Source organism: Theobroma cacao, chromosome 6 (assembly GCF_053813885.1).
Source record: "Theobroma cacao isolate CCN51 chromosome 6, ASM5381388v1, whole genome shotgun sequence".
NCBI classification, from domain to species: Eukaryota; Viridiplantae; Streptophyta; class Magnoliopsida; order Malvales; family Malvaceae; genus Theobroma; species Theobroma cacao.
The window spans coordinates 1939540-2050630 of NC_142644.1; the positions used below are offsets into that span (position 1 = coordinate 1939540).

The following is a 111091-nucleotide window of genomic DNA, read 5'->3' on the forward strand; positions in this document are numbered from 1 at the left end:
ATTCTGCTAAACTGTATGAAAAAATGTCATCAACATCGAGTTTTAAGTTCAACTTCTCTGAAACCTTGCAGTTGAAGGGAATACATGGAACTTCATTTAAGCTTCTGCTTGCTGGAGCTTCTGTCATCCTCATCGCCACCATCATTTATTTTCGATGCATTAGAGGTCGCCCTCGTAACAATGCTGAAGTCGACCTCGACATCGACGCTGGGATAGAGCTTCGTACCATGAACTAACATCCAGTTTGTCATCAACTCCGACAAAATACAAGTCTACAAGGCACTATGTTCATCATCACCTAGCTGCATATATATTTTTTTTTTTGTAAATGATGATCAATAAGACATTGAGCTAAGTAATTTCAAACACAAATTAATCCGTTTTTGTGTTTGAAATGAACTACTAAGGAAGGGTCATATATATATATATTTGTATATACATGTGTATACACATATATGTGTATATACACATACATACACATGTGTATATATATATATATACATATACATATACACATGTGTATGTATGTGTATATACACAAATATATAAGTATATATATATATATACATACATAAATAATAATAAACACATAAACAAAAATAATAAAAGAACATATAAATAAATAAAAATAATAAAAGTTAAATTTTAATTTCGTCATTCATCTTATATATATATGTATATGTATGTATATAAACACAAATATATGTATATATACATGTATATCTTTTCTTGTAGGTGGCGAAAAGTGAAAACACACAACTCATAATGCAAGCAAAGCAGTGAGGTGAAGGAAGAATCAATCCGTACATGAGTGGTATACTTGACCCCTCTCAAATTTCAGAACAAGCTATAAATTAAACCAATCTATCATGTCAAGACGCAGCACCCCAGAATTTTAATCGCGTTAACTTGGAAGGGAGCAATAATGGGTCAAGTATACCACTCATGTACAGATTGATTGTTCCTTCACCTCACTGCTTTGCTTCTTTGCTTGCATTATGAGTTGTGTCTTTTCACTTTTCGCCACCTACAAGAAAAGATATACATGTATATATACATATATATATTTATGTATATATACATACATATACATATATATATATATATATATATATAAGATGAATGACGAAACTAATATTTAACTTTTATTATTTTTATTTATTTATATGTTCTTTTATTATTTTTGTTTATGTGTTTATCATTATTTATGTAAATTCTTATGTTGCAAATTTCTTCTAAATTTTCCAATAATTATGATGAGATCTCATAATTATTCTTACTTTGAAATTTTTAAAAAAAAATTACTATTAGCATCCTTCAATTTTTCATTTTTAAATAGTTATACAATTTTATGTACATATTATAAAATTTTAAATGGCTTTTTTTTGTTTTCTATTCCAAACTATTATGACTAAAAATCAATCTAGGATAATTATAACCTAAAAACTTTATTTATTTTATTTTTTTGTGTATTGTATTAGTATTAAAAATAAAAATAATGAACAAAAAATAAAATAAAATAAAAAGTAAATGAGAAACCCATCCCTTATGTGTAGACTAGATCATTTATTTATTTACATTTGTTTTGTATTTTATTAATATTAAAAATAATGAATAAAAATAAAATAAAATAAAGTAAATGAGAAACGCATACCCATACCTTTTTGAGACCCAAAACACTAGCTGGGCTTCTGATCAAGCTTTCAACAAGCTTTGTTTTGGATTTGAGTTGGGTCAAAGCCTGAAACCAGATCTGTCTTTCTTTTTCTTTTCTTTCTTTGAAAACGGCGTCGTTTTGACTAAGTATATAAACCTCCCTGTGATAACCCTGTGTCACTTCTTCTCTTTCCCATCTTTTTCGTGCGCCTCCTTCAGCCTTCTTCTCTCCCTAAAATCGATTGGAAAAGACAGAGAACTATTAGTTGTTGCAAACTAAAACTTGATTTCTAACAATCTATGGATCATTCCCTTGTCAACTGTTCCTTGTGTATGCAATGAATTCTTCATTTTCTGGTTGACTTGCTTGCTGTTCCTAATTTTTATGAGTATTCTGCAATGAGGTCTTATTTTAATGCTAGTTCATAAAATCCTCTTTTACTGTGTTCTAATCTAATCAGATCATGTTATAACTGATTACTCACTACTGCTATGTTTATTTCCATTTCAATGCTAGGTTGATACAGCAACCTCGATTGGTCTTATTTTCACTGGGGGAAAGTGTTGAATAATGAGTACTTGAATTGTACCAATTGAATTCTCTCACATGGGTTTTACTATTATTATTGTTGTTGTTGTTGTTTTTGGTGTGTAATTTCAACTCTTTGTTGATTGTTGTGTGAGTATTTATGGAATCATCATATATATTATCACATGGATTTTTATATGTATTTTATGAATTTTTTTTATTGAATATCATTGTGTTTTGGTGATTCAAAATTGAACGTCTTTATCGAAAAGATATGATCTTTGATTGTAGAAAAGCGTATTTCTCTATATAGATAAATTTGTTCACTTAATGAATAGGTGGTAATGGTTAATACTCAATATACTCACTAAGTCCATGTGTTTATTATTTTGTCCAATTTAGTTCATGTATTCAAAATCAAAATAATATAGTCTATTAATTTTGTAAATTACTTCAATTTAATTTTTTCTCTTAACGATATTCGATTTTGCTATAAAAAATAATAGCAATGTCTCGTGATACCGTTGTAATGATGTGACAATATCACTTGGTATTAACATGATGACATTGTAATGTTAATGTGGCATTGACATGTGAACATGCCGGTGCCATGGCAATGCTGATGTAATAGGTCAAGAAAAAAATTTCAAAAAATGTTTGTATCAATGGATTAAATTGAATAAAAATTAAGATGTTTAGAGATTAAATTTTAAAAAAATTAAAAATATAAAATTTTAAGTAAATGATACATATACTTGTTAATAAGCTAAATGATTTATAGTGTTAAGCAAAATATATAAATATTTTTTACGTAGTTATTTTATTTCATAATAGATACATTAATTTATTTATTTTACAAAAATTAAATTTGAATTCCCTTTTTATAAAAAAAAATCTCAATCTTCTTCTTCGTCCTTTTTTTTCTTTGTTTTTTTCATTAGAAGTTTAATTCATCAATTAATTGTTGCAAAATTAGGGCAATGTAAACATATTTATGTTTTTTTATTCTTGTTTGAATTTTTTTTAAAATTTTTTTAATTTAAAAACCAAGCAGCTCTCTAATAATTATGGAGTTAATGATGATTATAAAAATAATTTATCGTTCTGATTTGTTCAAATCAATTTGAACATAACAAACCTCTTATTACATCCATAGAATTTGAACTATGTCATCATGTCAATGCCACGTGATACTACTATGTCATCATAACGATGTCATGTGGCATTGCCACATAATCATATTGGTGCCACATCACCAAATGTGCGATGTCAGCGCCACATCAGTGTTGACATAATCATTTTTTAGCAATAAATTAGTTGTCATTAAGTGGAAAGACTAAATTGGAATAATTTTAAAAATTAAAGAATAAATTACTTCAATTTGAATACAATGATTAAATTGGACAAAATGTATAAAAATAAAGACTTGGTGAGTATTTTGGCTGATGGTTAATTATTTCTAAATGCACATCTTCTCTTTTTGAAAAATTCATTTTATGCATTCTGTGTTTTCAAAAACTATATTTTTTTATTTTAAAATTAATTCAACAACAGTAGAAAAATTTATGAGTTCATCAAAATTTTTAGAGTGCACATAAGATGATTTGTATCTTAAAAATAAAATATCATCAATTGCTATTTACACCGACATGACGATAAAAATCTACTCTAAAATCAACATATTCCATAACATATTTCAAACTAATTTTACGTTTGAAACTCTTTCTTATTTTTTTGTTGTTGTTGATTTTTAAATTTCTCTTATTTTCTCATGTGTTTTTCTCTTCTTTTTTTTTAAGTATAGATTCCAATATTTTATTTATTGTTGCAACTTTGATATCCTTTTGTGATAGTGTGGCTTATACCTTGAATTGGTACCTACTGGTATGATTTTAATTGTAAGTTTCTTAGATGCTACGGACCTCAGGCAAATCACGAACCACAAAGAGAATTCCTGTATGCTAGCGCTTACCATTTAAGTTGCTTAAAATATGAAAGTAAAGTAATGAGCCAAGTCAAATAGCCCTAACTTAAATAGCAAAGTTATATACAAAAATCAAAATAGAGTAAAAAAACAGTATAAAAGTACTTCAAGTGTTAATAACTTCTTATATTTCCATAATCTTTTGTTTCTAAATTCTAACATACAATTGTATATGATTATGGCAAAATACAGTTAATATTTTATTAATTAATAGATCGAAATTACATAAAGCATGAAATCTTCATACATAACAAACACATTTCCATCATCACATTCCATAGATACCAAATATGTAACTACAAATTCTACTTTTGAGTAGCTTTGGTGGCCTCGACATCCTGGCCAGAAGAACCCTCTTCCCCAACAATGTCAATGACCTTAGGCTGCCTCTTAATCTCCTCAGCAAACTTGGGCACAACAATCCTCAGAACCCCATCTTCCAAATGAGCCTTGATGTGATCCAAATCTGCATTGCCAGGCAACCTGAACTGCCTCCAGAACTTGCCATTGATTCTCTCAGCTCTGTGCCACTTGTCTCCCTCAGCTTGTTCCTCATCTTTCCTCTCCCCGCTGACCCTCACCACCCTGTTCTCCTCCACCTCGATCTTCACATCATCTTTCTTCATCCCTGGAATGTCCAGGGAGATGACATGCGCCTGTGGGGTTTCTTTCCAGTCTGCTCGAGCCAACGCCAGGGTGGTCTCAACCCCTTTGGGCACTGTCAGTGGGATGTGTTCCAGGATTCGAAAAGGGTCTTCTGCTGGGAGCATCATGTCCCATAGAGACCTTGTGTAGGGCACGAGTGCATTGCCTTGGGTCGCCATAAGAGCGACTACTGCAACCAAGAAAAGCATAGACGCTTTGCTGAGTTTTTGGGTGCTCATTGTGGGTTGGTAAAGGGAATTAATGAAACAAAATCAAAGCAAAGAATGCTTTCAAGGGTCAGAATTGATCTTCAGGAAAATGCTTGACAGTGTTGGATGGTTTTCTGAAGGTGGGAATTGCATTGATGATTTTATGTATATATAAGTTGAAGCCTAAGCTGTGATGTACGTGGGATTTCTCTGGATTGTTCTTACAAGAACAATCTAGGTTGCATGGCTGTGGACTTGTGTAGAGTTTTCCAGAGAATTGCAAGATCTGAATCTTTCGGCGAACTGAACACGTGGAGCTTTGGGCGCAATTCTTGTAACGTTTTATTTTTTTAATTGATTTTGATTTAATTTTTCAAAAATCACAATTTTTTTACAATCACAATTACAAATTTAAAATCGACCTTTAATTATAAAATACATGTCAAGCGAATCGACATTTAACCCAATTGATAGTGTCAAAGCATAATCATACTATAAGGTAAATAAAAATATATTTTCATATTTTGATTCTTGTACCTTTTATTTTTTTAATTGATTTTGATTTAATTTTTTAAAAATCACAATTAATCATAAATTTTTATAAATCACAATTAAAATCGGTCTCTAATTATAAAATACATGTCGAGATAATCGACATTTAACCCAATTGATAGTATCAGAGCATAATCATACTATAAGACAAAATGAAAATATATTTCATATTTTGATTCAATTGTTAGCATTGTTTAAAATTCTTTTATTAAATATGTTGAGGTAACATTATCATGTTGTTATTTATTCGATGTCGATATGGCAAAATCGTTGATTATAATAAAATTTTTCCTTTAAACCATGTACAAAGAAAAAATTATGAGAAATTTTATTATCTCTAAATAATTTAAATTTAAAAAATAAATGAAAAATATTAAATTTTCTCCCTTAAAATCACTAACAGAGTAATACTCTATGTAATGCTTATTAACTTTTTATTAGAACAATATCTAAAAGAAGAAAACTTATACTAAATTTAAATTCATGTCATCTCGAATTAGTTTTTCAGATCAATTCGGGTTTAAGTTATTCGAATTTGGATTGATTTTGATTGGGATCAAATTAAGTAGGATAAAATTCAAAAACACAAGAGCAACTGAATTCCATTATGGTATGCTTGATGAATGTTTCACATGGAAAGGGACAAAATAGAAACCATGGCTTTATAAAGCCAGCAGCCCAAGCAAAATAAGACCAAGACTTGAGCAAAGGACCCCAACTTTCTTTAAAAACCTGTGGGAATGGTTATTCCATTTATGCCTTAAAAGTTGTGAAGAAGCAATATAGTAGATAATAGGTAATGTTGTTAGCATTAATTCAGTTACCCACTATGCTTTTGAATTTGACTAGGCAAGCCAATGCTTGCTCAAATTCACTGTCTTCCAAGGCAAAAGTGAAGCGACAGTAGCCAGGAATTCCAGTCCATAAGCCACTGTTGATACACAAGCCTGTGGTCTTGACAATGGCTTCCCTAATGGTTGAGTTGTCGAGCTGAACTTCATAGGTGCTGGCATCCTTCTCACTGCTGCCTGTGTCTTTAAGTGAATGGCTGAGCTTTACAGCCTTGTTGAGGAACAAGGGCTTTGCCACCATTGAAACACCAGCCTGGGGTCTGAGCACATCCCACCCACATTTTTCAAGTTCCTGTTAAAGGACAATAAATAAGATTATGTGATGAATGGGATGACTGGATTTGGCAGTAGCTGGCTGTAATTACTGTCAAAACCCAGTGCTTGTTTTTCACACATGTAAAGGGTTAAGATATCAATCCACAACTGATTTAAGTATATCTTCCACACTTCCATAAAGAAAAAAAGTATTATCTTTCTAACCATGTTAGGAGATACGCAAAAAGTTATGTATAGTCGAGGGTGAGGGGGAAAAGGTTACCTCCTTCAAACGCTTAGCTCTGTTTTCCAAATGTCTTATATGATCTGTGTCAACATCCAACATTCCTCCTTTCTGGTCTCTCAGAGCCAGCAACTTCTTGATTGCGTATTTATCTGTGCTATGAGGTTTGCTTAAGCCAGGAAAGCTATGAAATGCATCAATTAAACGTGGTTGGTTTAGAGCCAGAAACCCGAATTTGAGTGCTCCACTAAGCAGTTTCAGAGACAGTCCTCCAAGCAGAGAAACACAGAAAGAGGGGTTGCCAGAGGAAGATAGCTTTGATAAACAGCCCTCCAAGTTCCATCCACCCCAACCTTGAAAGTCGAATTCCAGTCCTGAGAATGAGGTATCGATCACCACCCTTGCCCCAAATCTTGCACATGCAGTTAAAATGTTTTCCATCTCTTTGTTGCTGTAAAGCAAGCCAGTTGGGTTTATAGTTGGACCAGAGATATATACCCATGGCTTATTCACAGTCTCAAGTGCTTTGTTGAGTATTTCCTCTGTCAGCTTAAAGCCTTCTTCAGAGTTTGCAGGGATTTTCACAATGTTTGCTTTCAAAAATTTGGCAACAGAAACATAATTGCCATTTGAGCCAGCTGGAAAGCACATAGTTCCACCTTCCTGAATGCAGCAAAGGACCAGATTCTTAAAAAGAGCTTGCGAGCAGTCTGAATATATAAATTCTGTGCTGCTATCAGTTGAGAACCCATAATTGCTGTTAACAAATTGTTTTATACTAGGAGTGACATCAATTTCAGACTCAGCCATTTTTTGTCGTGCAAAACTTTCAAAGATAGCAGCCTTAACCACAGAAGGCATTGGCAGGAACCATTGATCCACATCCATATGTATAAGGGAGTTCCTGTCATCAGAAATGGATAATTCGGAATTATTAAGAACTGAGATCGCTGAAGTAGCAAATCCAATCATCTCAACTGATTTGGACTTTTCAGTTCTCCTCTGTAAGAAAGTAGAAAAAACTTGTCACACGAGAAATTTTACATTCAGAGATAACAGGGCATAGTAAAAGTTCCATGTAAAAAAAAAAAAAGAATAAAAAAATTGAACTTCAAATATCTACAAAATGTGAAAACATTGAACATTTGATAAGTGAACCTACTAGAAATCATAAATTAAGTGGTGCTATCCTGTAATGATTTGATTTAGAATTTGCAATGACATTATATTTGGGTTTAGCCTCTCCAACTTTTGCTAATTAGTTTTAAGTTAGATGCTAAAAATGGTATCACCAGCCCATGGCAATTTTCAGCCTGTTGATGGTAAGCTTCATGTCATGTTCTGAATGCAGAAGCACCATGGCCAAATATCTATCAAATTTTCGTGCAAGGTGCAGATGGACACTTGAAACACTTAAATTGACAGCGCACTAAAGAAAAAGGTTGAGAAAGTTCTTCTGAATGGTTGTCTTTCCTTATTCTCAAGAGAAAAATAACTCCCATTTACTTTTGATGTCTATCTGAAATATACCTATATTTTCACTATTGAAGTCAGCATTGTCAATGGAAACATGGTGAATTGTATTCTATATATTCAAGAAGTAATTGACAAACCTCTGGATGTGGATGTCTGTCCGTAAGTTGAAAAGCTAGAAGCTCATGGAATAGACAACCATAGTAGTACTGGCTGATCAATGATGTATTCCCTTCGAGTACTTCAACTGTTTTTGACAAGGCCTTCAATATGGCCTCTTCTTCTGAAATTACAAAGGCAACTTCTAAATCTGAATAAACCTGTGAAAAGCTTTGTGTTGTAAATAACGAGTTTGTCAAGTAATAACAAAGTATAAAGAAGCTAAAGATGTTGAAACGTAGTCAATTTAATGGCTTCTAATTTGACCGCATAAATTAAAACCCCAATTATAATAGGCTAACCAAGTTTCCTTAGAAATATACCTGATTCTTTACCAGGCCACAAAGGATTGCAGCATGTGATGGCAGAGGAGTTCCTGATAGATATTTCAGTACCCCACTGGAACCTGGGAGGCTGGATAATTCAAAGTGATCAGATATGTCTAAGAAAAGACGAGATCCAATTTCTCTGGTGGCATCCAATAGTTGCACAAAAGCTGAACTAGTAACAGCCTCAAAATGAGCTATCCCAGTGACCACGACCTGTGGCTTCAGCTTTTTTATCAGTTCTATCATTAAATCTGATTGGCGTGGTGCTTCAATGACAGTAAGTGCATCCTCTGACAGGCCATTTTCTGCAGTCTGCAATGTAGATAGATAAACTCAGTAACTAGATTGATGGAGAATCAGTTAGGCTTTTTTCTTTGTGTTATTTATTAATCACGTTATATTTGTATTTGCATTGTTATTAGCATTTAGGGTTTAATTTATAAATATTTGTGTTCCTTCAGTTTTGAGAAGGTTTTGGATGATGAATATTTGGAACTTTGAAATATTGTGGTTTTCTCTGTCCATTGGTTCTTTCTGGTTTCTCCCCTAATTCTTCTATTTCTTTCCCTATTTCCTCTGTTTCTCCCTTCTGCCTACCAATGGTTTTCTCTCTAATTTCTATAATCTATCATTTTTCCCCTATTTGTTCTACTTGTTCTACATCATACATACTGAGCCATTATTGTTAATTCTAAAGAAGTAAAAACCAAACCAATTTCTGACTCCTTACAGTAATCCACCAGCCAACCAACAAGCGACAAGTTACTTTTACAAATAGAGCTATATCACTAGCTCCTGCAAAGTCACTAAGAAGCATATGTTTGGCCATTGAGGCTACCAATGCATGGTACTTATAAGTTCATAGAGTCAGGAGACTTGGAATGCATAATGGGGAGAAAGACATCAGTACAAAGTTCCTAGTGCATCTGAATTTAAAAGCATCTAATGTAAATTCCACATTCAATATTCCAAAAGAGGGATATGTCAATAACTCCCTTTAAGTTATTGAGTAGCACGGGTTTAGCAACTTTAGCTGGGGATGCAGGGGAATAATTAATAAGTTCATCAATTCAGGGCCAACAGCTTTGTGAAGGACAAAAAATGTGAACCTTCCTAGGTTGCAGATGTCTATATATTTGAAATGGAAAGCATCTAACTCCAAATTCCAGTAAGTTAGGATGTATTTATTGCAACACTATCTATCTAACAGCGAGATCTCCTTGCTTCTTCATTCTTAAAATTTTTTTTCAGTACAAAAAAGTTGACCCACCTCTCATGATGCTAAAATAATATTACTTAAAACATGGAAGAGATAAACAACACAAAACCCTAATCTTCTTTTAATTATAATTTGTGTCTACTTGTGCATGTGTAGATCCAAGTTGCATGACAAAGTCTAATGTAGCATTTGAGAACCAGAAAATAAGCATAGCCTACTATGATTACAAAGCATCATAAGTAGAGGTGTAATCAATTTAAGGTGAGTCGATAAGGTGACAAGCTCAAGCTCAGCTTGACTACAAAACTTTAAACCTAAAGCTTGTCTCGAGCTCGGTTGAGCTCTATTTTTTGCACTTGAGCTCAGCTCGAAATAATCAAGCTGCTTGAGTTCAAGTCATTTTTGCTTGATCGTTGTCAACCCAAACAATGAGATTGAAGGTAGACTTGCACTAGGGCTTGAACTCAAATTCAAAACTCAAATAAATCCTGTAAATACGTAAATAAATATTATATGTTGGTTATATGTATAAAACATTAAATTTTGCAAAGCTCAATTAGACTCGCGAGTTGCAGGCACCAGATATTAAAATACTCAAACTAAGAACAACTTGTTATCTGAGTGACACAAGGTTGAGCTCATTTCAGTAAAGCAGTCAAGTTTGAGTAACCAAGAGTCCAAGTAGCTCACAACTAGCTTAACTCATTTGCACATCTAATCACAAATAGACCATACCTCAATCGCCAAAGATGTTAACCATTGCCTGGGTAAGTTCCTGGTCAGATGCTCATCAACAATTGCAAGACGGGGGGAGAACAGCCGAAGAGCATTCTCAATTGCCACAGTCCTCGAAGGAAAGACAACAACATTCTTGCATATTATTGAAAATGATAAGTCAGAAGCACGGATAATAGATAGGCTACAAAGACATGCAAAACAGCATTTGCTTGTGCACTACATTAAGATGCAGAAACACTGTACTGAGGAGCAGATCAGTATCAAATTAAAAAAAATAAAAACAAGGATTGCAGAGGTAAGATGTACCTTACAATGTGCAAGGAATTTAAATCTTTGCATCAAAATAAAGGACGTTACTAACAAAGATCTTACATCCAGTATTATTATACAAGTTTCAAGCCACCTAACTTGTTGGCATTAAAAATTCTGACAATGTGTCCTCGATATACAAAGACAGGAAACCAGAAAGCCATCAATCACAATTGGTAGTACGTAGTAACCAAATGAAGAGGCCATAAGGTCACCTTGGATGCCATTTTATTGATCAAGCATCATAAAGCTAAGCCCATAAGTCAACATAAAACTAAAAAGCAGTCCATAGAACAAAGAGGTGTAAACAACAACATTTTCACTTTCAATATACTCAATGAACCATTAAAAGGATAAACTGAAAAGATGTTGCTTATCTGATATAGCAGTATATGACTTAGGATATTGAATAACCCTTGGGTGGATGACCCCAAGTTAATTATTGTAGAACAATGCACAACTATACCTCAAAAGACAAATATTAATTATTCTTAATAACGCACAACTATACCTCAAGAGACAAATATTAATTATTGCTGTATAACGCACAACTATATCACAAAAGACAAATAATAGGAAAATTCCTTTCTTGTCAGAGTAGAAAGACTAAATAAGAAGCACCAGAGGGCTACACTTGAGCACTTTCATGATAGACTGCAGTTCTATAAGAGTAAATTGACACAACTTATCCATGATAAAAGGGACACATATCAGTTATCACCCTTATTTCACTTCTCAGGGGATAATTACATTCACTGCCTTATTTTTGCCTTTTAGCCTTGCACCGCCATAAAATTTTAACTAAATATAGAGGTATTGATGAAGTTCCTAAATCAACAGAGCTTTGCTATTAGCAGAAAAACAACTGAAAGAAAATGTCACTATTAATAAATTTTTCTCCTTTTAATAGAGAGTTACACAATGACCAGCCAACCAGATTGATTCAACAAAGATACGAACATAAAAAATTCTATCTAGCCACAACTAAAAGGGTAGATCACCATGTGCTTGCCTCTGGATTGCTATGTATAGAATCATGCGGGTTAGGTGCAAAGTATATTACCAATTCATAGTTGTTTTATCATATTCATTACAAGACCTCAACACATAACACTTTGTGGCATGAATTATTCTCCGTTAGTCTCTTGCCAGCTCACTATATACATACTCCACTATTAGCATTACTGTTATAGCAAATCCTTGACATAATATGTTCCAGATTTGAATATAAAACTTACTAAAGGTTTCTCCAAGATAAATGCTTTTCTTCGAATGCCAACAGTCAAAAGAGTGCCTTATCGTATGCTTATTACTATCTTAAGCATACATGCACAAATTAAATACCGTTCTGTAACGGCCTTTATGTTTTTTGTTTTTGTTAACTCAAGAATACACAAATATTCACACAGATAGCTTTATTTCCATTCCTCCGTACCTTAAAGAGTTAAACCTAGTAACACTCAAGAAGAAACCAAAAGGCAAATTCAGCATATTGTAGAATAACACAACATCAAGAAAGCAGGTTCAGTTATCTCCCACAATGTAGGTGCCTGCCTATATAAAAATGAAAATAGATAGAGCAAACAGGCTATTCGACCAACGATGCTGATATGATATCAAAAACTGAAAAGATGTTTATATCACACAAGGTTATTCGGGAAATAACTAATATTTAGCAGCAGGCTAAATGATTAATCAGCTTATCCAGGAAAACAGAAGGGCAAAAAAGTCAAGAGTCATGAATGTTTTCTTACATCGGAAGTGAGTGGAATATGGTGGTATGTTTTCATAAAGGCAGCAATTAGATTGCAAAAACTGTTGCATCCAGCTGGTGGCTCATATGGGAAGTATGAATTCTCTTTCAAAACACGGGCAAGATAAGCTAGGAAAGGAATCTTCTCATCCGCAACTGAATCATCTTCAAAAGATAAATCTAAAGAGCTACTGATCTCTTGGAAGCCACTTTTAAGAAATTCAAATATTACTTTGACCTGTCAGTTTAGGAAATGATCAGCCACTATATTTTTCCCCCAAGCAAAGGTAGACATTCACTCTTGAAAGGCAAAAATCTTGACAAAATGCCCACCTGGTTTGGTTGACGAAGTTGACAACTGTAAACTGATAATGCATGAGAGATACGGCCACCAGCCTTTCCGTAGGCCCATGCTGTTCGAGCACAAATAGGCTGATCTCCTGTAAGTCCCATAAAGAATTCAAAACGGTGTGGACTATTCTTCTCAATTTCAACTAAGGCTGAAATATCTGTGTCCCCAGCCTGTAACAAGACCTTTCAGCTGAGTTCATCTGGATGGAGAAATGGTTACAAGTGTAAAGGGGTTTACTTGCCTGAAGAACTTTAGTTTGCCAAAGCCTGTTGACAAGGAAACCACGTCGTTCAAACAAGCGTTTACAGACTCCTTGTCCTGGACGGCCTCCCATATTGAAGATCATAATACCTGTTGGTTTAATGACAGCAATTCCTTCCTCAACTGCCCTGGCAATCAGACCTAAGCCAAATTGATCCTCAACAAAACCCTACATAGGAAAAATGGGGAATTCTTAAGTATCTTGCTTTTTTTAAAAAATAAGAATGACTTAGTAAAGGATATTTACAGATTTGACAGCTATCTTGTTGCCTTAGCATATTTTATAGGGGAATGATCCTAGGATTGAAAGAAGTTAAGATGTTAAACCAAGCTAGAGTCTGTACATTTAAATTTTATAAAAGAAACAAAAGTTAGTCCAGCTCTGTTAATCAATGAATGAAGAAAGGACGCCTAAATTTCTTCCAAAGAGCATGAGCAATGTTCATGTCTTGGTCATAAGTAAGTTTATTGTCAAAATGAACCTTACTCATGACTGCAACTATGCATGAGTAAATAGTCAGATATCTGAGCTTGTAGCACTTTATTAATTTTCTCACTACACAGTAAAAAGTGTGGAACAAGTAAAGAGTCATCCAACCTGAAGTGCACAATAATTACTCAAAGAATATAGAAATTCCTCGCTTGCATTTTCTGTGATCATTTTTGACATTGCCTCTGGATTTGGATTAAGAATCTGCAAGAAAAACAGAGAAATTATTTTGGGACTAGGATTTAATGTAACTTCACTATTTGCTATTTTAGATAAAGCTGTATAAGTTGTCAACAGTGACAGTACCTGAGGTATGCATCCAACAATTCGTTCAAGTTGAATGTCATGTTCCCTACAATAAGCTAGCAGGTCAGATTCATGAAACTCCACCCTATCCAGTAAGGTTTTCTTTTCTTCATCATATATGGGTTGGCCTTTCTCATCAAAAGCATTCATGTATAAGTTTATCCAAGAAACCTTCACTGCTCTTGGATTTATATCAAGGCCATACACCTACAGAAGAATATTCAGGCACATAAACAATAATCTTGACGAAGATGGAATACCTAAATTGTCTATGCATATAAAACATTAGAAACATTCTCAGTTTGCATCAACAGGTCGAAAAACCCCAACAATAAACCTTTGCAGGCAACCATTTGTCAGCAATGGCTATAGTTATCCATCCGTTTCCACACCCAAGCTCAGCAACTGTCTTGTCTTTGAAAATGGAATCTGGGTGTCTATTGAGTCCTTCATAAAAGGTAAATGACCAGTCTTCTGGTATAAAAATGCTAGGGATCACCATCATTGTCAGTTTCTTCCTTCCCTGAGAACCTGCACTTAGTGCAGAATGCATTAAAGCAAGCAACAAACTCATGAAGCAAGACAAGCATATTACAGGCTAATTATTATTCTGTTATACAAAAGGTAACACAAATAGAGCAGGAAGCATTGCTGAATACAGTGAGATTAATGCGTCCACATGTGTGTCTGTGTACACAGCTTTCAATTTTCAAAAGAATGCCTAACAATAGAGATGTAAATTAAATATAGATAGAATTGGGGAAACTGTAAACGGTGCCACAATAATAAGTCCTGACTTGGCCATTGACAGCTGTAAAAGACAAAATATTGGTTAAGAACTCCTTTGGCAGGCTAGCATAAAATCCCCTCATTTCTAACTTTGCAAAGCATATTCATATATAGTTTTAAATTTAATGATGATGCAGAACCTCTTTCTAAAACCCAAACTTTAATTTCAAAGAATCCTTCTATTGGGTTATAATATTAGACTAATATGATTTATCTACAGTTGCCACAGCTGGACAAGCTTAAATACTAACTATGTTAGAGGCAGAGAACAAAATCCAACAAACCAATTTCTTTTCACTATAATCTAATCATCATGTTCCTTTGCCTGCTATGACATTAGAGGAAAACGTTGTTTTTTTTCTTTTTTTTTTTTTCTTGTGGGACAGGAGAGGGAGAGGGGCGCAACAGAAACAAAAGTAAAAGCATATGCCATCAAATCCAATGTTTGGTTTAGCCTCTGAAGTAAACGACAAAACCAAACTTCATTATCACTCGGAGGTTTTGTGTGTGTGTGTGTGTGATTTGTTTTCTCGGGAACCAAAAACTACAGCAATCTTGAATGGTTCCCTTTGATAAACGCGAAAAAGTGAACAGATGAGATGAACAAACAGTAAAACAAAGCAAATTAAGAAACACTCTTTTAGAACCAAAAACAAAAGAAAAAAACCAGAAAACATCTTCTTCCACTTCTTCTTAGAACTAAACAATTTGAAACCAAAAAAAAAAAATGAGCTAAGAAATTGCGTTGAACATGTTTGTTTTCTTAAGTATGAACACCGACCTTGATACTGGTCCAGATAAATGTCCTGGATCCGGAAATGGTACTGTTGGAGGCAATCATCGGAGGATCCGACCCGGGACTGAAGATCAGAGAGGAACATCCGGGCTTCACAGCGGGTCTTGGGATCCTCAAGCCTCTCCAGCAGCGATCTGAAGGCCGTGTACGCAGCATCCCCCGACTGCTGACACTGCTTCAAGAACTCATCCACCTGCACCATTTTCATTTTCACACACACACTGTCTATCTCTCTCTCTGCTTCTCCTTCTCTTGGTTTCAGAGACCAAATACGAGCAACGTATCTTCCCTATCTCCTTTGGTAATGTCAGAAGACAAAGGCCAAATATAGAAGTAAAACTCCTTCTAGTATTATACTAGTACCAGTTGCTACCACTTATTAATTTAATATTTCATTTATTTTAAATTTAAAAATCATTTAAATGTTTGACTGATTTAACAGAAAAGGAAATTTGTTAATTTTATTTCCACGTGGCAATAACTGTTTCCGGAATTACGTGCCTTGGAAGTTGGAATTGCCTTTCCCTGTCCTTGTCTTTTCATTTCCTTTAAAAGAAAGGACTAAAATCTGTTCTACTTTAGACGCAACCCCAGAACCAATTGCCCATTCCCAATTTGCTTGTGTCCTTTCCACAGTGTCTTTTTCGTAATTCGTAATTCATATATTTAATTAAATTTAACTTTTTTAATTATTTAAATTATAAATTAATAAAAATTGATTAATTCATATATATATATATAATAAAAAATTAAATAATTAGATAACTTGTAATTTGCTACAACTCGTGTTTGATGTGATGAATATTTTAATGTCGGGTTCATTAACTCATGCTTTTCACCGTCCAAGTTTCAAAGATATAATAATAATAACAACAATATTTTTCCACCTTTTAGTTAGGATTTCTTTATATTAAATAATCAAAATTTATTTTGCTAATAAAAATAATTTTTCCAACATTATGCTACCATAAACCTTAATGTCCACTCGGGATTGCGCTTTGTCGCATTGGGCCCTAGTGCAATAGTGGCCCACCGACAAAAGGGCAAACACATTAAGGGAATGAGTTTTGAAATTACTTAATTTTTTATTTTAAAGTATGAGTACTAACTGTTTAAGGAGACAAATCGAATTACATTGAGTCTTTGCATAGAAGATTCCAAACCCGAAATTTAAGAAGAAAAATGTGATATTTAAAATTATATTAAAATAATTATAATTTTATATATTTAATATTAAAAGTATCAACTTGGTAACGAGATTGTCTCAATAATGAGGAGACACTTGATAATTGTGGTTTTGTCCAACTTTATGTTGACATGAGCTTCGTTAGATTGTTTTTTTTTATTTTTTATTTAATTTACGAAATGATAATTTTGAAAGAAATCGAAATAGCTATTATCGACTCTTCTTTGATAATAACTATTCCGCTAACCATGGAATAGATTAAAAAATTTTTAAACAAATATACTTTTAATTATTTGAAAATACAACTCTATATATAAAATAAAACTTAATCCTAACATATAAAAGCTTTTCATTTTTTTCTTTATCTCATTTGATTCTTTCCTTTTCCTTTTAAATTTCCTTCGTTACTTTTAGCATTCGGTAGCAGTGATCAATCGATACCTCCATGATCATATTTGATGGCAAGAAGTATCGATTTGATGTACCACGACTAGGTCTGATTGTGAGGAGTGTCAATCACATCTTTGATGATTAGATGTTACAAAGAAAAAGAAAAAGAGAAAGTGAGAAAAAAAATAAAATAAAAATTATATCAAAATTTTAATTATAAAATTATTAATATTTTAAATAAATTATAAATATTTTAATTTTTAAAAAATAAAAAATAAATAATCATTTTAAAATTTTAATTATTAATTTTATCAAAGAAAATCTATGAAACATTAATGAAGATAACAAAAGGAGTTATTTTCTTTTCTTTTCCATTTTTATTTTTCCAAAATTGAACACAAAACCCCAGCCGGGCGGCGATAGTTGGTTACTAAAACTTCTCGAAAACAGTATCAGAGAGGTGAAGTTGTGAAGCTTGAAAGACAATGGGTGGCAACGGCGGAGAGATCCTTATGTTGGAGGCACCGCCGGAGGCTGCTCGGCCGTGGGCCTCTGCTTCCAGTGCGGAGATTTTGGACGCATTACCCTACATAGACGACGACTACGGGAACCCTAAGGTTAAGGAAGAGGTTGATCGATTGGTAGAGGAAGAGATGCGTAGGAGTACCAAGAAGCCCGCGGACTTCCTCAAGGATTTGCCCCCCCTGCCCAGCTTTAATTTTCAGGTTAGCCTTTTTTCGGCCTGCACTTTTTCAAGTTCTCTGTTGGAATGTGGAGGGTTTATCTTTATTCAAGTATATTTGGTATTTATTTGGATCTCAGAATCACCCCATGGTTGGCAAAGAGTATGAGCGGGTAAGAGCGGGGAGGCCACCCGTGACCCTTGATTTTTCCTCGCGCTATCAAGTGGAAACACCGGCCATCAATAAGAGAAATGATGAGGGTTCTTGGAAGCAGGCACTTCACAGATCTCAGCGCTCTTTACAACATCAAGTCATTAGGTCAGTTTATTCTCTCAATTGTTTGAGCAGCATCAATAGTAGATTATGGTTTCTAACAAATTCATATTTCTTGGTTCCATGCTATTGTTATTGCATGCCTCTAGGTTCTCTTCACTACATCAACGCGTTAGCTATTCTAGTTTCCTGGCAGTAGTTGCTTTTTATTGAAGTGGTGATGAAAGAAAATCCCACATCAGTTAAGTTTGGGGTATTGTTGAAATGTAAATTTAACAAGAGTTACTCCACCTATTGTCAATTGGTTTTAGGTTGGATGTACATTGTAAAGTTTTTAACACTCTTTGTACTTATATTTGTTGTATGTTGTTCAAATGCAGTGTTGAAATTTTTGTCTTGATAATGGCTGCTTGGTTTCAGGTTGGAGAATTTGGAGTTGATGTTAAAATACGGCCCTGACGTTTGGAAACATAACAACCAACGGTTGGAAGGGTTTTTGGCCAGGTTCTTTCCTAACTTCATATTTGAAGTGCAACCTTGTTTGATTTGATACATTTATGCTTGGAAGCTTGCCCTTATGCATTTTGGGAAGCCTCAGCTTATGGCAGTGATGCACTGTATTTGATATGCTATAACACATAGTTTGCCGGCCTCTAATAAGTATGACACATTTGGTTGCATTTGTGCTATGCGTTTAGTAATCAATGGGCATATATTTTGAAGTTCTCAATCTACGGAGATGATGCTTTAGAGTTTCTCTTTGGCTGAAATGAGAGCCTTTGGCTTGATTTGACATGCATGTGTAGCATCAGCACCTTGTTTGACTCTGTATGTCCCCAGCAGGTCGGTACTTTAGCTTTTTCCTTGATTTGTACCCTTTTTAGGCTTGCTTCTCCAGCATATAGGATAAGCACTTGGTTAGGGGGTGCACATTCCTCACTAGAATGAGCACTTTGGTTGATCTAATATGTCCTAAACAGTCTTGCACCAGAATGATGTAATGTATTTTGTTACATAGAGTAAATAGATATATAGGTACATAGCAGATTTGTTTGTGTCAAGAAGGGGTGGGGGAGGGGTAGAGGACTCTTTGTTATTTTTCCTTTTCTAGATGCTGTACTATTGCATCCTATAGAGCTAGCAGGTAAAGATATCCAATATGCTAAAGCCAAGCACTAACTACAACAAAGAAAGTAAGTTCAATTAAAAACCTGCTTGTGATATGTGTTAAACCCCGCTTGCCTTATGCATTTCTTTTCATGGGTATAGAACCTAACCTCAGCATCAATTTTCTGTAAAGCAAGATAATCGCCATTAGGAAGAAGAAAGATCCCACAGCTGCTGCTCTGTATGCTGATCATCATAACTTGTTTATGGGCGTAGATATAGTCAAAAGTCCTTAGAGAAGCATGGCTTATGTCTAGCAAGTCATTAAAAAGGCATAAATGGCAATAAGCAGCAAAAGAATTTTTTTTAGGAAATAATTTTATGGGGAAAAGAGTGTATATAATGCTAACTGGTGTTCTTTGGAGAGCTGAACTGTGGTGAGGATCTAAACTGTTATAACAGTTCTGCTGCTTGAGAAGTGTAAACAGGTGCTTGTAAGGTGTTGTATCTGTCTTGGACCAAAAAAGGGGAAAAGAAAGATAAAGTTTAGAAACAAAAACAACCGAGAGACTGTTGCCCTAGTTATTTTCTTAAATTATATAAATGTTCTTGAAACAAGCTCAATTTCACATTTATCCAGCAAATCAAAGTCTGAGGTTCCCTTGAAGAGTCTTTTAGCTTATTGGAATGGTATGGTGATATATCTCTGACCATGCCATCTGTATATTTCTTGTTTATGTTTCTCATATTCATTATCGTCTTCCTTTTTTTTTTTTTTCTGTGATTATGTGGCAGAATGCAAAAATTAGCTCAGCAGCAAAATGACCAAATTGAAACTGTAAACCGTGAAAGAAAATATCATCAGGTGATTTCAATTTCTTTGCCCTCCATTCTAATAATGTTTTTGTGCAATCTTGTATTATAAGCTGATAAGCATATATAATTCTGACTGATCAGCAAAATACTGCCTACGAACTCAACGCTTTATCTGCACAATGGAAGGAGCTTTGTCTGAAAAACATAGAAATTCATTCTGCATGTGCTCATATTGAAAATCATATAGAAGAATTGAGGAGAGAAGCTGCTGAGAGGTAATCTACCTTTTCATATTGGTGTGCATATTACTTACTAGCCTTTCCCTAGCTTGGAGCTAATTAATCTTATGTAACCAGAGGCTGGAACTTGGAAGCTAATTTAGAGAATGGTGCTTTGTCACCTTCAGGATAGCGAGGTATGCTTCCTTGTCACAGTAGCATTTAATTCAAACTTAATTCTCTGCTCTGTTTTGGTGCAAAGAGTAAGTTTTTAAGTCATATTTTTCTATTAGAACTTTTTATAAAACTTTTTCGGGGTTTATAAAACTTTTTCCTGTACATTCTGACAAGACCAGGAGGGAAAGGCAGGGGAAAGGTTGAACATTAGAACTTGACTCTATATTGGTGGCATGAGCCACAGGAACCTGTTTAGGGGTGTTGTCATGGTGGATTCACTCAGATCTATTGACTGCCTATTATTCCACTGATCTTGGCTGTTAATATTGTTTTAGAAAAGTTCAATCTGTCTGTAATGATTGGTATTGGTTGAGATGATATGTTAAAAAAATATGATTCTTGATGGCAACTATGTAATATCTGACCCTTTTCTTATTGAATTTGTTTATGAGGTAGAAGAGTTTTGTTGTCTGGAAGTGAAAAATCAATTCTCTCAAAGAAAAAGGAAAAACAAAGTGAAAAATTATTGTATAAGTTAATTGTGGTGAAACAAAAGAAGGATTTCAGTGGTTAATTGCGTAATTCAAAGTTTTAAAGTACATGTTCAAGTTAATTTGGGGTTCAAAGCTAATTTTGACTTGCTATGGTTTATTTGAGTCCTAGAAGGCTATTTATAAATAATTTGAACAAGTTGCTCAGGTTGTGATTTAGATGTATGCCATGGATTTGGTTAGATGCACCGAGCATAAGTGCCATAATTCTTTTGTAAAAATGCCTGAATAAAGTTACGAAAAGGTCTAGCTGTCGGGATGCTGTTTTTGGAATCATGTGTCATAATAGTAGTAACAGTAGTGTACTTGAGAGAAAATCAAGAGTGGAGGGGAGGGCTCATGTGCTTTGATAATAGAAGTCAGCTTTTGAGTAATGGGATAGAAGTGTAGGATTGACATCATTAAAGCAGCAAAAGCAGCTACAGAAGGACTCACCATTAGATGCTGTCCCTACCATATCAGGACCTAGTTGGGGTGATTTGGATATGATCCTGTCATTTAGCATTTTTTTTCCTGGTATGACTTTGAACCATTGATTTTGTTCCTGGTAGCGTAAGAATTTCAGTATCGCACTGTAAATCCCAGTAGCAAATCAGCTTGCCTTCTGTGAGCCACTGTTCTCCACTGTAAGCAATTTGGAATGGGGCATTCTTTTTTTCTTTTTCCTTTTTTCCTGAAATTCATAAATTTGGATGTCTAAATAAAAGGAAAGAGAAAAGGCATAAACTGTTGAAAATAAATATCTCCTTAACAGAAGCAGAATTTTGATTCTCCTGGATGCAAGGTTCTAAGTTTGCCGTAGAAATGTCACCAGTGTACAGCTTCAAACTTATATAAGAAATCATCCTGACTTACATACAACTTACGGATTAATATGATGTGTAGCTGGAGTAGATGTTATATGTGTTTATTGCTTCTTATGTTACAGGCTTTCGAAAGATTCAGTGGCTTGATATGGTTAGCGAAGCTTGCAACTGCTTAGTAGTGTCCTCAATGCCATGTTCCTGGTTTATGCTGGCTTATGGATGGAAAGTTGTAGCAGTTTTATGGGCAAGATCATATCCTGATTCTACTTGAGAATTCCCTCATTTTTCCTGTATTGAATCCGTTCAACTGTATTGTACTTTTATACCATGATCTTATAATTGTCAAAGAATAGACTGATGTTCTCCGTGTAAGAACAACTCAGATAAGTGTAAGAAACCCTTTTGTTTAGAGAGCTTAATTGTCCTATTTTTTATGCATTCAACCATTTTGGTCCGACATGGTCTCCAGTCTCAATTTTTTTCTTTTTTATTGTGCATGGGGAGGTTCATGTAGGATAGTTAAACATAACGTTAGGAAAAAGAAAAGCAAAATACACAATGAATCAGATAACTCAAGGAATAGTAATAGAATAGCTTGAACTAGAGGTAGCAAAGCTTATCAAAATCAGAATTAATATCGAACAAAATTTGATTCAACTTGAATGATCCATCCATAACCAATCCATCCGTTTTTGACTTCAAAATTATAAATTTGAACTTGAAATGATTCAATCTAAATGATTCGAATGTCAAACCCGAAGCATTGAACTTGAAAATAACCCGATCTTAAGTGACACCTACCAAACCCGACTCAACCCCTCAATTGCCATCTCCACTAGAAACAATTGCAGTGCACTCTTAAATTATTATTATTTTTATTTGTTTCATGATAAATAGAAACGAGAAGTTAATGAGAAGTAATGTTTACAAGTAAATAATTATTGGAATATAAATTTTGTTCATAACAGACGCATCCTGTATGTTCCTTAACCCTCATTTTTCTCTACTTTCAAGTCCGCATTACAAGGAACAAAACAGGGGCTTGGACAAGTAGCAAATATCAGAAATAATGAAACAGATCAACTGACCACGTTCAGTCCCCACCTTGCTCTCCTGCTAAGCCTGAGGACTTAGGCAGTCCAACCAACCACCCATTCAAGCTTAAATAGAGATCTTTCTTTTTAAAACATGGTAAAATAACTTCAATGGAAAGTCGGAAAATCATATTAACCAACACATTTGTAACAGTAAGGTCACCACATTTTGACATACCAACATGAAGAGGAAAATGATCAAGCATCTAAAGAACAGCTCCACTAAAAGTTCAATATTCAAACTTAAAGCAATTCATTTTATGTCAGTAAGGAGCTTATTACAGCAAACTACAGAAGGGAGACTGAAACGCGAGGATGTCCAAACTTCGTTCTTCCACTGACCGCCCACCTGCAAGATTGTTTGTCCGCTGAAAATCAATTTGCATTCTAAGTATGATCAGAGAAATTCAAGACAATAGAGTTGTTATGATGATCTTTTGTCCACATCACCAGCACTATCAAGAGCCCGAAAAGAAGCTCAAGGCCTGCCACTAATGTGTAAAATTTAGACCCCTTTCAACAAAGAGTGGTTATGATCAACAAAATTCAGCAAAACTCAAGACAATAGAGTTGTTATGATCAGCATTACCATGGGAATGTCATATTTTGAACCAAATGTGGCAACTTGGAAAACAAAATTCTAGCAACCTGACCACGTGGTAAGCCAAATGTCTTCTAAAAATTTTAAGTAGATTATGATAAAGGTCCTTTAATTTTCACCAAAGTTTTACTCACATAAAGGCCTTTCAGTTATAGCCATTTCCACCCCAACCTCTAAATAAGTGCCAAAACATCCTATGATCTAACGAATTTATTATGATGGATAAAATTGTCCACTTCATCATCCCATAGTATAAAAATAGATGTTTAAAGGATTAAAAGTTTTGAGTAAATTACAAAAAGGGCTCTCAAACTTTAATCATATTCTCACTTTCATGACAAAATATCTCAATATTTTACATTTCCACCCTAAACTTGCATCACGCAAGACAATATTAACTTTTTGTCAATTACAGTTGAAAAATTGGATAAACATTAACACATCAACACCATGTCACCAGATGCTAAGAATTCTTCGAACCTTTCGCCTTCTTTTGTTTGATTTTATTGTCTTTTGCATTATTTGTTATCTTTTTCCGATTCAAAATTTCTCCTTAGACCTAATCAACACAATTCTTTTCCATCACCTGACCCTAGAGAACCTAACCTAGTCCTTGACTTTAACAACCTAGAATCCTTTATCCATATCTTCAAAGAGGTAAATTATTTTAGGTAAATATAACAGCATTTGAATTTGAATAATCTTGGTTATGCATTTGAATGATGTCTTGGTGATGAGAAGCATCCCTGAATTTATCTTAGTTATCTTGATATATTTTGCTAGACATGTGCTGTTTTACTTTAGTTAATGGTTACCAATTATGTAACTAAGGTCGTGTGATTAGCATGTGATATTTTAGTTTGAATTGCTAGGCTTAGATAGGACTTATTTGTATCAAAGCGTCGGAATTAAAAGCTGTCTTACCCTAGTATAAATTGTCTTATAGACACATTAGGCAGCTGTGTTATACTTGGACATAATTGTTAGAAGTTCTACAACCCTAAACCCAAGTTTTCTGGTTTTATACATCAATTTTAGCCTTTTCCCCGTTTCCCTTTTATTGTTTCTACTTCTGCACTACACTTATGCTTCACTACAAGAAAGGGTCCTATTCTGGATTATAATTAAATTAGATGCTCTACAGATAACATCGACACACAATAGAATTATGGGATGAAAACTTTTAACAATTTTAAAAACGAAATATGAAAATGAAAATAGTGTCAGATATGGACAATTTACAATTTGCTTTCTCAAACCACAAACAATGGTTGTGCTGTATGGCGAGAATTTGGACAATTTCTTCCACAACACATAAAAATTCCTGATGGCAAGATGACATTGTTATATCTATTCAAAGTTTAAGATGAAAATTGCAACAATTGAGAGATGAAGGATAAATTTTGGTGTAATTAACCCTTCTAATTAGGATGATAACAGTCTCAGTTTCATGCTTATTGGCTAAATAACTCCACATAACAATAACAGATATCCCAGAACAGTCATCAATCGATTAAACAGCAATTTCAAACCACATTTAACAGGATTAAACACTGATTATAGTATGTAACCCTCAAAATATCACAGAAACAAACTAATAACAAGGCATCCCTTCTCAAATGGATTCAAAAGGCAGATAAAAATAGTACTAAGAACAAATTAAAAAAAAAAAACCCAGAAGAGGCAATAGAATGTTTCTTGAGAGATCCATTTTACATTTCAGAAAAACTCCAATCCTACCCTCCAAAGAAACAGAGAAAAAGGAAGCAGCGGACAAGATATAAAGAGAACAGGGGAAAGACCTGATCTCAATGAGATTGAGACTGATGATGAGAGGATGAAGGCGCATAAACCCTGTTGTAGACCTGCTCTCCGACCAGGTAGATGCCGAAGGCCACGAGGGCGATTCCCAGCCCCGGAGTGGCATGCCGTAGCTGATTGCTAAGCATCGGATGCTTCCTCCACTCGTCCCTCCTCCTGAAGAATTCCCCCGTCGGTCCAAGTGGCTTCCCCATTCTCTTCTCTCGATTTCGTTCTCTGCTCGTCGGCGTTCCTATTGTCTTCGGATTTGGGCTTTTACCCTCGAATGTGCTGTTAATGTCAGGAATTGATTGGGTTGCTAATTGCTTGCCTCACAACTTTCCCTTTCTTTTTCCACTCGCCTTTCCTTCAATTATTTTGTATTTTATTAATTTTTTTAAATTAATTTAAATTTTAAAAATATTAAAAATTAATATATATTTTTGCTTAATTTAAATTTCAAATCAAGCTTGGACTCATTAAGATCAATTCACATTTAAATTATGAAAATCTAACATTAAATTAATTTTCTTAATATTATTATAATTAATTATCACGATTCACACTAACTTGTAAAGTATTATTTATTTAAATTTATTAAATCTCATTATTACAAATAAAAAGAGTTATTTGAAATTGAAAATAATTTTAAAAATCGATATTCAAAGAAGGCAAAAGTTTCAAAAATCGAGCTCTACTCCTAAATGCTTGTTTTAGTTCATAAAAAGACTTAAATAAAAAATTTACGAAGAAATTACCTCGAATCAAATCAACATTTATGAAAAGTTAATACAAGTTTACATGAAAGGTAGAGGCATTATTTGAACGATGAAAATTAAAAAGGCCTGCTACAAACCATAGTGTCCCTTAAATTATGTTTGGGAGACAGGATTTTGGCTCTACAATTCCTCTACTCACTCCAATGGCATTGTTGCAGCTAGAAACCAAATGCCCTCCTCGAGTTGCTGAGGCCAACTGAATGTTCTCTAATGTAATGCCCGTGCAAGGAAAATTGTCGCTGCAATTCAGATTGATTGCCACTTGTGTTCTTGATGTCCCATATAGTTGAGAGTAGAGCACACCATTGATATGAACTCCAGTGTTCTGTGCAAAAAGCACTTGGCATTAATCTTTACAAGCTCAGCATTTTCTGTCTAGCTTGTATAGAAGCAGCAGCAGCAGCAGCAGCAGCAGCAGAAGCATCAGCAACAGCAACAGCAGGAACTCAGCAGGAGAGCTACTGGGATTGATCCCTAACGGGGTAGTGTGGTGAGTGATTTCTTGGTTTCTATACATTGTGGATCGATGGCTTAATCCTTAAGGGATTGATCTCTAGCGAGGAGTAAGTGATCTCTTGGTTTCTGTCCAATATGGATCGATCTCTATAACTCTCTTGCTGGTGCTTCTGTTGCTGGAAGATGCCGATGCTGCTGCTTCTATATAACTCTATTAGACATTGTAATTTTACGAGCTCATCTATGTAAATATTGAATTGGTCGAAAGGTCTGTCTGTCTTACCGTTTTCCTACATGAATTCGGAACATCACAGTAGAACTGATCAATGATAATTGGATTTTCCACTGCTGTGAAGTTCATGTTTGAGAAAGATACATTCTCAACTACACCTCTGCCTGTCTGCAGAACAAATACAAATTCAACTTAAGAAGCTCATGATTTCGAAAAGTCATCAGCAGCCATGGCCAAGCTGTTGAAGTAAGTATTCGGGTTTTCATTTTGCTACACATTTCCATACCTGCCATGTCTTGATTCGTACCCCATTAGTTGTCCGTCGGAAATTTACTCCCCTCACGTTAATATTCTTTACTTGAGCCTCCCGTCCATCCTTTCCTAGGCTTCCAATGCTGTTACATATCCAGGGACATTAACAGGAGATATTAGATTTGCTTTCATTTTGTAGAAATTAGGACAAGATGTGTCAAGGACACAGAAATTTATCACGTTTCTAAGTCTCAAACAAGAATATAAGAGTAGATTTCATGCATGCTATGCTGGGTTCACTATCTCAGAGGAAGTCGTGAATCTCAAATGGCTGTATATTATAGTGAGACTTAGTATTTAAGTGTTCACACCATAAGTTAATATGGACTGTGAGGAAGGATGTCAAAGTCTCAAAAGAAAGTCTTAAATTTCACATCAATTGTGTATTAGAGTGAGATTAGATATAGGTCTGTTACCTCACACCATGACCAGGACCACAATTAATGTTAGTGATGTTGATGTCAGAGGTCAAATCACCTATGGAGATACAATCATCTCCTGTTCCATCGACAATGGAAAACGTTAAGCAAGGAAACACAAAGGAATACGAGTCCATCAACACAGAGAAAAGCAGTTGCACAGCGTTTTACATTCAGTTTGGAAAGCCATATATGCCCATTTTTCCCTTGTAGAAACTTGGTTTTGCAATTTAGCTCAAAGCATTTACATGCAGCAGTCAAACTTACCATCACCAATTTGTGAATTGTGAATGGATACATTACGAGAAATCTGAATATGTATCCCGTCAGTGTTGGGGCTTGTTCCAGGAGCTTGTACAGTCAAGAATCCGAAGTCAACATCTTGGCATCCCAACACCAGCACATGCGTTTGAGGGCTGTTTTGAAACTTAATATTGCTCATGTGAATATTGTTGCATCTGGCAAATTTGAGTACCTGCAAAGAAGAATATAGTATACAGCTAACCTGCCATTTTTGCAAAACGAAGGCTGATAATGACAGATAGAGATGTAGTAACAAATCCTGGAATCGGAGTCATACTGTTCTTTTATACTAAGCTAACCACCCCAGGCAGCAATTTTTCTTGTCTAAATATCTTTGAGAACAATATTTAGTATCGATCAAAAGCTAGAGAAAAGTAACAGTATTTCCTGACTCAATGCTAGTCTCACAAAATGACTTATACTACCAAGTACCAAGAAACGTGCATGCTCACCGTTGGTGCTAGTCTGATGCATCCCTGCAGAGAAGTTCAGCAATCAGAAATGGAGATCGAAAAAAAGTAGAAAAAAAAAGTAATTAATCTTACAGGAAGTATAGATGTTGAAGTATACCTGATGACCAGGATGAAGTTTGCATGAGCGATCCCACCAGCCTTTGCCACTCCCGTCCATCGTGCCAGGGCCATCAATAGTTAGACCATTTACGTCCTGAAAGGCTAACCATGTTGACAGATCAGCTGCCTTCCATTGATCAGGACCATTGGGTGCTACAATGGTTCCTGATAACTGCAAGAAATTTGAATATGCAGAAGAACATTAACCCTGCAGAACTGTAGATCATATTATCTATTCTTATATCTCACATTCTAATTCATTCATGTTATTGCTAGGAAAACGTTTCAAGTACTACTGGAATCTGTTATAGTTTAATTTTGTTGATTGTCACCTACCTTGACATTGATTATGCTAGGCTTGCAGGGGCCTGTGAATGTTATGGGATTCACCAAAAATATTTTCCCCTTGGGGATAATCATGGTAGGAATGCCTGTTCCAGCACCACATGTATCCTTCCATGCCTTCATGAACGCCTGCATTCGAAAAATGTTAGAAAATCAGTAGTAATCAGTACCCAAATGATATTAACAGCAGCTTGTACATATCTGCAAATTACCAAGGAATCATCAGTGATGCCATTGCCAGCAGCTCCATAACTTTGAACGTTGAACACATTTTGCTGTGCATTTGCACTGATACAAATTGCGATTATTGAGACCAGGCAAGTAACATATGCAGTTGATGATGGATCCTGCGAAAAGTGAATGATATAAGAATGTCAGACATATCTCCAATCAGTAAGTTGGGGTTTAGATTAAAGCAGCCTTAATCCTACCATGGTACGTAAAGACATGGATGACAACAATTTTTGTGTGCAGGACACAGGAAGGGTAGAATGCTGATGAAGAGACAAAAGCTATTTAAGGTGATTGTTTGATGGTTTTGGAAGGAAACAACTCCTTAATTGGACATCATGCATGGTTAAGCCATATACACAAGCATTTATGGGTGGCAAAAACCTGATTACCATCATTTGCTATTGCATTTTAGCTAAAATATAAGTATATAATTGAGAGAAGCCACCTTCAGTAATACTGTCTTCATGGTGGAAACCAGAAAAGTTTTTTATGATCCCACTCAAGTTTCCATATATGTTTTAAAGTAATTAATAGCATTGCATAACAGTACTGACTGCCTGGTTGGGCCTTTTGCAAGAATGGGACAATAGCTGTATCTTTGCTTTTCAAGTTCAGTTATGGTATCTAGCCTTGCCACAGACAATGAGATGTTGCTTCTGGTATTGCAGTTTGTACCCCCAAAGATTATCATATTAGACAAAGTAGTCTAAATAGAGTATTGGCTTTGTGAGGGCGTGTGGATGAATGTGATGGCATAAGTAGAGCTGACATTGATTAATTCTCTTATTAGTTGGTGCTTGTTCATTAGAAGAAGGTGGAGACAAAGTTGTGAAGATGCATCATGTAATCTGTGATCTGACATTATCGATTCTTAAACTGAAACCTTTTAAGAATCTACCTCAAAAAATCAAAGAACATTTATTTTTAACAATTAATTAAGGTTTGAATTGATGGGAGAAATACAACTATAATTCCAAATTCAAGGTATACATCTGCTGGTTTTATTTTTCTTTTTAAAAAAATGTGGTACTAAATAGGTTTGATAACTTTGAACATAACTCGTTAAAATGATAAGATAACAATATGATATTAAACGAATTCACACTTAAAATTATCATGTTTCATACCTTAAATGCGTAACGTGTTTAAAACATAATAATTGTATTAAACGGTTTAAACCAACTTAACTACTTAATCCCCATACAACACATTTAATTTAGTTCCTATAACATAACTTGTTTAATCTATTTATGATACTCATTTAAACAAATTAAATATGTTTATATGAATTTTTTGTATTATATAAATTTTAATCTAACTTGTTTAATGAACGAATTAATCATAGTGTGCAACATGCCATAAAAGCATCCATTAATCCAACTTATTTAATAAACATGCTAATCGCATTTGTATAACATGTAATAATCGTATCCATTTCTTCAGAATTTTGGTAAACATAACACGATTACGCATACAAAAATTGTCAAGTCTGAAGTTAGAGGCGATCCTCATCGAATATATCTCACCCTCCCTATCTCAGAATCTAGATAGAAACTTAGGCTTTATAATATACAGATGATAAACAAAATCCAAAACCAACAATAGACTCATTGATGAAAACATCGAAAAAATTTTCCAGGTGACAGAAAAATTTCACTATTAGGAGGGATTTTAACTTCAATCCACCAACTGTAATACAGATTACAGTCCAACCATCATAATTAACGTGAGCAACAGTGTACTAGAAAACAAAAATGATGATAATAAGTTGAGCAGATGTTTCTTTTCACCTAGTAACATTAAGCTTAAACAGAAACACCCTAGAGTTTACAACAATTAATCAAGTTCCGGCACACCCCCTTTATCGCCAGAAACTCTAAATCAGCCAAATCGCTTCGATCTCTAACACCAAGAACGTCAATCATGAAGGCACTACACAAGAAGGAAAGATAGTGAGGTAGGGCCGGAAAAGGAAATACCAAGGGGAAAGTTGGAAGCAAATGAAACACATTTTATGATACTTGATCATATACATCCAACAAGTATAGAATAGCCAGTGGCAGAAATTAGAAACAGAAAATTCCAACAATCCACTTCATATCTTTATGGTTTTCCTCAAACCACTTATAACCATACGCAAACTTACATTGGGATGAAACTTGTACACTAGAAACCATAATTTTAAATGAGTTATGCCAAGAAAACTGTAATTACTATTCATTAGTCTAAAACAGTCAACATCCATTAATGTAATGCATGAAGAAAATCATTACCCACAATTGCCATCAATCATACTAAGTACAATATCACAAAGCACAAGGTGATCTTACTGTATGTAGAAGTATCAATTTGCTCAGGAAGCTCCTTTATATCCACCTCAAACCTTGCCTGAACCTGAAACCATCAAAGTAGCAATAGTTATATGACAAAAGAGACTAAAGAGTTAAATTAAATGAAGAAAGAGAAACAAAAGGAGATAAATATGGCATTAAAAACAGAAAGCCCTGTAAAACCTGATTCAGGACATCAGAGTCAGATGAAGATGAGACAAACGTAATTGCAAGACCCTTGGTGCCAAATCTACCAGCTCTACCCACCTGCATTAACAGAGAACTCACAGAAAAAGAATAGAAAGTCAAGGTCAACATGACTTTGGTTCGATTGCAATATAAAAACAGAACTTACCCTGTGCAAGTAGGTATCAGCAGAGTCTGGCATGTCATAGTTGATTACAATGTTCACACGCTCAATATCAATTCCCCTTCCAACTAAATCTGTTGCCACAAGAATTCTTTTGTGCCCCTCCTTGAAACTCTTATATCGTGTCAACCTTTAAAAAACATAAATCAAACAGAGTCAGCCACTGCCAACATAGTTTCTACAGCTAAAGAGAGAAAGGACACAAATTCACAAGCATAAAGATATGACCCCAGAAGCCCATTCCATAAAGAACTTTTTCCATGCTAAAAGAAAACCATTGAATGTTGATACCTAAGCTAACATATCCATGTTCATGAACCTGTCATCAACTTTATTGACATCAGCACTATTGTCATAAAGATTAACACCCTTTTCACCAAATGGTGATCAGGGCTAGGGAAACAATAGCTTTAGGAATTAAGAACTTCCAAAATGGCAGAAATGATGCAGCAGACACAACTATAGCTAACAGACTACATATAAACAGTTAAGTCATGATATAAGCATCCTTTTTATACAAAAACTTCATGGACATGTCATAGATTCACAATTTCAAACCAAATGCAAAAGAACACAACAAATAATGCCGTTTATTCTTACAAAGCACACATACCTGCAAGTAACATATAATACTTAAAAGAAGGCAATACATCAGAAAACCACATATAAAACCAAAAAAGGAACAAATTAGAAGAAACTTCCCTGAAGTATTAACTCTTCTTAATTCACTATTACACCAATGCAAACACAATGCAAAAAACCAAGCATTGATACCACAAAGAAAGTTGACATGCCAAAACTAAATGAATAGACATAGATAAAGTGATACTTCACCCAGCCCACCAAATATCAGGGAACTCATACCTTTCTTCCTGGGACATTCCAGAGTGGATGCAAATAGAGGGGAAATTGCACTCCACCAGTAACTTGTTGAGCTCAGCTGCTCTGCTCACACTTTTAACAAAAATGACTACTTGGTTGAAATCCAAGGCATCAAGGAGGTCATTCAACTTGCGATTTTTCTCTAACTCACCCAATTTAATATAATGCTGCATAGGTAAACAAAATTACGGATTGAGTGCATCTTTCCCCTTTCTATTAGTAAGGTTGTCAAAAGGCTTTCCGAGAGTAGTGAATCCAGTGAAAGCCAAAGACTAAGAAGAAAGTACAAAAAGCAAAGCATAAAACAGTGAGACTATATAGGAATTGCAAGGGTCAGGTAAGTGGGAAAGTTGGGGAAAACAACAATCCAATTCCCCTTGTTTGGATGCTAAGAAAACAATGGGAAAGGAAAGGAAGGAGTACATTACAAACTTGTTCATTTAAGGAGTGGAAAAAAAATGGCAACTTACTGTTCTACTACCATGTCCTTTATATGTCAAATGGAAATGTTAAATAAAGGGCAACATTCTCTTTCCAATCAAAATTTCTCAAAGAGGAACCTTCCTTCGCAAATCCTCCTAATTTGAAGGTTTAAAAAAATGAGGTTTTAAAGGGGTACATCCAAAGCCCTCCCTGTCCATAAAAAATTATCGAAACAAAAGAGAGAAGCTCATCTCCATCTCCTTTACCTTCTCTTCCTTCAAATTCAAACAAAGCCCATACAAAAGCAGTGGCTTAGCTGTATGCATACCTGTACCAGACCATGAAGAGTCAACTTGGCTTCATCATCAACATAAATTTCCATTGGCTGCAGCAAAAAAAAAAAAAAAAAAAAAAAAAAAAAAAAAAAGAAAAAAACCACCAATTCGGATTATCTTTCTACCACAACCCAGCACCAGCAGCAAAAACAAAGCAACCACAAATATAAGACTTCAATCCTTTAAATGAGAGAGTAGAATTTAGAAATAATAAATTTCAAAACACCAACAGCTATCTAGCAGGAAGTTATTTAATGTACTGTAAAATTAATAGAAGCAATTCAAGTTCCAAAATTATAATATCCCTGCAATTGACAAGAGGTACATACCAGAACAACATATTACCGACATAAAGTAAGAGTATAAAAAATGATACAATGGGATCCGAAATTACAAAAGAAGCGGAGTACTTACATCTTGCATAAATTTTTTGCACACAGGTCGAATTTCCTTGCTAAGTGTAGCTGAAAACATCATAACTTGCTTATCATGTGGGGTCATCTTGAAGATCTCTTGCACATCTCTCCTCATGTCTGTACAATGAAAAAAAAAATGATGATGATGGACAATAAAATAAAAGAAGTGCCAGATAAAAAGTACATCTTCAGTAGATTTATGGAAATTTGAAAGCATACCAAGTGACTCAAGCATCTTGTCACATTCATCAAGTATAAAATGCCTCACGTTCTTCAAACTAAGATCTTTATCCCTAGCAAGAGCCAATATCCTTCCAGGTGTTCCAACAACAATATGGGGACATTCATTCTTTAGCAAATCCTTGTGAACCTTGATATTGACACCACCATAGAAGACAGAAACTTTAATATCTGGCAAATAAGTACTGAACCTCTCAAACTCGTGGCAAATCTGTCAAAACACAGAGAATATCTTAATAAAAAGTAACCCAAAGATGAAAATTGTTTGGCACTACAACACCTCAACTGGAATGCTAATTTCAATCAACAAATACAAGTCTCTAAAACATACCTGGTAAGCTAATTCTCTTGTATGGCATAGAACAAGAGCCGCAACTTGACCAGCAACTGGCTCGATTTGCTGAAGAGTTGATAGAACAAAAACAGCTGTTTTCCCCATCCCAGATTTTGCTTGGCAAATGACATCCATTCCCAGAATAGCTTGAGGGATGCACTCATGTTGAACTGGTGAAGAAGCAAATAAAATTGCAGTGGACGAACCCTCAGTAAATTATAATTGTTCTTCCAGATCCTTTAACGGAAAGGTTACCAAACTAGTTTTCTTGTCCAAATGATGTATATAGAAGTAGTGATTACCTGAATAATAAAATCTTGAACAAGTTAGAAGCCGAGAACACGCATGCCCAGAATGAATGAATCAGGCAAAGTAGATGAAACTTGATTGCAAAATAACTAGAGCAAGCTGTATATTTAGCCATAAACAAATCCAAATAAACTTAACATAAATTAATTATTAAAGATAATTTAAAAGCCCAATTAGTTAAAAAAGACTTCAAATGAACCATAGAAAACATGATAGAACAATGGCAAAAAAAGAGTAAAGCGACGATAAAATTGAAGATTCACATGCAAGAATAAATTAAACTCAGCCTAAGACAAAGTGATAAATCAAAATAGGCAAAGTGAACCGATATGAGGTTGCACAAATATTGCTTCAAGGAAAACTATTCCAAATTTAATACAAATGATATCCTGTAACAATCAATATTTCATCCAAAAGCAGTCTCTAGAAGAGTAAATGAAAATAATACATCAAACTCGCATACAACCCACCATTCTAAGTCACTGAAAGCAAGAAAAACAACATGACATAAATTCAAGGAATTCACAAATGTTAAAGCAAGACATGAGTTTAAAAGTTTGCCTTCGGATGGATGTTCAAATCCAGAATCCACAATAGAGCGAAGCAGCTCTGGTTTCAGCAGGAAGTCTCTGAATCCCGAACTGTGAATTCCAACATACCCCCTACACCACATAGACAACCAAGAAACAAATTAAAATTAGACCCAGCACAACAACAGCAAAACAACCAAACTGTTTACAGAGCAACACCAAAAGTTACATCTATATGGAAATGGCATCAAGAGTATTACAAAATAAATTTCAACTACAAGTCAAAAATGAAATCACTTAATCACCTTCACAATATAAAAAACAACATGCGCACTTAATCCACATTTTCTGTTGAAAAAAAATGACATATATATAAAGAAAGTGAAGCAAAATAACAACTATGAAGAGCTAAGCTTCGACCAAATCCAACGTACTTAATTAGATAAGGTATACAATCAACCATATTACCTAAAATGAGATTTACAAAATACATACACGCAGCCTTTTACAGTTAAAAAGCATGTTACACTCAAAATATTATTCAAAAAACTATACATATAAGGTGGAAAAGACTAACTTCTTGGCAGAATCAGCGGCCTTAGCGGAGACCGAGTCAGGGGCTTTTTCATCTTCTTCTTCGTAGTCCAGAAGCTCTTCCTCGTAAGCGTCGTTGTCCTTTATTTCACCCATCCTTTTCAACCAAAATAAAATAAAATAAAAATCAAACTTTATTTGCAAATTCAGAATTAGGGTTTATGAAATTTTGCAGCATTTGAAACACTAAAAAATAAGAAAAAAAATGTTGAAGAACTCTTACCTTTCAGCTTCGAACAAAAATGGGTTTTGTTCTTCCTCTTTAGGTTTGGAGATGTAGAAAAAAAAAAGGAAAAAAATTTGAAAAAAATTAAAGAGGGACAGGGAGAGAGGGAGATGCTGAAATAAAACCCTGGATCTAGGGTTTGAAAAGAAAGAGGGGGTGATATTAGAAAATGAAGAAAATAAATTGTGAATGACGGAATTGGCCTCACTATGTTCAAGTACTTGACTATAGAGGAGGGGTACTTGGGGGAATTAAGAAAGATATTATATATATTTTTTGGTATAATATCTAAAAAACTTTTTAATTATTTAAAAATAAATAAATAAATCATTATATTTTTATCTGAATTTGATCATGTTCAATCATTCATATCCAATGCCATTTCTCTTTTGATTTATTTTCATTTCCGAGGCAGAATCTCAACCAACAATTCCTGAAACACAGGAATTAACTCCCAAACTGAAAAAGATAATGTTTCTTTCAAAGTTCCAAAAGAAGTAATGCCAAGGTGGACTCATTCTCATCATAAAACTAATATCAATCAGAAAATTACAACTACATTATTATTCAAATGTTGATTCCCTCATCAGCAATCTGATAAACAAAATCACAATGAGTTGTGACATCCCATACGCTTCTACTCATACTCTGGTTATGTCATTATATTTTAATTATATTTAATTAAGTTTTTATATTTTTTATTTTGAGTTAAATAAATTTTTATATTTTTCTTTTAAGTTAAATAAATTTAAAAATTAACTTAGTCAAAATATCATTTATTATTTTATATCTTATCGCGTTAACGTAATATGCTAACATATTATAATTATTGATAATATGACATATTTGATATATCATAATTAATAATGACATAACACGTTAATATGACATGATAATATAATCATGTGATATTTTTCGCCTTTCTACAGTAACGTCATGTTAATGCCATGTAAATATAAATAACCATAAACATTTTGATTAATAATAATGATTTATTTGATTCAAAATAAAAATTTAAAAACTTAATTAAATGTGATCAAAAAAATAAAAACTTAATTAAATTTTCTTTAATTGAATGATCATTAGTCTCTCTTCAAATGGTTACTCTCAAACAATTAACTTGTTCAACATTTATGTTTATAAGCTTAAAATTCATCCCTTACCTATTTGAAATGTGTGATGCATTTTGACATAAGAGCTATTGCAAGTTATTAATACGAAATCCGTGACATCATTATACTAATTTTTTCATCCATATAAAAAAAAAAAAGACTCATCTTAATGTAAACCTGTCAATATCTCTCACATTAATTTTTCATCCATAAAAAAAAAAAAGACTTATGTTAATGCGAACCTGTCAAAATCTCTCAGAGGAGATTTTGTATAAGTAAAAAATTAAATGGATTTGTAAATCATTATTAAGAATTCATATTTTCAATTTAAAAAATATATTTTATTAAATGAAAGAAATTTTTATTTATATATTTAAAATTCATTTATTTTTTATTGACACAAATCCGTTTTCTATATTCATCTATACCCAATTTCCAGGATGTATGAAACACAGGTGTGTTCCTGACTGCCTGGTGCAATTGTCATTGTCAATTTCATTAGCTTTTCAGTCTTTTTAAGAAGACCTCCAATTTTGCCCAACAGACAGGCTGTGAGCACCTGAAAGCAATAAATATTCAGTTAGCTCTGTCCATACATGACTTGTATAGAATCTAGCCTCTTTCTTTTAGGATAAATCCTCCTTTACCAAAAAAAACACATTCATTAACAAGGATTATTATTTCTCCAATATATGTTTCAAATCTCTGACAGACCTGAATAAGTTTACAAGAAATCACAGCAGCAAAACACCCCAAAGTGACTCTTTAACATCAGCAAGAACCCCACATGTTTACATTGTTCATGAAGATGCAGAAGCCCCCCCATTACACAGATTGAAGCCATACCAAACCCCATAAGGAATAAAAGTGTTGTAATAAAATGTGACAGACTTGGTATAGTAGCCATAGACAGTCACACTCTCTGGTTTCCATCCATCATTTCCACTCCTATAGAGGTACAGAGAGCAAACTTGGTATGTGCAGGGGCCCTTTATTTGAAATGTATCAGTAGAACACCTCTCAAATGTCCTTGAATATGGATCATCCAGCCTCGGTGCATAAACCTGATCATCCAAAACAAGATTTCATTTGACAAAACGCCCTTCTACTAATTTCATGATTCTCCTACAAAAGGGTGTAAGTAATCGCCATGCCAATGTTCAAATCTGAATCATCAAGGACAATTTATGTATATGTGTGCCTTAAGTATGTTAAAGATCATGGACACCATACCTGATTGCCATAAGCATCACCAAACGCAAGACTGATCTGATCTCGTGTATAGGAGGTCGACGAACAGCTTGTCCTTATTGACACTGTGTAAGAGCAGCTCCCCACATCCTATGAATAAAGCAATGTAAAATAGTTAAAAATAAAACCATCCCAAACAGTACACCATGAAAAACTGACACTGTTTGTCTTTTCCCTCACACAGTCTTTGCTTCGGGAAGATTTCCTGGAAATTTCATAAACAGGCAAATTTGTAACATTGAAGATTCCTGGCAAGATTTTGCTCATAAGAAACTCTCACTAAGGAACAATCTTCTGCTCAAAGATGTTCGCAGGCATGGGGTGGATGTCAATTGTCAAAACATATGTGTGGAATCAGTCTGAAAAGCAGTAGAAAAAGTGGGAATCAATCATACCTGGGAAGCATTGATCTTGAGGGATTTGACAGGCTGAGGCTGAGGCTGAAGCTGAGGCAGTGGAAGGATCCTCGTAGCATCTGCTACGGTGAAGAAGATGAAAGTCAAGGGGAGCAAAAGGGTCACTGCTCTGATCATCTTCACTAAGACACCTGGAAGAGGAAAATCTGATATCGATGAGGCTAACGACTCCGATTGGATTATATAGTACTAGTCACTTGGGAGAGCTTTTCCAGTAAGGAAGGGTAGAAGAATAATGACCACAAGATGCTATGATTCAAAACTTTTAATTGACCTTCATTGAAAAATCCACCGATTGTCTCTTTTTTGCCCTCCGTCATCTCCCATTGGCTTTGGCTAACCTAACTCGCCGAGTTGGATAGGACAAGACTATTTATTAAGAAAGTTCCAAAAAAGACAATAACAGAGAGATCCCATCTCATTCAGTTGCATATGTTTCATTTACTAAAATATATTAATTACTGCCCGATTTCATGTTTGTCTTATTGATCAATATATTTCCAAGACATTTTTTTCATGTTTCACTTGATTAATCAAGCAATTAACGAATTTGGATATTTAAAGAGTAATGTCTAAAATATTATGATACAAATATAAATAACATTTTCAAATTTTATCCGAATAATTATAAAATTCGAGTTCCTTACCAATTAATGAAATTTGGAATAAGAAATTTTAAAAATATTAAATACCCTAACCATTGACATCCTTAATTGTCTTCAATTCAAGCTGACTCGGAATAGATTCAGTGCATAGAAACCCAAGAGTTAAAAAGGCAACCAATTTGATAATTAAGTTTACCAAGTTTATAATAAAATCATTAGAAAACAGTTCTATATCTTCAATGGATGATAGAAACTTGTTGCAGTATAAAGAAGCATAATCTTTGCCTAGAGTTTGTGCACCACAAAGATTCTTTAGCACAAGACTGACCATATACAATATGAATTGCAGCTCAACTCTTTGAGGATAAACTGAACAACAAAATGTCTCTCACTCATTTTCTTCTTTTTTTTTTCCCAATAATGAAGCAAGAAATTAAAGAGTATCTGAAGGCATCAATTACAAATAAAAGGCATTTATGAAGAAGAGAAAAAGACTACATTCAAGAAAAGAAAGGACTAGGTGTATTCGAAACTCAATGCAGAAATCAGATTCTAAAAGCACTGCAAAAGTTACAAGGTCACTAGTAACACTGGTTTTGTTCCAACTTGTAAAACCAAAGGCTGAGAGGCAGGGCTTAACATTGTCCTCCTCCGTTCTCACCTGCTTATCATCCACCCAACATCACCAGATTCCACATCGGAAACTCCCAATTTTGATAATCTGAATTCGAAAAAGTACAATCAAACCTAAACATGATACAACTTGACAACAGTTCTTGACCAGTTTGTAACTCTTTACCATGGGTGGGGGAAACAGGAATGCAAGCAACTTCTTCTGAGCCAAAGGCTAACTGAAGAAAGTGGAAGTGACAACAAAAGTATTACCAGAAATATTATTTCAATAGTTAGCATGTCCTTTTATGATTCAATCTATCCACCAGAAGTCATGAATCAAATATATAGAACCAATGAAACTTTTGACTTTTGACCTACAACTGAACCAGGCTAGACAACTCCTAAGCAGTATTCTTATCCATCAGAAGACTATCAATCATGTATTCTTAATGTTACTTATTTAGGGTTCAAAACATAAAGAGATGGTAACTAGTGGCTCATGTTAAAAGCCAACTTACTCTTTCTATGGAGCATGATGTTCTATTTCCTTATCAAAGATCAGTTCAAAATCGATGAAAATCTACCATTATACTATCCCAAAGAAAGAAAGAAAGAAAATTTTATCTACCATATCACATCCAAGTGAACAGACAAGCAATAACAAATAGCTCCAGTGAAAAATAGATTCAACTCAGACTATAAATAACATTCATGGATGACAAAATTTTGGCTTTCACTCAAATCCAGCAAAATCAAATCAGAAATTTTGCAAAAGGACACAGTCAAACTAAAAATCCAACCATTTCTTGTAGTAAACACAGGCTTTGGGAGAGATTATGCCATCAGGTGTACAATGACTTATCTGTGGACAAACTCCACAAGGAATGGAAGCCATAGTTCCTACCTTCGGTTCCCCTCCATACCCTCTCTTACCAATGCACTTATAACAAACTTTCCCAACCGGAATTGAAGCAAACTCCCCTGTTCCACTACTTTTCACTTCCATAACCTCATTATCCAAAACCAAAGCCTTCACAATCTCTTCAATCTGCTGTTTTGACAACTCAATTTGCGAAACGTTACTCCTCTTAATAGCATCCGTGACCCCTTCCAAGGTAGCAACCTTCAAACCATAGATCTTCCTCCAACATTGCTCTTTCAAAACATTTATATACTCCGTATCAAGGCTTCCTTCTACATACCATGCCCCACCAGTTATTTCATTTGACGGCTCAAACTCTGCAGAGATAAAATGCTTCCTACCACGGTTTTGGATGTTTTTGACTTCTTTTATGAGATTCTTGGCTAGAAGTGACTTAAGACATTTGGTAACTAGGTTGTCAGGGAGGTTAATTTCGCGTTTCATGTCTCGTTGGGAGATTCCCATGTCTTGTTTACCTTGCATTACATCATGAACAATTCGTTCGTGTTCTGTAAGAGAATCAGAAGTGGCACCCGGGCGTTTCCTCTTAAGTGCATTAGGCCCTTGTAATCGACTCATTCTGATATAACAGAAATAAAAGAAAACAAAAAAATTAATAAAACTAGTGTGTAACAAGCACTATGCTCAACTGTTTATTCTGGATTTGCTCAAGTATCAAAAGCTAATGGAAAAGAAATTTAATTAATTTGTTTAAATTTGCAAAGTAAAAATGTTGATCTAGTATATCTATATATGCGAATATAATAGTTTAAGCCAATGCATAAAGTTAATTTACATTAACCATAAGGGAAATGTTTGAAGAACAAAAGGTGAATATAAGTAAAGAAGCAGTACATGAATTTGGATTTTTCTTTTTATTTAGAGAAGGTGGATTCAAACTCTGCTTTTGGAGCAGAGACATCATGACCCACCACTAAGCCAATTGCTTGGATGCAACATGAATCTAGATTATACTACTATAAGAGTTTCCAAAAATCAGAAACTCGTGATTATCATGGAAAATCAAACAAATCTATAAGAAGAACATATTTGATATACTTCAAAAAGGGACATCAAAATAGCAAGCATTTTTACAGAGTTCATGTTGAGAAGGTTTGCATCACTTTAACTAGTAGAGCTATAGGAGGCTTAATCAGTCTGTAAAAAGTGTCAAAAGAAGTGCTCATAGCTAACAACCTTTGCATATTTATCCCTACCATAGAAAACCAAATGTCTGAAACACAATGATTTCTTAAATGTCAAAAACCACAGAAAACAAAATGAAGAGAGCAAGAAACACACTGATTTGGTAAATATTAAGAAGTACAAACTATAAAGAAAAGAAAAAGGTGAATAAAACAATACATTCACAGCCACAACAACATTTACCTGCAGGCTGCAGTTTCCTATATCATAAAGCTCTAAACGAAACAAAGAAAGTTGTTAAGAGTTTTTACTTTTAGTATGTCTAGAATAAGAAACAAATAAGATTAAAGTTCTTGTTTCCGGCACGTACAAGCATTTTCCATCAAAGAGCATTTCTTTTCCCATTTTATGCAGCATAAAGGTCTAAACAAATCAAATTGTTTAATTTAACAACGAAGACACTCTGAAAATTTACCTGTAGCTCAATTGACCAGGCAAACTGAACAATATCTGTCAAAAAAACAAAGAACCAAGAAATAACATGAAAAAGTATATTCAAAATCAAAATAGGATTAAAACATTATTTTACAAATAAAAAATATTGAAATTAAGCATAAAATCAAGCTGAAAAGTGAAAAAGATAAACTACATGCTGAAAGATCCAAAAAATAGAGCACTTTGATGCAATTCAACATTATAAACTACATTACCCAAATCAAACTTGCAAATATATCATCAAAAGGCACCCTAAAGTAATGATCAAACCACCTTTTCACACAACAAAACCAATCGGCAATGATGAAATCGGGGCGTGGGGCGGCTGAAAAATCGTGCTCCCCCCCCTCCTCCCCCTCGTCTCGCTCTCTTCCTCTCCTCCCTCCCTATGCCGCCACCCCTTCCTCCCTCATCCCTCGTCTCTGATCTTTCTTCCTCTGCCCTCTCCAAAAACACTTCCCGGCTTGTTTTTCTCGTCTTTAGCCCCCACTAGTCTATAATTAATCAATTTCTTTCCCTGAAATTTTCTCTTCTCCCTAAACAACCCAAACCGTAATTTCTACGGAAATTTCATATTTAAAGCGAGAAATTGATAGGAAAAAAACAGTGGGATGAGAACTCACCTGGGAAAATCAATAGCAAGACAGTGACAAAGTGCAGCGCTGAGACGCAACTTTCATTTTTTTTCGTAATTTTAGTCTCAATTTATTTTTTGTTTTGTTTTCCGTTATACCCTCCGAGTTAATATCTTCTAAATTAACGAAGAAAAGACCTATTTTATTGTAAATGATATGATTTTGTGAACAAAAATCTTAACAAATGACACTCAATTAACAAAATTAAAATACTAATATGAAAAAAATAAAGGATATTATTAGTTAACTTGAATTTTATATGAAGGTCAACGAGTAAAGTATTTCTTTTTTTTAAAATATTTTAATCTTAATCTTATTATTTGATAGAGTGCTCAAATTCTATAAATATTTGATTAATTCTTTAAATTGTTAGTCAAATTCGCATATGAATATCCTAAATGCTATTCATTAAATACTTGTATTCGTTAAATATTCAATTAAAATAAATTTAAAATAATTTTACATGTATATTATAATGAAAATTAACTTAATAAATTTGATTTAATTTATAAAAAATAAATTAAAATTTAAAATCATATTTAGAACAATTAATTAATTTTAATAAATGTTACATTAATTATAAAAAATTTATAAACAATATATATAAATAAAATTTAATATCAAAATAATTATTTATAATCAAATTTAGAGAGTGGATATCTTAAAATCACTCTCGGAATGCATGTCAAGTAATAGTTTTATTATTTGAACTTACTTATACGTCACCATAATCTTACTAAATTGGGTCGAGCAATGAAAGATAACCGATTATAAGATACCCATTGACATTCTTAATTTTGAGATAAATTTTTTTTGACTTAATAGCTTTTTTCTTTAATGAAATAATAATATTAAAATAACCCTTTATAAAAGTTATTATTTAGGCATGATTTACATTTGAAATCTCATATTTTTAGCTTGAGCGGTTCAATGAGTTTGAGCTTGTTACATCTTTCCGATTAATTTGACTTTCTTTAAGCAATGTTAGTATGTTTACCAGTCCCATTCATTTCTTAACTCAAAGGTGTTTTGGGGGCTTTGTTTGAGCATGGGATTGATGATGGTTAGTAGAAACCATATGAACATTGGAAGAAAGATTGGGGAGAAGATTTGATACTTCATAAGAACATACAGTTCAATGATCAACTTGGAAGATTAACAGGGCAATGGAGCACCATACCTCTCCTCTCTTTAGGGAAAAAGTGTGTGTAATTGTATGTGTAAGCTATGGCATATGCACCAAAAAACTATACCAAATAAGGAAAGAGGAGCTTTTCCAAATCCAAAACAAAAGTGAAAAAGAAAAGACAACTATATATTGACTGGTCTTCCTTTGATGATTGGCTTCAATGGCTCGATCAGATTGGCCTTTAAGGGTCACTTGGGGGAGAGAGGCTGTCAAGTATTGCTTCACATCCCCTGATAAGATTGTAAAGCAAATCAGTGGAGAAGAATGGCTGCTGCAGAACCCTTGTCGTGTAGGGTGAGTAAACAGAAGCACCTGCCTTCTTCTTGTGCTTCTTCACAATCTTGATCAAGCCTGTTGAGCTTAATTGCAGTGAGAGGCAAGAGATATGATTTAGAATAGTATTGAACCTGATTAAAAAAGGGTATACCTGTAACGTTAGTGACACTGAAATGCAGTAGCATCACCATCTCTGCATGAAAATCCACAATGTCCTTCTGCAATTCCAGCTTTTCTTCATCACCGTTCAAGTTTTCAGCCCTGATTTGCAGCTCCTGGAATACCCAAAGACAACAATTTGTTTCAACCAAAATGAATTTCTGACACCAACAAAAGGTTTTCGATTAAATTCTGTACCGAAGGGAAGATGATCAGATAATATTACCCTAAAGCTGATGACATAATCTTCCTCTTTGTCAATGTAAAACGTGTTAACCTTGTGGAGTTCCCTGTCTAATAACAGGGTGAAACCCGTGTCCTGTACTGGTGAATTCCGCTCACTGCTTCCACCCACTGAATATTTTCCATTGTCTAATCTTGACCTTTTCTTTCCATTAAAATGGGGATTCACCAGTTTCACTTGCTGCTTCAACGCCTTGTAAGACATAAACTTACGTTTCCATCCTGGCAAGCTTTTTGCTACCTCAGCCCGATGCTTCTTTCCATGCTTCATCTCTTCTCCCTGTCAGAGTTTCAATGATTGATGGAGGTTGAAGCAGGAAGAAATATATATAAATAAAAAATTGGAAGCATATCCTACAGAACCCTAGGCAAATTATTCGCATCACCCGCAATATTCCTGAAGGCTGGAACCATGAAGATTACAAGGTAGATTGTAGAATATTCTTCTGATGCCATTTCCAAACTTGTATATTCCAGGACGCTAATGCAGAATTCGTATATTCAATCAAGAAGTCCACATCACTTGCTCCTCAAGGTCATCGAAAGACCATGGGATCCTAGTTAGATCCGAAACGTTTCCTGTTGTCTTACTCTGACAAACTAGATAGTCTTTTTCCTCTCCCCACATCTTTTTGGATGGACTAACCTATGAAATCCAAGACTAATGCGTTACATTTATCCTAGGGGAATTATAATAAATCACATGGTTGACTGATTCCACGAGCTAAGGGAATTATAATAAATCACATGATTGACTGATTCCACGAGTCCAGGATCTCATCAACTCAACGAGGAAGTCTACACCATGCATTCTTTGATGTGAAAGCCCACATTAGGCTAATATTAATTGTAATAATCTGAATTCAAACACCATTGGTTCAATGCATTTTTTGATATCAATTGTAATTATCTTAATTCAAACATCACTGATTTAATAACTTCTAGAGTCTGAATCATAAAAATTATGATTTACATGTGAATATAAATACTAAAAATAACTTCTTAAAAAATATAATTGATAAGTTACTAATGTGATTGAGTTAATGCTAAAAAATACATTTACTAATTAATTTATAATTTAACTCATGTAAAGATTTAGTAATATTGACTTCAATTATTGATTTAAAAAATCGATTGGACCGGCCAGTCAAACAAAATATTAATATATATTATATTTCTTTTTCAATATAAAATTTTTGTCACAAACCAATACTCATAAGCTCCATCCAAAATAATGGAAAATAAATCTGTAATTCTGATCAGGAAGCATGATATTACAGTCGCTGGCATAGAAAACACAACAATAGGATTTATGGTGCCTATCCATAGAGTGCAAGACACTGAATTCACTGTCTCCGAATAGGCGGATGGCAAGGTACTCTCCGCTCAAAACTCGGTTGGAGGCTTCAAACGTACTAACCTCCTGATCCTGTCTTTATCTGTATTCTCCAGGTATCCCTTGAGAATAAAACAAAAGAAAGGTGGGGGCGGGGGGGGGGGGGGATTTGTCAGTAGCAATATCAACATGGAAAATACAATAGGATACAGAGATAAAACAACTGTTAGGTGCCAAAAGGAAGTGGGTTGCCACATGCTAAGTGTCATGGACCCAGAACAGAACTATGAATTCCATATCGGCTATGTACTAAAGTGAGACTAGGTAACTAAGTGTTCACACCATTTCAACATGTGAGACATTTTTTGTAAGATAAAACTGTGAGAACTAACAGGGTCAAAGCGAACAATACCTTACAAGTTGGTGTAGAGTGTATCACTAGGTGAATTTGTGCTGTTCAATAATCATGGGCAGTGATAGGTCATAATTTCTTTTCTTAAGCCTCACTCAAGTGGGGTGTGTCCCAATAAGAAACAAGTTTGAACACTAGCTATTGATCGATCAGAAACAAGGAGTTCTAGGAGACTTTTTTATCTTATTATAATGATGATCAACCTCACATATAACCAACAGTTGACACCAAAGAGGAAGAAAAGCCAAAATTATTGATAGAGATACCAACTTGTCACCTCACCTTCCAAATAATTTCATCCAAAGACAAGCATATCTTTCCGTACTTATCCAGGAAAAGGCGCTCTGTTGGTGGCTTCCCACATACATCCTTTACAGCTGAGGTTATAACAAAGATCACCTCTGCCACTAGCACAGAAACATTCAGGAGATAAATCATTACTAAATTCAAGCATGCAATGTGATGCACCTCTTCAGTCAAAATGCACCTCAAATACAAAGTGTTAACTTTCATTTCAACAAAAGAGCGATTTTCCTCTTAATTAACAGACCATTTAAATGGGTCAATCTAGGTCAAAAAGCAAGCTACGTTAAAGATAACTGAGAAGCTTAACTGACTAAGAAAAGCATAGAGATTTGCGCATGTCAAGATAGGGAAAATGTATCACCACTTAATTGCAGATTATTCAAGAAGATTCTTTCAAGGAACCTAATATAGATCAAGCTCTCTCACTTGAAACAGAATATAAACCACATATTTTTGAATCAAGAAGTTTTTAGCTTCTTCCTGACCTTTCACAAACTTAGGATGTATGTGTTAAGAATGCAAGATATACTTACATGCAAGTTCATCATACTCATCCTTGCCAACAACATAGACGCTGACATCTCCAAGCACGGTGTAAACAATATACACAGACCTGATAAAAGAACAAATTTGTTCAGTTCTGTGAAATGATATCATTTAGTCCAAAAGTAAAGCTTTTATAATTGGACATTAGAACTCCCAACAATATAGTTCTAACCAAAATTTTTCCTAAAGGGTCAGCTAAGCTTTAAGGTTGATAGAAAAGCTGATCATAACTATGATCTTGTGGTGCAGCATTGCTGCAAAATAGGCCCACGTGTAGAAGTTTAAGAAAACCTAAACAAGTTGCTGACCAGTTATCAAAGCTGCGAAAAAAAGAGATAATATATCCTTTTATGAGTTTCAAATATGTTTGGACAAATTATGAAACTCTCACAATATGTTAGGTCTTGGAGATTAAATAGTACCTTGCTTCATGATCGAGCAATAACTGCGACAATGAAATCATGTATCACAACACATATTTCACTTTACAGAATAATAGAAGTAGACTGTCAAGCTGTGTTTTTCTTAAGTCTTTGTTTACAAGGTGAATTCTCTCACAATAATCAAGTGTGTGGTTTGTACACTGATCCATTCCACAATCAACAAAGTCAAGAACTCTGTGCCCCTGATCAATTAATTCCTGGAATTAAATTAACTGCAGGGTAAAAAAAAATGCAAGAAGCAAAAAGATTAAAGCTACTGCTCAAGGAACGTTTTTTGAATTACAAGGATCCTTGGCCCAGTCAACAAGATGTTTTAAGTAGAGATTATAAATCCTTTTATGCCAAAAATGGGTTTCCTGTTACTTATTAAAAGTTATCAGATTTCATAGACAAAGGGCGGAAATTTAGAAAAGAAAATCTAGTAAATCAGGCCTTTAGATAAATTGTTTATACTATCTACTACTTGATAAATTCTAGTTACATGTTTACATTTGCATCAGACCCAAGAGAGAAACGATGTACTCATTGCTGGCTACATCCTTGTTGGCAAGCTTGGATCAAGTCAATCAGGATTCTAAAATCATAGCCCATGCATGTCCTGAACAGTTGACCATCAACCCTGTGCTGGTCACAGATTCATGGGTTTCACATAGTTCGATCAAGTTTTTTGTTTGCAGCAAACATCATTTATACCAGTTGGCCTGGTGCAAAATCTAAGTGATCTGACATATTTAATCCTCTCAACCAATCCCAGAACCCAATACTAAGAACAATTCTAAGGAATTTTAAAGATGGAAAACATGTATCATAGCTACAAACAGATACTAAAATTTAATGGAAGAAGGATATTCATACTTGTGAGAAGCAACAAGTAGCTCTTCATTCTTGACACCCTTAAGATTATCTGCTCCCAGTTTAACTAGGAAAGATCTCCAATGCAGCCGTTCCTCAGCTGGAACTCCATTAAAGCTGCAACAAAACATAATCCCTGAGCTAATGTTCAACTATCTTATCAAGAAGAGATAAAAAATAAAGCTCAGCTGTCTTTTAAAAGCAACTAAGACTGCATGTTCCTCAAAGGACAGACCAATATTAGACAGCAATGATGACAAAAAGTAACTAATAAAGAAAAGCTACTTCACTAATCACAGAGACTGAGACCATTGCTAGTCGTAATGGAAGGAGCCTTGGGACTGAAAAACAGAAAATCATGGATAAAGTCCTAAGAGCAGCCACTTTATGTGGAAATATGATCAAAAGCTTCTTTTTCCATTAACCATTTCTCCAGACCACCTTTTCAGAAACATAACTGGGTAATGACCCTTTAGGTTAGCACAAACCTCCCCTTGTGACATGGATGACAAGGATTACATGAAAAGCTGAGATTAATTACCAAGAATATTAAAATTGTGATCCTTGTATGATCTTGGTTTAACTTAGGACCTCAGTTGAACTTAGAATAGATAGTATTGTCTTCTTTTGTTTCTTAAGTTAAATGTTACAGGTTTAATCTTAGGTTCAAATTCTCAAATCTGTTTCCCAGTAACTGTTAAAAGAGGTAAAGATAACAAACTTGCACTTCATCAGCAACGATTGGAGTGAATGATCAACACTAAAACAACACCCATTTGTCCAAATTCATGCCATTTACCCTTCATTCTTGTTCCAACCTCTAAAGCAGGCATTATACCTTTTGAACAACCACAACAAATCGTTCATTAGTGTATTCCAAACCTCAATTCAAACTCATTTCAAAACTTTCCCCTTCTTGAATACATTGAATAATGGGATTCTTCTGGTATATAGGTATCACAAAAAAGATCACCATGAAAATGAATCATCCGAAAACCTCCCAGATGGAACTTATCATAACAGTAGCTGTTAATAATCAATCACCCATTTCCACCTTCTACATAAACCAAAATCAACCCAATTCAAATCCCATCCAGAAAGCACAAATAAAATCATTCAATTTCCATGAAAAAAATCGAATGACCCATTTAAGATCTGCCTCTATATAAAACAGATTCGAGCACAATAAACTAATTCAACAAACAAAAAGCCATCAAAGAGCATACAAAAAAAATGATAAAACCAACAAGAGCATCCAATGGCAAAACTGATATGGATATGATCAGAGAAAAATGGATGAGATAGAGATCTATTTCCCCTACCGTTCAACTAAGATGTTCCCTTCAGAGTTGGCGAATAACAATGCAAGTATCATCTCGATATCTCCCTCTCCTCAACCACTTCTTTCTTTTTCTCTTCTTTTCTGTGTTACGCAGACAGAAACGAAACGTTTGCTGTTGTGGACTTGTCGTCGACATCGTCTCTTACTTTTCCCTTCTCGATTCGGGTCGGTGTCGGTTTTTAGGTTCGGATAAATTTTATTCAGAATTTTAGATATATCATTTGGAGGAGTGTGCAAATAAAAATGATTAGTTGGTGTTAAAATTTATGAAAATCTAAAAAAATTAAATTTATTTTATTCATAAATATCGAATCGAATATTAAAATAAACCGAATTGATCGAAAATTAAATTATTTCAATCTGTTTTAAAAAATAGAATTAAAGTAAAATTTTTACATGTTGAAGTAAATTTAACAATATTTTTAATAAATTCAACAACATGCAATAACATTTACATATTAATATATATAATAATTTAAATTTTTATCAATTTAAGTTCAATTTTTCAATTTGTTTGATCAAAAAATCAAATTGATCAAAATAACCAAATTACAAAATCGAACACTTTGAAAACCGTTAGAACTAAATCGAAAAAATCAAACTCATTTAAATTCAATTTATTTTTTCACTACATATTTTAATTTTTCTATACAGAACCAAAAAAAAAGGTATTGTTCCTTCTCATATATTTTTATTGATTTAATTTTAAAAATTTTATCATTCAAAATAAAGCTCTAAACATTTAATTTATAAATAAATAAATTTTTATAAATTAGTAGATTTTACCATTAAAATCATTTATTTATTTAATTTCACGTTCCTTATTGTTTTGTTACATTACTAGTACTAAAAATTTATCAGCATACCAAATGTGTTATACTATACACATTTAAAATAAAAAATTAGAAACTAATTTTGTTTCAATTTGAGTAACAAGTAAATAAATTAATATTAAATCTATAATTAAACCAAAAAATATGAATACTAAATATACATATGGGTTTGCCATGTGGGCTAACAAATGGGTTTGATAAGCTTATGGTTTGGGGATTTAGGGTCCTTAGAATAATTTTTTTTCTTTTTAAATATCAGGTGGGCTGGAACAACTTCAGCCCAGTGCCCATAAAAATTTTGAAATAATTTCAAATTTCAAGAATGTGTCAAGTCTTTTCTTCTTATTCATTTAATTAGATTATCTATTTCATTAAAGTTACTGCTTTGTCCTTGACAAAGAGTTTTTATCCAAAAAATAAAAAATAAAGATGACTAAAAAGACCCGTCAATGTTAAATTTCTGAATCTTGACTAGAAAAAGAAAAATCAAACTAATCTAAAAGCAAAAGAAAATGGTACCTGATGGTAGGAAAATATGGACATTTGATTGAATCATTTTGTTACATACTTTGTCTCGTTCAAATCATTTACAATATTGACTACACTGGTAAAAAAATATGAGATAAGCGAGAAGACCTGAATGCTAAAATTAGCTTCTTTGTACTGTGTTAATTAAGTTACCTAGATGCAAATAGGATACAGGGACATAGGATCCACCCATTGTAGAACCCTAACTTCGCATCAGTTCATTCAAGACAAATTAGTTTACCTCTTCACATTAATGCTGTAAACGAACGATCTCTCAACATGTTGAAATAATAGCGTGATCTTCGAGTTCTGTCTATAACAATTGATAAAATTACGATTTCGATCTTACTTTTTGAGTTTAGGGTTTCCAATTTTGAGTCAACAGATTCTATTTTTCAAGCATCATGATGAATAAAATTTATAATTATGTGATTTTCAAATGGACGAATTTGGAAAAATTACATGGTTTTCAAGGTTTTTCTTTATGACAATTAACAATATCGTGATGTTGATCTTCCTTTTTAAATTTAGAATTTCAAATCTCGGCTCAATGGATTCTATTTTCCAAACATCATTTTTCAATTAAAATGAACTAAATTCGTAATTGTATAATTTTTCACAATTAGTAATTATGAATTTGGGCACTAGCATGATAAAAGAGACATTAATGTTTTTCTTGAAGGTGACCATGGAGAGGAAGTTGCTTGTAAAGTTAAGGATTTCGGATTTGAGGAGAGACCAAAACTTTTTTAAAAAAAATTCATATTGAAATCATCTGGTCCGGGAGTTTTATTGCCGTCAAGGTCCCAAATGAGGCCAAACTTGAGTTTTTCTTCTTTTCTTTTCGGCAAAAAAAGAAAAAAAAAAGAGTTTTCCCACAAATTAAATTGAGATATTATGAACAAAGTTGGTAGGAGTTTGATGAGCATGTGATTGCAATAATGGGACAGTCATTGTTGCATGGCATCAACCAACTATCCTAGGAAGAATCATGGCTTGAAATTGACACTTTCCCGTTGGTCTCCCCTGCTTTTTTAGCTGTTTTGTCTTTAATGTTGTCTAGCATAAATTAAAAAGTCTACTGACTGATATTAGCAAGTCCCGTAGCTGTTGTATTAACTATCATCCTTTTCCTGACTCAACATTTCATAATGCCATTACCATAAGACATTACTGACCATAGTGTAATAGAAAAAAGAATTGATGTACATAGAAAAAGGCCTACTCAAAGGACGAAAAAGAAGCAAAAAGGATAATTAATCTCAGATCCTGAAAGCTATTTACAGAACTTAGAGTTGAGTTGCAAAAGCCAACCTTGCACTTCTTTAAGTCGTCTGGATGGTTTGGTTTAGTCTATATTATTCCCTTGAACAACCAACCTAGCCCTGCAAAAGGCTCTTGGTTCTTGCTCAATTTTTCTCTTCAGTCATGTGCTTTGGTACCTTTAATGGTGGCACTTTCCATCAGGAATTTGGGTTACTGTCTGCTCTGCCGGCAGCCTTGGTTGCAGTCAGTAGAAAGAGAGCTAGAATCTACTCACAGCCTTATGGCCTTGGAGCACATTCATTTGAAATTTGAGCTGTGTAACCCTAAATTAAGGTCCTAGGTCCTGAAGCAATTCAATTACTAATTAAAATTTTGTTGCAGCAGATAGCCCTCTTTATGGTTTTAAGCTTTGCTGAGTAAGCTTTTAAAAAATTTAAGCATAGGACGGCAAACAACCTAAGCTTAGTTGAGCCAAGTACATGAACACTTGCCTTATTATGAACTAACCCACACCACATTTTCTTTCCAATTTCTGTTGAGATTGGCATGGTCCATGGAAGCTAATAAATGACATCTTCAATCATTTTGGACGATGCATACAGGTCCCAGCAATCAATCAAAAGGATCAGTATGATTTTGATTGCTGAACAAAAGTATACAGTGTGTATCACTTTCAAATATTGTTATTGTGGAAGATGATTGCTGCTTCGTTTTGCCTCTAGCCAATAGGGAACTATCAAAGATAAAGATACCAAACCCCTTCTGCTACAATTTAATCTCCATGGAAAGTTGCTTCCTTTCTTCTTTCACCTAACAAACAATCAAATAAATTACCAGCCTGGAATCTTTAAAAACTGCAAACTGATAAATCAAAACACCCTCAGGCTTGAATCTGAAGAGAATTTCCATCACATCAGATGTTAATTGGAAGCTCCAGAAATCCTGAGATATATGATGATCAATCTATCAGACTCAACATGGATATATTACTTTATTTTTCTCACAAACTAATCTCATTCGAAAGGTTCATCTTCCTCTAAAGTTGGGCTGTCATTAGCCTAGTCATGGTTGTGGATTTAGAATAAGTTTAACAGCATCACTCAATGCTACTCTTTTAAGTTATGGAAAAAATTGTGTTAGCATTAATCTCCTCTTGCAGATGTCTATATAGATATCTAGAGTTCTTGAGTTCCTTTTTTGTACCACAACTTTGGGGCTCACTATTATAATTATTATATACAATTAGGGTTTCACAAAATTGTAGAGATGTGAAAATATTGAAAAACACAAGATTATATGGAAGTTTTAAGATTCGAGTTAAAATTTATTCACGGGGTGTTTTGTACTCTTTGTAATTTTTGCATTTATAGTAGATTTTTCTCTGTTGTTCGTGAATTTAAATAATAAATGTCGAATCAAGTTAAATGCCATTTTAAATATAACAAAACAAAATCAATCTAATCATTCAATCTCTTTCATTTTTGCCATTTATATATAGTTAAGGATTTATGCTACTTTGGGATCTAACATTGTACATCATCATCAGTTATCTATTTTGCTTGATCTGAAATGATTATCTTTTTATTTATAATTTGAAGGAACAAACTAGGAGAACTAGATTCAACTCAAGCTAGAGAGACTTGTATGCCTCTTTTTACTTGCAATAAATAACAAATAATAAAAATATGTCATAATACTTTTAAAAAAATCCTTAGAAATATTTAAAAAAATAAAAAAAATTATTTATTACATTTCAATTAAGTTTTTATATTTTTATTTTGGATAAGATGAGCTCTTATATATGCATAATGGTTGATTAACTGTGATTAATCAAAACATCATTTGTCATTTTTTATGTCACATGAGGCTGACGTGATCTTGAAGTGGACAGTGAAAATTTCATGTGATCATATTTCCGTATCATATAATATGTCATATCATTACCCACTACAACATATTAATATGTCATATTAACCTCACGTGATATAAAATGACAAGTGACATTTAACTAACATAAAGGGTTTGATTAAATGCAATTTAAGAATAAGCACTTATTTGAATTAATTTTCCTTAATAGTTTAGGAATTTTTTTAAATTATAAAAAATAGAGATCAAATACGACCTAAAGTGATTAAATTATTTTAGTTTATGATTGATTTTGATGGTTTCTACTTTCTACCTTAGAAAATTACAAGAGGACTTGTCTTATGAAGATAATGATTACCATTTATTCTATTATATATGTTGAATTAAAAACAAAAGGAAATTAGTACAAAAATCTTAAAATTAAGTCATATCATCTTCTTGTATATACTAAAACATTAAAAAAAAAGGTAAACTGAAAGAACATGATCTTTGTAGGCTATGTATCCAATAATTCCATTTTGTGGCTGCAAATAAATAAATGAGTGAAATTATTAGATAAATTGAACAAATCATATCAATCATATGTAGAGATGTCGGTTAAAAAAGAAAATTACGTAATATTTATTTGTTGAATTATTTACTATGTAAATTTTTTTAAAAAAAATTATTTACTATGTAAATTAACGTTGAAAAAATAAAAATGAAAAATGGACTTGATTGATTTCAAACCCATGGTTTAAAATATTTCAATTAAATCGATTAAAACTGAATAAATCGAATTAAGTTGATTAATCGATTTAATGTAAAAAGTTAGTCGGCTCAATTAAAATATACATGGAGAGAGTTCGGTTAAATCCGTTATTATCATTTTTTATCGATTTAATTGACTTAACCGAAGCAAAGTTATTATATTAACTTGTGGATGCATTCATGTTTGAGATATAATAATTTTAAATATAAAACAAAGAATTGTGATTTCCTGGGCCTATATTTGAACTTGATGAGTCGAATTACTTTATTATAATTTCTCAATAAAACAACAAAAAAAATCTATAGCTAACTGGTAGGAATATAGATTATTGAATAATTTCTCCCTACCCTACATTTACATAATCATTAATTTTTTGTAATGACTTGAAAGCTAAATAATAAAGCACAAGGGAAATGACAAGGACTTGAACAACATGTGCATGGAAGATCATGCGAATCCGATCATGTCGCTACCTAGCAGGTCAATTCCTATTCAGAAGTTCTTCTATCATCTGCAATGCTGCTTTCTGTTCCTCATCTAACCCATCACCAACTTCCTGTCCCATCATTTCACCTGGTTCCTCTGAAACCGGCCTTTTCTTATTGATCTCTGCGACTTCCCCAACGTTTTTCTTGCCTAGCTCGACGGTCATGACCCAACTTGAATCGGGTCGAGCCCCTGCTCTCTTCTGCCAGACTCCAATGTGAGAATTCTCAGTGTCAAGCCTGAGGCAGGTTAGAGAAGGAGATGGAGTTTTGCAACATTTGCGAAGCTTTTCACTGAGGATTGAAGAAAGCGAACTAGTAGCACTAGTGCTGCTGCTAGAAGCCGCGGGGTTTCCGTTGCCTGCTTGGTTCTTGGCCACCGGGAAATTCGTCTTGGCGTTGCGTCCGCTCATCAGAATGGCTGCCTCGTCGTAGGCTCGTGCCGCCTCTTCGGCGGTTTCAAATGTCCCAAGCCAGACCCTTCTTTTCCTATGACATATACACAAAAATCAAGAACCAGTAAGTACTGATTATGAACATAGAAGGGAAGAAAACTTGGTTTTGCAGATGAACATGTTGCTATGAGAACTACCGTTTTAGTAATGCAATTAAGCAGAAATGCGAAGGCCCAAGTGATATTTACTATGAGGGATTTAGAAGCCAAGGAAGAAGAGGAAAGAAGAACCAATCTTGGAAAATTAGTTAAACCATGTGAAAAGAAACTGAGTACGTGAACAGAAAATAAGATCATATACACCAAAATGCAGGAGTTGACAGAGAAAGATATGTTTAATCCTACAAAAGAAAGGAACCCAAACTGAAGAACAAAGGATACATGCAGGAATTATAGCAGAAAAAAGCTAGTTTATGTCAGTGAAACATAAGCAAACGAAAAGAAAATGAGAATAGAAAAATGGAATATATAGTACAAAACAACATAATTAAATCGGTAAATGAAGTAGATTCGGAAAGGCTGCACAAGTGTTGGAGATATGCAGATACAGGAAACATCCTTAAAAGGAGGGAAACAAAGGACTGAAAAAGGTATAGGCAAATACGAAAAATGCATTGTCAAGAGAAGACGATTGAGGCAAATTACAGTAAAGGGTGACGAATCTCAGAGACCCAAGAGCCCCAGTGGCGCTGCCTGACACCTCTGAACTTCTTTGATTGTACCATGTTGCCTTTCAGTGAGCTGACTTATGATCTCTTTTTGTGTTTTGCTGCTTGTATGAGAGATAAGAAGGAGAGAATCAGATAGAGACGGCAAAGGCTGTGGGGAAGTGTCTTTAAAATGAGGAAGTTGTGGGATATTATGAAGTGCATAATGTCATTGGGGGCCTTACAACATTTAATTATTATCTAAGGATATACAGATTGGATTGAAAATATGCTTCATAATTCCATAGGATAAATTACAGTTTGTGATTCACTTCATCTTTAAAGAAGTAAAGTGAGAAGAAAAAGTGAAAAAACACTAAATGCGTCGAGGAGTATAAGTGAAATTTACCAGATTCATACTTGCGCCTTGATGAGTTTGGGAAAAGATTCTTTAATATATGTGGTCCATCTTGGAATTGGGATATTGTACCCTTGCTGCCAGAAAGGCTATGGGATCAACCTCTTTTTGCCCTAGGTAGGTTGCATATACAATTATTGACTCTATTTTCCACTGTGGCTATGATTCTACAATTCTACCCTTTGGCACCATAATGGGGACTTGGAGAAGACGGTATGGAACTTGATCATCTACATTGAAAGATCTGCAGGAATCTCAGATCATCCCAGGCATTCAATTCTTCTAAACAAATGATGATGATGATCTACAACCTACACACTACAAGAAATTTCATCTTCTTTCTTTATGGCATAAAAGGTGTTATAGTATATTGCAATAGCTAGGTTAGAAATAAAAATTACATTCTGCAGCAATAATACCATACAAAAAATTGTTGCAACTGCCTTTTACAATACTGTTTATTTTACATCACCTAGCAGCAATATGCAAAACACTTTATGCAACATAAAGAATCTTATGCCACAATAGGTTTTACCATAATTCTATCACATTTCTTGCATTGCTTGTCTGGTTTTACCCCCCAATCTTAAAGAGTAAGAAAAAAGAGAAAATGGGTTCACTGCACAATTGGAAGAAGTATACTCATTACAACAAAGGAGCATGTGTCTACCATAAATTTCCATGTTATAGTTGTACTGGGTCTTCTAACTAATTGCTAGTTTCATCATGGCATAAACATGACCTTATCTTCGAAAGGTGCTTGGAGTGTACTCCAAATGCTGTTGATTTTGACATCTTGCATACTTTTGGAAATGCATGTCATTTGGTATGATTCAACTTATTAAATTAAAAGTTATAAGTACTTGAATATTTGGAACAAATGGTAAATGCGTGTATCCGTGCATTCCGAAAAGCTAGGTTGAATCTTTCCTTCTTCTAAATTGTACTTGGTCGTTGAAGGGAAAAAAAAATTGATAACCTTTGTGCTAAACTTATTTCTTGTTAATGTTAGTAAAATTCATGTAGGTTTTGTTGTTTTTTTTCTAAAAGTACTCCACCCATATTTTAAGAAAGATTTTTGATTTTATATAATATATCGTTCTCATCAAATTCAAGAAAAAAATTATTAATGTTTTTATATGAATATCATCTTGCTCGAGATCTATCATTTTCTTATAAAAAATTATAATTTATTTATAAATACATCAAAGTTAAAATTTTTGTTTCATAATCTCTGCCGTAGGAAGTAGTAAGTAGTATTTAAGATACTAATAAACGAAATTAACACTATAAATCAAAGCAAAATAAAAAGGCTTTCTATTTTGCTTCATTTCTATAATAAATATTCCAAAAAAAAATACAAACAAACAACTTATGACATCTGTAACATATATATATATATATAAATTAATATAAATAAATTATTCTTTTGTGCATATGTATTTATACCTAATATTGTCTCATTGAGCATTATTTATGAGGATAAAAACCAAGTTTACCATATATATGCTTTGAGTCAAATATTAATCCTTAATCACCACTCATCTTTAAACTAATCCAAGTGTGTACTTCTATTTTAGTTGCAACAAATTAAAAAAAAAAATCCATAAGAGAATATTCCATGAACTATGATTACTTGTCTCTTTAAATATCCACATTCCCTTTTCGTCCTTGCTTGTTCTTTCTTATGATAAGTAAATTAATCGGGGTTAGAGAAAAGATTGTACTGAAATACAGTTTACAAGTCGACAAATATCACTTCCATTCCAAGTCAAGACAATTAATAAGAAAAATAATACATGTGATGTGTAAAAAATAGTTAAATACAGGTGCTCAAGGATTGAATTATCGACTGGGTTTAAAGATTAAGCTCAAAGTCTAATCCGGTTCAACACGATTATGTTATTTTTATTAATAAATATATTTTTATTTAATTTTAATTTTTAAATCATTAATATAAAATAATTATTATTTCAATGGTTCGGGTTAAGTTCAGACTTGGTTTTACAAATAAGAGGTTCCATAAATTCGACTCGATTCAATTCATGAACACCTCTATTACTGCACGTTAAACTTTAAATAAAAATAATATTTTCTGACTTGCATGGCCATGGTTGGGTCGTGCAATAATGGTGGCAATAGTCCCAAGACTAGAACCCTAGTGAATGGGATGTTTTAATTTGATTTAACATATCAAAGTTATTCTTTATATGAAGTGGATGGAGAAAAAAGAAAATGTGTAGTCTCTTATATGCATTGAATTTTCCAATTAAAGAACAAGTGGCATTTTATCAATCATAGAATTTCCTTTACCATTAAATGTCAATCATGGCATTTTTCCATCTAACGAAATCAATAAAGGACCTTCGAATAAGACCCAATGCCTCTCATCACTTTTTAGCATTTTTTTTGCTATTATTTTTTATGTAATGATCTGTCTCCCCATTAATGAATTGGTACACCAAGTGTATATCTTATTATTTCACTTGTTGATTTATGTTTCTTATTGATTAGTATTGTTAATTTTAAAATAAAGTTTGGCTAAATAATTACATCCATTATGTGCTATAATGGTCTTTGTCGTTTGAGGAGGGAGGAAGCTTAAGGTGATTAATGTCTGGAAAGCAAACACAAGAAGGGTTCATTAAGCCTAATTAAGTTCTGATTTTTGGACTTATAAGGTTGGGATTGTATATAAAGCTAGAGGTAAATGCAAAGGGTAATAAATAGAGACAAAGTAATCAATATTTATGAAATTTAAATTATTTTTCGAGATGTTAATTTAATCACCCTCAATAATTTAAAATTATCAATATAGAAGATCACTAATTCTTACCAAATATATATAGTGATTTAATCATCAAGTAGGGCTATCTAAGGGTCGAGCCGGAGATATGAGATATTTGTAATGAGATAAGGTGGATATATTTGCAGATCATCCACCTCGAATCGTCATCAGCAGCATAATTTTGGTGGAACAATAACAATTTGGTGAACAGTCGTGTAGATTGACCTACGAGTTCTTAATTTTGACGAAACCGATCCCCCCACGTCAACCCTTCAAAACAAGTTTACCAACATGTCAGCAAAGAACTGTTAGAACACCATCAAAACAAAATAAAGTAAATAAAAATTGTTAGCTAAATATTCAAATAAGTCCTTAGCTATATAGAAAGGGTCAATTAAGCTCTCATTTTTTTATTGCATTCAAATGAGTCCCTAAACTTTTATTTTGAGTCGAATAAGTCTTTTTTTATCAAAATAACAGGTTAACATGCCACATGGCAGATGACGTGAAGTAAAATTACCAATTGTATGTTGACTAATGGAAGTTAGTCAATAGTTAGTGAAAATGACTTATTTGATTCAAAATAAAAATTTATGGACTTATTTAAATGCAATAAAAGGATAGTGACTTAATTGATTTTTTTGGTATAGTTCAAAAACTTATTTGGATATTTAACCAAAATCATTAAGTGTCGAAATCAACACCCAAAACATAAAATCCGCGGCACCAAAATCAGATAAAACCACACCGAGAACAAATCATAAAAAGTCATCAGCTAGAGCATTACTCTTTTGGATCTTTTCTTTTGGTAGGGGGAGGGTCTACATAGAAAAGCTTCTTGAATGTTAGTACAAAGTAATTAAAGCAATTAAAGCAATTAATGATATAGTTAGGAACCTTGATTGAGTTTTATTTTCTTTGGATAATGTTTGGGAAAAAAATGGAGATTTAACTGTTGGGTGGTCCAAATTATTAACCAGCATATGAGTGACACTTGAATGCAAACCTCTGTTTCTTAGCTGCATTTCTTGGGGTCCCATAATTTGTTTCTATTATTATGTTTAACAGCTGGATCTTGTATTTCCACCAGAAAGTTTGTCTGTGCCAGAAATTAAAACTCTTAATGGAAAGTAAAGTTTGTCATTACTTCAATTATGTAAAGGAAAAGAAGGAAAAAAAAGGTAAAATCTAGCGTAGTATCTTGGTTAATTGATTCCATAAATTATTAACACCAATATGTAAATCCTCCAAGGACAGTAATATGCTGTCAAACTTTTACAACCCATATCTAGATTCCAATATAAATGCCATTCCCTCACCAATAAGGTATTGTCTTAGACTCTATTTAAGTGTCATCACGTGTGGATTTATCATAATTTTTTGGTTTTTTTTTTTTACGATCGAGATCTAATTTGTCGGTGTTATTTTCTTTTAAACGTATATTAGTTTTTGTTATACACACATTGTATGTAAATGATTTATAAGTGATATCATAACAAAAGTAGTTAACATTTAAAGTATAATGACAAGAAATATATGTAAGTAAGAGAAGATGCATTTTCATGAAAAATATTATAATTAAATAAATTTTACGTCTAAAATAAAATTTCCATTATAGAAAATATTATACTATAACCAATTAAAATTTAAATAATAAATTTTGAGATCCTAGTAGTAAAAAAGAGAAAAACACAAATTTTGAAAATAACTACATTTAGCATGACAATTAAAATTTTATTTTTTATCTTTAGTTAATTAGAAATACTAATTAATCAACCAATTAAAAATTAATTATTAATAAAAAGAGGGAAATGGGGAAAACACCAATTTTTTTTATCTAATTCAATTAGAATATATCAAGTGATGTCGACACGTTGTATTGATCAAGACTCTTGCCGCACGTTTGGTATGGGGAATAGCTATTCTATTCCCAGCTAATCCCTAAACCCTTGTTTGGTTTAAAAATGGAATGAGGAATAAGAATTCCTCAGTAATCTGTATTCTTTAAAATGGGGGAGAGTTTAATTTAAGTATTCCCGACTCTCCTCCTGGTTTTATCTATTCCGTGAATTATGGAATAGTTTTAAAATATTTAATGACTAAAATACCCTTATTAGATTTACAAAATTACAACTTGATCCATATAAAACAATTTTTTCTTCTCATTTTCGTTTCTTCTTTCTCTCTCTTCTCACGTTCTTTTCTCTCTCGTCTCACGTTCTTTCCTCTCTCATTCTCTCTCCAAGTGGCACTCAATATTGGAGATGACGTTGGTGGCGGCGGCGACGGCGGTTTCACCATCGAATATGGTCAGACAAGCTTCAAATAGAGATCCAACCAGATCTGGCATTCAATGACCAGATCTGGCCACGGGAATCACCAAATCTGGTGCTTCCCGACCAGATCCCACGATTGGATCTGGCACTCCACAGCCAGATCCAACTGTGGGGAAGCACTGATCTGACGCCGTAGTGGCCAGATCCTACCACATGGTGAGCCAGATTGGTGTTTTATTACACCGGTTGCCTTTCTAGTGACCGACCCATGAAGAAGAAAAAAGAAAAAGGGAAAAAATAGAATAAAAAAGAAAAATTATTTGTAAAATTTAAAATATTAATATTTTATATATAATTTAAACATTATTAATATTAATATGATTAAAATATTAAAATATTAATATTTTAAGATATTAATGTTTTATTTATTAAATTATTAATATATTAAATTTTTAATGAGTATAAATAAAAAATAAAAAATTATTAATATTTTAATCATAATAATATTAAATTATAAATAAAATATTATTAATTAAAATATTAATAATTAAATTATACTAAAATATTGATAGTTAAATTATTAATTATTAATATTTTAATTAATTATAAATTATTAATATTTAAAAATAAAATAAAAATATATAATTATATATATAATAAAGGGTATTTTTATCTTTTTATTTTCTATTCTTTTCTTATTCCAAAATTATTGTTATCAACCAAACACTGTAATAAGTCATAATAATTATTCCTACTCTATTTCATTCATCATACCAAACTACGTAATATTTATTCTATTCTATTTTCACTTCATTCTATTCTCACGTAATAACTATTCTATTCAATTTTTGTCTATTTCGCGAACCAAACGTGTCATTATTTCTATAATATTTTTTTCAATCAAATAACTTGTTGTGATTAGACAAATCAAATAATTAATTAAAATTCGGTATTATGACTTTAGGTGGGGAACATTAATTTAGGTCATAGTTTATGTTTTCATTATCTTTTCAAGTATTGTTTTTAGCTAAGTCTGTAAATATTCAATTTGAAGTCCAAATACTTTTTAAAGTCATGTTTGAAGCAAAACTTTGGTTACATTAATAATACACTGAAACTAAAGAAATTATATTTAATTTCTTTATCTAAGATAATAATGTTTTATTTTATTAAATTTATATTATGTTAGTACATATTTATTGACATTGTTGATTATTACTCTATATTTATTATTAATTATTATCATGGTTATAATGTGTAAGTTCGGAAACTCAACATTCGACATAAAAGAGGAGTCATCATTATTATTATTTTTTGTTTAGTTGCAATTGACCACCTAGATAAGTCTATTTTTTCTAATGAGGTCTTAAGCCCGATGTAGATTTATTAAAAAGAATAGGTTCCACTCTATGAAAGAAATTAGGTTCAGGAGTACAATATGTGTCATCTTTTAGCCTTATTAAATGTTCTTCATCCCCAAACGTGGCTACATATGTCAAACCCTGTTCTATAAAATAATTACGACGTCATTTACATGCTCAATAGAATGTTTGCATGTTTAGGAAGTTTGAGGAATCGTTAAAAGACGATATTACCCCTAATAGCACCATTAAGTCGATTAAGCTTCGAACTAGTTCAAATAGGAATTTTGAGGTGCAATTAAGAGTTTCACAGCTCAGGGATGACTCAAAATGGTAATTCGGAGTTCGAGGATCAATTTGGAGTCAAACCGAAATTTTCACTATTTAGGGGCAAAATGGTCATTTGCCACCTGGGGACAAAATGAGAATTTTGAGAAAAAGATTTTTTTGGCCCCATTTAACTTATTGGAGTATGATTTGAGTATTGAGTATAATTTGAGGGTTTGGCAGTGAAAAAATTTAATTCCGGTGATTTTTGGAGTGTAGGGGCAAAAATCGTAATTTTTTCACCTACGTATAAAATTTGAGATTTTGAGAGAATTTAGATCAAATTTGACAAATTGGAGAATGGTATGAGTATAAGGGATAAAAAATATGTCTATGGGCAATTTTTCAGTTTTTTGGGCAAAAATGTAATTTTTGACTTTTACGGGGGTAAAAGTGTAAATTTTAAAAATTACTCCACCAAGACTTTGGATAAGTTTGAGAATTTTATCTAAGCTATGGATATGTGGGACAAGTGTATGGTGAAAATTTAGAAATAAATGGATGGCTAGAATTAAAGGAATTAATAAAACAAAAAAAATGAATAAAATAATATTATATTATTTTAGCCTTTAAAAATGTCAAAATTTCAGAATTCTCATCTTCTTCAGCTGTCCAAACCAGGAGAGAAAAAGGGGGAAAAGAAATAAGAACCCTAGCTGAAAAAATTTGAGGAAAATCAAGAGAAATCAAGAAATCAAGCATTAAAAAGGTAAATTTCATTGATTTTCCTTGTGATTTTCACTACCCATGCATTTTTTTCTCATTTTCATGCAAAATTAGAAAGTGGGTATGGACACCCATGCTGGCCAAACCTCCATGGATGAGTTTTGAGCTTGAGTTTTGGTTGATTTTAATTGAATTAAGTGATTTTAGTTAGGTTATATTGAAATATAGCAAAAATAAGCTAGAGAAATAATTTTCTCCCATTGAAACCCATTATGCTGAATTTTCTAGGGGAATATTGGCCGCTGATCTTGATGTTTATTTGAGGAATTATGATGAATAATGATGAATTATGAGCCTAGAAAAATAATGGGAATTTTCGGAGAAAAAATACGAATTTTTACCCACTAGGGGTATTTTCGTAATTTGCTATCGGGACTGATAATTTGCACCACACTGAAGAACATTAAGTCAATTTGGGTGCAATGGAGGTATAGAAACTGAAAAATAAAGATTAATTTGGAGTTTAAACGGACACGTATATCGATTTATCGGGTAAAAGATCGAAATAGGCTAACATTTCGTTTAGGTAAAATTTAGACATTTTGCACTTCATATCATGCATTAGTAGTATAAATTAGTTTATTTGAGTTTAGTACCAAAGTAGTAAACCTCTTAATTGTACAATTTGTCAAGGTGGCGAATCCTCTGGCAAGGGCAAAGAAATCGCACTCGAGGAGTAATAGTTGGAGTACCCGGATTTAGTTTTTAGAAACTGTGAGTAAACTTATTATCATCTTAATTATCTAGAGTAGTTTTATGCAACTGTGTGATTTTATGAAAAATGGGTTTAAATGGTAAATTGCTATGTTTTAGGAGAAATTGTGATTTTATAAATTTTCTGGACAATTGAATACTGGTTTTGAAAATAGAGTAATTGGAGACTGCCTGCTTGTGTTGTAAATTTATGGTTTTAAATTGAATGGCTTATGACAATAAATGAGCATGAATGGCTAAATTGATTTTGGTGTTAGAATTATTTGTACTATGTATTTAGCCTTGAGAGGCTAGGTTGTGATAAATTGCCATGTCATGCAGAAAAAAATTTTATAAATCAGGTCGTAGATAAAAGATTTGCTACTGCAGTTGTGGGGGGTTCCGTGAGCCAGCCTATTAGAGGGGCACGGTAAACTCCTTTATATTCTCACCTCGGTCGTAGAGGAGCGTAGGGTATCTCCTTAGATGGGCTTTTTGAGTGCACTTCATGTGGACCACCGCGTGAGAGTGAGACTCAGCCAACGCCAAGGAACGGCTATGTTTCAAAATAAAAATATGATTTATGCGAAATATGAATTTTTAACAACCTTGGCGGGCTCGGTTGGATACCCCTGGTCCAGGTGTCACCGAATACAGGATTTGGCATGAGCCAAGTTTTGAGTAATTCACGAGCCATGTTGATTATTTGGTTGAAATGAATATTCGTGATGTGAAAAATTTGCTAAAGTTAATTATTTTTTAATTGTCTCCATTTACTCGCCTTTAGATAGTTTAGATGGTGTCTATTTACTCACTGGGATTTTATAATCTCACCACCCTTAATTCCCCACATTTCATGTTCGGGATAGCCGGTAGATAGCCGATTGCATCAAGGACTTCAGTTAGCCTTGCATTGACAAAATTATAGGTTCACAAACTTGCATCTTATTGGTTAGTTGAGAGCCCATGTGTCATTATAAAAGTAATTTTATACTTTAGTTATCTGATTTAAAATATGTATGAACATATTTAGCTTTTACACCATTATTTTGACGAGTTTCGGTATTATCGAAAAAAAATGACTAAAATGCCCCTGTGAGCCAGAAAATAATATTTTATTGTTTTGATTTGAAAACGACTTATGATTTCTTGAAATGCAAGATTTAATAACTGTCGCTCACCAGGGATATGCGAAAGCTGATGCTAAGCCTTGCGGGGTTTCGATCGACATTTGGGGTAATTAGTGCCTATCGGGACGTCTCGGCGGTTGTCACGGACCCGATGGGAGTTTCGGGTCATGACAACATAACTTTAAAAATATTGAGATCTTGGATATTTTTACCTAGAGGGTTTGGAAATGGTTACTCAAAGGGTTAAAGAATAGTTTCCCAAAGGTTTTGAGAATTCTTTCCCTTGGGTTTCAAAAATGGTTACTTTGAGGTTTTGAAGATTGTTACCCAGAATTTTCAAAGATGTTTCTTAGAGGTTTTGAAACTTGTTACCCAAAGGTTTCAAAATTTGTTACTCGTAGATTTTAAAAATTATTACCAAAAGGTTTCAAAATTGTTACCCTGAAGTTTTAAAAATGGTATCCGGAGGATTTAAAGATGGTTTCTCGGAGGTTTTGAAGATTGTTACCTAGAGGTTTCAAAAGTTATTACCCAAAAGTTTTAAGAATTGTTACCTAGAGATTTTGAAAACAGTACCGAGGGATTTGAAAATCATTAGTCTTGATGAAAATGTTTCTCAACTTGATAACTTAGAAAAATTTTAAGCTGAATGGACTTCTAAAGTTTGAAAATCGACTTTGCATGAAAATTTTCCATTACGATAGTGCATGATCATATACATGAATAAATATATATGCATGATTGAATTATGGAAAGAAAATGATACTCATTGGTCTACTTTTGCTTTGCTCATTGCATTTGGCTCTTTATGGTGTTCATTTGGTCAACATTCGCTTAGTCTTGTTGGCGAAAACTTGTATGCATTATTTGGAAATGGCCTCTTGTATTTGACATCTTCCTTCCCCAGAAAATCTTGGTGTCATCCTCGCCCTATTGATCTGGATTCTTAACATCCCTTCTTCCTCATTCACATGCAATAAACATCAAGAAGAGCCTTAGAGTTCATATAAGTATCAATTCAAATATGGATTGTAAATAGTTCCATAACTTTTGATCGCAGTAACTACTCTCACATAACAATTTTCTTTTTCATTTCTTTGGAAAATGATCTCCATTTTTTGTTTTTGAAACATAATTTTCTTTTCTTGTTTTTGCACTTTCATGCAAGGCTCATCGTGACTAACAAAAATTGCCTTACACAACTGTTTATCATGATAATGACAATTGAATCATGGAAAAAAAATAATGTATCAATTCTAAAATACATAATTTTTGCCAAAAATGATGAAATTTGAATGTCTTGAAAAGTGGTGATCATTATTTGAAATGTTTTTGAATGAGGCAATTGACAATTTTGTCTTTTTCAAATGGATTGACTGGCTCGACACATCAAGGTCTTTGAGGTTCTCTTACTTAATAGTGTTAGCTCTATAGCTTTCAAATTGATCTCATGTTTTGAAATGACAAAGAAAAATGATCAAAATTTTCTCCAAGTATTGAAAAAATAAAGTTTGGATGTCCCTTAATGTTTTCAAAAGAGTTTGAAGTGATAAACAATTGAAAAGGACTTTGAAAAATACTTTCTGATCCTAAAGTATCAATACATGTTCATCATGTACCAATATATTTGGCAAAGTATCGATAGAAATCAAAATCTATAGAAACAAGTTTTTCAAAAAAGTCAAATCTTATCAAGTCAAACTCAATCTATTGATATATTCTCAAAATATATAGATATAAATTTTACAAAATGCTCACTGCCTCAAAACTATAGATAGATTTTCTTTCCAGAATGGTCATACCTTTGCAATCTAGTCAAAATATCGATACTTTTTGTGATGTATCGATAGATTTTTCACAAAATACATTCTGTCTAAAATCTATCGATACATCACAAAATGTATCAATGATTTCCACAAGTTTTCAAAAATAAAAGTAGCAATGTATCGATACAAAATGACTTTTGGAGCTTGGGTTGAAAAGCTAAACAACTATATATTTCAACATTAAATGCACTGCCAACCGCCTCAAGAAGCTTCAGCAACTATAAATACAAGCTTCTACCATATTTATGGAGGTTGGAAGTGTCACGGCCCTAAACCAAGACATGGCACGGTCATATTACCTTTAGACTAAGCCCTAAAGTAATATGAAGCCTTGCTATCTTTTATTATTCCATATTTACATTGTTGTTTATGTAACTATTACAATCCTAATAAAGTCTCCAACAAAATAAATTAAACAACTAAAAGCTAAATATCAATTACACATAATAGAAGTTTCAACAAAGCTAACAATGTCTTGACACTAAGGAAGACTTCTTAAATTGTTCTCTTAGCTCTCATAACTCTAAAGCACTCAATCTCTAGTCATTTTCAAAACTGTAAGTGAAGGAATGAGCAAACTGCGACTTAGCAAGAATAACCACACACACCTAACCGAATCAGGCATCATTTTCAATATAGTTCAAGAGCATTTCACTAAATCATACTTTCAAATAGTTAAACAAATCATTATAACCAAAATGAGGAATTTCATAAGTTTATAAATCATTAATCATAAAAAATAATTCTTAAAATATCGTTCAAGCAAATCATAGTTTCAATATTTGAAATTGTTAACGTTTCATCATCTTAGTTACGGTCACTATTATATCCCCTGACCAAGATCGTATCGATTAATCATTCTCATGATCGTTACTAACTATTATATTCCGTTAGTAGGACCATGTGCTAACTATCATATCCCATTAACAGGGTCATAGAATTAGTTCTGGTGTCGATTATCTCACTTCTCAAGGATTATTTGGTGGCTCTTAAACCATTCTTTAAAGATGATCAAAGATTTCATTTCATTCATAAATTGATGTTCATTATATAAATCAACCAAAACATTTATAAAATAATTTCGTTATATGTATAACTCAAATCATTCATAAATCCATTTTCCATCACATAAGAAAACCAAATCATTCATAAATCATTGGTCATCATATTATTAAGCCCAAAACAGAAAACAATCATATGCTTGACCTTATTTTCTTATACTAAAAGTAATGAATAAAACGTTTGATTCTTTTAAGAAATATACATATATGATAGTTTCGAAACAAGTAAGGTGTATGAAGATATACTTACCTTTCTTCGTTCTAACAAACTCACTTCTTCCAAAAATAATCAAAAACCTAATAACAATAATTTAAACATATTAGAAATAGTCTAACTTTTTAAATTCTATTTATCACCTGAAACTCTATAAAATAACCCAAACTCTCCTAAATCAAAAATTTGGACTGCTTGCATACCATTCACTAAAATGACCATTTTTTAAGCTATGATAGTTGAAATTGAGATTTGTTTAATGAGTTGGAAACTAGACTTAATAAGCTTTCTATGCATATAAATCTCAACACTTAGTTTATTGTAGGAAAAGTGCAAAAACTTTTCAAAACTTCACCTGGCGTTGCTGCCAAGCAATTTGCGCTATCTTTACAAAAAAAAAATCATGTCTTTACATAGGAAACTTAGAATCCATTTCCATTTGATTCGTTATAAAATATACATATGTAGCTTTCCAACCATATAAAATTCAATTAGCGAAACTCCATAAATCATTTCATTGTACTTATTTTAAGAAAATTTTTAATTCTCTTAAATTTGTAAACAAATTTCAAAATATTCCAATTGACCTCCTTCTTAGAAATATTCACATTGAACTTATTGTACTAATAGATAAGGAAGAAAAGAACTAATATCTTTATCTAAGCTCACAATGAAACATCAATTTTCATCAAACATTTTATGCTAAGATTCATCCTAAGCACAATCAATTTTCACACTCTCATAATCTCTTGTGTGATATTTTGACATATGTCAAGATCAGCTATTACAAGGTGAAGAGTTTAGAAGATTATTTGAAAGAAAAAAAGGTTCAAATTTCATAATTGACTCTTTAAGAGATCTTGAGTTCTTGAACCTCTTAACGATCTTCACTGCTCATTAATGGCTTCAAAATGATCTCCTTGTGTTGCTTTTGGTAATGCTCTTGGCAAAATCATGCTTGAAACAATTTAGTGGTTCCTAATGTTTTCATTTTTGCTCTAGATTGCCCTTTTGAGTTCCACTCTTCCTTTTTCTTTTCTTATCTTTTTTTTTTTTTTTACAGATTGTTCCATCATGCACTTAAAGAATTCAAAATTTTTCCAAAATGTATAAAAGACTCCAAAGGGATAATTTTAGCAAAGAAAGGAGGCCAAAGCCTAGTTGATTGTATGATGATTATCCTTCAAAGAAAGCTTTTCAATTTAAGCAACCATTCCTTATCAAAAGGGCGATCATCTATTAATCATTTATATATATATATATATATATATATATATTTGCAAACCATCAAATATTTTTAGTTGAATGTAAAAGTTATCGAAATTCACCAAGTACTAAATCTCATAATTATTTTAACTTTTCAATGATTCAATAAAATGAAAGATTATAGGCATAATATACAAAAAAATTCCTAAATTATTTAAAAAAATTCAAATAAGTCTTTATACTTTTATTACATTCAATCAAGTCTTTGTACTTTTATTTTAAGCCAAATAAACCCTTAAACTTTTATTTTGAATCAAATAAGCGTTTATGACTAATGATTTGACTTAATCAAATTATCATTTGTTATTCTATACCACATAACGCTGACGTGGCATACTAAAATATGATAATTGTTGATGATGTGGCATATTGGTATACCATAATTGATGATAACATGACATGCTAATTTTGCATGAACATATGACCATATGATACTTTTCATCCTCTACATCAATGCCATGTCAGTGTCATATAGACATAAAATGACAAGTGGCATTTTTACTAATAACAATTAGTCAATCATTAGTAATAAAGGCTTATTTGACTCAAAATAAAAATATAAGGGCTTGACTGATTGTAATAAAGGACTAAAGGTTTATTTGAATATTCTTGAATAGTTTAGGAGCTTATTTGAGCATTATGCCAAGATTATATGATTTGGATATAACTAACTTTAAGTTTTATTGAGAATGATTTACTTGAATTTTAATATATATATATATATAGTTGATTTATTAGTTTAGTCAATTATACATGGAAAAACTTGTTTAATTAATTTTTTATTGAATTCAAATTTGATTCTTTAAATAAGAAGATATATACATACCATTGAGCTAAATACTTAGGTGACACCATTACAAAATTAAAAGGCTTTTCAACGAAATTTTAGTCAAAAAAAATTCGTCGAGATATTTTGATAGGATCCATTTTCTGCTATTTCCGTTGTGTTTCCATTGAAACTAATTTGGTGGTAAAACAATCGAAAGTTTAAAGTGCACCGAGAAAGTATTAGAGCATACTCTCATAGTTAAAAAAACTATTAAGCAAATATTATAGTAGAAATAGTATTCCTATGTTGATAATTAATTTGGTATATCGTAAAATTCATAATGGAGCTACCTATAGCTCCATTATGAGACTTCATTGTCTAAACAAGATTTTTTTTCTTTTTTAGAAAATAGGAAAAACTGAGATATACATTTGGATATTAGCTATGTAATAAAAAAACTCTTCATCTTTAAACAAGATTACGTAACTTTAAAAAAAAAATTATATTTGAATATTTTATCCAGGAGGATTTTAGAATGGTTACTTGAAGGGTTTGAGAATAGTTTTCCAAAGGTTTTAAGGATTTTTACCCAAGGTTTCAAACATTGTTACTTAGAGGTTTTGAATATTGTTACCGAAAGGTTTCAAAGATTGTTTCCCAAAGGTTTTGAAAATAGTTACCCTGAGGTTTCAAAGATTGTTACTTGGAGATTTTAACGATTATTACTTAAAAGTTTCAAAAATTGTTAACTTAAGGGTTTAAAGATAGTTACCTAAAGGCTTCGAAGAAGGTTTCTCAGAGGTTTTGAAGATTGTTACTCAAAGGTTTCAAAGATTGTTACCCAAAGGTTTTGAGGATAGTTAGTCAGAGGTTTTGAAAATGGTACCAGGGGATTTGGAAATCAATAATCTTGATGAAAATGTTTCTCAATGTGATAACTTTGAGAAATTCTAAGCTTGATGGACTTCTACTCCTAAAGTCCGAAAATCAACTTTGCATGAAAATCTTCCATTATGATATTGCATGATCTTATACATAAATAAATATGTATGCATGATTGAATGATGGAATGAGAATGATACTCATTGGTCTTTCTTCACTTTGCTCATTGTATTTGACTCTTTATGGTGCTCATTTGGTCAACATTCACATAGTCTGTTGGTTGCTAATTTATCAAGGTAAATTACTTTAAGATTTTTATCAATTTTAGCAAGACATCATGCACATGCACATGGTCAACAAGTAATATAGTAGTGCGTGAGTGAGTTATCGTCTCCACAGGGAATTGTATCTTTTTTTTTTTTTTACTAATTACTAAAATTCTGCACTCTAATCGTATCCAAGTAATCTAATTTTGAATATTAATTAAAACTGATATTAAAGTAACAAAGCTAAACTAATAAATTAATGCTAAGAAATTTCTAAAAGTCCAATAAAATAAAGCCTAAAATAGTGGAATTACTTGACTTTTCATTTAGATTTAATTTTGCTCCTGATACTTATATCAATGGGTTGATTACTAGCCCAAAGTCCAAATTTTTGTACAATTCTCTGTCAAGATATTGTAAACATATCTATCTTAACTAATTTTTCATATGTCTATGTAAATTAATTAAGGTAGGTTCATTAAGCTTATACCCTAATCTTGGCTACACATGATATTTAGATATATTTCTATCCTAAATACTAATCAAATCACATATGCTCTAAGTGAAGTGAACACAAGCTATTCAAATCTTTAGTCTATTCTAAATTCCCTTCATCAAGTTGCATTTAGAGACCCAACTCAATCTAATTATTGATCAAGCAATTAGATATAATAAGCATCGTTTTGAAATAAACAACACAATACTCATTAATTTTAAGTAAAAGAAAGTTAAAATATCTAAACTACAAGTAGAGATTAACCACAATCCTAGGAATAGAAATTTAGTTCAGCATATTTAATACAAAATCTAATATTTTCAGAAAAATATTCATTTCTATAATAAAAGGTAGAGAGAGAGAGAAATGGAACTAGTGAAAGAAAAAATGAGCTGATGTAGATGATTGAAGCTCCCCCAAAATATCCTTTAATCCTCTCTTCCCCTTTTTTGGTATAAAGTTTCCTCTATTTTCTGCCTCTCTAAAAAACCCTTTAAAAAGTCCTTCTTTTCAACCCTAAAAAGCCCTTTTTTTCACCACTCCATGTAGCCTTCTAATTTAAGAGACCGAAGGGTGTAAAAAATTTTGTCAGCTTGCATATCAGTAGTGCAGCTTTGGAAGCACGATGCTGCAGCTCCCAAGCTGCTGCCTTGGGAGCTTGCTGGTTGATTGGGATAGCATTGCAACGTTGTAGCTTCTGTTTCCATGCTTTGTTCTTTTAAGCTGCCTAGTGTAAAACTGGTACAGTCAGGCTACTTTTAATATAATTTTGACCATGTTCTTATTAGAACTAGTAAAGTAATAAACATGAAAGTTGTAACCCTTCCTCTTATCATTCCAATGGTTCAATAATCATATTGATTAGACTTCTGTAGCTTGGGTTATGTCTGAAATATCGCAGCATATTTAGTGAAATCTGCACCTGACCAACTTGTTTAATTCCTTGTCACTTGACACCTTTTCTCTTGAAGACCTTAAAAACATAGGAGCTAAATTAACCATAGCTAAAAATAGGCATTTTACCATACAAATGAGCGAAAATAACTTGAAGTAAACTAGCTCAATCATGAGTTAACTAATTAGAGAAAAATGAAGAAAACTATTTAAAACTTTTTCTAAACTCAAAGACTTAGCCATTTTATCACTCCAAATATGGTAAGATAACTCTATATAATAGAGTTATCAAAGTCTTGTTGGTGAAAACTTGTATGCATTATTTAGAAATAGCCTCATGCATTTGACATCTTCCTTGCCTCAGAAAATCTTGGTGTCAACCTTGCCCTATTGATCTAGATTCTTGAAATCCTTTTTTCCTCGTCCACATGCAATAAACACCAAAAGAGAATTAAAGTTCATATAAGTATCAATTCAAGTTTGGATTTTCAATGGTTCCATGACTTTTGATCATAAGAACTCTCACAAAATAGTTTTCTTTTTCATTTCTTTGGAAAATGATCTCCATTTTTGGTTTTTGAAACACAATTTTCTTTTCTTGTTTTTTGCACTTTCATGCAAAGCTCATCATGACTAACAAAAATTACTCTACACAACTGTTTATCATGGAAAAAAACAATGCATCAATTCTAAAATACCTAATTTTTGCCAAAAATTGTGAAATTTGAATTTCTGAAAAGGTGTTGATCTCTATTTGAAATGTTTCTGAATGAGGCAATTGACAATTTTGTCCTTTTCAAATGGATTGACTGACTCAACACATCAAGATCTTTGAGGTTCTCTTACTCTATAGGGAAAAAGAAAATTAATATATTTATCTAAGCTCATTATGAAACATCAATTTTCATCAAACATTTTATGCAAAGATTCATCCTAAAGCACAATCAATTTTTGCACTCCCATGGTCTCTTGTGTGATATTTTGATGCATGTCAAGACCAACTATTACAAGGTGACGAGTTTGAAAGATTATTGGAAGAAAAAAAGGTTCAAATTTCAGAATTGATTTTTTAAGAGATCTTGAGTTCTTGAATCCCTTAATGATCTTCAATGCTCATTGATGGCTTCAAAATGGTCTCCCTCTAATGTTTTTGGTAATTCTCTCTGGCAAAATCATGCTTGAGATGCTTAGGTGGATCTCAATGTTTTCATTTTTGCTCTAAATCGCCCTTTTGGTTTTCACCTTAAAATTTCACTTTTTTTTTCTTTTCTCATCTCTTTTCCCCTGTTTTTTTTTTACTGATTGTTCCATCGTGCGCATGATGAATTCAAAATTTTCCCAAAATGGATGAAATGCTCGAAAGGGATAATTTTAGGCAAGAAAGGCCAAAGCCTTGTTGATTGCATGATGATTATCCTTAAAAGAAAGCTCTTCAATTTAAGCAACCATACTTGATTGAAATGGAGATCATCTATAAATCAAGAACCAACTACGAAAATCTCATAATTATTTTTAACGTTTTCATGATTCAATAAAATAAAAGGTTTTAGATTTAAATATAGCTGAATTTAAGTTTTATTAATTTTAATACATATATATATAATTGATTTATTATTTTACTTTATTATATATGGAAAAACTTGTTTAATTAATTTTTTATTGAATTCGATTTTGGTTCTTTAAATAAGAAGATATATACATTTACCATTAAGTCAAATACTCAAGTGATACCATTACAAAGTTAAAGGGCTTTTTCAAATAAATTAATTCCATTGGAAAAAATCCTTTAACGGAATCTATTTTTCCTTATTTCCAATGTGTTTCCAATGAAACTGATTTGGTGGTAAAATGGTCGAAAATGCAAAGTGTGCCGAAAAAGTATTAGAGCATACTCTCATAAAAAAACTATATATTGAGTAAATATTAGAACAGAAATATTGTTCCTATGTTGATAGTGAATTTGTTACATCATAATATTCAGAGTGGAGCTACCTAACCTTTACTACAAGACTCCATTGTCTCAACAAGATTTTTTTTTTCGTTTTTAGAAAATAGGGAAAACTGAGGTATACATTTGTATATTAGCTATGTAATAATGCCAAATCTTAGTTGTTTCCCATACAAGGTATGAATTTAATTGAAGTACTAGTTATCATGTGACACTAAGTAGCATAAGTGGAAGTAACATACACAGACTATAATAGAGGTAGGAGGAGGAGGAACAGGACCATCCCGATAGGCCTAGGTATGTAATTGCATTTAAGCAATGACAATAGAAAAACTGAGCAAGTAAGCTATGCTTGGAGCTATATATGTGTACATATACCAGTCAAGTTGTAAAGCAAATGATGGCATTGCACATGATGAGTAATAATAACAATAAGATTTAGAGTGAGATCTAAGCAATGGGAAATTAATTGTAGAGGTTGGCATATAATTGTGCAGGGTTCGGTTAAAGATGACACATTATAGGAGATTTGCACTTATAAACCATGCCTACTTACCAGATGAGGAAAAGTAAGTTTGTAGCTAACATTATCTTGTACTAATTCAGAATGTCTGTGCCTCTAATCTCTTGTTTTTGATATGCTCCACTTTTAGGGAAGTTAAGTTAGGCAGAAATTTGGAGTGAGATATTGCTTGGTTCCCAAATTTTGAAAAGCCAAGTTTAGCATGATGCCTCAATTGGATTTTCTTTTGGGAAAGGTAACTAGCTAGTTAGGTGAGCGATTTTGTCACCCCAAGCACTTTCAAAGAAATAGATAGAGTGTTTCAATCCCTTTTCGAATAGGTAATGTGATCCAGGGGCAAATCGAAGGTAGGGGTAAAAGTGGTAGCCACCACTCAGTCTTTATTTTTTTTTATTATTATATATATAATTTGATATATATAAATTCATTATTTTGTATGATTATCTTTTAACCACCCTTCATGAAAATCTTAGATCCGTTACTGAGGGATCTAAAAAACTTATTAATATGGACACTACACACCCTATCAAGTTAGGTTTTGGGAAAGAAAGTGATAGGTTACTCATTTTTTACAACCTAAATTAAATGTTTGAATGTGTATAGGTTTTAAGTATTTGCACTACAATAGGATAAGGTTTTAATCTTATTGATTACTTGCACTATTTTATTCAAAACAATAGCTTTCACTATTAAATCGAGAAATTTCTAGTTTCTTGGTGGGTTAGGGTTCCTTGTAATATATCAAAACCTTGAGCAACTTGACAAACTATGATATATTAAATTAGATAGATAACATAGCCCATGACAAATTGATATTAAAATGAACTCAACCTAAATCCAACCCATCCCAAGTACCTCTAGATGGGAGGCAAGTAAGGTGGTCAATAGCGACAAAGGCATTGCCAAATTATGTGAGGGTGAGTATCATGCCAAGCACTTCAAAAGTACATAAGGTGCTTTAATCTCATATCGAACAGATAGGAAAATCTTTAAAAGTTTATAAGCATAGACACTACACACTCTATTAGGTTAATCTTATAAAAAAAAAAGTAACAATCCCATGACACTCTTCCTTAAATATGCATATGCCTGGGATTGCTGCAAGAAGAAAAAAAATAATAAAATTATATATTTTTTTTCAATAGTGTGGGAATTCAAACTCATGTGGATTGGACCTAAGTACATCTAATCTAATCAACCGAATTATTTCAAGGGGATACCTTATTATTAAAATAGGAGATTCATTTTAGAAATTTTGGTTTCGAATTTAAAAAAAATAAAATGAATTTATGGAATTAGAAAAAATTACTTTGATTTAGTATTTAATTTAGAATCTTTATATACCGAAACAAATCCAATCATTCAAATCCTAGCAATCTAAATTTAGTGGCATAGTTTTGGTATCAATTTAAAGTAATATAATATAATTAAGACTTGAAATTAATAGTCCTTATCAAACCAATGAATTATTAAGGCCAAAATCCAACATAAACCATACAAATAAACCCAAAAAAAATAGGTAATTAAGTGAAGCCCAAGTTAAAGAATCCAAAACTCATAAATACCCAAGTCCACAAACTAAAAAACCCATATCCACTCCAATTTTCTTCTTCTCCAATGCCACTTGTCACCCAAAAAAGGCCAAAAATCAAGCAATTGACCCACAAAAATTCCCTAAGGTCATCCAATTGATTTACTTGTGTTAATATAAGCTACAAATTAGGCTTGAGGTATTTAAAAATCAAGTCCTATGTATACTCCTAAAATATATTATGTACATGAATAAGTTTACAACAATTAGATTGTTGTATAAGTTCAACCCATTTTTATAAATTTCACAATTAGATTGTTTTCTGGAATTTTTTTTTTTTGAACTAGAAGAATTCTTAGAAACGTAAAATATGAACGAATTTAACAATCAAGACTTGAGCTAAACAATAATTACTCCTTTTTTAATAAGATGGTTTGTCTAAATTTTCAATTTCCTTCACTCCCTAGATTTTTTCTTATGTATTGAAAAAACATAAAATGAAGATATGTAGTATTAATTTTAAAGGCTCAATAGTAAAAATAAAATAAAAAAATCTTAACTATAGTAATTTCGTCAACTAAATCCTTTATTTTTTATTACTTAGACAAGTCTTTAAATTTTATTTGTACCTAAATAAGCCTTTAATTCTAACAAAAATTTAACCAACATTGGACCTAATATCAATTGACATTTTGTGCTCAGTTGACATATGTGACAAAACCCAAAACCCAAAATCAATGAACCACAATTGCTAATTGTTGATCGTCTATAATTGTTCCTCTGTCTTTTGTAAGCTATTGTTGAGCAACAATCTTTGATTGATGGTGGATGTCTGTCTTTTGTACGCTATTGTTGAGCAACAATCTTTGATTGATGGTGGATGACATCGACAACTATAATTGAACTCTTAATAGATTTTAGAAAACGAGAAAAGGATAGGGAAGGTGAGGATAGAGAGAAGAACAATAAGAATAAGAAATTGGGAAAGCTTATATATCACTAATTCCATATCAGTAAGAGATAAAATAGATCTTGGGTATATAAATATGGACATTCCACCATCTATCAGATATATCTTTTAGATTGGAAACGTAGGCTGGTAACAGTTGATATTAGAATAGATCCGAATTTTCACTAATGTAAAGCCATCATGAGAGACACAATGATCGAGATAGATCCAAACTAGTGTAAAAGTACCTCTCCTTTATAAGTAAAGAGCCAATACAACGAGGGTGTTGCATAATTAGGTAGGGATAGAATGTTATGAATCTCACATCAGTAAAAGATAGGGTAAGTTTTTGGCAAGGGCAGAGCATTCTATTATCACGATCTCCCAAAAATTTTAAAATTTTTTATATATTATATATATTTTTAATGGTTTTTAAAACACCTTTTTATTAAATAATTAATATAAAAAAATAATAAAATGATCCCACAAACTCATTCAACTTTACCTTAATTTTTAAATTTTTCTCAAGTCTTTTAACAAAAAAGTAAAATTTTTTATCTTCTTTTTTCAATTTATATTATTATTATTATTATTGTTATTTATTTATTTATTTCAATTCTATTATATGTTGTCATATGTTTTAAGTATCTATAGATTTTCTCCTTCAAATTTCTACGAACTATGAACTATATTATTCTTTTTACTTTTTTGTTATGTGGTTCTATCTTTTACTTACCATATTTTTTTTTTCTGTTATGTGAATTTTATTTTAATGATTTTAGTCTTTAAAAATAAAAAATTATTATATAATTCTTAAATACGAGTTGTAACCGTACATGATTGATTGTTACTTAAAATTTCACTAATATATTATTTTTTTATTCATTCTGATTATATAAGATTTTTTTATGCACTTTACCTTTTATATTTAATTAAAAAGAAATTATTTTTGAATATTTAACTTTTAAATAATCTTGATTATATAAAAAAATTATTAATTATATATATTGTATTTAACTATTTATATTTTATACATTATTGCTTTTCGTTTTGACCTCTCATCAAAAGTTGACTAGCTTTGCCCTTTATCTTTTATATATAAACATAAACTTTCCATTACCTATTAGTTATGTCTTTTAAATCAAAAACGTGACCGTTGACATATATTAGCTTCTTCAAAACTACATCCTTTTAAGAAAAGTAGCCCATGACATATATTAGCTTTTTCAAAACTACATTCTTTTAAAAAAATGTGAGAGAGAGAAAAAGAAAAAGAGAAACACTGCATCAATGATTATGTGATTAATCTATATGGATAGAAAATATCATTTGAGACTAGATCTATTGATGATCAATTTTTATTAGAGTTAAGATCTTATTTTGATACGATTAAGGGTTTGATTAGATACAAATCAAATTTAAAAAAAAAACCATAATATAAGATATGATCATAGTGCAAAAACTTTTTTACTATTTAACCTAATTTAAAGCTGCTTTTTCCCATAATATTGTCGTTATCATGTTCAAGTGCCACACCTTTTCTTGCTGCCCTAAAGCTTTCGTTCCTAAGCCCTCTTTTGTCCATCTTTTACTCAATATCACCACCTTTCTTTCCCTATTCCACCCTTGCGTTAATAAGTTAATTTCATTATAGTGTCTGGTGCTGCTGATGCCACGAATACAGATAATAATTAAGCTTCAATTAATTGATCCAATCAAAGACAAGGAGAGCAGCACCTGATTAAAAGATTGAGACACTCGTGGCATTTAACAATTGGTCAAGCTGGCACTTGGTGTCACCCTATCCTTTATTTTCGCCTTAATTTCCTATTCAACGGCAATGATGGGACTGCTGTTCTCTTGGCAACCGTTGGATCTCAAAACTCTTGTCGGCAATCATTTTTGTTTTTTAGTCCAAATGGTTCGGCCTTTTCGTTTCCTTTCGTGCACGAACTTTTCAATGAATTGTGTTCCTTTCTCTCTCTTAAAACGTCCATTTCATTGAATATGATCAATTTTTAAAACGGAAATTACGTTTAAAATTAGTCGATAATAAACGGAAAGTTGGTTATTTTATTTATATATTTAAAGCATAATATTTTTAAAAAAAAATTAAATAAGTTTTTATTATTTTACTATATTTAATCAAATTATTATATTTTTAGTTTGAGTCACATAAGCTCTTATAATTAATGATTGATTAATTATTATTAATCAAAATACTATTTATCATTTTATATCTATATAGTATTGACATATTCTTGATATAGAGGGTGAAAAACATCATATGATAATGTTATCATATTAAATTAGCATATTAAGTTTCACTAATTTTAATATGTCAGTATGTTACATCATTATCAATTATAATATATTAACGTGATACATCAGCTTTATACAGTATAGAATGATAAATGATATTTTGACCAAGTTAATCACTAATTATAAGAGTTTATTTGAGTCAAAATAAAAGTATAAGAGCTTATTTGGTTTAAAATAAAACTATAAAGACTTAATTGCATGCAACAAAAGTATAAAGGTTTATTTAAAATTTTAAAGATATTATACCTAATATATAAAATATCTTTCATTTAACAAATGTGAGATTTTTTTATCTCCATTTAATACCCTATCTCACGTATGGAGATCACGAATTATCACGTAACATTTAGATATTTCATGTTTGTCCATTAACATTGTTTACACGTTTAGAATGGACTATTCATTTCAAATATTAATAAATGAACATAAAATTATGATCAAAAGTTAAAAAAATTAAAATATTTTATATTTTTTAATTACCACTTTAATAAAATTAACCACTTACCTCAATGAAATACACCTCTTTTTTAGCCAAATCACAACAAAATAAATTAATACTTTTAAATTGTATCTACTACATCAATACCATTTATGAGTGGTGGTGGGTCTACTGAACTATGGAATATAATAGATTAGACATATTATTGATTGCTAATTTGACGTATATATAACAACAGGTCGTATATGCATAAAAAGGCTGTTGACTATTGCAGGTGAAAAATCCCAAGAATGAGTTCTCAATTGAACCGACAAAAAGGTCTTTTTATACAAAAAATAAATATATAAAATATAAAAGCGTGCATGATTTTACTTTATATATAACATTTCTTTAAAAAATAAAAAGTAAATAAAAAATCAATCAAATAAAATTTAATTATTCTCATATTCTTACATCAATGAAAAATTTAGATTTATTTAACAATTGACTCTATAGTTTCTAATTTCAAATGAAATTTCAAAGATTCAATTTTTTTTGAATGTGTAAAAAAAAAAAAAGAAGGCCAAGTGTTTATGAGAAATTAATGATAACAATTCTTATAAATTAAAATTCGAATCCCATTCTTTCATTAGACATTGGCATAAGTAGAAAGGAAAATTAACATCACACATCCTTTAGTAATTGACGTTTTAGCGATACACTTTCAAAATTCTTAAACTATTGAAAAAAAACTCAAATAAATCTTTATCTTTTATTGCGTTTAATTTAATTTTTATATTTTTATTTTAAATCAAATAAAATTTTATAATTAACAGCTAATTTATTGTTATTATTTAAAATGACATTTATTACTAATATAGACATGACACTAATATGGTACTGATTTGAACAATAAAAACATCATATAACAATATCATCATATCATATCAATATCTGTTATAATATATCAATATCTCAAATTAATATCACTTAGCATAAAAAAATAAAATTTTTTAAAATTTTTTTGAATAATTAATATTTTTTTAAGTATTGTGTTTGCTTTAATTTCTAATTGCAAATTTTTCAAACATGTAGAATCTCTAAATTCTAATTTCCTCCTTTACTCTTCGAACTTAAAAGGACTCCTTTTTTTCTTATGTCCCCAACCAATTGCATTAAAGAAAGCCACGTGGATAATGAGAAAGTGCGGATAATTTTCAGTGTTTTATGGGTTTTTGAATGCGAAGGCAACAGGTAATAGTCAAGAAATAGATAAAGTAGGACCTTTCTAATCAACTTTATTAGTCTCCATATCTAATCATGTTACCAACCGGGCAATGACGTTGACACGTGCGCAAATGTCAGCCGCCTGTTAACCAAATATCAACCCTTCAATGCCTTTCTAGTCTCTGATTTCTTTTCTCTTTTTTTTCTAGTTTTAATACTTATTTTTTAGTTATTTCTCAAGAGATTAATTATAAATTAAAATTTTTTAAAATATTATATATAATATTAATATATATGTATAATCGAGTTAAAGTTTAAAGTATTTTAAAAATGATACTCAAAAATTATCTAAATCTAAGTTAAATATTAAAAATATTATCCGAATTTGTCTCATAATTGAATATAAGGAGCTTAAATCTTTATATATATATATATATATTGATAAAAAAATTATTAAAAAGTACACAATTCTTTATGTAGTAAAATGAAAAAAAAAATTATTAATTCAATAAATGTCTTTTACAGTCAATCAACACAAGTTCAACATTTCAAATAATCTTTCTCTACATTCATACTAGAGTTTTTTTTTTTTAAGTATGATGCTTTAAAAGTCTCTAACAATTAAAAAATTTTAAATAAATTTTTATTTTTCAATTGTATTTAATTAAATTTTTATATTTTTATTTTAAACTAAATAAGGTCTTATAATTAATAGTCGACTAATTACTATTAATCAAAATATCATTTGTTATTTTATGTTCATATGATACTAATATGACATTAACATAAAGAATAAAAATGTTACATGATCATGCCATCATATTATATTAACATGCCACATCATTATCTGTTATGATATATTAGCATAGGACTCATTATATGTAAAGTAACTAATGAAATTTCAATTAATAACAGTTAACCATTGGTTAATAATCAAAATTTATTTAATTTAAAATAAAAATATAAAAAAATTTTAAATTTTTTTAAATAATTTAAGAGTCTTTTAGATATTATACATTTTCGTTTATTAAGGTCTATTTTATTGCGTTTATTATATATGAGCAAACAAACAAGTTATTAAATAGTATTTAAAAATATTAAAATAATAAGTTAAGAAAGGGCAAAGATAATTTAAGAGACAAAGAACAAAAGGCACCTTAATCGGTTCACCAACCAACCCGTAATCAACCTCTTCCACCCATTAAAGATGTTGTCCACATGTCCATTACTTTATTGTCATTTGCAAGACAAGGACTCCTTTTTACCATTTTATAATTTTAAAATTGATGAAATATTTAAAATTTTATATTTTATCTTTTCGTTTAATCAAATTTATATATTTTAATATAAAATTAAATAAATTTTTATAATTAATTATTATTGAATCATCATTAATCAAAATAATATTTATTATTTTATACCCATGTGGTATTAACATGATGTTCACATTAAAAATAAAAAATATCACATAATTAGATTATTATATTATATTAACATATCATATAATTATTTATTATAAAATGTCAATATCACGTTAACATCATATAATATAAAATAATAGATAATATTTTAATTATAAATTATTAATCAATTATTATTTAGTTATAAAATAAAAATACAAAATTTTGACTGAATATAATAAAAAATAAAAAAATATTAAGATTTTTTTAAATAATTTATAATTTTTTTTAAAATATCATCATTTTAAGATTTATGTCCGATCGATACACTGTAAATGAATAGATTTTACACACTCACAATGATTTTTCATTTGTTTATTATTGCAAAATTGTAAAATATTCCTCATTCCTTGTCAAAATCCGACAGAGCATGTGGTAAAAAGAATTATTTCCAGTGAGATTTGGAACAGTATATCCAGGTGCGCTTGAGCTTCCACCGCCGCTGATTATGAGCTAAACCATGGGAAAATGCGGTGCACGATTTTAGTATTGCCTGGTCGGTGCACCTGATTTTAATTTTGGCCTGCAGAATGTTCCGGGATCTGCAATATTTTGCCTTAAAAATCGTGCGTCTAATTTATAATGATATCTCCATAAATAATACAACTATTTTGTTACCAAATACCCCCAGATCTTTTGCATATTTTTCTTTTACCCCCTTCAAAATTTATAAATATCATTTTTTGCGTTGTGATTTTATAAATTGAACAGTTTCAACAATTTTTCTTTTTATACTATAAGAGATAATTCTCTTTTTGTTTTATAATTTTCATTATATTTATCTTATGATTTGAACTTAAAATTTTGTACACCACTAAAAATTTGTTCAAATCATTGGATGATCCAAAGTTTGAGTTACAAAAAAAATATTTAATATTTTTTTATAAGATGTTAACTGGTAGAGTATCTCGTTACTTTTTAAGTATCTTAGACTAAATTTTATTATTTTATAAGATACTTGAACCTTGTAAATATCCAATTAAATTTCTAAGTTGCTACTCAAACCCTTATCCTAATATTCCAAACATTACTCATTAAATACTTGTATTTGTTAAATATTCAATTAAAATAAATTTAAACTAATTTTTTATGTATATTATTAATAAAAATTAAATTAATAAATTAAAATCAGTTCATAAAAAATAATTAAAGTTTAAAATCATATTTTGGGTTTTTGAACAATTAATGAATTTTAGTAAATATTATATTAATTCTAAAAATTTTATAATTAAAAAGTAATATATATATATAATTAATATTAAATATTAAACATATTTATATATAATCGAGTTCGTGTAATAGTACCCTATAAACACTACCCTAAGCTTACTTGAACTTGTGATGAGTGACAATTTTACTATCTAAACTCTATTATAGGGTATCATAATTTTATTTAATCGGAGTAGATAGTACAAAGTACTCCATTATGAGGTACCTATTAATATCCTTATTCATAGCTTGTTTAATACTCCTCAAACTCAAACATCCTTGAATTAATTTACCCTTATCCTTAATTTTGTTGGTGTTTACCCAAAAGGGTGGGAATGCGCTCCTATTCTCCTTCATTCAAAAAATGGCCATCAATATCAAAAAAGAAAAAAAGGACACAAAAGCAAAACTTTTCTTCTTATTCATTGCCATAGTTAAATTCTAGGAAACATCAAACCCATTTCTAATAATTACAAACAAATCCTTTCACACTCTCTCGCTTCCTTTCCTTCCCTCCACGGGGAAGCTTTTTACGGGCTGGTTTCCAGGATCTCTCCCTCTTTTCTTTTCTTTTGTTTTTTTTTTTTTGTGTTTTTAATTTCCTCTTTACTCTCTCCTTCACATTCCCACATGACTTCATAACCATTACACTCCTAATACGCGCTATTTTGCATGATAAATGCAAACCCAGTGAGCATCAGATCAGATCCCACCCACAAAAGGAGAACAAAAATCTTTACACTGTGCTGCTTCAAATCCTCTGATCTCTTTCTTGTTGGACCAAAGTTGGTATTTTTTTAATATACCCTTTTCTCTTTTCCCCATTGATCACTCTGTTTTCCAAGTCTTCATTTGTGGCACTGATCATCTCCGTTTTCCACTGTTTTTTGATTGGTTTTTTTTAAGGAGTGTTGATAAGGTGATTATGTAAGATATGTTTATCTGGGGTTAACTTAATTTTCTTTTTTCTTTTTGTTTGTTCTTTTTTTAGGTGAGAAATGGAGGATATATTGCTTCATGGGACTTTACATGTTACGATCTATGAAGCTGATAAGCTTCATAGTGGTGGTGGAGGTGGTCACTTCTTCCGGAAGGTATGAATTGTTTATACTGGATCAGGATCATTGTTTACTTCTTCTTTGATTTTCTTGTTCTGGGTATTCAAGTTTTTGGACTTTCTTAGTTTACTAATCAGTTCTTTTGGTTTTTGGAGAGTTACCCGTTTTGTGGTATCTTGGAATAAATCTGAGAAAATGGGTGATGGGGGTGGTTTTGATCTTACTAGTTTTCGAAAGTCAAGATCTTGAAAACAGTAATTGAGTTTTCTTTCTTTTTTAATTTTTATTGTTAAAATTCCGAATGATTACATCACTTTTGTATATATTAGATATTAGATATATGTATCTTTCCAGAAGTGGGGAGTATTGGATAAGATTAGACCTTCCATTCTGAGATCCACTAATGGGGCCGACTAAATGCTCTGAGGATATTCCATTCGGTAATTCCAGTCCTAGTTAGAGTGTGTATGGAGATGGTTTCACTGATGCATAGTCACACAACAGACCTTTTCAGAGGAAACAGTTTGGATGATTCTAAAAAGAGAAAATGCTTTAAGATGTTCATAGTCGTAGCAAGCATACTTTTGCAAGACTATTTAGTTTTTCGGTAATTTTTTTTGGCTGGGTTGTTGTACTAGGATTGCATCCATGAGGTATGGATAGTCATGTGTGGGGTAATAATGTATGCATCTAGCATCTATATTTGAAGGGCCATGGTTAGTGTTAGTGGCAAAGGAAGGTGCGGGTATTGATTGTGTTGTGTGTGTTTGTCTATGCGTGTGCACACATGTGTGTATAAGTTGAATGTCAATTCTATTTGAATACTCTCATGATCAAATTATATAAATTCATTTTCTTGACTTTGAAATATATCTGATTCAGTTCTTGGATTACGTATGTCAGGGCTTATGAAATAAATGCACTTTTGCCTGTGAAAATGTGTTCAATAGTCAATACCTATTTGGGTTGCTTTTTACTGTGTTGCAAACATGTCTTAAATAGCTGTTGAACCTTAACCTGGTAAATAGACATTGCTTTCCTGTCTTTTTTGGATTGGGAAACAGCAGGACAGATTTCTGCCTATTTACCAATGACATTTTACCTTTGTCTTCAACATTGTTTTCCTATAGCTGTATTGACACTGGCAATACCTTTTACTGATTTATACCATTTTAATATGAACTTCAATACCAGGTTTTTTACTCTTCTTAGGTGTGCCATAGTTGGCTATATTTCTTGAAGGTTAAGGCAAGATTTAATTTTCTTTATCAGATTGTTTTGTGTTCAGTTCTTTCACACTGTTGGAACAGATTTTCTCCATTTCTTTTAGCAACTCTGTCAATGAGGTCTATGTCTTGTTTATTTTCCTTGTTCTGAAATATAAGCCTGTTCCACAATTTAGGGTTTCAGAGCTGAAATCTTGGCCTTCCTGACTTAAGATGGCATCATAATAATGACTTTGTCTGTGTTAACTTGTCATCTCATTCTTTAAACTGTTAACGTATATCACCTCTTTTCTATTCTTCGAGTATTTTATGGATGATATTCTTCTTGCAGCTTATGGCTAATGTTGAGGAGACAATTGGTATTGGCAAAGGAATTCCAAAGATTTACGCAACTATTGATCTTGAAAGGGCTAGAGTTGGAAGAACCAGAATAATAGAAAAAGAAATTTCCAACCCAAGGTGGTACGAGTCTTTTCACATTTACTGTGCCCATCGAGCTTCCAATGTAGTATTCACTGTCAAGGATGACAATCCTATTGGAGCCACTCTGATTGGAAGAGCATATGTATCTGTTGATGAACTCTTAAGTGGAGAAGAAGTGGATAGGTGGGTTGAGATCCTGGATGAAGACAAGAATCCTATAGAAAGTGGTGGTAAAATCCATGTGAAGCTTCAATATTTTGATGTGACGAGGGACCGCAACTGGAATCGCGGCATCATAAGTCGGAAATTTCCTGGAGTTCCATTTACATTTTACTCACAGAGACAAGGATGTAAGGTTTCTCTATACCAGGATGCTCATATCCCAGATGGATTTGTTCCTAAAATTCCTCTTGCTGGAGGCAAATATTTTGAGCCACATAGATGTTGGGAAGATGTTTTTGATGCTATCACCAATGCTAAACACTTGATCTGCATTACTGGCTGGTCTGTTTATACTGAGATCACTTTGGTGAGAGACTCAAGAAGGCCAAAGCCTGGGGGAGACATCACTCTTGGTGATCTGCTTAAAAAGAAAGCAAGTGAAGGTGTCAGGGTTAATATGCTTGTTTGGGATGACAGAACATCTGTTGGTTTGCTGAAGAAGGATGGACTGATGGCAACCCATGATGAGGAAACTGAAAACTTCTTCAAGGATACTGATGTCAACTGTGTCTTATGCCCTCGTAATCCAGACGATGGTGGAAGTTTTGTCCAGGATTTACAGATTTCTACCATGTTCACTCATCACCAGAAAATTGTTGTGGTGGATGCTGCAATGCCTAATGGAGATACAGAGACGAGGAGAATTGTGAGTTTTGTCGGAGGTATTGATCTTTGTGATGGCAGATATGACACCCCTTTCCATTCCCTTTTCAGGACCTTGGACACGGCTCACCATGATGATTTCCATCAGCCAAACTTTACTGGTGCTGCAATCACCAAAGGTGGTCCAAGGGAACCTTGGCACGACATCCACTCCCGACTTGAAGGGCCAATTGCTTGGGATGTCTTGTTCAATTTTGAGCAAAGATGGAAAAAACAAGGTGGTAAAGATGTGCTTGTTAAGCTGAGGGAGCTTGAAGGTATCATCATCCCCCCATCTCCAGTTACGTTCCTTGATGACCATGAGACTTGGAATGTGCAATTATTTAGATCCATTGATGGTGGGGCTGCTTTTGGATTCCCTGAGACACCAGAAGATGCTGCCAGGGCTGGGCTTGTCAGTGGAAAGGACAATATTATTGACCGAAGTATTCAGGATGCCTATATTAATGCTATCAGACGAGCAAAGAATTACATCTATATTGAAAATCAGTATTTCCTTGGAAGCTCCTTTGGCTGGAGTGCTGATGGCATTAAGCCTGAGGATATCAATGCTTTGCATCTGATTCCAAAAGAGCTTTCACTTAAGATTGTTAGCAAGATTCAGGCAGGAGAGAGGTTTACAGTTTATGTTGTTGTCCCTATGTGGCCAGAAGGAATCCCAGAGAGTGCATCAGTTCAGGCAATATTAGATTGGCAGAAAAGGACAATGGACATGATGTATAGTGATATCATTAATGCTCTCAGAGATAAGGGTAGTGAGGAGGATCCCCGAAACTATTTAACATTCTTCTGCCTTGGGAACCGGGAGGTGAAGAATGGTGGAGAATATGAACCTTCAGAAAAGCCAGAGCCTGATACAGATTATGCCAGAGCCCAGGAGGCCCGTCGTTTCATGATCTATGTTCATGCCAAAATGATGATTGGTAGGTGATGAAAACCTCTAAGTAACTTGATGCACACACACCTCACATACTACTGTTTATTAAATTTTAGCTCTGATTTTGGGGAAAAATTTTTTTTTTCTGGATAATTGATAATGTGGTAAGCTGTCTTCAACTGTTCAAACCACTAGTGTGATGAAGCACTAATGTTAAAATTTCTTTATGAATCAATGCAAGCCTTTGCAGAACATATCCACTATGGTTTGTGTCATGAGGAAAATTTCCTTTGAATTAGGTGGCATAAGGAGCTATGATTGTGTAACTTATAGAGCATGGTGCTGCAAAAAATAGAGAAAGGCCATTTCATTTGAATCTCATTTGAGCACGAAGGTCCTTTCATTGTTTATTATGTTTCTTGTTGATTCTTATATTTCATTTAACGTTTCTTTGCTTTCTGCAGTTGATGATGAATACATAATAATTGGATCAGCCAACATTAACCAACGATCAATGGATGGTGCTAGAGACTCTGAGATAGCCATGGGAGCCTATCAACCATATCATCTATCAGTTAGGCAACCGGCACGAGGTCAGGTCCATGGTTTCCGTATGGCACTGTGGTATGAGCACCTTGGCATGCTTGATGATACCTTCCTCTTTCCAGAAAGTGAGGAGTGTGTCAGGAAGGTGAACCAGATTGCTGACAAATATTGGGATCTGTATTCAAGTGAGTCACTTGAGCGAGACTTGCCTGGTCACCTCCTTCGATACCCCATTGGTATTTCTAGTGAGGGAACCGTAACTGAACTGCCAGGCTTTGAGTTCTTCCCTGACACAAAGGCTCGTGTTCTTGGTGCCAAATCTGATTACCTCCCCCCTATCCTCACTACTTAGGGGATCTCAACCTTTTTCTTAAGTGATAATTTCTTACCTTCTCTAGTTCTGTGGCACTGGCTCTGTTAGTAGCAATAAATCATGTTTTGTGATTGTGTCATAGCCGGCAGAGCAGCAGAGTTGCCATTATTTTTCTGTCAGGGTGTTCATATCTGAAACTAAATAGCTGTGATGCTATGGTGTGATTCTGATGCTGACTGGCATAAAACTTATAGCCTGTGTTTATCTGATTCTTGTATGTTTCCTGTGGTTATCTTAATTACTATCAGTTGTTACTACTTTGTGAGGAATCAATTCTGTAGTAGTTCGGCGAAATTCTCATGAATGCTTCTCGTATTGACTTTCATGATCTGCTGAAAGATTATTGAAATGGAGCTTAATCACCTCACTCACTGTGAGGTATAGATGATCATAAACAGGGTTTAGGGTAGTCAACAGTTACTGTTTGCAACTGAGACCTCATCCTTACCAATTCTGGGATTTCATCCACAACTTTCTAAAGTTGACTAACATATAATTCATGTGATATTCAAAAATATCGAAGTCCTTTTGATCTTTATTCATGACAATCAGAAAGAAATATATCCAATTCCAGGATGTAATAACCACAATAAATTCTTGACCTGCAACTTCAATTTTTGGTTCATATTGTGATCAGTGAATAGAATCAGAAAATGTACCCATCATGAAACAATGATAATCAAGATTAAAGAGGACAAAAGAAGAAGAAAAAAACCCCACAATGAAGGATTGCCACACAGCATCCACAATAATAGAAATGGACATCTTTTATTATTGAATTTATTGTTCTAAATCATTTTACAATGGAAAATGATTGTTCTTATCCCTTGTCAATTGAAATTATTGGTTCTAATCATTATCAATTATCCAATCTAATCAACTAACTCAAGTTGATAATTGAAATCCAAAACAGTTTTTGTTTTGTGTTTTCTCTTTGGATCTGATCATTACATCCAATAAACACTTTCTAATCAATAGCGTTCTACTTTGTATATATAAGAATTTGAGTAAAATTTTCTCATCACTTTTAATCATAATTTCAAATGGATCTATTAGTTTTCGTAATAGATACTTTATCTCAAAAAAATATTTTCCATTAGATATAGTCCAGCAGTTAGTCAAATTGTTTGTATTTCCGTTAGTTTGATGACGTGATAATATTAAAAAGATAATTTTACTTTTTATTAATTTTAAAAATTATTATTATACTTTTTTTAAAAAAAATTCCTAAGGTAAAGGAGCACCTCTGTGGAGAGCACCGATCAATGCTCCCTTTTCTTGGAGAGCACATGTTGTGGGGTGGTTGACTGATGAATGGGAGCATCGTCGGTCGATCACATTGTTTGAGAAAAAAATAACATTTTAATCTTTTCATATTTTCTGTTAACGGTGTTTACACTTTTGAGGTAGAATGTCTATTTCGAAAATTAATGAACTCGTATAAACTATGATTAAAAGTTAGATAGTGAGAATATTTTATCTTAAAAATTTTGACAATTCATCAAGGATACACTAGAAAATCAATAGACTCCCTTTTCAAAACCCTCCCTAAACCCTTTCCAAAACTCTCTTTTATTCAACTCTTTCTATCCTATTCTCCATATTGCTCCATGCTATACTTTTCTTACTTTTTACTAACTTGTATCTCTCGCCTCCTGCAACAAGCACTTATCATTTCAAACACTGCTTCAATCTTTTTTTTTTTTTGGTCGTCTTTAATACATCTCGTTTTATTAATTGTAACATTAACTCTTTTTTTACCAAAAAAACTCTGTATAATAATAAAATCAAAATTCATCATAACAATGAGAAAAATATAATTAAAAAGAAAAAAAAAGATGGAAATCACTTTCCATCTTAAAAATGTGAGTATATGTTTTTCAAATAATTAAAATGTGATATTCTAAAAGAAAATCATTTTTGTACTATTAAGGTATGGCATTTTCACATCATTAAAAGCGCCAAGGACCAATTGAAAACTGAAAAGGACATAAATTGAGTAAGTTAATTAAAATGCATTATGAATTTATGATGATGATGATGATTATACGTGTGTGTTAATTATTTAAGCATCTGGCAAATATCACAAGTACCCTTTGAAAATGATCAAATGTAGGGTTTCGATTGTTTCTTGTCTTTTTTATTTACATGAAAACAAAATCCAAATTGAAATTGGATTTATCTAGACAAGCATGCAACACATGGACTTGAACAAATTCAATTCCAAAAAAAAATAATCATGAAAATTCAAATATTTTATTTCAAGAATGTGGATGGAAATATTTTTATTTATAATTTCAATTTTGATGTATTAAAATTTATAAAAACAATTAGAAAGATATAAATGTTCATATTTGTTTAGGTGGATAGAAAAAAAATTGAAATTTAAGATAACAAAAAGAAAGAAAGAAAGAAATTTAGATTTAATTAGATACAATTGTACAGAAATAAAAAAAAAAACATTTACTACAAATTATACCGACGGTCAAATGTTGAGATTTTAATTCAATTTATTACAATTTTGAATTTTGAAAATTCACCTTAAATCGGTTCAACTTAACCTAAAAATCAACATAACGAATTAAGAATTCGATATTCTTAAAGTAACATAATAGATAGTGGAAATAAGAGAGAAAAAATAAATACAAGTTTGAAAGAAACAAGATTTTATTTTTTAATTTAATTTAAAGAAAGAAAATGTCATATTAAATACTTTAAGAAGTAAGTTGAACGTTTTAATTCCATATTGAATAAGTAAAAAATTTTTTGAAAAGCTTATCAATACGGGGTTTATATATTTTAGGAAGATTATGAATTTGAATTTTAAAAGGTACAAAATAAAATTTATAAAATTATATATAAAAAAAAAAGAACAACCAGGATTTAGATTTTTGTTTCTTTTCCCGGAAAGTAGATGGAAAGTCTAAGAAAGAGAGAAAATCAAAACAAAAGGCAAGACACATGGCAAGATTGGGGTACGTACAAACCAAGGTTATAGAAAGGAATTACATGAGGACCACGTGTAAGCGTGTCAAAAGTAATGCACAAAATGAAGTCATGGTTTCACATGGTTGATTGGACAGGTGTCGCTCAGCTGTCATGCCCAATTGTGAGGTTCTCCCATATCCTTTGCCTCCACTTGTAACAAGCTCGTTTATTGGCATTCTTTGATTTTATCCGCTAGGACCACTATGATTGATTTTGCCAAGTTTGGCTAGTCAACTAAAATACTTATCAATTAAATGCTCAAATAAATACTTAAATTATTTTAAAATTTTTAAATAAATTTTTTATTATATTTAATTAAGTTTTTATATTTTTTTATTTTATAAATAAGTAAAATTTTATAATTAATAATTAATTAATTATTATTAATTAAAATATCATTTATCATTTATATTCATATGATATTAATACAATATTGATGTAAAAAGTAAAAAAGTCACATAATCATATTATCATGTTAAATCAGTATATCATGTCATTATTAATTATAATATACTAATATGTCACGTCAACGTTATGAGATATAAAATGATAAATAATATTTTGATTAAGTCAATCATTAGTTATAATGGATTATTTGACTCAAAATAAAAAGTACAAAAGTTTATTTGGTTCAAAATAAAAATATAAAGATTTAATTAAACATAATAAAAATATAAGGGTTTATTTAAATTTTTTTAATAATTTAAGAACTTTTTTGAATATTATGCTTTTATATTTTTAATTCCACAATTTTAATTGATTCATTAATCACGATAAGTATGGTATTTCGATCTCACATCGAGCAGCTAAAAAAATCGTAAGAAATTCATGACTACGGACGTTACTTACCTCATTATGTTAACTTTCTAAAGAGAGAGTAATAATCTTGTGACCTATTCACTTTTAAATTTAAAAAACAATTTTTCATAAAAAAAGATTTGTGAAAATATTTACACAGAAACACAATTAAATACGAAATTCATATGCTTATCATTAACTTGATTCATATATTTAATTGCTTTAATATATTTATAGGATGGACTTAAATGGTAATCACTATCAATATTATTTTTAACCTCCTTTATATTTTTAAAAGTTACTAATTTTTTAAGAGGAAAGTTATTAATAGTAGTACATAAAATTGTGATCAAATCAACCTTCCTCAAACTATGGTAGATCATATAAAAGGATGAAGAGTTATCTTGCGGTAGCATTTCACTTACATTAATTCTATCAATTACTACATTAATCCTGTAATTATTCAACTGAAACAAAAGTTTACGTAGAGATTCATCACTTATAATTGTAAGTTTCATGATTATGTTGTCTTTGTAATAAGGTCGTTTTTGTCATGAAATTTGTCATCATCCAAAAAAATATGAACTTGAGTCGAATTTGTCGTCTGATCAGTTTGAAAAAATCAAAGTAAACGAAGCTTCATATGAGTTAACCATGAAGAAATAATATTTGACTAAAAAAAGTAAAACCTATCTAAAACTTTATGTGTTGTTATCACAACATATAAATATATATAAAATGTGGAAGTAGAATTTATTAATATTATTCAATACTAATAAAATACTATACATATGATATTCCTAGTAAATTAAAAAAAATAAAAAAAAACCTTATATAGTCAAAGAAAGCAACATACCACAAAAAGAAAAAAAAAAGCAATAGATTATTGTGAACAAAACATAATATAGATATATATAAGTTAACTATAACCACTAGAAGTCAATACCAAAATATACTAATATTTTTTAGAATAAAAATCCTTAACGTCTCTCGCAGATCACTTATATAATTTTATGCAACTTGAAGTTTATTTTTATAATTTTACGTCAAATATTTAATTTTATACTATTAATAAAAAAATTTAATTTTTAAAAATTAAATTCAATACTTGAAACCCTAATATAAAAAATATATTAAATATATGACATAAAATCATAAAAAAAACGAGGACAAGAGATTTCGATTTGTATTTCTTAGGATCAAAAATCTTCTCCCAAAGATTGGAGAAGCCAAAGATTACAAAAGATTTACTGATGGACAAAGCTGTGTTCTTTTTCTTTTTTCACATACAAAGCATATTCGAATCTTAAATCTTAATCAATTTTTTTTTCTCTTTTTTATGAATGCTTAATGCATATTAAAATGCATAAATCATAAATATAAAATCATCAAATTATATATAAATAATCAGTGCCCAACCAAATTTCAAGGTGAGAAAGCATAACAGAGGTGAAATAAAACCAAGATATATAAAGTTAAATAAAGGCAAATTCATGCATGATATAGACTTAAACCTAAAATCAGTTAAGACCTTGGAATTTTTTTGCCTCATGTCCTACCATTAAAACAAAGACCTCCATAGCTTTGAATATGCTTAAAACTGGCTCCACACACCATAAATCTTCAGTACCTAATGCACATTCTCATCCTTTTTTTTAACAAAAAAAAACCATTTGACCCTTTACTTTGTTCTAGAAGTCCATATCAGGACTCTGTTGACCCATTTCCTCTTCCAAAAGTTCCTCCCCATCTGTCCTTTCCTATCACTTTACCTTGGCCGTGTGGTGCACTTGATTTATAAAAATGCCAAACCATACCCCATACACAAAAGCAAACCAAACCAGAGAACTCCAGATTCTCACGGCTATTTCTCTAGTATTCCTCAATTTCACTTTAGGTTTTTTAACCATATTCTGTGTCTCTATATACACACACCTAATTTACCCCACTTTGACACCCTCTTTTGTGTCTATAAGCAAAGACAACGAGGTAGTTTACTAACTGCATCTATCTTTCTTCGGTGGTCTAACACGGTTTCCTATCAGGTCGTGCCACTATGTCTTCAGGAATATGCTCACAGGGTTTGGTTTTAGCTACAGCTATGGTAGTTTCCAGCACTGTTATTTTCCTTACTTTTTCCAGGCAAAAAACTTTGCCTCCCTCCAAACAAACTCTTCGTTCTTGCTTGTCTTCAGGTATGTAGCCATGGGGTTCTTCCATTTTTTTTTCCCTTAAAAGATTATGTCTTCTCTTTTATGGAATGTTTTATTGATTGTTGGTGGGATTTCTTCTTCATTTTTTTTTTTCAAGAGGGAAAGAGAAGGGGTAGAAAGAAGAAGAAAGTGCAGTTTGCTGAGAATGTGAAGGATACAAGCGGCAATGGAGAAGAGTACAGGAAAGAGCAAAACAAGAAGTTAATTGCAGCAACAGCAGGAAGATCAAGGAAAGTTGATAGATTCTGCAGAAATGAAATGCCGGAAAACAGGATTGCTTTGTACAATGGAATTCTCAGGGACCGTGTGCATAGAATGGAGTGTTCATATTGATAACTGTGAAGCTGTTCTTAAACTTTTCTATGTTGTCATGTCTAAGCCTGATTCCCTCTTATCCTCTTTGTAGACACAGATTCTGTAGACCTTTTTTTTCCCCTTCTATCACTTCCTGTAGGATTGTAAATGACAGAAACTTTATCCAAATTATGGGTTGTTAATGAGAATGTTGGGCAACGGTTGTAAATTTCAATCTGTTTTGAGTTTTATCAGTACATTGCTTTGGTTCTTAACTCCTCCTCTGCTTTCCTTGTTCTCCCAAGGAAATTCTGGGCAGGGAAACAGGCAGTCTACAAGAATATGGCCATTAACACTTCTTAATTCATTTTTGGCTACTTAATCCCTACTTTTGATACAATTGGTCCAACATTAACAAATCTCAAAGTTCATCCTGCAGCTTGTTACTCAACAAGGCAAAAGAAAATTGATCAATTTAAACAGATAAAATATAAAAAAAAAAAAGGGGAAAAAATGATTTGAAACAGTCCCAACTCCCAATTATCTGTGTAGTAGCAAATATTGAAACAACCCATTTTGTCTTTAATGCAATAATATTTTATCTAAGTGCAGAAGAATCTGGTACCTTAGGGCTTAATCTTACTTTTCAATCATATTCCCGTGATTCTTTTCTTCTTTTTCCTCCTTTTTTCTGCTTTTGAAAATCCCCAATGAAAATTACCTTATTCACCAGGTAACTTTGAGTCAAAAGATAAAAAAAAAAAGAAGAAGGCATCCAAAAAGGTAAAATGGAAATTACTTAATTACAAATTCACAATCCAATTGCAAATTGCCATGGCAATTCTTTGTCTGGTACATAAGTTGCTTACATGACTCATTCAATTCAATTCAACCAATAAGATTTAGTGATTTTGTCAATTATTGACATGGTGGGTATTTTTAGTTAGTACATTGTGGACCAAACAAAAATAATGGACCACATTACACAGCTATTTACTATAATTTTTATGTAAGTTTGATTGTCAATTGTTACGAACAGAAAATTTTTTATTCAAATCTACCGTTTGTTTGAATTTTTTATAATTTTATATCACGTGTTGATATATAATTTTGAATTTAAAATTTAAAATTAATATTATAAAATTAAGCACTTAATATAAAATTATGAAAAAAAATATCAAAAGGGAAACAAAAAACCTTTGTTTGTGACCAATTCTTCGAGCCCTTTCAATTATTGAGAATGGAAGTTGTAAAAGAGAAGAAATCAAACAAGCCCAACTATTTTGACCAACTTGACCAAACACTACCCTTTGAATTTTCCTTTCCTTTTGTGGTCCATATTAATTATTAATTTATGGAGTTTAATTAATTCAAGATGGGCGGTTTAATTAAGTTGAGGATAGGTGGTTAGTTAGAATGCAGTCAAACATTATGGCAATTTATTGCATCTATTTATTTATTTTTTATTTTTAAAAAATAAAATATTTAGATGGACCTATTTAATTATCAAAAAAATTGAACTAATTGCTGTTTTTATTTTAATTATAAATTTATATTGATAAATAGATACATACTTTATATAAGTATATCAACATTAAATTGATAACCACCCAAATATTATTAGTATTAGGTATTTTGTCTTTTGCTGTGACTATATTTAATTTTTTTCTTATATAATTATTATATTTGCTAGTCGGTGCCAATTATGCATTCCACTTCTTTATGTTTTGTTTTTTGCAATTTAATATGAGCAATAATCTCTTTTTTTTTTTTACAAAGCTGTATTCTAAATTATTTTTTTCTTGTCTTTTTAATTTTTAATAGCTCTAAATTCTTTTCTTTGAAAGAGTATAAAAGCAAAAATGAAACAAAAAAAAAATAATATGGGCCTCTCAAGCTGGGACTTGGGGTGGACTTAAACAAGCTTGGTCTAAGTCCAATGCCTTAATTCTTCCAACAATATGACAAATTTAAGACTCATAATGTCAATATCTTAGGTTATTTCCACATGAAATGTATTTTATTAAATATCTTTTCGATTTGGATCCGAATCGAAATATTTAATTTAAAGATAAATATATTTAAATAAAAAAAAATTCAAACTTATGTTAATCTTCTCCTATCTTCTACATATTATGTAATTTTATTTACCATATTACCTATTGAGGCTTTAAGTAAAAAAAAATAAAAATAAAGAAAATATTGTTTATAAATATACATTGGCAAGCATCCACATAATAATAATGTAGGGTAGGCATGCCAATGTTGAAAAATTCTCTACACTCTTTTGTGGAAATTATGTCCTAATAAATATTTAAAATGCATTTCATCTGCCTTTAAATTATTGCAATAGCCAATAGGTGTACTTTCTTTTAAAAAATAGAATACATGTGTTTTAAATAATTGAATGTCATTTTGTTTAAAATTTTAAAATTGATTTATATTTAAGGATATTAATGGGTACCTTGTACATGGATACCCTATATTACCGTACTTGGTTATATAAGATTAAGATACCTTATAATCAAGTTTGGATAGAATTCAAACAGTAAAACTATTATTTGTCATGAGTTCGAGTAAGGTTTGCGAAGTGATATAAGGCTACTCTTATGTTTTAGTTATATATATGTATATATTAATTTTTATTTATAAATTTTTATATTAAATTTAATACTTATTGAAATTCATTAATGATTTTAAAATTTAATTTATTTTTTATGATTTAATTTTAATTTATTAATTATGATTAGATAAATATTGATGATTCAAATTATTTTTATCAGATAATGTCTAGATATATGTAACGAATTTGGATAACAATTAAAAAAATTGAATAAAATATTTATAAAGTTCGAGTATCTAATCAAATAGTAAGATTCAAATTCGGATAATCTATCCATTGACATAAGAATAAAATAATTGATGATAACATTAATTAGGAAATATTATAGCATATAGAAGTAATATAAAATTTCCCCATCTTCACTCCAGTCAAGAGTTCAATTATTAGTTGTTAGAAGTTAATTTAATTTACATGTAATTTTTTATTTGATATAATATTTATAATTTAAAAAAGGTCCACTGAAAACAAAATAATAATACTAATTTTTATTTTTATTTTTATTAATTTACTGGGCCATGGCATGAGTTTGGTGCTGGATAAACAAAAAGAAGAAGGTTAAAAGCAACACCTCAGGAAAGCTTAAACTGTACTCTCTCATCTATGTGACCTCTGCAATACTATTTTCTCACCTTTCTCAATTTTTTTTCTTCTTCTTTCAATTTTCCCAAATTACTAGAAAAGAAGATTGAGAGGAAGAAGAAGAAGAATATATATAAAATAATAATAATAAAAAATAAAAGGCTCCAAAGCCACATCTGAGAAGCATAATCAGGAGAAAGAAGGCCAATTTGGTTTTTTTTTTTCAGGATTTAATTTCAGGAAAGGAAAAGATAGAGACACCAAATAAAACAAGAAAAACCCAATTCGACACTGTTTATCAGGTAAATTTGTTTTCTTTTCCCAAGGAAAAAATTAATCAAAATATAAAATATCTTTTGTTGCTATGTCTCTATTATATATTTGGTTTCATTTCTATAAATTTCATTACCTTTTCTGGTTCCTCTAAGGGTTCTTTTGATCTTTCATTTCAGGAAATCAGATTCCCATTTATTGACAGATCTGTCTCAGTTCCTGGTAGTTCTTGTTTTGTATATATGGGGTAATTTTCTGGTCCTTTTTTTTTTCTCTCTTATGCTTTTGTTATTTTATGGGGCTTTTATTGAAAACTTTGGGTTTTCATTATTTTATTTTTTTTGATTGGATATTTGTGTTTATTGGAACTACCTTTGTTTGTTTAATGTGGGTTTGATTGAATGAAGTTTTAAGTCTTGAGTTTTCTGCCATTCACTTTGAAACATTTTGGTGAAAAGAAATGAAACCCAATTTGAATATTGTTTTCATCCTGTCCCTTTCTATATTATTAAGGAATTGACATGCTCAGCTTGGTTCTGTAAATAATGTAATGGTGTAGGATTTTCTATGTTGATTGTTAGTCTTTGCGACCACTATGGTTGTGTTTGGAAAAGAAAAACAAAAGTTGATTTAGTAGTTGATGGATTTAAGCTTTCTCTGCTTCCAAGTAATAATGATATGATTACAATGCTGGGCATTATTCTTCAAGGTCAATGTATGGTTTCAGTCATAGATTTGGTTGGTTGAGTTTTCAGATAAAACTGCCAGCATACTCCCTTGGAAGGAAGCTTAGTTCTTTAAGGCCTCCTTTGTTGTAGGTTTTACACCTAATTAGCTTTGTTCCAACTAGTTCAAGCTTTGGATTCGAGTTTTAAAATGTTGCATTGTCAGGAACAGTTCTGCTTAGTAATAAGTTTGTTGTACCATGGATCTGCTTTGAATCATAATCTCTTTGTCTTGCTAATTGATGAACCTAACACGTATATCAGAAGTACCATATTTTGATGTATGCTTTTGTTGATAGTATGGTTCTACTAAATGAGACTAAAATAAGGGTTAAAACAGGCTTGAGTTCTGGGGGGTAACATTAGAACAAAAGGTTTTTTATAAAGTAGGACTAAGATAGAGTACATGGCATGCGAGTTCAGGAAAAAAGGAATGTTAATGGGAGCAACTAATAAACTGGAGAAAAAACCATGTTGCAAATTGAACAGATTCGGTACTTTGACTCAATCATATAAAATGATGGTGGCATTGATGGAGATGGTATCAACAGGATCCACAAGGAGAGTGGCCAAAATGGAGAAGTGCTTTGGAAATTGTGTGTGCAAAATACCTCTTAAGCTCATGGGAAAGTTCTACAAGACAGCTAGAAAACCAGCTTTGCTTTTATGATAGCTAATGTTGGGTTCTTAACTATCAACATATACAAAAAGTTAGCGTGGCTGAGATGAGGATGCTCCATCGATGCAAAATGTTAGGACTATAAGATGATTGGATTCAAGAACATGGGCTTGTGCCAATTGAGGATAAAATGAGAAAGACATCTTTAACTGCTTTGGACTTGTGAGGAGAAGGCTTATGAATGCTTTTTATTAGATTATGTGATTTAATGGAGAATGAATATATTAGAAGGGGGAGGCAGAGACCAAATAAGACATGGGAGGAAGTTATCAGAAAGGAACTTGATTGTAATTAGGATATGGTTCTATACTGTATAAAATGGTGAAATTTAGCTGACCCCATTTAGTGGATAAAAAAGGCTTTGTTGTTGTTATTGTTCGATGTTCTTGTTTAAGGTGGTCATTAGCAAGTTATGTTATTTTGAAACAGATGTCTTCTCATGCTGTTTATTATACTTTACATACAATGTAAAGTATGCTTTCATGTGGCCTCTCAAATTCATGTAATTATCGTCTTATGTCCTACTTATGAACTTATTATCTGGGTATTAGGTTCAGCTTTAGAGTTTTTGGTGGCTGGTGCTAATCATTTATATGATTATGTGTGATTTGTAACAGAGCAGTGGTTGCCTAGGATGCTATAAGAGGCCCACTTTCAATCCTTTGGTGAATGAGTCATCAAAAGGATTAAACGTTCAAGATCAGACAGTGAGGAAAGCCAGTATATCAGAAGATTTCTGGACCACTAGCACTTGTGATATGGATAACAGTGCAGTGCAGTCACAGGGAAGCATCTCATCAATCAGCACAAGCAACCAGACACTTGATCCCCATGACAGTGCTGCAAGTGCTAATGCCCCCTCTGAATTTGTAAACCATGGCAAGTTCTTAGTTCTTAAGTTACTTTGGTTGAATTAACATATGTACCTGACAGCTCTATGAACAGTTAAACTTCATAAGGATTACCTTCCTATCTGGGTAGTCCTGTTTCGACCCCTTTGGGCACTACAGCAAGATTAGGATGTATTTGCACCATCTTATAACTGCTCTTAGGTGCAGGCCTTCTTCTTTGGAATCAGTCGAGGCAGCGTTGGGTAGGAAACAAGAAGTTCAAAAACCGGCCACGACAGGGTCGAGAACCCAAACTAAAGTGAGTTCTTCTCAGAATATATTAAATTAGTATATTTTTAAAATCTTCTAGTACAATTCTTCTTATCAACTCTCATCCACTTGCAAAATGATCTATGACCAGATATGTATATTTGCTGTTAAGAAAATGAGCTAGTGGCTGTTAATCAATTCCAACTTTTTCTACGTATTGTTTCCATTCTAGAAGGCATTTAAGTCAGCATTTTGTTTGGAATTACTTGATATGCATCATTTTCCACTTTACTAAGTCTAATTGGTGACCTTCGTTAATCATCATGGTTCATTTTTTTTATTGAGGCCATGCAAAAGCACACGAAAAAGGGAAGAAATCCTTATTTCTTCAAAATGGATTTTCAGTTTCAAATCTTGTGGAGAAGGGAGCAAATTTAATTGTTCTCACGTTTTGGCAGGCTTTGACCTTCAAAGATGATTTGTGCTACCAAACCTTAAATTTTTTTGAAAGAATAAATACAATATTTACAACAACTTTATGTATGTGGGGTTGGCTAGGTGAATTGTATCATGTGACTGTGCTTAATTTACGACCATATCCTCTATTAGCTCTCTAAAAGTGAGCTTCCTTTTTATTTTTACTATCTATGATTGGTCTTTGTCTCCACCCTTTACAATGGCTTCCCCCATTAAGTCACATCTTTGTTCCCTGCTTTATTCCCTGTGTATGTTAAAATTTAGTTTCCCAACATTTATTGCCTGAAGATTTGAAAACCAAAAAGGAGAGAAAACGATAAGGTTAATGTTTATATTTCCTCTAGCACAAGTGATATCTGCAATAATGCATAGTTCTTGCATCATTTTTCATGTCTTAAGAGTTGTGTCAAGCATCCTGATTTTAACTAAATCCAGATGCTTGCCATTGTAGAACCTGTATCTTAGGTTTGTAAAGTACGAAATGGCATCTTGTATGTACTGAGGGAAAAACAATTCTGGGATATAACCCTGTTGATCATTTATGAACTTCTTTTTCCTTTATCTTGTCAGCACTCATTGTCTCTGCATGGTTAAACAATTCTGGCTTTGCAGTTGGAATGCTACTTATGAAAGTTTGCTTGGGAGCAACAAGCCATTCCCTCAGCCTATTCCTCTTGCTGTAAGTCTCAGCTCCAGCAAGCTCATATGATTATAATCATAAACATGTTTACCTGATTTCTGTGGTCATGAAAATTGGCAGGAAATGATAGATTTTCTTGTGGACATCTGGGAGCAGGAAGGACTGTACGACTGAGCAACAGTATAACAAGTGCATTTGAAAGATGGTTAGATATTAATATCCATCTTACTTGTTGTAACATTTTAATTACTTCAATAGGAAAAAGGCATCAGAGCATAGCCTGGCGTGTATATCAACTGTCACAATTTCAGGGTCTTACCTGCCTGCTGCTTCCTTTTTTCGATTATTTCTTTTTCCTCCCCAACTCAATGGGCCTTTTAGACAAGCCATTGTATTGCATTGAAACTAATCCAAAAAAAAAATACTGGCTGCCTCAACTGTCAAGGCAGCAATTTTTTTTTTTTTTGCAAAATTTCTTGCATAGGTCACTGGTAGCCATGCATCCCATTGGCAATTTTTAGTTTGCTTTCATTAATTTGAACATGTACTGACAGAAAAGAAGTGATGATAAAATGTCCCAAGGTGTTTAGTATGTCCCATAGGAATTTTTTCTTGGGTAGAATACGGCTTCTCGAGGCAGAGAGAAAAAGAAAAACATGATTGGGATTCTTTCAAGTTTCAGCAATTATTCCAGGTAGTTTTATAGTGGTTCATTCATAGCTTATGGTCTTCTTTTTCACAAGCTAAGTGTCACGGTCTACAGGTAGTGAATACTTAATTATCCAGTCTCATTTTATTATACAGTTCGATGATGGATTCATGGATCCCAAATGGGATCGTGACACTTAAGGGTACTTTTGAGTTAGCTCTTTTTAACTTTACAGATTCTTATAGACCAGCCTGGGATTCCATCACCTCAAGGGGTTCATGTCTATGCCAAATGTGACATCACCTTCCTGTGACTGTCTGAATACCATTTGGGGAAAATTATATAAGCTGTCAAGGACTAATTAGTTGTAATGAAATAAAGGGGAGGTTATGGCCCTGTAGACCAATTCTACCATTGCTAAATGGAGCTGTTGGCTTAACTTTTGCCTTTGTCTGGTTGGATAACATACAAGCATAGAAGATACTTGCCAGAGATTTCTTCCCCTTTTTGAGCAAGGCATTGATATTTGATGGTTTCTTTATTAATTACGCAGAAGGATAATTATCCTAATAAAAAGTAAATGATCTCTTACGCATTGAGAAAAGACGTGGCATCAGATGCTTTGCCCTCTGGAACACTCCTCAACAGTTACAGTTTGTAAATGTTTGAGAAGGCCCAAGAACTATCCTCTCAACTGTTTCAATATGCTGATATAGGTCCCTTTCTGGAAAGCGTTTCAACCAGCTCCCAGAAGCCTAGAACCTCGCAGAACACCCTACAAATCGTCCACAAAATCCAAACCCAACAGGGACAAGCACTCCTTTATATTTCCTCACTCAACATCAACATTAGAACAGTAAACAACAAACAAAAGTAAACAACTGTTGGTCTGCATTTGAACTTTTTCTAACAGCAATGGCACTGGCTCGTTTGGCTTTGAGAAATTTGCAACAAAGGGTGTCCTCTTCTTCTTCTTTTTTGGGTCACAACATGGGAGATCAGAGGAGTATTGTTGGTGGGGTACAAAGGCAAAGGTGGAATGATGAGATTTTGAAGAGGTTTATGGTAACGGCTACTGGTAAGGTGTTTGATGAGGAAAAACAAGGCAAAGAAGCAACTGTTTTGGAGGGTGACAAGAAGTCCAGGCTTTTCCCAAGGAGGAAAAACAGGAGTCTCTGGAATTGGAGGAATAAGCGAAGTGACTATGCTCCTACCCTTTATGGTATATCATCTCTTTAGTCCCTTCCCTTCCCTTCCCTTCCCTGGTTCTTTTCACAAATTAAGAATCGATTGACTCTTTTTTTTCTTTTTCTCTTCTGAGAATTCTTCCCTTCAGGCCTTGGGAATGCACTCTTGCAAGCAACTGAAAACATAAACAGGCTATTCGATAACCTCAACTTGACACCTTCACAGCTCATGGGACGAGTCAAAGAGCAAGATGGCTGCTACAAACTGCGGTACGACATGCCAGGGCTAACCAAAGAAGATGTTCAGATCACCATCGAGGACGGGGTCCTGACTATAAAGGGAGAGCATAAGGAAGAAGAAGAAGGAGGTTCGGACGATGATGAGCACTGGTCTGCCAGGAGCTATGGCTACTATAACACAAGCCTTGTGCTGCCTGAGGATGCCAAAGTAGATGAGATTAAGGCTGAGTTGAAGGATGGGGTGCTTTGTATTATCATCCCAAGAACTGAACAACCCAAAAAGGATGTGAAGGAAGTTCAGATACATTGATGGAGGCATGCATGAAGTTGATAAGTTTATCATGCTTTTCTATTTGTTTGTGTTTGTGTGTTATCATGGGTGACTGTGTGAATTGAAATGGGAAATAAAAAACCCTTTCTCCTTTATTAAGTAATCCTTTGGAGTTTGGACCAAATATGTACGAATGGGTTTGATGAAATGTATTCACTATCCATTAATTATTTCTAGTTGTTTAATGTATTCGATTAAAATAAATATATATTTATTAATTAAAATTAATTTATAAAATATATTAACAATTAAAATAATATTTAAAACAATTGTTGAAATTTTAATAAGCATTAAATTAATTATAAAAAATTTATAAACAAAAAATAATATATAATTAAAATTTAAAATTTAAAATTATTATTTATAATGAAATCGAGTAGTGCAGCCTATTCAATTACAATTACCCATTGACATCTTTATGTCTACCTTTCTACTTTATTAATAAGAGATATATTTCTCTCCTCTTATAATTAATTTCTTGTGTAAAACCATTATTTTTACCGATAATTCTTTTATATTGTCGAATTAAATAATATCTTATTATAATACATGAAATTCATAACATTAATTATCAGTTTCTATGTTTAAAACAAAAAAAAAACATAAAAAGTATTTTAATTAACTTTAAAAAACTTAGCTTAATCTGCTCATCAAAAAGTGGGAGCCTAATAGCTAGCCAATAGGTAGGCTCATGCAATGAAAAGTTATTACCACTTGGAAGTAACCACTGGTAGACTGGAAAAATGGCAGATAGAGAGTGACGTCGCTCCTATGATTTCAACAGTTTATTTATGAAACAACTCACTCTCTCAGCTCTCTCTCATGGCGTGAGACTGAGCCATCCGACTGTCATAATTTTTGTATTAAAGTGTTCAGTTTTATGTTAGAAAAAGGAAGAAGAAACCGGTGCTGCTACCAAGGAAACAGGTCGATTTTTCCTTCTTCTGGAACAGAATTATCACAACTTGGAAGTCCCAAAAAAGAACACTGAGAAGGGTAACATATATAGCCAGCCCTTTGTACCTTACCAGGCCACATATTTCTTGCAGTCAATTATCCTGAGAAGCTTGGTGTTGAAAGTTCACTGTCTGCTCCTCCCTAGCTAGAGAGGAACTCATGCAGTTTCCCCCAAACATATCAGTTTATCATTGTAAAGCTAATTTTACTCAATCTCTTTTCCTGCAATGAGGGAAACTGAGCTAAGCAGAAAAGTATCATCTGTCTTATCTTAATGATTTCAGGTATTTGCCATCAGATATCTGATCTCTTTTTCTCTTTGAGAGACTTCTATAAGTACAGTGTTTTAGAGCGTGGGGGGACAATTCACCTGAGGAAAAGAAGCAAAGGTGAAACAAAAAATGGAAAAGAGTTTCAGAGATCAAACACAGTTTTCAGAAGATAAGATGATGCTGATTTCTAGTACAAAACAGGAGATATCTGAAGACCTCAGGGACTTCGACATTGCTATATCACTATAACAATACATTAAAAGGCCAGTTCCCAGATTAAAGCAACTCCCTGTTGGGTTGCTTTCAAAAGGTAAAAGCAGAAAAGTTCATATTTGGTATGGAAATTCAGGATGAGAACCCTGATATTTTGGTTGACTAAAGCTTCATACTGTTATTTAGTATTCCATAAAAATTAACCAAAATTGTGTTGAATTGGGCTTCTCGGGGCTTGTTCTCCTTTCTTCTGTTGGTTAAGACAAAGGGTATCGGTCAAGTCAACTATAAGTAACGAGGATCACCAAGAACAATGATCTAAGTCATTCTAGTGTTTAAAGTCGAGTGCACCAGTTCCCAAAAGGACCCAGAGAGTTTTTTCTTTTTTTTTTTTTCAACAAAGAAAGAAGCTTTTGATTGGTGAACAAACCATTTGCACCAGAGACATGTCTCCTTTTCTACAGGCAACAGCCCTTGAAATTATTCAAACACAGTATATAAATATATGCTCATCAATACTCCTCCTGTATCCTCCATCTCTCTCAACATCCCTCCCTCACAGCAAATCAACTTTTTCACAAATCAGAAGTCTTCAAATAGTGATGGCTACATCAAGAATCTGCTCAAACCGGCTGAAAGTTGCAATCACTGTAACTTCCATTTTCTTTATTACATTTCTGTACACATCAGGTGATTCAATCCGAAAACTATTTGAGTTCTGTTTCAACAATTTCTTTTTGTTTTTCTTTTTAGTATCAAGGGTTCAGCGTATTATTATATATGCGGCTTTTGCAGTTGGGATTCTGAATTCAGGTCATAGTGAGAGCATGGTGCAGCAGAGTAAAATGGTCTTGGGGTCAAAGCCTCCTAGTTGTGTGAACAAATGCTTGAATTGTAGCCCTTGCATGGCTACTCTAGTCATTCCTTCCCACCAATGGAAGCATTTCAGAGCAACATATCATGGTGATGAAGATGAAAGCTATTATCTCCTCTCATGGAAATGCAAATGTGGGGATAAGCTCTTTCAGCCTTGATCATGTGACCATGAATAACCTACCATTCCCTTCCAGCGAGATGAAATGGCATCAGTTTCTATCCATATGCAAATTTTTAGATGTGAACAGTGTCTCCCTCTAACATCCATAAATACTAAATTATAATGTACTTTGCGTGTTCCAATTCCAGTTTCATGCAAATCTCAAACATGAAAAGACTGATCTCCGTCAATCGGTCAGATTTTCATGGGTTCAAACTAAAGATGGAAAGCTTTTCTTGATCAGAAGCTAGTTAATGGAAACAACTATTTGTTCCCCATCAGTCCATGTTTCTTCATAGGTAACAGTAACACTGCACGTTGCAGGGATAAGACAAGCAAGAACCTATACTACCGTCTGTCTTGTCTACCATGAGCTAGCTTGGTATTATCCAACCGGTAAAACATGGGTTTTGGTAAATTTATATCTTCTAGACAAGTTAACCCGTTGGTGAGCATTAAGTCAACATCGGTAAGGAAATAGTCACTACAAATTGGTAACTATCCAAGGAATATTGATGAAAATAAATGATGATAATTATCTACAGAAAATATTGATGGAATGAATCGGTATTCCATAAGTAAAACAAAAATGTATAATGTAGAAATATGACGTGAAATTTATCGACAGGATATTTTCGTTAGCAATGTCATCGTTGATGGATTTTATTGACTATATTTATGACTAAATGTTTGGTTGGTAATTTTGTTCAATTGTTGACGAAATTGTTGATAAAAATTCAATCAGTAATATTTTTTAAAAAGTTTAAAAGTTATCAACGAAAATTCTGTCGGTAATTATATTTTAACAACTAGTTTTACAATTATTTTTTAATTGAAAAAGATGACTCGTCAATTTTATATAATCAATAGCATTTTTTGAATTATTTAAAAAAAATAGAGTTTTTGGACTTAAAGTTGAAATTGCTATAATCTCTCTGGTCACAGTAAAAAGTTATAACTTTGACTTTTGTAAACCAATTTTTTAATATTAAAACTAAAATTTATATTATTAATCTAAATTTTAATTTGAGAATTACCAATGGAAAATATTGACGGATTTCTTCCATTATCGATTA

The 111091-nt window shown here is 32.3% G+C and overlaps 15 protein-coding genes across 27 annotated transcripts; 5 read left to right on the plus strand and 10 right to left on the minus strand.

Moving 5' to 3' along the window:
* Nucleotides 1-4345: 4345 nt before the first annotated feature.
* LOC18595235 (22.0 kDa class IV heat shock protein-like) lies at nt 4346-5163 on the minus strand. Its single transcript, XM_018122702.2, has one exon. It carries the CDS (start codon nt 5051-5053, stop codon nt 4475-4477), a length of 579 nt encoding a protein of 192 aa, XP_017978191.1. The 5' UTR covers nt 5054-5163; the 3' UTR covers nt 4346-4474.
* Nucleotides 5164-6151: 988 nt separating this feature from the next.
* Nucleotides 6152-16229, minus strand: MMT (methionine S-methyltransferase). The gene is made up of 12 exons (XM_007023095.3): nt 15885-16229; nt 14652-14845; nt 14315-14521; nt 14117-14212; nt 13499-13687; nt 13239-13427; nt 12907-13143; nt 10841-10975; nt 8881-9198; nt 8539-8718; nt 6965-7927; nt 6152-6718 (listed from the first exon to the last, which is right to left on the minus strand). Exons 1-12 carry the CDS (start codon nt 16105-16107, stop codon nt 6392-6394), a joined length of 3258 nt encoding a protein of 1085 aa, XP_007023157.2. The 5' UTR covers nt 16108-16229; the 3' UTR covers nt 6152-6391.
* Nucleotides 16230-17821: 1592 nt separating this feature from the next.
* On the plus strand, nt 17822-22563 carry MOS4 (modifier of snc1,4). Its single transcript, XM_007023097.3, has 7 exons — nt 17822-18200; nt 18298-18476; nt 18852-18935; nt 20334-20403; nt 20496-20629; nt 20711-20769; nt 22229-22563. Exons 1-6 carry the CDS (start codon nt 17961-17963, stop codon nt 20763-20765), a joined length of 762 nt encoding a protein of 253 aa, XP_007023159.1. The 5' UTR covers nt 17822-17960; the 3' UTR covers nt 20766-20769; nt 22229-22563.
* A 744-nt stretch (nt 22564-23307) lies between these two features.
* Nucleotides 23308-25951, minus strand: LOC18595238 (NADH dehydrogenase [ubiquinone] 1 beta subcomplex subunit 3-B). 2 transcript variants are annotated; one of them, XM_088807758.1, is made up of 2 exons: nt 25604-25951; nt 23308-23568 (listed from the first exon to the last, which is right to left on the minus strand). In XM_088807758.1, exon 1 carries the CDS (start codon nt 25814-25816, stop codon nt 25610-25612), a length of 207 nt encoding a protein of 68 aa, XP_088663884.1. In that variant the 5' UTR covers nt 25817-25951; the 3' UTR covers nt 23308-23568; nt 25604-25609. The 2 variants fall into 2 exon arrangements, with proteins under 2 accessions (XP_088663884.1, XP_017978046.1); XM_018122557.2 differs by having other exon boundaries at nt 23308-23549; nt 25604-25941.
* Nucleotides 25952-26453: 502 nt separating this feature from the next.
* LOC18595239 (putative polygalacturonase At1g80170) lies at nt 26454-29944 on the minus strand. The gene is made up of 10 exons (XM_018122746.2): nt 29804-29944; nt 29232-29366; nt 29011-29148; nt 28673-28846; nt 28555-28578; nt 28067-28274; nt 27797-27878; nt 27355-27463; nt 27120-27236; nt 26454-26705 (listed from the first exon to the last, which is right to left on the minus strand). Exons 1-10 carry the CDS (start codon nt 29942-29944, stop codon nt 26469-26471), a joined length of 1365 nt encoding a protein of 454 aa, XP_017978235.1. The 3' UTR covers nt 26454-26468.
* A 940-nt stretch (nt 29945-30884) lies between these two features.
* On the minus strand, nt 30885-36398 carry LOC18595240 (DEAD-box ATP-dependent RNA helicase 15-like). The gene is made up of 12 exons (XM_007023101.3): nt 36240-36398; nt 36000-36113; nt 35454-35554; nt 34581-34753; nt 34229-34460; nt 34008-34126; nt 33587-33643; nt 32818-33002; nt 31939-32083; nt 31767-31850; nt 31584-31647; nt 30885-31185 (listed from the first exon to the last, which is right to left on the minus strand). The coding sequence occupies exons 2-12, from the start codon at nt 36110-36112 to the stop codon at nt 31175-31177; spliced, it is 1284 nt and encodes a 427-aa protein (XP_007023163.1). The 5' UTR covers nt 36113; nt 36240-36398; the 3' UTR covers nt 30885-31174.
* A 1616-nt stretch (nt 36399-38014) lies between these two features.
* Nucleotides 38015-39269, minus strand: LOC18595241 (embryo-specific protein ATS3B-like). Its single transcript, XM_007023104.3, has 3 exons — nt 39001-39269; nt 38588-38695; nt 38015-38418 (listed from the first exon to the last, which is right to left on the minus strand). Exons 1-3 carry the CDS (start codon nt 39136-39138, stop codon nt 38155-38157), a joined length of 510 nt encoding a protein of 169 aa, XP_007023166.2. The 5' UTR covers nt 39139-39269; the 3' UTR covers nt 38015-38154.
* Nucleotides 39270-40899: 1630 nt separating this feature from the next.
* Nucleotides 40900-43598, minus strand: LOC18595242 (DNA binding / DNA-directed RNA polymerase). 4 transcript variants are annotated; one of them, XM_088807164.1, is made up of 4 exons: nt 43428-43598; nt 42785-42819; nt 42553-42584; nt 40900-41743 (listed from the first exon to the last, which is right to left on the minus strand). In XM_088807164.1, the coding sequence occupies exon 4, from the start codon at nt 41740-41742 to the stop codon at nt 41029-41031; it is 714 nt and encodes a 237-aa protein (XP_088663290.1). In that variant the 5' UTR covers nt 41743; nt 42553-42584; nt 42785-42819; nt 43428-43598; the 3' UTR covers nt 40900-41028. The 4 variants fall into 4 exon arrangements, with proteins under 4 accessions (XP_088663290.1, XP_088663291.1, XP_007023169.2 ...); XM_088807165.1 differs by lacking the exon at nt 43428-43598 and adding an exon at nt 43078-43389; XM_007023107.3 differs by lacking the exon at nt 42553-42584 and having other exon boundaries at nt 43428-43595.
* A 938-nt stretch (nt 43599-44536) lies between these two features.
* Nucleotides 44537-45647, minus strand: LOC18595243 (SPX domain-containing protein 1-like). Its single transcript, XM_007023108.3, has 3 exons — nt 45290-45647; nt 45056-45179; nt 44537-44979 (listed from the first exon to the last, which is right to left on the minus strand). Exons 1-3 carry the CDS (start codon nt 45575-45577, stop codon nt 44810-44812), a joined length of 582 nt encoding a protein of 193 aa, XP_007023170.2. The 5' UTR covers nt 45578-45647; the 3' UTR covers nt 44537-44809.
* An 806-nt stretch (nt 45648-46453) lies between these two features.
* Nucleotides 46454-50721, minus strand: LOC18595244 (SNARE-like superfamily protein). 2 transcript variants are annotated; one of them, XM_088807166.1, is made up of 7 exons: nt 50524-50721; nt 49205-49318; nt 48465-48531; nt 48329-48351; nt 47894-47973; nt 47337-47461; nt 46454-46764 (listed from the first exon to the last, which is right to left on the minus strand). In XM_088807166.1, the coding sequence occupies exons 1-7, from the start codon at nt 50574-50576 to the stop codon at nt 46693-46695; spliced, it is 534 nt and encodes a 177-aa protein (XP_088663292.1). In that variant the 5' UTR covers nt 50577-50721; the 3' UTR covers nt 46454-46692. The 2 variants fall into 2 exon arrangements, with proteins under 2 accessions (XP_088663292.1, XP_007023171.2); XM_007023109.3 differs by lacking the exons at nt 48329-48351; nt 48465-48531 and having other exon boundaries at nt 50524-50710.
* Nucleotides 50722-56175: 5454 nt separating this feature from the next.
* On the minus strand, nt 56176-57464 carry SHN1 (Integrase-type DNA-binding superfamily protein). Its single transcript, XM_007023111.3, has 2 exons — nt 57372-57464; nt 56176-56761 (listed from the first exon to the last, which is right to left on the minus strand). The coding sequence occupies exons 1-2, from the start codon at nt 57449-57451 to the stop codon at nt 56269-56271; spliced, it is 573 nt and encodes a 190-aa protein (XP_007023173.1). The 5' UTR covers nt 57452-57464; the 3' UTR covers nt 56176-56268.
* A 29465-nt stretch (nt 57465-86929) lies between these two features.
* On the plus strand, nt 86930-92010 carry PLDALPHA2 (phospholipase D alpha 2). 2 transcript variants are annotated; one of them, XM_018123460.2, is made up of 4 exons: nt 86930-87138; nt 87345-87447; nt 88969-90868; nt 91287-92010. In XM_018123460.2, exons 2-4 carry the CDS (start codon nt 87352-87354, stop codon nt 91718-91720), a joined length of 2430 nt encoding a protein of 809 aa, XP_017978949.1. In that variant the 5' UTR covers nt 86930-87138; nt 87345-87351; the 3' UTR covers nt 91721-92010. The 2 variants fall into 2 exon arrangements, with proteins under 2 accessions (XP_017978949.1, XP_017978950.1); XM_018123461.2 differs by having other exon boundaries at nt 87003-87142.
* A 5435-nt stretch (nt 92011-97445) lies between these two features.
* Nucleotides 97446-98269, plus strand: LOC18595247 (cytochrome P450 family protein). The gene is made up of 2 exons (XM_018122624.2): nt 97446-97722; nt 97838-98269. Exons 1-2 carry the CDS (start codon nt 97584-97586, stop codon nt 98071-98073), a joined length of 375 nt encoding a protein of 124 aa, XP_017978113.1. The 5' UTR covers nt 97446-97583; the 3' UTR covers nt 98074-98269.
* Nucleotides 98270-101213: 2944 nt separating this feature from the next.
* LOC18595248 (DUF4050 family protein) lies at nt 101214-105722 on the plus strand. Of its 6 annotated transcripts, none has more exons than XM_088807404.1 (6): nt 101214-101538; nt 101689-101756; nt 103531-103792; nt 103966-104062; nt 105061-105169; nt 105251-105722. In XM_088807404.1, exons 3-6 carry the CDS (start codon nt 103672-103674, stop codon nt 105302-105304), a joined length of 381 nt encoding a protein of 126 aa, XP_088663530.1. In that variant the 5' UTR covers nt 101214-101538; nt 101689-101756; nt 103531-103671; the 3' UTR covers nt 105305-105722. The 6 variants fall into 6 exon arrangements, with proteins under 6 accessions (XP_088663530.1, XP_017979195.1, XP_017979197.1 ...); XM_018123706.2 differs by having other exon boundaries at nt 101215-101538; nt 103536-103792; XM_018123708.2 differs by having other exon boundaries at nt 101222-101538; nt 103536-103792; nt 105103-105169.
* A 234-nt stretch (nt 105723-105956) lies between these two features.
* On the plus strand, nt 105957-107640 carry LOC18595249 (HSP20-like chaperones superfamily protein). 2 transcript variants are annotated; one of them, XM_018123705.2, is made up of 2 exons: nt 105957-107001; nt 107101-107640. In XM_018123705.2, the coding sequence occupies exons 1-2, from the start codon at nt 106695-106697 to the stop codon at nt 107514-107516; spliced, it is 723 nt and encodes a 240-aa protein (XP_017979194.1). In that variant the 5' UTR covers nt 105957-106694; the 3' UTR covers nt 107517-107640. The 2 variants fall into 2 exon arrangements, with proteins under 2 accessions (XP_017979194.1, XP_007023179.1); XM_007023117.3 differs by having other exon boundaries at nt 107116-107640.
* Nucleotides 107641-111091: the final 3451 nt, after the last annotated feature.

Excerpts from the sequence above, each read along its gene's own strand:
- LOC18595247 (XM_018122624.2), top strand. The coding sequence starts at position 97,584 with ATGTCTTCAGGAATATGCTCACAGGGTTTGGTTTTAGCTACAGCTATG. Across the intron at positions 97,723-97,837 it reads TCGTTCTTGCTTGTCTTCAG|AGGGAAAGAGAAGGGGTAGA; the intron begins GTATGTAGCCAT and ends TTTTTTTTCAAG.
- LOC18595239 (XM_018122746.2), bottom strand. The coding sequence starts at position 29,944 with ATGATAATCTTTGGGGGTACAAACTGCAATACCAGAAGCAACATCTCA. Across the intron at positions 29,149-29,231 it reads GCATCACTGATGATTCCTTG|GCGTTCATGAAGGCATGGAA; the intron begins GTAATTTGCAGA and ends TTTCGAATGCAG. Across the intron at positions 28,847-29,010 it reads CTAGCATAATCAATGTCAAG|TTATCAGGAACCATTGTAGC; the intron begins GTAGGTGACAAT and ends AATTTCTTGCAG.
- MMT (XM_007023095.3), bottom strand. The coding sequence starts at position 16,107 with ATGAAAATGGTGCAGGTGGATGAGTTCTTGAAGCAGTGTCAGCAGTCG. Across the intron at positions 14,846-15,884 it reads TTATCTGGACCAGTATCAAG|GTTCTCAGGGAAGGAAGAAA; the intron begins GTCGGTGTTCAT and ends CACTAAGTGCAG. Across the intron at positions 7,928-8,538 it reads ACAGACATCCACATCCAGAG|AGGAGAACTGAAAAGTCCAA; the intron begins GTTTGTCAATTA and ends ACTTTCTTACAG.
- LOC18595244 (XM_088807166.1), bottom strand. The coding sequence starts at position 50,576 with ATGATACTTGCATTGTTATTCGCCAACTCTGAAGGGAACATCTTAGTT. Across the intron at positions 47,974-48,328 it reads TTGCTCGATCATGAAGCAAG|GTCTGTGTATATTGTTTACA; the intron begins GTACTATTTAAT and ends TTCTTTTATCAG. Across the intron at positions 47,462-47,893 it reads TGAGTATGATGAACTTGCAT|TGGCAGAGGTGATCTTTGTT; the intron begins GTAAGTATATCT and ends TTTCTGTGCTAG.
- LOC18595243 (XM_007023108.3), bottom strand. The coding sequence starts at position 45,577 with ATGAAGCATGGAAAGAAGCATCGGGCTGAGGTAGCAAAAAGCTTGCCA. Across the intron at positions 45,180-45,289 it reads ATTATGTCATCAGCTTTAGG|GAGCTGCAAATCAGGGCTGA; the intron begins GTAATATTATCT and ends TGGGTATTCCAG. Across the intron at positions 44,980-45,055 it reads CAGTGTCACTAACGTTACAG|GCTTGATCAAGATTGTGAAG; the intron begins GTATACCCTTTT and ends TAAGCTCAACAG.
- LOC18595249 (XM_018123705.2), top strand. The coding sequence starts at position 106,695 with ATGGCACTGGCTCGTTTGGCTTTGAGAAATTTGCAACAAAGGGTGTCC. Across the intron at positions 107,002-107,100 it reads CTATGCTCCTACCCTTTATG|AATTCTTCCCTTCAGGCCTT; the intron begins GTATATCATCTC and ends TTCTCTTCTGAG.
- LOC18595240 (XM_007023101.3), bottom strand. The coding sequence starts at position 36,112 with ATGGGTGAAATAAAGGACAACGACGCTTACGAGGAAGAGCTTCTGGAC. Across the intron at positions 34,754-35,453 it reads ATTTGAACATCCATCCGAAG|TTCAACATGAGTGCATCCCT; the intron begins GCAAACTTTTAA and ends CTTCTTCACCAG. Across the intron at positions 33,003-33,586 it reads CTCTTCATGGTCTGGTACAG|CATTATATTAAATTGGGTGA; the intron begins GTATGCATACAG and ends TTACCTATGCAG.
- SHN1 (XM_007023111.3), bottom strand. The coding sequence starts at position 57,451 with ATGGTACAATCAAAGAAGTTCAGAGGTGTCAGGCAGCGCCACTGGGGC. Across the intron at positions 56,762-57,371 it reads GAGATTCGTCACCCTTTACT|GAAAAGAAGGGTCTGGCTTG; the intron begins GTAATTTGCCTC and ends TATATGTCATAG.
- LOC18595248 (XM_018123706.2), top strand. Across the intron at positions 103,793-103,965 it reads CTCTGAATTTGTAAACCATG|GTGCAGGCCTTCTTCTTTGG; the intron begins GCAAGTTCTTAG and ends AACTGCTCTTAG. Across the intron at positions 104,063-105,060 it reads GGTCGAGAACCCAAACTAAA|CACTCATTGTCTCTGCATGG; the intron begins GTGAGTTCTTCT and ends TTATCTTGTCAG.
- LOC18595242 (XM_088807164.1), bottom strand. The coding sequence starts at position 41,742 with ATGAGTCGATTACAAGGGCCTAATGCACTTAAGAGGAAACGCCCGGGT.
- LOC18595235 (XM_018122702.2), bottom strand. The coding sequence starts at position 5,053 with ATGAGCACCCAAAAACTCAGCAAAGCGTCTATGCTTTTCTTGGTTGCA.
- LOC18595238 (XM_088807758.1), bottom strand. The coding sequence starts at position 25,816 with ATGGGGAAGCCACTTGGACCGACGGGGGAATTCTTCAGGAGGAGGGAC.
- PLDALPHA2 (XM_018123460.2), top strand. The coding sequence starts at position 87,352 with ATGGAGGATATATTGCTTCATGGGACTTTACATGTTACGATCTATGAA. Across the intron at positions 87,448-88,968 it reads GTGGTCACTTCTTCCGGAAG|CTTATGGCTAATGTTGAGGA; the intron begins GTATGAATTGTT and ends TTCTTCTTGCAG. Across the intron at positions 90,869-91,286 it reads TCATGCCAAAATGATGATTG|TTGATGATGAATACATAATA; the intron begins GTAGGTGATGAA and ends TGCTTTCTGCAG.
- MOS4 (XM_007023097.3), top strand. The coding sequence starts at position 17,961 with ATGGGTGGCAACGGCGGAGAGATCCTTATGTTGGAGGCACCGCCGGAG. Across the intron at positions 18,201-18,297 it reads TGCCCAGCTTTAATTTTCAG|AATCACCCCATGGTTGGCAA; the intron begins GTTAGCCTTTTT and ends TTTGGATCTCAG. Across the intron at positions 20,404-20,495 it reads GTGAAAGAAAATATCATCAG|CAAAATACTGCCTACGAACT; the intron begins GTGATTTCAATT and ends CTGACTGATCAG.
- LOC18595241 (XM_007023104.3), bottom strand. The coding sequence starts at position 39,138 with ATGATCAGAGCAGTGACCCTTTTGCTCCCCTTGACTTTCATCTTCTTC. Across the intron at positions 38,696-39,000 it reads TCAAGATCAATGCTTCCCAG|GATGTGGGGAGCTGCTCTTA; the intron begins GTATGATTGATT and ends CTTTATTCATAG. Across the intron at positions 38,419-38,587 it reads GTGATGCTTATGGCAATCAG|GTTTATGCACCGAGGCTGGA; the intron begins GTATGGTGTCCA and ends TTGGATGATCAG.